Raw genomic sequence first — 144,179 nt, 5'->3', positions numbered from 1 at the left:
TTAGAAAAATGGGGCTGAAATAGATTACAAATGATCAGATGTCCAGTGGTTGGACCAAGACTGACTCTGTTACATCTTGATCAGTCCTGAACACATATTTTGTATAAGCTGTAGTGAAGACCTCCAATGACAAAGACTCCTAATCCTCCTCAGGCAATCTGTTAAGGCTGATAAAATGAATCCAAGCAAATGTCAAACTGATCCAGATGTTGTGGAATTGGCTCTGAACTGAAATCTCCAGAGGGCTTTAGTGTGGAAGAGCAACCAGCTGTGTACGGGCTCTGAGGAACCTTGTCTCCTCTGCTCTTGGATTATGTATGCACAAGGCTGAGGGACATTCACATTCCCAGAGGTGGAAGAATTCTCAATCTCTCCCACTTTTACAAATACAGTCTCTCTTGTTTCTACCATAAAACTGCCAGTCCTCTTTCATCTGATGATCTTCCCTCTAGATTCATCACAAATAGCTAGGAGGAGAAAATACAATTACATCCCATAATCCCATATTAGGCTGCCAGACATTGCTTTGTACATGCAAGATCGAATGAGTCATAAGAAAAGGAAAAACCATGGAGGATACTACAGATATTTATTGATTTTCATTGGTATTTTTGTAAAAAAATTCAAAAGCTGGAGTAAAAGATGTTCCTTATTCAGCTACAGTTCCATAGATCATGACCTATGACCACAAAGCTAAATATTGCCAACCAAGATCTTTGGTTTTATTGATGTAGCTGCTCCCTGAACAGCTCAACTAGCAATCCTCCTTCGCTAAATCTGAATAAACCAAGACACCAAAGATGACCACACCCTGGCAATGATGCCAGCTGACAGGGCAGCCTCTATCCAGTGCTATTAATTATTTTAATTTTCAGAGCAGAAACCTGTGCAAGGCATCTAGGAATGATCAGTGAATGGTGTTCCCTAGTCATCTCCAGGAGATATTTGGAAGATAATTGTGACCAGGAGTGTTCTGAAAACATAACAGCATACCATATGGTTACTGGTGCCTAGAGAGCTCCTGCAGAAGGCATACAGTATTCCCATAGGTATGAAAATGTTTTCTTTGCTTCATCTGAGCCAACATTTCTAAGCTCTACCTTATGGCTGTCCTAATCAGCTGGTACAGGCACAGAAAAAAGAAATGGGCTGGGGACAAGGTGGAGCAGGGGGAGAGAGAGATCATGAGGATCATAGGAGCACGTTTTCTTTCCAAGGACAGATACTGGGCTGTAACAAAGAAAATTCTTGCCTGAGTTAGATCTGACTCCCCAGGCTGACATACAAATCAAAGCTGGTGTATCTTATTCACATCAGTGCTGTGGGCTGGGAAATCTGCAGCCCCAAATCTTGTCATCCAGGGATGAAGTTTACCAAGAATTTTGTACGTCAGGATTTGAAGCTGTGGCTTAGTATTCCCTATTGGCCCGAGTTGATGGAGAACTGCGACAATTCAGTTTTAACCTTGTTCTCTTGGAGGCCCTCTGCAAGTCATCAGCACAGCACATGGCCCTGGCACAGGAGGTGTACACGCTGGCTTTTCCACCCCCTGATGTGTGGTGTTCTTCCAGGACATCCTGCTCATAGCAATACCTGTTTTGAGGTATTATCCTTATATTTTTGCTTATCCTTATATAATTGCTTATCCCCAGTGCTCCCACAGCAGCTCACTGTAAAACTGTAAAGGCAATTCCTTTAAAAGCTGAGCTCTGATTGAGGTGAAGCAGAGAGCTACTAATGACCTGAGACAGGCACACTACCCCTTTCTCCTGCCTCCCCTCATTCAGCCATTGCAATCAGCTGTACCAGGAAAAAGAGATCCTCCTCATGTGCTCTGCCTGCAGGAAATGCTAAATTGCAAGGTTTCAAGTCAAGCAGGCCCCTGTGTCCACCATGCATCGGGCCTTTGTCACTGGTTTTGATATTTGATATCTTTTATTGCACTGAATTAAAAGAGATAGAAAAGGAGCATAGTATTTAAATTATTAACACCCTTGACTGAGGTTTTCAAATAAATATATTCTGAGGCAGGACAAACCCAGGAGCTGTATTCACTTTAAATAATTCTAGCATTCCAATTAGGAAAGCTGTGAGGTTTTTTTTCTTTAGTCGCCTGGAGACATGGAATACTTAGTGAGGCTTTTAAAAATTCCCTATAATTCCAATTAAAGGCTTTTATATTTACTCCTAAGGTGACATGTGTGGAATATTGTTGTTTGCAGTTATCTTTGGCAGGAAGAGATAGTAGGAAAGCAACCAAAAATTGTTCAGCAAGCCCAACAGGCTACCTGGGAGAGACAGACTGTATGACACCATCAGCAGTGGCTGCCCAGGAGAAACAGATGCTCTAGTGAGGCTCTGAGGAGCAATTCTCCTGTGATGTGCTGCCTCATCCTCAAAGCAGGATTAATGTCATTTAGGAAAACCAAAATAGGTAAAGATGAGAAAAGCAACAAAATTAATCACATCAGATGTATTTTTTTCCCCCTAACAAGCCTATGGTTGAAAGAATTTACATTATGCATTGATTAGGAATTCTGTAGATTGGCATGATTTCCTGTCTTAGAAGAATTTATATATATGTTTTGTGGGAGAAAAACTGTAGCTTTCTAAGAGCTTCTAGAATCTGAGAAGATTTCACTTCTGATTAAAGACTTTAATTATTATAAAACTCTATAAGTTATTTATCAGTTATCATTGTTACTAATGCTGTTTGTTTATCATATTACTGCATATCACCACACATTATTGCATATTATAGTATCATTATAACATATTTTTTAACAATATCAAATAGTAATAATATGGACAAAATTAACACCAACATTAATAATATGCTCCAAGGGTGAAGCAAAAATCATATTATCATTATTTAGAAAATGCTTTATGTACCAGAGAGGTGAATCAGAGTCACAAGATTTCTAATGCTGATGAACTTCAAGCCACTTTTTGAGAAATACAATTTTAAGTATACAAAGCTCAAATTGAAATAATTTTATCTGGCATAGTATAGCAGATAATGTACAGGTGTCACCTACAAATTACCATTGGGAAAAAAAATTAGTCTGTGTGATCAGTTCTTGGACATTTTTTCCTCTTTTCAAAGTCAGAATTTTTACAGCAGGATACGTTCTTCATGATTGTGTAAAATTTTGTTTCCATTTATAATGAAAGCATCCACGAAAGGAATTTATATATTTTCAATTGTTTTCTGATTCAAAGGTTTTCTTAGGGAAATTGCATTGTTTTGTGGTGTATGAAATTTTTTTTTTAAAATCATTATTTAAAAAAACTCGTGTACTGATCTTTTGTTGTTGTTGTTGTAAACGTCCATGCATCTAGAGTCCGTTTTGTCTGAAAATATCAGGAGATTTGGTGAAGTGAATTGAAGTAGTAAAGTCTTCTATATTCAGAATTTTGGGAGTAGAGGATAGGTTCAAACTCTGCTAAGAAAACATCTGCTCGTACAATATCCATTTGTGCCACAGCTGACTGCTGTCATTTGTGACTCATTGGCCTGGGTGGGCAGCTCTGGAAATCTGCCGGAGCACATGGATTTCTGGCAGCTCCTATGGAATGGAAGAAATCTTCCACTTGCATCTTCCTGCTTGACGTAATAATTGCCAAATATCAATGGGTTTAATAACTCAAACTGCTATGATTTTGTGTGTGGTGGGCAAAACAGGTAAACTCATGAGGAATATGTTCATCTTGGTAAAAATTACAGCCTTGATTTTGCCTCACTGAGGTGAGCAGAAGTTCTGCTGTTGTTCTGTGGGAGAAAGGGATCCATGCAATCAACAATCAGGAGAGGAACAAACACTCTAACCACTGAGATGGTAATGTTTGGATTTTCTATCAAAGGAATATTTTTACCTGACTTTACTAGAGAAAAGCACTTAAAATATTTAACTCATTTTTAATAGTAATCAAACATGCACTTCAACAATTTGGTAATGACAGTCTAAAACAGGAATTATACATGCAAAATTAGGTGAGCATATAAAAATAAATAAATCACTACACTTGTATGAGGCAAAAGGAAAAATTCTCTGACTTGCATTTATATCCTTGTATTGTATTATTTATATTCTTCTAATGTATTATCAACACATTGCTTATCTAAGTGTGGCTTGCTTTTTATCACATAAAAATCATTAATTTTATTCAGGCAAGGATTTAAGGAAGAGTGTTTTTCATTTCACTCCTGCATGGTTGAATCAACATCTGAAATGCTTAGATAGTGCATGTTTCTCCTCTGCACAAAAGGTGTAATACAATAAATCATTATCGTATGTACTTTATTCTGTCTCGTAATGATGTTTCATTTATTAAAATATGAGTTCTTTAGGATGATAAATTTAATATATGCTTTAGTAAGTAATGGCAATGGGTGTAGATGTAGAGTGGTTGCAACTTGCAAAGCATGCACATGCACGGCAGCTTTTAATGTATCAAAATAAGTATATCAACATAATTATTGTTGCTTACTTCAGTTTTAATGAGGAAAAAACCATAATAATACATGAGAAGAAAGAAGGCTTGACAGGTGTATTAACAAATGGGCCCATAAAGAAACATCAGCAATTTTGTTTTCAACAGAGATGTAGAATAACAAAAATAACTTTGAATTAAGAAATTCATAGTCAAGTTCAAGCGTTCATAAGCAGTATTCAAATGTCTTAAAACATGCCCTTCATCTGTTGGCGATCAATATCTGCAGTAAAAAACATTTTATGGATGGTTTTATGTTATTTTGAATGACTATTTCAACATGCTATTTAGAAGGAAAACATTCTCTGTAGCACAATAGCCAGCCAAACACTGCCAAAAAGCAAGGGAGAGCAGTTCTTCTCTGCCACACAACATGTGCAACACCCAATTTATGATCAACCAAAGGGCCAGCACAAAGAGAAGACCACAGAATGGGATGGAGCCATTCAATAGCCAGTGACATACTCATGACCCGCAGACAGTTTCAGTTCTTTACACACTATAATAGATGCTTTTTTCCATTGTATGTATTATTGTTGAACTAACCTATTGCTTTTGCATATTCATTCACTCTACTGGTTGTCACTGCCGGCATTGTGCTTTGATTCATGCAGTAGGTCACATAGCTCATACTTTTGGAGACGTCCTCATTTGTCTTCTGCATCTTCTCCTCTCTGCCTACCTTAAATCAGAAGCCATATGGGCAAGCAACAGTGACTCTGTTTAGACATGAGGATTGTTCAGCTACCTACTCCAGTCATCTTCTTTACACACCATGACTTCAGCTTCCCCACAAAGAAACTCAAAATTCCTTTCTTCATCTTCACATAATCTACTTCAGGGATAAGTCATGGCCAGATTTGGTATATTTTGCTCTAGCCTAACTATGTATTCACCATATATGTTTGTCTATGTTTAAAAATCATGTAGTGTATGTATCTTCCATGTCTGTGCTGAGATACATCTGATTGTGGCACTTTGTGTGATGTTAATGTACATTAGCTTGGTGTATGTGAGGCTAAATTTAAAGAGACTGAATTAGTGTCCAAGCATGAAAATGTCATGCAAAGGTAGCATCAAAAATACCAAAAAGTTAGAAGGTGTAAGTTGAAAGCTATGGGAAGCAGCAGAATGAATTCTTAGCTCTTGTTAAGCTCAGAGCTAGAATTCTTGTGGGGGAAGTGAAGTAGAAGAAATTAAAGACAGAACTGAAAGTTGCATGTGTTTGGGCCACTTTTGCAGTACATGCATAATAAATGCCAAGTAAATATAAACATGCCCTATTTTTATATAAATTTATTATATATCTATGTATTTAGTGATGCACTTGGCAGTGTTAGGTTTACCATAGGATTCAGTGATTCAAAAGTCTTTTCCAAACATAATTTTTCTATGATTTTATAATTTTTATAATTAAATTTTTTTTATAAGCACTCAAAAGCATTTTCAGCCACCGGCAATCAATGGCTCTTCAAGGGATGAAAATGAAACATGTGGGAATGTGTGCCATCTGGTGACACACAACATGACACTTTGTAAGGCACATGTTGAAATTGATGCTTAAAAATGTTGATATTTGTAAGCCCTGCAATTCTTTTATGTTCATTGTCAAGATGAAGTTGTGGTAGTAATCTGCAGAACTTCACTACTGCTTATTTAACTGGGCAGCAACACATAATTCAGGCACAAGGAAATTATTGTCTCTCACTGCCTTTCAGCAAAGAGAGAAAAAATTCAACACTGTAATGTTCCATAGCATAAAAATATCACTACACTGGTAAAAAAGTATTAAACTATACTTTCTGGATCTCTTTTGTCTACTTTTTCCTTTTTAGTTATGCTATCAATTCAAAATAGGGAATTCATTGTATTGTGAATTACTACAGAAGGCAAGAAACCAAAAAAAGTTACAACTCCAGAATAAAATATGAGGGCATGGACATATTCTCACAACTGAGGAGGACGCTGGGAACAGAAGAATTTCCTCTTAGCAGCATTAATTTTTCAGCGCACCTATGTGAAACAAACACCATCTCTTCCAATGGAGTGATGCATTGCATGGTTGCAGGTTTCTTCTCCATTTAAATGAATGCCAGAACCACATCTACTGAGTGCTTTTGGTAATGGACAGGGAGAGGAGAGCAGGCAGTGGATGGTCTCTCCTGCTGCAGCTCTCTGTGGTAAATATTTTAGTGTCATGACTTTGCAGTCTTGCTTTAACACAGTGAAGAATTGGTGAGGCTGGTTGAGAAAAATATGACCAAGGCCTCTTGCTTGTCTTGCCCCTGGCTTGACCAAGACCTCACCACTGAATCATGCCTGAAGCAGAGGTCTCATGGCCCCATGGTGTTTCAGTGAGGCATAGAAGAACACCTCACCTCCGTTCCAGCCAATAGCCACACTCCCTTCACTGTGAAAAACAAGCCTCATTGTAAATCTGGTTCATGGAGGAGATGAGAATGTGCCCAAAGATCCTCTGATGCAGGTCAGAGAGCCTCTACTGCTCCTTCAGTACTGAAGGAGGACCAAGGTGTTTATTCTACATCTTTTGTCATCTGTAAAAGTAAAATGACAGAGTAGAGCCATTTTGTGAATTTTTACATGAATGAACACCTTCAACAGGTAAGAATGTGAGGAGCTACTCATATTCTCTAGTTCTTTGTTTTATATGAATCACTTTATGTTTAGGGGCAAGTCTTTTCCTCAAAAGGGGAAAAGCAGCAAATCCAAGCCCAAATCTCCAAGACCAACCATTATATTGATGTACATTATGGGGTAGCATTTTGTTTCAACACGCAGCCCAGGATTTGCACGCTTAGTTCTTGAGGTGCTTTTAGATGGTATGTCCATTGCATAGAAAGGCACCTGCCTGATGAGGTATGAGCATTTTTTAAACAGAAAGACAGAAGCTGTAATACTCAGTGATGCAAAAGGATTTGTGTGGACTTTGCCCAAGGCAATATCTTTGACCTAGATTTGTTGCCTTTGGTTTTAAGACAAATTATATTTTAATATTCATAATCTCTTGCACGCTGAGCTTTTAGCTTTGGACAGTATCACCTATAAATAACTTCAAATAAATAAGCACAACTAGATAGGAATAACTGGTCAAAATGGAAATGGGATGTTTTTGAACTGCAGAAATAAATTAAATTAGGAACCTAGTAGCTCTGCTTAAGAAATTTAGTAGCTTGCAATGAGTGATGTCATGACAGAACTGAGCTGACAATTTTATGTCAGGGAGATATTAGTTTGCCTGAAATTATTTCAGAATAATAAGCACATTAATATCATGTTGCTTGTTTATCTATGTCTACAGGTTAACAGAAAAAGGAAAGGAAAGAAATATTAAAAGGTGAAGGCAAACTACTCACAGGAGTAGCTCCATTTAGCTATAAGAACACTGTTTCCTGTCTCTTTTTACTTTAGAAAATAATTCTTATTATCAGTAATTTAAAAGGCAGCCTCTTCTTTATTCCACTGGCACCATACCTTTGTAGCTTTGAGGTCAAAGAAGCAAACAGCTGTGGCAAATGAATCAAGCAACTAGTCTGGTAGCTCCTCATGGGGAAGAAATAGATTGTGGCAAGGCATCTGTAGGATTTCCCTAAGGCCATTGCTGTATAGGAGCTTGAAAATGGCACAGAGTCCTGCAGTGTTCAAGTGATCACTTCGATTAGGTTAACAGAAAGATCATTCTTTGGAATGAGAACAACAAACGGCAACCTAAGAACATCGGTGCTTCAGCAGAAGCACACTGTTATAGGTGAAATATGATAAGTCCGAATCAGTAATTGAAAGAGCCAAATTAAAATAAAAGAAATGGAATTTATTTTGTGAATCAAAATGAAATTTCAATAGCCACAATCAAAAGGACAGCGTGGAGCCCGGGATCGGCGCTGGGTGAACCTCGTTCCAACCTCTATCACATCGGAACCCCCAATATTCACGAAGCTCGTCTGGTGAGCCTGGGTTTTATACTGTTTTTCTTGCCCGGGGCGAAGTTCCTCTTGTTCTTTTCTTCTCCTTCACATATTCATGTAGTTTTCTTTCTCTGTTCTGAGTTGGAAGAAGCCTGTCTCCAGGTGGACAAAGCAGTTCCTGGGTGTACAATAGCAGTCTCCCAGAAAAGATGAATGTTAATTCCGTTATGAGAACCAGGCATTGGGGTGTGGGTTCTGGGTTATCTCCACCTCGAGTCGTTATTGATCGTTGATGGCTTGGGTGTTCCTGAAATCGCCCAACACTTCTGCAGTGGCCAGCTCCTTCACTTCCAATTTGGAACTCTATTCAGTGGCCACCTGTGATTTCACAAGGTAGTGAGGTAATCTTCTCTCCAGCTTCGGTGTGCGATTGCTAAACCTCGGAACTATTTCTGACAGGCATCCCACAGATATATTTTATTTCATATATATCCTTTTAGAAGCACAAATTCATTCCTCTATTTATTACAACACGTACTTACACTGCATTTGCTTCCCCCACAGAGAGGAGAGAAAACCTTTTAGCACTCTTAGAAGTGAGAGACAGCAGCACTGTCTAGAGCCGAGTGTTGCAGAGATGGGGGCAAGCTGTGAACCTGCCACTGTGGGGCTGAGCAGGCTGCCAGCCCTGCTGCTCCTTTGGGCTTGGGAAGATGATGGGTTTATGATGTAAATGAAGGTGGACAGAAAACCACTGCACCAATCTCCTGCTGATCACCTGCATCACTTTTTCTCCTCTGAGACCCAGGGTCTCCTTGATGGAAAATGCATTCACTTTTTCTATGGCTGCTCCTTGTGACCGTGACAAGGCACCTGATTTTCTGTAGACACCTCCCGTCCGAATCAGTACAGCCCAAGGACATTACAGGAGCCAAAGAAAAAGAGGATTGAGTATTTCCACCAGGGCCCCAGCATTGCTGAAGTATAACAACTGCAGAATTACTCAGCTTGTTCAGTCAGGAGTGTTCTCTTTTCTTTCCCCAAAATAAATCTCCATGTGTTTGGGGGCTGGAATCGGCCCTAAGCAGAAAACCCTAACAATCGTGCAGATTAAAGGGCACAATGGAGGATTTTTGCCCTTGCTGTGGTTTATCATATTCATCCCACAGAAACACAGTATTTTCTGGTTTTGACAGAAAAGCTTTGCTGTATCTGCAAGAAGCATTGCCATCAACAGGAGCCACAGGAGCCTGTGTTGCCTGGTAAGGCTGTGCAATGCAACACCCAGTACCAGCAGGGCATGCAGCAGAGGTTTTGCCAGTCTGCAAAGGGCTTTTTGGGGCTGATCCTTCAGTAAATGAAGCTTCTTTTACATCAGAAGAATCTTGGAATAATAAACCTACACCATGTTTTTATATCATAACATTGTTGGAGAAATACCCCCACAGTGAACATCCATACAACTGAGATCAGCCTCTGGCACTAATCTCTGGTTTTAGCATAAATGATAGCTGAAATGTGGTAAATTTTCTCTTTAAGAAAGAAGACAATAGGCTGCACAATGTTTAAAAAAAAAACCCAAATGCCCCTGATGAATTCTTATTAACTTGCTCATTGACAACTAGAGATTTTTTGCTAATTAGCAGTGTGTCTTTTCAGCAAACAATTTCCCGTAACAAACTTCTTGAACTTCATCTAAAAAGTAAACATTGGAAGTAGACAAAAAACCCCTATACACAGAAAATGGGTGAGGAAAAGCTATCTTTAGTTGATAGTTTGAAAGTCATATTGAATACTTTGCCTAAATGACAGTAATGTGCTGTCCTGAGAGGACATAAAAAGCACATGCTAAATGGAGAAATATGTGTGTTTTTCATGCTTTTTTAAGAGGATTGACTATGTGGGAGGAGGAGGAAACACTAAAAGAGCTTCAGCTGAGAAAGGAACTACTGGTAATTATCTTGTATTGTCACCAAGTTCCATATGTAAATATCCAGTAACGAGCTTATAGATCCTGAGGATAGAAAACTGTTCAGCTTTAGAAATTGAGTGTAAAAGAGATCTAATCTTGTGTTCAGCTATTCCAAAGCCAATTCTATTTAAATAACTAGATCTATTTGAACATGCACTATCAAAATTATGAAAGATTTGTTAAAGTCATAGGGTTGCTGTTTTCTTAATGAGCATAATTAGCATTATAAGCAAATGGAATTGCAGTCTCCATCATGACTGAACAATTAGGTCTGCTTCTGGTGTCCAAAACTGAACCAAGATTTTTGCACTGAAGTAACTGGATGAAATTGTGAGGGTTTGTTAAGCAATTTAGCCTAGTTTATTTCCTTACTGTCCTTACATTTTTATTCAGTATATGAATATTTAGCTCTGATGTAAAGCAAGAGATATTTCTGTTTCAAATATAACATACAATAAATCAGTTAGCATACTATAGATATAAGCTCAAATCTTGATTCAAATTCATCTTAATTTGATTAAAGAAGCTTTCTCTAGAGGCAAACATAAATCTTACCTCATAATGTCCTTCCTGAGCTACTGATTGTTAGAAATGTGTCAAGAAGGAACTTTGCCCATAAGAATTCACTTTTGCCCATAAGGAATCTCATCTTTTAATACTTTTAGGTTCACACTAATATTTGAGTTAGATGCCAGAATCAACAAAATAGATTTTCTCCTTCAGCAGGGCCAAAAGCTTGACAGCCTGCCAGTGGCTTGGGAGTAAAGCAGGTCAGGTATGCTCTGATGGAATGGACCTTGGTGTTTGAAATGCTACTCTACTGAACACAGCTATTCCATTTAAAATACCTCATATTTTAATTTTCATTCTCTGTAAGGTTAGCTCCAAGGGATGCCCATCTCTGATTTGGCAGGTCCATCCCAAGGCAGACTCTGCAGGTGGCTGCTGAGTGGTGGCAGAGAAGCCCACAGTAATGATCACTTCACCAGCCTCCAGGTTCTGGTAGCTTTTGGTTAACTGGCAGGCTCATTTAGTTTTTGGCTGTTATATTGATTTAAGGCCCAAACCACATAGGTACATGGGCACATAGTGAGCTAGAAGTGCTTACTCTCTTTAACTCACTTTTTACTCATGGTCTTATTAAACAGAGGTCACTTTGAGATGTATAGAGTACAGCACAAACAATTAAAATTCTCCAGCTGAAAAGAACAACAGAGATGAAGAAGAGAATGAAAGATGACAAACGAAAATGAAATAAACAGAAGGGAAGAATAAGGCATTTTATGAATTCTTAAGCAGTAACACCATGACTGGCAGTAAAATATGTATTACTCTATTATTAGGGAGTGGTGCATTGAAAGCAGAAAAAGGTAGATTTTTGGTATGTTTTCAATTGATGGACTACCTTCTGTCAAATTCAGTGTAAACCCAAAATTCTGCAGGGTTTTTAATATGATTTGTAGAGTTCAAGTCTCTACAGTTTCTTCTGAGTACAGTTGCTAGGCATGGATATATTTGCAAACTTTGATTTTTACTGCAGTGGATCTCCAGGAGGAAACAAAGCAAAGTCCTCAAACAGTTAACAATTACTTTCTTCCCTTTTATTTACCAAAGAAAGGTTAAAAAAAGTCAAGCCCTACAGGCAGTAGGACCTTCAGGATCTCAACATACAGTGCTGCCTTGTGCAGGGATGAGGACAGCCAGAAACAGGCACTGAGAAGGCACAAACTGCCCCTATTCATCTGAAACCAGGCTCTGCTAGACTAAATACTAGCACTGTTAACCCTTTCATTCACTAAGGGGAGACATCAGAAAAGCAGGGTCTTACATGCTCTCTTATCTGAAGGGACTTATCACTCTTAACAGGCCTGTGTGTTTGAAGAAAAAAAGTCAGGTGTTCTCTCAGGGGTCTTTGTTTTACCTGGGTCACTGTCACCATCCTCAGCAGCAGTAGGGGGGTCTGTATTAGAGTGGAGTATTCAGTGTCCAATCTGTTTTAACCTGGGGAAGCTAAGAAACCACTGTAATTACAGAATTCTATCTCCAAAGACAGAAGTCCAGCTTATCCACATCTGAACAGGATCTCTCCTTTTCTCACACCTTCTTTCTTCCTCTTCTCTTGTCAAAAGCCAAAGGCAAGTGTTCCTCCATATGAAGCAAGGATGCCTTAAGGAGGAGTGAATAGTTTAAGAGACTGGTTACCCCTAAAGCTTTGCAAAAGCAGTGCTATGCAAACCTCCAAAACCAGTCCCAGCTTTTGGCAGGCTCGTCACCAAATTGTCATGGACCCCCAGGAGGCTGGATGCAGAGGCACGGCATTGCCTTTGGGGGATCCCTGTCCTTTCACCTTCCAGGTGCAGCTTCCAGCAGGGCTGGACACACGCAGGCATGTCTGGAATCATGGACAGGTCAACAACCAATGTCAACCCCCAGCTTAATCACACAGCCTTAACGTGGGGCTCATGAATGATACCTGTTAAAGGAAGCCCTAAATGAGAAAGAGTTTACTCAGAGGTCACTTAACAATCTAGATGAATTTTTACAGATAAAAAGAGACTCCACAGAGAATCACTATATGAAATGAAGATACCTGAGCCAGTTTCTTGTAGAAACCTCCCATGTTTTGGCAAGGAGAGACCACTGTTGTCTGTTGTATCAAGATTTGCAGGTAGGTGAGCCAATTTTAAGTCAGAAATACATGCTGTGGTGTGGATACTCTGGCCACAGGTCTTGTACAGATTGATGAGATATTTTCTTTTCTGCTAGGTTAGAGAAAGATAGGCTGTAGCTTCCTTATTTGTGAATACTTTCCACAGGGAGAAGGACTGTTCACCTTTAAGTCTTCCAGTGGATAGATTGTGCAAAATGAATGAGACTTACTTACATGTTCAATTTAAAAGAATTGATCTTCAGGAAAACAAAAGGATTTTCCTTTGCTCAGGGGAAAATTAGAAAATGAAATAAGACACTTGAAAAGACTGATAAGAACAGTCAGTAGAAATTGCTTCAAAATAGACAGAGGAAAGAATTTTTAAAAAATATGAAGTATAACTGCTGGCTACAATTACAGACAGGATACCTTCTTTCTTAAGCTTTTGTGTTCCCTATACAACAATAAAAACACTAAATAGATTAATCTAGCACACAAATGTATATTAAATCAAATTGGAAGCACATTTTAGGGAAGAATTTGTTCTCTGGTATAAAAGTGAAGAGGCTAAATCTATTTGTTTACTGACATATTTGTATTGTCTTCAGCAGGGACTATCACATGCATATCCAGCTACTATTAGAGAATTTTCTTCCAGATTGTATGTGTTCTGGAGTCTCTAGTGACAATTATGAAATTCAACAAGTTATTGTTGAACTGTATGTATCTCCCATCTCCTAAAAAGTTTAGGGTGGTAAGACCAAAATTATTAAAAAAACCAAAATGTAACCATCCCAGCCTGCAAAGTTTATTCAAATCTTCTCTCTTCAAAATTCACTGTGGATACAAATGAAGATTCTAATATAAGCCAATGATGGAATTTCTCTAACTAGACAAAAGAATGAGTGCTTGTGGAATTTTTGCATTTTGTTTAGGAAAAAAATAACCTTTGTGATCACAGAAAAATAAAGGATAAAATAGAAAGGATGAAATACATACATAATAAAAGAGAAAAAGCAAAGATTCTCCTTTAGCTAAAAATTACTTACTAATTTGAGTAATAATGCTGCCACTAGCATTTATATTAAATACATTAAACTGAGAATCCTGACAGGCCTGATTTCTACTTGAAGAAAAATCCCACAAACATGTTAGTCAGGATGCTATCTTCTGCTTTTCAGAAATAAGAAACTGTGATGCACAACACATGCACAGGGACAGAAATCTTTGACCTCTGGCTTGAAAGAGGCTGGGACATCCAGGCACAAGGATCCTGGCACTGCAGGTAACACTGCACAGGGAATGTGTCACCACTAGAAACAGAGCACTGGCTTTCTGTGCTGTCATTTTGAAAATGCCAGGGAGTCTTTGTCACAGCTTTTACTTCCTGAAATACAAAAACTGAATCAGCCAAATTATACCACAGGGAAAGCAAGTAGCCGAGATTTTAGGGGTTAAATGCAGTGCATGATGAAACACGGTTCTCCTGACTGGTGAACCTTTAGCTCTCAACATGAGTCAGTGTTTCTGTAGCAGAGAAGCCTGGGTGCCCTGGAGTATCTCCGTCTGTGACTTTTTCATTGTTTCTTATTCATCACAAAACATACCCAGCTTTTGAAAATTTGACATCTACCAAGGACAGGTGTTAAATGACTCAATCAAACACAAAACAGTAGTGAAAAAATACAGCTCCTGAAGACTGAGACAGTACATGCAGGATACCATTAAGTTTCAATGATTCATATAATCTGCTCACATTGACTTTGGCTGAGCTTTTCATAGAAAAAGAAAGAAGGAAGAAAGTTATAACTCCTCCTAATCACATTTCTCAGTGATACGAGGAAATAAGGATTGTTTCAGCATGCAGACATAAGAAGTCAGGATACAGAAGATCCACTTCAAGGTCCCTGCTTGCCTTTGCAATTTGGGCAGATCATTAGGTCTAGGTTCTTAAAAGAAGTAAGAGGAGTCAGCTTTCTGCAGGCAGTTTACTTCTTATAGGTTCTCCCCTCTGTAATAACACCAGTGTGTCTATTACTACAGCAGTTTTGCCTTTCTGTGGCTATGCTGAACCACCAAATTTCAAGTCTCACCTATAAATTAAGCAGAGCAGGGGTCTGAATCTTGCTCTTCCACCCTAGAAATAACAGAACCTAAATTTCTGATTCATCAGAACATGCACAAACATATACGTGCTGATGCTACTGTGCTAAGCCTGTATCCACCGACAGCCTGGAACCTTAGATGTGCTCTCCATGCACAGAAAAGAGAGAGCCTTGCTAAGGAGACAGACAAATTTTGAGCAGGTTTTGCCTTCAGTCTTAGTTCCAGCACAATAACAAGGGGATGATGTAAGTGGTTTGGGAGCTCTGTTAATGCTACCTGGCAGAAAAAGCCCAGAAGCAGCTCAGCGATATATCTGAGCACATCAACAGCACTCAGGCAGCCACAGGGCAAGTTGCATGTATTTACACTGTGTCTAAGACAATGGCCCACAGATACTAGGAGAGGTTTTGAATATTCTTGTTGTTTAATGAATTTGGGTAATCTACTCAGAATTTCAATAGCAATTCACATTTCATAGAATCTATTTTGCTTCTGAGTGCCATGAGCACAATAGAACAGTCTCACCATGGAGCCTAACATCACACAAATTCTTACTGAGATGCAGGACAACATGCTTGGAAACTTCTGTGGTGTCTTTAGGAGCCGTTCCCAGAGCTGCTGGAGCAGCAGCTGTGGGAGCTTACATCACAGTCTCAATGACTGAACAGGAGATGAGCAAGTCACTGACATCATTCAAATGCAGAATTTATTTAAGGTTGAATGTAGGAATTTATCTTGGAAGTGGTAAAATAAGACATCTCTTCTGAGAGATATTACTCAATAATTTACCATTTGTACTTTCACCTACACAATTATATTTTGACACAGGTCATGAAATGTTTTCATTAGAGATACTGAAATACTTACTAAAGTTTCATAGTTTTGAATTTTTCAATGGAACCAGGGCTGTGACAATTAGTGCTAATGTATTAAAGGCTTACATACCTGAAAGGTATAAGGTCTTCCAACCTTACAATCTGATTTTCCATTTCATCACTCTTCTATGTTTATCACCATGCTCTACAATTTTCTCTAGTTTTGTTAAAAAATTAAATCTTTTCAATAAGCAAATCTTCAGTCATCAAATTCCCTCTTGTTAATGGACAAATCTCTGACAGAACTGGATTCAAACCAGACATAAGCAGCTTAATAATTTTTAGAATAATAAAGAATTATTATTTAATATTGAAGAATATTAAAGAAAGTAAGAAAAGCAAACACAAGAAAATTTCAAGAGTTCACAGCATCAACCCCAAAAGTTGGATGGAAGAAATGCAATGCAGTACTGCATCTTTAACATAAGGAATCATTTATCATGACACTTGGATGGCTGTGACAATACAAATTGCTAATGAGGTATTAGTTTAACCAATTTAGAGAACAAATTAGAATAAAAGGGTGTCAAATTGCTACAGTTATCCATGGCAAGGCAGAGAAATAGCTAAGAAAAATGCTCCTTCAGCAGCAGAAAAGGCAAGGTTACACGGGGTACAAAGAAGCCCCACTGGCTGGAGACTGCTGTGCCACACAAGGAGAAGCTGTATTTACAAACACAGCATTACTGATCTTCAGATCCTATCTTGTCCAAGGACTTCTTAAATCATTTCCTGTGGGGGTCAGTTTTTTGCTGGGTATGGGTTTGTTGCAGCTGTTGGGTTTTTCTTGGTTTGGTCTGGTTTTGTTGTTTTTTTTGATTGGCTTGGTTGTTTGGCTGGGGATTTTTCCAGGATTATCATATGTGTATTGTGGAAAAGTTTAAATGCAGAAGCAAACTGCACCTCTCTGAGACACAGAACATGTAACCTGTGAGCTAGCATCAGTCCTTAGCAGAGCTCACACATGCCCAGTGCCCAGTGGAAAGCTGGAAGCACCTCATATCCAACGCAATGGGGACATTTCGTGTCCTGGTGCGATCTTGAACCTAAAATAGCAAAATGTGATCATTTGATATTTCCAAGTAAATTCTCTGTTTTTTCAATTTGTTTCTTTTAAAGTGCTTCCTCCCATTCTGCTGTTCTTTTCCAAGATCCTTGAGCTCCTGTTGTAACAGAAAAGGCAGCTGAGGGAAACAGGTCTCTCAGCAAGGAACAAAAAGGGAGCCTTATTCCCATTCTTTATAAATATTGGCATGTAAAAAAGAATAGTAAAAATCAAAATGCAGAGATGGGAATATGTATTGGAGGAAACACAGGCACCAAAGTGAGGAAGATTTTTGTTTCTATCTTTTCTCTTTAATCCCTTTCATACTTTATGGAATGTAATCAAGCAAAGGCAAGTCAATGAAAGGTTTTATCAGGAAGGGACAGTTGCCATCTTCAAAAGTGACTGAGCATGTGAAACAGGACTTTAAAAACTTGGGTAATATCTCAAGTTCTAAGCATAAACAAATGCCTGTGGTTAAAGCAGACTGCCTTGCTAGGGCCCCAGTATCAGCTTCAAAAGTCAGAAGAAGAACTCGCATGTATGTTAAGATTCATATTCATATTAATTAATTTAAACTGGGTTTTTTTCAGTTGAAATTGTTATAGGTTAAAGTGGTAAAGAAAAAGAAGAAATACTGCTTGCCCAAGAATATCACCATGATTGGACACATTAAGTTTGGAATCTACAAACAAAAAATAGAGTCCTTTCCAGAAGTTACAGCAAGCTCTTTAACATATATAGAGGCAGGTATCAAGAGGGAGGTAAGAGTGCATCAGTTATATTCAGTGTTAATTCCAAAGCATGAATGTATGAAATTTTCCTTCTGCTCAATACAGCTGCATTATTTATTTAATTAGTATTAAAATACAAGCTATCTATAAAAAATTCAGTTCCTCAGCCTGTGTCTACACTTCAGCCTGCTGCCCAGTGTAAATATGAGCCGGCTTGCCTGCCAAGAGCAGAATGTCTGCTTCAGCCAAGAGTGGGGATATAAGCTTTGCTGGTGAGGATAGGCACTTTGCAGTCTCCAGCCTGGCTTGCTTGTAACAACTTTGGATTTTACTGTATCACATTGCTGCTGGCAGTGTTGACATACCCTCATTTTAACAACTCTGCAAACAGCAAGAAGCCATCAGCAAAACACAGAGTGGCTCTCAAAACCAGCTTCAGGGCTGTGAGCTGCTAGTGAATAGCAGTCTCTGTGAGAGCAGCATGGTTCTGAACCAGCACACAGAGCCCCTGTGATTAATATTCATGCTACACATCCCAGAACAAATAGGAGATGCCAGTCTGATTCAAAGCTCTCTGAAATTGATGGAAACCTCTCCATTGACTGCCATGGGCTCTAGGTCAAGCCCCAAGTGTCCAAGTGTGTTTATACCTTTTAAAATAGAAGGAATTCACTCTCCATAGGTTTCTATCCCTCACATTTATTGTCAGCAAACCTCTGGCAAAAAAAAAAATGCCTTTCTCTGCAATGAGACTCTCACTGAAGCCAGTAGGAGCTATATATACAGAGATGGAGGACATAAACTCAATGTAGAACCAATAGCATACTGGAAAGAATCTTGATTTTGAAATCACACGACACAAAATTTAATTATAAAGTGAGTGTTTCTTTGTAAGAAGTACAAAATAACTCAAGATTTTGTATACCTGCAGGTTAAGAAGAAAATTTTCAATGAGGCACATTGAACCTTCATAATATAACATTAAAAAAGCCCACTCCTATAAATCTAATCCCATCTTCCTTAAACACTCTAATTATATCCTCCAAGTGTGAGAACTCAAATGTTAATTAAATATGGCCACCTAAATTATGATATGCAAAGTTGATTTTTTCTTAGTAAAGGAATTTAATACTACTCATAGGTGTCTTTGTTAAATGTAGATTGACAATCAATTTAAAGAATAAAACCTCATTTATTTTTATGCTACTTTATATAAATTCTCTGAAGCCCAAGTCCTCTCAAAATAGTGTACAGTAATTGGATTAAAACTACCTTCAAATACTTTCCACCACATCTTTTACATGAAAACACCTTGCAAAGCCCACAATGTCTATATAAACATTTTACAGTGATTATAAAAAAATTACTACAGAATTAAATAAAAGCAGATTGATATGGATCCTTCTCCTCAACCAATGAAATCCTAGCACCATACAAAATCTCATGATTTAAAACCGAGTGCTGGCTCTCCTTCTCTCTCTCCTTCTTTCCTTTTAATAACCAAAAAAATTATTTTCCAAAGCATGACTGTTAATACAGATTGGTTTCAAGAGCAGTTTTTAACAGTGATTTTTTTTTCCTGTATTTTGCTTCAAGAAGAAAAATATGAAGTAAAAAAAGGAAAAAGATGCAGGAAATAAAGTCCTAGGGTCAATTAACAGTGAGTCCCCACGGAAGCAAAAGTCGACATTTCACGACGAATGGTACTGAATGGGGAGAGCTCCAGCTCTGTGGTGTACTCGTTGTCATTGTCATCACTCGTCACCGTGGAAGACTTCTGGATGCATTCATCACAGCAGCAACAGCAACACTCCATAAAGGCCCGGCTGAAAGGTTTACAGAGACAGAACAGGAGAACTGGGGTAACACAGGACTTAAAGAACAAAAGGAACTGACTAATGAGATGGAGGAGGTCCATAGTCTGTTGAGAGACCCCTGTGGACATGTAGGCAGTCACAATGTTGCAAATGTTTTCAGGAATGATGCAAAATCCATATAAAATGGTCAAAGCCACCACTGTGCAGTTCATCTGACTTTCCAGCTGAATTTGTCGCTTGTTCCCCCTTGTGCAGGCTTTTTCCGCCCTCCTGATTTTCCTGGCTGTCACCAGGGAGCAGGTGATAGTGAACAGGGTAGGCAGGCAGAAATAGCAGCCGAAGTACCACCAGAGCCGTGCCCCGTCGTAGGTGAGCGCCAGCACGTAGATGGTGTCGGGCAGGGCCGTGGAGATCTTGACCACGCAGCGCTCGCCCGGGGGGCTGCCGCTGTGCTCGGGCTCCTCCCTGGCCAGCTGGCGCAGCACCACCTCGGGCAGGGCCAGCAGCAGCGCGCCCACCCAGATGACGGCCAGCTTGGCCGCGGTGGAGGCGCAGTTCTCGATCATCTCGTAGTACATCTGCACGTTGGTGGCGGCTCGGAAGCGGTCGATGCACAGAGCGCACAGCGTGAATGTGGTCACTCCCAGAGAGGCCACCTGGGAAGGAGGAAAGGTGGCACAGGTTAATACAGGGGCTGGCTGGGGGAGGGGGAAAAAATGTGGGGGGGGAAAGGGAAAAGAAAGTGAGAAAAAGAAGGGGGGGAAGGGGGAGGAAGAGAAGCAGGTGAGCACCATGGTGCTGAGCACCATCAAAAGAAGCATCTCAGACAGCACTTAGCTTCCAGTGTGTCCTGGTTCAGGGCAGATTTGGGAGAGAACCCCCAAAGGGGCTCCTCTAGAAAAGCAGATTCAATTGGCCCCTTCCCCCACCCAGTTCAGGAGAATATACCTCCTTGGAGAAAAGTGGAAAAAACTGTTTATTAAACAATAAAACCTAGACAATATTAAACAATAAAACCTCTTGCTGCTCCAAAAGAAATTACAAACTCAGAAAGTCCCCTCCCCGGGTTGCAGCTCAGCTCACTCAGTCTCTTATCAGTCCCTCTGGTGCTGGAAATGCCACGACCCAGGCCTGGCCCAGTGGGCCACAAGTGCGAGCTGCCGGTGCTCTGCTGGGTGTTCAGTCCAGAGCAGGTTTAAATAGGTCCAAAAAAAAAGGAAAAAGAACACAGTCCAGGGAACTTCTCTACCTCAGCTAGCTAAAACTAACTAAAACAAAGGAGAGCTCTGTCCCACTGTCTGTCCATCCGCAGACAGCACAGTCCAGGAGCAGGAATGTGGAGGAGTGAGAGCAGTGTCTGAAAACAAACTGCGTGCTTCTTCTCTCCCCCCTTCACTCTCTGGAACAAGTCTTAAAGGTGCAAAACTTATTATTCACCATAAACAGAACAAGATGAATAGGGATAAAAGCATCATATAGTCAACCTAGGACACAGAGTTTGCTGAGTTACCATCCAGCATGCATTCCAAAAAGAGTACATGCTTCTATTTTTTCACCTACAAATTCTTATTCCAGCTTGGTGTCAACTTCTCCTGGAGGTCCAAGCAAGCATCTGTGCAACACTGAGTGGAAAAAAAAATATAGAGGAATTGACTAAAATTTAAAACTAAACTGTTTCCTCTCCCACTTTTCTCTAAGGGGTGTTTTCCAGAGAGATTGGTTCCACCACAGGGGTTGGAGTTTTAAGTCAAAATGGGAGAGATAGGAAAGTCTTCCTTCAGCAGAAGTTATGACCACATAACAAGATCATCATGCATGCAGGGGATCAAAACATTAACCTTCCATATCTACAAAACTTAGAAACCCTGGGGATGAGGCATCTACTGAATTGAGTAGGATCCAACAACTATTTTGGTAGACTTAGGCTTTTGAGCAAAATTTTGATGGAATTTGAGGCACATAAAGTCATCCCCCACCATAAGTTCAAAGAAACTGCATTTGAAATCTTTAGACTTCCAGAGCCTGTGCAAAACTAACCTTCACTACAGTAGTTAGGCTCTATATAACCAATAATCAATACTTCATTTAGAAAAAATTCAAGGAAAACCCAGGCTTAATTTCATAGGAAACATTCTGTGGGAGAGTGTACTGGAGGCCAGGAGAAATGGAAGAAGCTTCATTCTTTAAATGATTTAAAGATGGATTGGAGAGAGCTGTCAATTATATACTGTGAGGAACAAGTACAGAGCAATGCTTATGTTCTCTAGCTTTAATAATCATTATTCTATGCATGAACAGAAATCTTGTGCTGTCATGAAACATCATTTCCTGTCATTTTATCCTGTTTATAATTTAATTTCCTAAAATAAATTTGCAAGAAGACTATATACATTTTGGCCTAATTCTATTAGCAATAAATTCAACTTCAGTTCAAATTTAAAGCAGAACTCCCATTAACTTCAATTGGAGAAAGACTAAGTGCCCTGTTGAATTTTAATACACTTATTTTCTTGGGTTTGCATACACGTGTTATGCTGAAAATGTGTCGTGTAGGAAAAAAAAGCAAAATATTATTGCTAATAAATGTAAAGAATGCTTACTTTTAAAATGAATGAACCATATCTCTGCAATTAACTGGGAAATATAAAGTAATATTAGGCAGCTCACTATAATTTTGCTTATCAAAATTTGATTTGCAATGCTATATATAAATTTCATATAGGCAGACTTTAAGAAACACTTTCTGATTTTCACCATGACATTGAAATAATACTGTTTATGCATCTCTGAAAAAAGTTCTTCAAAGACAGCACAATTATGCACACTTATATAAATGTGTCATTAATTTTGGCCCTCAATATTTAACGGCCATATCAGATTGCTAAAATTGACTGTCACTGAAAAATATAAGGCACTTGGAATTACAACTGCAAGATGTTGGCTTGCTTGGAGAATTCCTTGAAGCAGCTTCCGAAAAGATGGAATATGTAAGATGCAATCTTTTATTTAATAACTTGCAGAAATATTTAATAATGACAAGGCACTACTATAAACATTTTTAATAGGCAACCATTGATTTGGAAGTTTAATTGTCTGACAAGATTCAAAGAAAGCTTGGTAAATACAGCAAAAAAATAAAAACATTGAAAGAAAAATCATTACAGGGAAATCTTAATGAACAGTGATAAACTTCGCCAATGAAATGTGATTTTCCTGTATCACAGCTCAGAGTCAGATTTTTTAATTCAAGATTAGCAACTTTTTTCCCAAAATATTTAAATGTGTGTGCAGTCTTCAAAGCTCTTAGTGACAGCAAAACCTTAACATGCAACATGAATAACAAAAGGGTCAGGACTCAGCTCACTACAATTATAAGAGACAGGGAAATAACTGAGATCTGGAAATGACTAGGGATTGAAATAAAAATCAGCAAAACAGAAGAAAACCCGAGTCTCTGTACATTAAGATAATTCCTTTCAGCTCTGGCGTGAGCCTCCCCCCACGCCAAGGCAGACACTTGTAGTGCTTCAGCATTTCATCGCCAACAATTGTTACCAGCAGCAAGACATTGAACTCTGCAACGGCTGGGGCTGGGCTAATGAGAGAGGACACGTCTGCCATGAACAAACATAACCTACAGGGCTCCTGTCACATCAACTGACCAACAACTTGGAGGCTAAAAACAGGGAAATAGAGCAAGAGGAAACAACCAGGAATACTGGAAGGCGGCTTTGCAAACCCTCCCGTGGATTTACTGATGAAACAAGCTAAACAAAGGCGGTGTCTCCCTGGAACAAGCAACAGTTTCCTATTTTCTGTAGATTAGTAGAGTTGGTGATGCCATGGAAAAGCTTGAAAAACCAAACAAAAACACTCAAGCAGATGATCATGGATTCACTCCAGCTGACTTGCTTAAATGTAGTAGAACAATTCAAGGGCTGGATTACTTACTCCACACAGCAGACTATGAGTAATAGCCAGAAAAATCAATGGGTGCTGCTCAAAACCTATGGGTGAGAACTGGGACATGCATTCTGCATGTTCACACAATTTCAGTCTAGGTGTGTTTCTTCATACCAGTCATACTAATAATTTGAGTTAAGCTGAAAGTGTGAAAAAATTCAGATAAGTTTTTGGGTATTATATTGCCTTGAAATAACTAGAGAATTAAGATCATTAATTTGACAGGGAGAAGATAAAGCACAAATTAACAAATGGTAAAGTGGTGCAAGGCTGCATGGAGTTTAATGGTGCTCTTCTTGTAGCAGCTGAATGTCTGATATGCTGTTCCAATCTTAATTCCACCAGCCTGGCAGGAAATGAGGCAAGGTAAGGGAAACTCAGGCTCAATAGTTTTTGATCATCACTTAGTTCTCTGGTTTATTTCTATAAAGGTCCACTGAAGATTCTCCTGCAGACTCTAGACATTCAGGATGACATAATTTTACAACTTTATCTTACTACATGAAATCAGAAAAGTCCCCAGATTTCCAACTGAATGGCCATCAATCTGCTCTGAGTAAGTGGTGAAGGAAGCCCTGCTTTGAGGAGATACCCACACTATTTGGGCAAAGAACTGCTGTTGAAGGGATTGCTAGCTACAGCATAGAGACAGAGGAAGACATTGTTACAAAAGAATCTCTTTAAACACTGTTGCTCTTTAAAAAGCCTTGACAGACTTAGTGGGCACTGTGATGCCCCTTCAAGCCACTGCATAAACCTTTGGTCATTAGCTCACCAGCTGTTAGTCAACAGTGTCAAAACTGATTTGAGGAACTGAGGCCACAGAGAACAATAACAAACTCATGAAATGCTCAGCATAATTGCTGTTCTCCTGTCCACTCTTCCAACATACTGGTTCCCCTTTCACAAACTTTAACAATTACCAAAATGTTCCCAGGCCTTTCCTGGCCTGCCCTACTTGTTCTCCTGGCTGTGGTCCCACAGCTCTTGGCCTTGGCTTCCAGGAGCAGAGAGAGACTCTGGCTGACCAGCAGAGCAGTGTAGATGTATTACACTGAGTTATGGCTGTGGAAATAAGACTCAATTTTGTTCCACTACTTTCTAGTCAAAGGTAATGAAAACCAGAAACAAAATCAGAAAAGGTGATTTGGGTGAAAAGAGCAACAAAGAACCAAATTCTGTAAGTGAATATAAAAGAGAGGTCGGGTCATTCCACCCAGTAAGACAAAGAGCAAGAAGTCATATTGCTGCTATCTACAAAAAAAAAATGTATTATGAGATACAAAAGTTACTTAAGCCAAAAGACAGTGAAAGTAACAGAATGGAAATCAACCAGCTCTGAGCAACTCCTGGCTAGAAACGGCAGTGACCATTCTGATGGAGAAGTGAGTGGAACAACGTAGACTAAGCTTATATTGAACAAGTTAAAATAAAGGTGTTATAAGACATGGACCTTTCTACCAGCTAAAGCTGAAGTTTCTAAGACAGAATATATTTTATGTTGACAGCAAAGAATTTGTTAAAGCTACATGGCACTCTTCATTTGTTACAAGACAAGATGGGTATACAAAACATTTTCCCATTGCAATGGGAAAGCTGAACTACAGAAGAGGTTGGTGACTACTATCCAAGCCACCTCTGAGCTATCAGTGACACCCTGTAGACTCTGTATAACCATTCCTGTTATAGCATATAAATGACTTTTTATTCCTCAAGCCATTATAGCTTATCATTTTCTTATGGCTGTTCCACATCCACATTAAACTTCATAGCTTTTGAACATGTTAATGCAACATACCAGGGATACTCCTGTAGATTTGTCAGTTTTCCCTAAGATAAATAAATAAATTTAGCACAGACTGCAATACTTTTTTTTTTGTGTGTGTTACTCTACATTTACAGTACAGACTCCAGTAATAAGAATAGACTACTGCAAAATAAAAGATCAACCCATTGCAAACAATTATGTAATATTTATCAAAATTTCTGTTCTTTTTATTAAAAAGTTCCACTCCACTCCCAAAAAACCAAAAAAAACCCAAAACAGAACCAAGAAAAACAGTCATTATTAAAAAAGAAAAAAAAAATCTGTATTTCTTACAAGAATTGCTATTGAACATTAATGTCTTTTTACATTAAAATAGGGAAGAGTCTCATATTGAAAGCACTACTGTGGTGCGGCAAGAATAATTCAGTGGCCAAGAAGATCTGGGGCCAGGGTACAGCTCTGACATCAGCAACTACCTTATGCATTCCAAATAAAAATCTACATCACCTATCTGAAAGATGAGATGATAATTCTGAAATCTACTGTCAGGGATGATGCTACACACATGGAATAATAGGTACAACACTGTTGTTTCCCTTGAAGTACTGTCAACACTCACACCAAGGAGTCACAAAGCACACATGCTTCATGTGATATTTACTCTTAATATCTTATACTTCTGTATATCACAAGACATACTGCTTAGAATCAGAATCCACTTTTGTGTGCCACTCTTGAGTTCTGCTGGAAGCAAAAGCCAACAGAATAACAAGGCACTGGAAATACTCACTAGTACACCACATGCTTATCCAGGGGCTTGGAAATATCCCAAAACACAAAAGGATTTCATTTTTGTTCATTTTCCTGTTTGCAATCTACCACACTCCCAAATAGGTAATTTTTTTTTCTTTTTTCTGTGCCACTCTCCACTGAGGATCAGGTTCTCATCACACCACACAAGGGACTCCTGCACTAGTTCTTAATAGCAGCAATATGGAACTACAGATAGAAATCTACCCCTTCCTCTTTTTGCAGGAAAAATCCTGTCATATGGAGAAATTACATGATAGTGTTCAGAGCAGAGTCAACAGAGATCACAGATGCTGCCTTTTCCTCTCCACACATATGTAACTTAAATATTACTGACCCAATTTTAAACGTACTCTGACACAAATTCATTTCCATGCTGAAATGCCACAGGCAAAGTTTAGCCAAAAGCAAAAACTTAGAGGATCCTAAGGACAGGATTTGCAGAGGCAAGAAAGACTGACAGAACAACCAACATGGCAGCTATCATCATTGTGCCATTAATACCTAAAGGGCAGAGATATATTAACACTTCAGTTTTAAATAATTATTGTGTGATAAGCACTGAATATATTCTGCTCAGTTAAAGACACATCAAGCCATTGCCCTAAAAAACACTCATGATGAAGCCTTGAAACTGCAAACATCTCTGAGTGTCTTTGTCTGTGACCCAGAGGAAACACTGGAGGTTCAGGAGCACAGCTCTGACTAGAGTCAAAGAAGAGACAAAGAAAATGCTGCACATCAAAAGACACAGAAAAGACAGATAATACACAGATTTTATAAACTCCCATTAAAAATGTATTTGCTTCCCTAAAGTGAAACTTAAAACAGAGATCTCACAGCTTTGGAACAGGCAGAGAATAGCAGCTTTCTCTGTGCTTCTTGCTTACCTCTGTCAAATAAAGAGAAGTGGGAAAAGCCTCACCTCAAATTGCCCTGGAGGATCAGCTCCAGGGAAAGAGAGTAATTCCTATTTCAGTCCAAATCAATCCTTATGCTTTCCACTAAGAATACTAATTGTGATAGCTTTCCTGAGCTGGAAGTTGCCCACAAGAAACAGGAGTGATGCCACAAATTCATTGCCAAAAGCACATGCAGAGTTTGGGCATCAGATTTTGGAGGCTTTTACCGTCAGCCTGCTCCAGAATCACACCCACCTTGTATGCATGATATGGTCCAGATGAGGACACCACAAACTTTGTCCTGTTCTTTGTAAGGTATATGGGAAAGGCAGAGTGCCTCATGTTTACTAGCACTGAATTCAGGGCTGTGCACCATACACTGGCCTCAGCAACTTCTTGCTCTGGGCTAGACTGCATAGGATGGTAAATCAGCCTCTGCAAACCCTCATGCTAGACCATTCCTCAATTCTAAACCCTTACTTGGCTATAAGTAGCTTGATTCAATCTAGAATGCAACCCCCTCAAACAAAGCTTCTTGTGTAACCTCCAAGAGCAAAATGCACACAACTCAAGCAAAGTTCCTTCTTCAACCTGAAAGAAGGTTTCTAGTCCTACCTGACAGAATCCATTTGTCATCTTGTGCAAGTTGCTCTGGGCCTTAAACAACTTATTTAATCTCTTCACTACTGGCTTTCAGCATTAAAATAAAATAAAGAAAAAAATGCAACGTCACATGACTAAAGTTGTAAAATATTTAAAAGCACAGTAACAGTACAGATTTTGTCTACATTTATATTTCTTTCTATTAAGGCCTAGAATCAATCTGTAAGTAGGGAAACTGGAACTGTATTCAAAAGTTCAAAAGACTGAGTGCTTTGAACGAAACCAAAAAGATTCCACATCGGCAGGAATTAGCCAAATTCATCATCTTTCTATTGTCATTTACCTCATGTCTCCTGATTCTGAGTAATACTGACAAAAGTATATGAAAGACAAAACAAACAGTGTGCAGGTAACCACTTCAGACATGCATGCCAAACCCTAGACTTCTGAACCATGCAGAAAAGTGTCAGAGTACTAAAACAGCAAAGGAGAAACACATCTCCACATATCCTTGCAGAGTAGCTGCATCAGTTGTTCAAATCCCCTTCTCAATGCTTTTCAGTACACTCAAAACTAATAGTTACAAGTGGCCATACTGTTATACAATATATAGCTGAAATTACTACTTAATGTACTTGTCATAGAAGATCTTTATTAGGTATGGGAAAACTGCCCTTTCAATTAAATTAGTGAAGACATTCCACTGCTGGAAGCTCAGTCTTTACCTATACAAATGTGCAGGAAGATACCATAAAACATTTTCCCCAGACTGTGTGTGCATATGTGTTATCACTAGCAGCAGATGCTTTGTTGGAATTCTACACAATATCCATAAAACAGCACAAATAAAAACCAATTGGCCACAAGAGGCTGACCTAAGAAAACTCAAGGTATTTCCCTGGGATCACTTGAAACCTTCAAACACCACAAAGCATGCTTGAATTATGTTAAAATGCTGTGATCACTGCATCACTTGCTGTGGATAATCAGCCATCCCCTGTTCTCTAGTTCTGAGAGTAAAAGCTGGTATGAGAGAAGACTCAAACCAATAAGGGGTTTTGATGCTTGAGATATTTCTGGATCTACAAACCCATGTGAGACATGTTGCTCTCCCTCTAAACAGCATATGCAAAAACCCCCAAAATAAAGACATAAAAAGATGGAACCAAGAGATCCTTAAAAGAACTAAGTACGGTGCAAACATATAGAAAATACAGACAAGAGGTTAAAGTGTTTCCATCTTCAGGAAGATGATTCTATTTGTATTCCACAAAGGTCTGGAAACTTCTCCTGAAGATAGCTGTCAAAGCTTTCCTCTCAAGGAGCTAAGAAGACTTCACCCTTTCCCTCTGTGTGAGAAGAAGATGGGCCTGCCCAGGTGAGTTCCAAAGGAAAAGAGAGTGTTGTTCAGCTGTCAGATGAAGGTACTGCTGTAAACAATCCTCGACAGAGCAAGGAGCAGCAGCTGTGCATGGGATGGATTTCATGACATGCTACAGATCTGCATTGCTCCTGGTGGGGTCAGTGTCACTGTGAGCTTAGATCAGTACTGGGAAAGCAGTGAACCTTTGCTCTAGCTGCCTTCTCTGCCTCAGCAGGGTCAAATCCTGATTTATAGGACAGTGTTCTTCATTCCAGGCTCCAGGTGAACTGTCGAGAGTCATGATCCACTGGTGTTCAGTATCTGCCACTCATTGCCACAGTTTACAGAGAGGGAAATCCAGCCTTTTACTCCCTCCTCTCAAGGTGATGAGTGACTTTACATACATGAGTATTATATTTAATGACACTGAACAAAAATTATACAATTCTAGGAGCAACAGAGAACCCTAAGGCTAGACCTCTTTATATTTGTAACTAAGAACTAAGACTTTAAGTTCTTAAGAACTTAACTTTAGAACTAAGTTAATTATACTTCCTCAAGGACAAGGAAAATGCTTTACTTTTAGACACCAGTATTAATTAAGCCTAACACAGGGACCAAGCTACCAGTTCATCCTTACTGGACTGGTGCCAGTTCTTGAATAAGACCAACTCTAGACATTTACAGAACTTTAAAGTGAAAAAATAAGATAACATTAAATTATAATGATGTATAGCAGCGGCAGAATATATTTTGGGATTACAGTTTTGAATTTCAGCAACTACATTTCAGCTAAACTACTTTCAGTTTGAAATACTCTTTAGTACCCAAAGTGCACTATTATTTTGCTTATGCAAAGCATTAATTTTGAGGAACAGTGTGGCCACACAAATCATTTAAACTACTGATCTATTTCAACTCTGCATGTGGATGCGCCAAAAAAGGGTTAGGAAGCATGAAATGTCACATGAAAGTCCTTGAAACACAAACTACAGTATCTATTTTAAATGAAATGGTTACTTTTAAAACACTGCTACTTATTTTAGTGGTTAACACAGCAGCCCCAGAATCCATTCCAGGAATTTTAAAGGATTCAAGCACTACCAGTTTCTCAATAAATACATATTTACTGCATCATTTCTTCTTAAATGCAAATCACTTAAGTGTACTGAGTTTTTTAAATGCAGGTGGTATAGTACTGGCCTAGAATTCAACTAAGCGTAAGACAGCTCCACCCTTTGTCCAATACCACCAGTAACAAACTAAACAGACAAAAACCAGCGGCAACTTTATGGCTACACAGGTCAGACACCCTTCTTAACACTTTAAAATACCGAAGTATCATTTGACAGTTAATTCTGTGTTACTGTGCACTAAAGTGCTGCTGAAACTGACACTCTCTGTATTAACAACATGTTGTGCATTTGAGGGTTTTTTGGGAGGGGGATAGCAGGTTGCTTTTTTGCTTGTTTGGGTTTTTTTTTGGTTTTTTTGGTTTTTTGTTTTTTTTCTAACAGCTCGTTCTTAGGACAAGAGAACCACCAGTTGTTTCCTCAACTCTCAGTTACAGAATAATGTTGGACATAAGGTTTTGGGAATACAGGAGAGCCAGCCAAAACTCCAGGCTACCAGCGTAGCAGCAAGTGTTCAGTTGCAGTAAATAAATAAAGGAGACAACCTGAGCACTGCCGGCAGGACTGTGGCCAGCTGTCTGAGAGCTTCTGTGACAGAGCCGCTGAACAGCTGCCAAGAACCTGCAGTTTAAACGGAGCTGGTGTCTTTCAAAAAAACAGCAGCAGCTAAATAAACGTGAGATTTGAACGCTGAAATATAAGTTAAGAGCCCAGACATTCCATTGATGGGATGATCCCATTTTTACAATCACCTCCTTACACGCGATCCCCTCAAGCCCTTCATCCGCTTTCCAGACTCATCTACACTTTACTAAAATAAACAAAGAAAAAAACTTGAAGTCTAATTCTGAGAGGATCACTTGTTGTCCAGGGTCACAGGGAGCAAGGAAAGTTTGGCAGAAGTCGTGCGAGTGGCAGGAAGCGCCGGACGCGCTCAGCGAGAGCCACAGAAATCGCGGTGCCGCTGGACCCGGTGCGGCCGCTGCCGACTCCACTCCCTGCGGGCCCCGCTCCGTCGCAAGAGCCCCCAGGAAACCCGAGCCAAAGCGCACCGGGACGCCCCCGGGCCGGCAGCAATGACAGCGAGCAGCGCTGGCCCCGCACACGGCTCGGGCTTGCGGCGGGGAAGCGCGGGGAGAGGGCCTCGGGGTCCGGGTATCCCCACTCACGGACCTTACCTCAATGTACGGGACGATTTTGCAAGAGAAGTCTTCCAGAAGCCACTTCTTGGTGAGCTCCTGGAAGATAACCAGCGGCAGGCAGAAGAAGACGATGAGGAAGTCCCAGAAGGCCAGGTTGGCCAGCAGGGAGTTGGAGATGCTCCGCATGTAGTAGTTGTGGCAGACGATGCACATCACTGCCATGTTGCCCATGATGCCGATGCCGAAGATCACCACGGAGAGGCACATGACGGCGTAGGCGCCGTACGACTCCTCGGTCAGCGGGTAGAAGGGGTTGCGGAGCCGGGCGCGGCGCCCCGTGGCGTTGCCGCGGCCCCCGGCGCTGCCGTCGCCGCCGGCCGAGCCGTTCAGGGGCAGCCAGCGGGGGCCGCCCGCCCCGCCCCTCCCCGCCGCCGCCGTGCCGGCTCCGGGCTCGCTGCTCCGCGCCCGCCGTCGCCCGGTCCCCGCCGCTCCGCGTGGCGCGCAGCTGCCGCCCGGCCCCGCCGCTCCGCCGGCCGCGGCGTCGGCCCCGCGAGGGAGGGCTCCGCGCCCGGGCAGCGAGGCGGCCGCCCGCCGGCGCGGGGCGAGGGGCGGCGGGGCCGGCGGCGAGCGGGCGCGCTGCGGGGGCGCCGGCGGCCCAGAGGCTGCGACGGGGTCCGGGGCCAGGGCGCAGGCAGCCCACGCACCGAGCACCTGGCAGAGCAGGGCGAGTGGAGCGTGGAGGGGCCGCATGGCCGGGGAGCGGCGGGGCTCACCCGCTCTCCTTCAGAGCTGGCGGTCGCCTCGCTCGGTGGGGCTGGGAGCGGGAGACATGCTCGGCCGGCTCCCGGGGATAGCCGGCTCAGCAGCAGCCACGACGCCGCTGCCGCCAGAATCCGCCGCGGCTAGCGGCCGGTGCTGGGGGCGCGACGAGCGGAGCGGCAGAAGCCTCTTGTCGCCGACGCCCGGGGCAGACTCGGAAAGTTGTGTCGCCGTCTCCGACGCGCCGAGTTAATGTAGCAAGTGCAGCGCCGGGAGAACCCCCCCTCGGCGCTCCGCCCTTTCCCGGGACCGCTGCCTCCTCGCCAGCAGCCGCACCGCTCCCGTGCTGCCCATTTGCGTCCTCTCTCCGCCGCGGGAACACAGTGGCTCTACGGGTCAGGAAAGGTCCCTCTAGGAAGACACCTCCCCTCGCCGAGCCGTCACGAACACTAACGCCTCATCTCCAGCACCTCGGAGAACACAGGTTGTTGCGCGCAGCTTAAGGTGTTTCAGAGCTTTGCAAAACTCTTGCCGGGGTCGATCATTGCACCCCCCCAAACACTCGCACGCGGGCAGGGGACGGCGGGCACGGCCAGGGCGCCAGAGATGCTGCCGGCGCCGGGCGGGCAAGCCCCGGGACGGATCCCTCGGGGCTGCTCTTGCCTCCCGAGTCGTGCGGGCACCAGGTGAAGCGGGGCGGCAGCCACGGCCCCCCGCGCAGGCAGGGGCTGGTGTAGGGCGGGCTGCGCTCCTGCTGCCGGCTCCCCGCTGCTCCAGCCCCGCTCAGCTCGGTGCGGCTCGCCGGGCTCGGAGCGGCTCCGCCGCGGCTCTCGGGGCGCGCCGGAGAGGCGGTGAGCACCGCGGCGGCGGCCGCAGTGCGCAAGCGCCGCCCGGCGGCGCCGCGGGGCCGAGGCGCCGCCCGCCGGGGCGAGGCGCGTGTGGGGCCGGGCAGGGGCGAGGCGCGTGTGGGGCCGGGCGGGCCCTGCGCTCCCCGCCGGCCCCCGAGCTCTCCCGGCGGGGATGCGGCACCGATGTCGGCTCTCCGCAGCTCACCGGCGCGGCCCGGGCTCAGCGTCTGGCTGCCCTCCTCGGGTGCCAGCGGGAGCGAGCGAAGCGACAGGCGAGCAAAGCTCCCTGCGCTGGTACCGGGAGTCTGGCCCCGGCGCGAACCGCGGGCGGTGGGAGCGGAGGGTGGCTGGGAGGCGGTGGGGGAAGCTGTCGGCACCGGGACGGCACAGGAGCAGCGAGGGCACCTTGCTTGACGGGGAGAAAGGGGCGCCTGTTCCCCTGGGAGAGCGCAAAGCGAAGCAGCAGGCTGAGCGAAGGAGATGGTGTTCACACATCATCCCGCAGTTCAATAGCATCAGGAGCGTCTCCACAAATTTCTTTCCTGCTATGGACATTTATGTATGATTTTCTTCCTTGCATTTGTACAGTCAGATAAACTTCATAGTTCTTTCTTCTTGTTTCTCTGATTTTTATTTCATTCAGGTGACAGTTTGCCGAATTTGGATGCAGTAACTCTGTAAAATTATAAGTACCCTTAAGGATTCTCCATCGCCCCTGCAAGTTGCCATTTTGTAGAACTTTTGTGTAAAGAATGCTCAACTAGTTTAAAAGTTTAATATTTTTTCCCATAAAGCAGTTTGAGAAGGTGTTGTGCTATTTTTCCTTGGAAAAATGTCCATGACATACACCCAGAAAACACAAACAAGACAAACGGAGTTTTTCCTTTTCTCAAACCATTCTCACACACATAGGTGAGGTGTAACTGTGGAAACCATAAGGCGTTTCTAAGCTTACAGGAGTGTGCAATAAGTTAGGCACTGCTGTGTTGCATATCCCTAAATACAAGCCATTTTTTTCTTCTTCCTTAGCAATGTAAATAAAATTTCCTGGAAAAAAGTGACCAAAGTAATTTTAAGAATTCCTAATAAATAATAAGTTTAATCCAATAAAGGCAGCTATGAATGTAGCTAGGAAAACTAGAAAACTAACTAGGAAATGTTAAAACCTATCAGGAAAAGAAGAGAGTGGCAAATGTATTTAACCTTTTTTCCCCTTACATTTTTCTCCTATTTGTTCCTTCTGAGCTCAGCTGGTGTATAAAGGAAGCTAATGATGATAATGAGCTTACATTTACAGTGCCTTTTTTCCTGAAGAGTCCCAAAGGGCATTACAACCAGATATGATAAATTCCCTGCTTGTTCTTAAAGGGTACTGGGGATTATTGCTGCTGGCTTTTTATATGAAAGGAGGAGACAGGAGCTAGCAGACATACTGCCCTTCTATATACTTGTGCAAGAAATATGGATCATCCAGAAGAAGGTTAAGCAGTGTTTGGTTGGCATCACTGGTCCTGTAATGGTGAGATAAGAACTGAGTTGTGCACAGGTTTTCCAGTGTCGGCATTTCGCCTGCTTTATAATGGAGAAAAATTCTGGAGAAAAATTCTGAACACAAAGAAAAGTCTTACAAACTATTATCTTTGTCACATTTCTTTTGGTTCATTAAGTATTTACTTTGTTGCAAAGAACAGCACATACAGAAAATTTGGATTTTGTTGATTGTATTCAGCCAAGCTAAAAAGGTCTTTTGCTGGCTTTGCTAGCTGTTGCTAGCAACAGCTGATTTGCCATCCTGATAGTCTCCTGTTTACTTCTGCTGCTGTTAAATACTGGAAGTTGGTGTCTGAAAATTGCATTTTTCAAATATCTTTGGTCCCATCTTTTTTTAAAATTTTGCTGCAGCCCATACAATTTCTGAGTTTTTGTTTGTTTGGGTTTTTTTAGGGAACGTGTTCATTGTGGGGTTTTTTTGGGACTGATGGTGCATTCATCCCATGTCTTTCAAATAATTCTGTTACTTCTTATGACAAGATATTTCTGTAGAATAAAGCTCCTACTCTATTATTTTCTGATACAGCCTACAGTTCATTCAGGCTTTTAAAACTCTGCTGAAGAAGTTGTATATGTTTTGACAGTCTTTCTACCAATTCATGCATCAGCCTAGAAGCTATCTTGAAAACCACAAACAGACTTTTATATTTATAACATGTTTAAAGAAAAAAAAAAAAAAACACAACCCAGAAACACCCAAAACATTTTTCTCTGTTAGATGGGGGAACTAAAATTCATAGATGTTTTTGCAGCCAAAATCTATAAAAGGAACACCAATAAGCCTGTTCCTACATGAAAAAAACATAAAATTGAAGGGTTTCCAAATACATTCATTCTGTTCTGTTGGTGTTCTATGATATTTCATCTATGATAAAAAAATCAATAGGCTTTCAATGCCTGCACTGCTGGGTTTTTTTGACATCTCCAGTATTCATTACCTGAATAAGTAATACTGAACATGTTACTGTGTTTCAGCAAGAAGCTGAAACAGCAAGAAGCTGCTGTTCTTTTTACGTCTCCTCAGGGTTCATAGAATCACAGAATGGTTTGTGTGGGAAGGGGCCTTCTAGATCGTCTGGTTCCAGCCCTCCTGCCATGTACCTTCCATAGGCCAGGATGCTCAGAGCCCCATGCAACCTGGCTTTGAACACTTCCAGAGACAGGGCATCCACAACTTTTCTGGGGAACTTGTTCCTCATCAGCCTCACAGTAAAGAATTTCTTCCTAATATCTAATCTAAAACTGCTTTCTTCCATTTTGAAGCCATTCCCCCTTGTCCTTGTAAAATGTCTCTCTCCAGCTCTCTTTAGGTACTGGAAGGTGCTTTAAGGTCTCCCTGGAGCCTTTTCTTCTCCGGCCTGTCTTGGTAGGTAGGAGAGGTCCTCCAGCCCTCTAATTATCTCTGTGGCCCTATTCTGGTCTAGCCCCATGTTCTTGTTGTATTTATGTCCCCAGAGCTGAACACAGCACTCCAGCTGGGCTCTCACAGAGCAGAGCAGAGGGGCAGAATCCCTTCCCTCAGCCTGCTGGCCGCACTCTGGTTGCAGCCCAGAATTCTGTTAGCAATGTGCAACAGGTCATCACTGAAGAAGAAAGAGTATATTTCCAAAAAAAACTTCTGTCTTTCTGGTTTTGAACTATGGTGTGCTCAGCTACTTAATGCTTGTTGCTTCTTTCTGGTTCAGGCAGATTTAATAGAACATTTTTGTCTTTAAAAAAAGTAGATTTGTTTATGCTGTCTTCTTACATCCGACTGGATTTCGTTGTGTATTCTGTCATAAAAATCTGAGTTTGGAGAGAGCATAATTACTGTGGTGTGATATCACTGGGCTTTTTATTTCAGACAGATAAACACAGTCTAATCAACAGGAGGAATTTTGGCTTTGAATTCAGTTTCTTATATGGTTGGGCCAGGCTCTATAACAATAAACAAATGCTGAAAATTTTGAAATTTAAATTAAAAAATAATTTGAAGTTTAATGATAATATTGTAAGTTTCTTGTAATTAGTATTTTGATTGTGCATTTATTGACATCCATTAGGAAACCTTCTAATGGTTCCTGAGTACAGATTGCTCTTCCTGTCTAGTTTCACATTTTAAATTATAATGCTTTTCCCTTTAACCTTTCTCATTTGCTGAAGTTTGAATTCTGTTTTAAAGGATAAATGTCAATGCTTGTGTCACACAGTCCAAATAGATTTGTTTGATAAGTTATTCTTGTTTTAAAAGAGAAGTTTCAGCAGCTCTTCAATTGCAATTACTGATAAAGAAACCAAGTATATATGTTAAATGGAAAACTGAGATGTGGTTGGTACTTGCATTGCTGCTTTTCTGTCCTTTTTTTATCCAAAAGTTTTATGCCTTTTGATGATGATGTATCAATTATTTACAAACACTGATCATTGGATTGAGAAGTCATTAATTCTTTTTTATGTTGAGGAGTAAGTTATATATATATATATATATATATATATATATATATATATATATATATACACTTATACACTTATACATAAGTTATATTATATGATGTAGAGCTGTGGGAAAGAGTATCTATTATTAGTAAGTATTCTTGATAGAATATAGTTTAGGACAATGAGGGTAAAGCCAATGTGTGATATCCATCCACAAAAATTCATTTTATTTCAGTCTCTTCTGTTAGCATCACCCCTTTTACCCTTATGATCATCTTCACAAATTTCTGTACCAAAAGGGCTCAAAGAGTAAAGGTCTCAATACTAAAGATGAGATGCAAAGACTTCTTTTTTTTTTGCTTGCCTGGCCATGAAATTTAGATCAGTGCAAAAATAAAACCTTTCCTTCTTAAAAATCTTATCTGGGTTTTTCACTCCGTAATTGGTAAGTGTTGAAAGGCAATATGAGTTATATGGACACAGTTTGAACCTTTACAGACTTTGAAAGTGTTAGGTCAGCCTGAGAGATTTTTCTTTAAGCACTCACCACAGTGAAATTCTTTTGATCATTGCATTTCAGAGAATTTTTAGATATTTGTTAATTTGGTTGTTTGTTTGTTTGTGTGGAGTTTTGTTTGATTTTGCGAGCTGCTTTATACAAAATGTTTTTTTCTATATTTACCAGTTTGACTATTTCAACTCATTTCAGTTGGAGCCATAAAGCCTAAAAAGCATAAACTGATATTCAAAGTTTCAAGTCAGACTGCCATTGTGATATGGATACTCAGCATGAACATTGCTCCTGTAAGTCACTATTTGTCCTAGTTTGTTTTTTAATGCAATCCTGAAGTTCAAGGGAAATCAAGATCTGAACTGTGGTGACTTCTTAGTTATGCTTTATGACCTCTCAAAGATCTTTGAGGCCATAACAAAGGTAGAACAGCTGCTGTGGAGAAACTGATGGAAGAGTGGGAGCTCCACCATTTCCAGCTGCAACCATATTGAGAAATTGCAAAGAATTTCAAAAGGTTTTGGCAGCACTGCTGTCCTTGGGATGGCCAAGATTGCCCAGCACAGCAGCACCTCCTCTCATCCAGCCTGCAGTCCAGCCAAGAGTGGGTGATCACATGTGTCTCAGAGTGGCAGAGGGAGTTGAGTGGCATCTCAGGAGCTGCTTTTAAGCAGCCTTGTGCAGCTTTAAATATAAATTAGGAAAATGAGAGGAAAGGAGCTGAGAAAGACTCTGAAGGACAAAGAGGGAGAGAAGTCAAGAAGGCTGGCAGAAAAAAAAGTCATGAGTGAGGAAAAAGGGATTCTCCTTAGAGAATATGAGGAAAAGAAAAAGAGCTTAAAGAATAGAATAGATAAGGGAGAGACTATAGTATAGACACAGCTTAATCACTTGAAATCATGAAACAGACATCTTTAGATTATTTGTCCCTAGCCCCTGTTGTTATCTCCTGGTGTTAGGGTCCCTGTCTCTCCCTTACATATGCATTTCAAGATTTTTCTGTACTTTGGTATGCTAAAATGTATTTAATAGTTAAAAAAACCTTGTGTTTTTTACAGGCAGATGATTTTCTCCTTTCCTGTTCCACATTAAACTATTAAATATGCAGCTTGGGCATGCTGTAACTTTTGTGTCCAATGAAGTGCACTCCAAACAGTCATATATATAATAAATAACATATATTAATTACCCTTTCATTGCTAGGCTAAGTGTAGGTCATTGCTTTGACTGTAGAAGATGCTTGGTTTATTCTGCTGTGGGGTCTCCCTTCTCCGAGGCAGTAACTTGGTACTTCACTTTTTTTTTTAATTAGGCCTTTGTTTTTATTTTCTGCATCTTTAACATTACTCTCAGTAGTTTCATCTGCCAAGGTAATTTACATGTTGTTTACCTTTTCTTTGAGCTTATTAATTAAGCTATTAAAATAAGAAACAACCTCATACTTTGCAGTAGACTCACTGCCTCCTTCCCCACAACTTAGTGCAATCTGCTGCCATTTCTCATCAGCCAGTGTTTGTGATCCTTCAACCTGTTTTCAATTTACATGACAGTGCTTATGTCCAAAGCAATTTGGAGTCATTTTGGGAGATTTAATAAGACACTGTATTAAATCCTTTATTAAAATCATGCTGTGTATCTCTCTTCCAGGATTTTTGCAGTTCTATCAAAAAAGCAATCACGTTTCCTTGGCACGACATGTTCCTTATGAATCCATGCTGCTTATTGCTCATTGTACCAATATCCTTTCAATGTTTAGAGGACTGTTTTGGAGTCATAAGCTCTGTTTCTTTTTTCTGTTTATTTTTTTTCCCCTCAACAAATGTTCTGTTCTTTCTCATTACAGAATATGCTTGAAATTAAACTCCTTTCTTAATAAACCACAATTCTTCCCTTTATTGGTGTTTTAGGCTATATTTCCTATGCTATATGACTTTTCAGAAATAGTTTTTGAGGACTTCCTCTTTTCAGTGTGCACTCAGGGATGTCTTAATGTGGGCTAATTGACTGGATACAACTGTTTCTCTTACTTTTGTGCTATCCATAGCATTTTTTTTCTTTCTTGTCCTGGTTTTGGCTAGGATGGAGTTAATTTTCTTGTCCTGATTTTGACTAGTATAGAGTTAATTTTATTCCTAGCAGCTGGTGGAGTGCTGTGTTTTGGATTCAGTACAAAAATAATGTTTTAACACATTGATGTTTTAATTGTTGCATATTACTGCTTACCCTAAGTCAAGGACTTTTCAGCTGGCTGGTGCTCTGCTGGTGAGGAGCTGCACAGGAAGCTGGGAGGGAGTGCTGCCAGAACACATGATCTGAAGTGGCAGAAAGGATGTTCCATACCACAGAACATCATCCCTGTGTAGAAAATGGGAGAAGTTGCCTGGGAGCTGCTTGAGGATGGGCAGGGCTTTGGTCAGTGGATGGTGAGCAGTTGTCTTGTGCATCACTTGTTTCCCTTGGGTTTTATTCCTCTCTTAGTTTTATGTCATTATTATTACTGTTGTTACTATTATAATATTTTACTTTATTTTAATTATTAAAATGCTCTTATCTCAACCCACCAGCTGTACCTTTTTGTGATTCTCTTTCCCATTCCACCAAGGAAGGAGGGGTAGGGAGTGACTGTGGAGCTGTGTGGTACTAAGTTGCCAGCTCTGGTTAAACCATGATACTTTGTTTTCAGCCAAACCTGCTTTCAACGGGGACAAATAATAAGTACATGTATGTGGGGAACGTGAGTTTTGCCCACTTCTCTCCCACCAAAGTAGTGCTCCATTTGAACTGTGTTTGCATTTATTTTATATATTTTAACAGTTCCCTTTGGGATCATTAACTTGTTGGCTTTATCATGAGAGCCATTGAACACTTTGACAGAAGTCTATTGAAATGTTAAGAGTAAATTTCCTTTTCATTGCTCAAGTCATCCTGCAGGAATTTGGATATTCCCTGGTTGGGAATATTCATACATTCAGGTTAAGCACAAGATTTTATGCTTTGCTGTTGCTCATACAAGTTCTCTTCTACAGTTCATCTTTTCCCTGAAGAGTAGCCCACTGAATGTGTTGTCTTCATAAGTAAACACAACACCCTAGGGGGAAGAATTATTTAAAACTGTGATAAATGTCATACAAATTTTCCCTTTCATGACTTATTTGTTCTCTGTTAAGGACAGATCCAGAATTTGTTAAAATTGTAGACAATTAATTTTTATCACACCCTTACTTGTCAAATGCCATTTTTTCTGTTTTGGTTTGCTTTGGGGTTTTTTTTGTCTGGTATTTTTGGTTTTGTTGGTTTTTTTTTTTTTTCCCCTATTTTTTTTCCTCTCTCCCACTTCTGTATCTCATGATGAATTGATGGCTTCTGAAGAATGACAGGGAATAAGGAGATCAGCTAACTGCATCTCAGCAGCTGGGGGGTTACTTTTTGTGCATTTTTATGTTATGTAGATAATGTGTATTAGAAAAATTTCTGTATTTGTTTCAAAGGCTGAAATAGCAGCCTTCTATAGCATTGTTTGAATTTGCCAGCATCTATTAATGAGGTCATAGTATAAAGTCACTGGTAATGTCAGCAGGCCATTAAGGAGGAGAAGCAGTCAGGGATGCCAGCTCTTCTGTCACTGGTCTTATGAATACAGATGTCCAGGTACACAGAATCTGAGGCATCTGAGGGTGCTGGTAAAAGCTGCCTGTGGTGATGTTAAATTAGGTTGAGCTTTTTCTAAATAAACAGCATCAGCACTTACCTCTGTATAGGTGCAAACCTCAGTTTGTTGCAGGAGTTAGTATATTCTCTTAAAATCATCAGTGAATACCCTGATTTAAGCAATGACCTTTGATACCAGAACATGTCCGTCAAATAAAATATCATTAGGAGGCACTTGCTGTCTGTGCCCAGTAATAAATTCTAGGATACTTTTTACAAGACTGAAAATATCTTGACACTGAGAGCATGGTCATTTCCCGTAGCAGAAATCTCTTCACTTGAGTGGTAAGTAAATTACTTGTACAGTGGGGACACATTTTTGGCTGTGGCTGTTCTTTGCTAAACAAGCCAGCAAAAAATACAGAGTTAAAGTAAATTTCCTATTAGGCACTTTGACTCTAAAAACTGCTTTGAGGTTCAGGGATGCTCACAAAAATAATGCTCTGGACTGTCATCTACAGCTGTCTTTCCTCCTGAGGGGTGTCATAGAGGCATGGTAGATGATGTTTGGCAATCAGCAGCTCTCTTTAACCAGGGAAAACTCACTTGCCTTGTTTTAGCTGCCTTTTAATATGTGTACTTCATAGCGCAAGGAGACCAGAAAAGAAAGGTCAAGGATCCAGTCTGATCACTGTAAAGAGCTTTAGAAATATGTTATTGACCTCCCAAAGAACTTAATTCCATGGAAGCCTGAACAGCAGAGAAAGCCATATGTTTTCTGGAAGAAAAATATTTTATTGGTTGGCTGGAAGAAGTTATTGCAATTGTTTTAAAAAACAGTAATTTAAATTTCCAAATAATATAATCTTGAATCCCCTTTTAAATTACTATGGTTTGAAAGAAAGCTAATGGCAATTATTTTCCTCTCTACCTTTACTTCCAGAATGAAAGTTAAGGGTTATTAAAGTCTAATTGTGAAAGTGAATATTATCTCTTTTGAGAATGCTTTTTTTTTTTTTTTTTCCTTAGCATCCACTGTGAAACTGTTAGCTTCCTGTAGAGTGAAGCACATATGCATTTCACGTGGAACACATGTATCATATATGAGCCTGGTTGAATTGTAGTTGCTATGAGCTAAGGCTTCTGTCATATCCCCTCCCACATTATAAAGGTAAGGAACGGCAGCAGTGGTTTATGTGAAGAATTTTCAAAATGGATTTAATTAATATTTTAAATAGGAAAGGGCTGGGCTGTTAGGTTTGTGAAGATCCTTCTATTTCAGGCTGAGCCTGTCTGAAAAGCACCCATCATTCAGCTCAAGCCACTCGCTGGAACATTGCTTAAAATGAAGGGCTGCTCTTTCTAACCTCTTGCAAGGAAGGCTTTAAAAAGAGAGCCAGAAAACAGAGCAGACGCAAGCTGCCAGCTTGTTAGCATGAGAATCCCGCCTCCATGGAAGCCTTTGGATTAATGACTTCAGACAGACAGATGTGAGACTCAGAGGCCATGTGTGGGGGAAGGGGTTTCTTGTCAGAGGGCCCTGGAGTGTTCTTGGTGATGAGAGTGGCTTTATTCCCTGAAAAATATAGGGTGTTGACTGAGCAACTCTGAAGGAAGGCTGGCAAAATGGAAGGAAAAATATAAATATTGCAGGTGTCTTTGTGCTGGAAAGTAATGCACAGCAGCTGCCCTGAGTCCATCCAAGAAAACACCTTCCTTTCTCTGTGTTTGCTGTAAAAATCATAAGCTGAGTTCTCCATATCTGAATACAGTTACCAATGCATCATTGTTAATGGAAGTGATCCGAGTTTCCCATGAGCCATCATTGCAGGAAAACCGATTTCTGTGGGGTAGAAGATTTTATAAGCACCAAATCTGTCATAGCAAATCCATCAAGATTATCCCCTGCACACTAGCCTTTCTGCTATGCCATCAAAAAAAAATGAAATCTAAACATGTTCATCAAGCCCTTTTAAATGAGGGAACACTCTGTGGAGCACAAGCTACAGTACATGCATGGTACAATAAAATAATCAATAATAAAATATGTGCATGTTCTGTGACATCTGTAGAGTGCAAGAGTCTATAGTCTTGAACAGCATTTGGAATGCAATTGTGCACACAGAAGAGGCAAATAGGAAAGTTACACAGTATTTCATAGTGTGCTTATAGAATGATCATGGGAATATAAAAATGCAAAACACTGATATACTGAAATAGATTTCTTTACATATTGTGCATTCAAATTTAATATTAATTCTATTTCTATAACCTGTATGTTGTAAGTGCACATATGCACATGCACTGTTTCACAGAAACACGTGTTCTGTCACACCCTTATTAAAGTAAATGTCACACTTTCTATTTTGTGATGTATGTTAATGCTAAAACCAAGAAAGTAGAGGCATACTTTCAGTCTAAATTCATAACACTGGGAATGGGTAATAGGAACAGATGTGATGTAGAAGGAATTTTATTCTGGAGGGCTGTCATAACAGAATTAAGCTATCCAGCTGACTTCATTTCAGTGGTAGAGACTTTCAGCAGTGGGTGGTGTATGAGCACAGAGTCACACCAGTTTAGAGCTCAGTGAATATCTCTTAAATATAGCTAAAGTACAGCCTGATGAAAGATTTAGGAATAATAAACAGCAGCTGATGAAAAAAAAAAAAAAAAGCTGGTGGACATAATGTGTCACAATCGCCCATCACATTGAGATAATGTCCAGCTGCAATGATGTCAGCTGCCCTGTTGAGAGCCCTGTGATGGGGTCTTGGAATGATGCAACTGAATAAAATAATAACAAAGGCTCTGTCAGTGTGCAGTGTGGCAATAGGCTGGAGACTTCTGAGTACCCTCTTGAGGTGTGTGACCTCCACAAATAACACAGATCTATCTTCTCAGGCCTGAGCACTAATAACTTTTGATGCATTCAGTTACCTGTCTTTCAAAATTTCCCATGGACCAGGCCCTGCAGCTACAAGGCCAGGAAAAGATCTTGCATCATCAGCATAATGGTAATACTCTGTCCTGTGTTCAGTAATGATCTCAACTCCAGATTTTGTATTTACAGCATGGGAAATGGGAAAGGCAAAGAGCCTTGAAGGGTGTCACATTTCAAATTCCTTTACTCTGACACATAATTACCCAGCAGTGCCAGTTACCTCCCATTTTTCAGACAGCTGGAAGAGGAAGGATGCTCTTACATGTAAGACCTTAGGAAATACAAGAAGCTCAGTAGCTGGCTCTGGAGAGCTTGTTTAGTGTGCCCTTGAGTAAGTTCTTCAACTGGCTACTATTTTCTCCTCATTTACAAGAGGATCACTCTTTCTGGTCTTCTAATTTTCTTGATATTTCTAGGCCCATGGGTTGGCACCAAACACCTACAAAGTATCACACACAATATTCCAATGCTGTTTGGACCTGCATGCACACTTCCAAGTAGACTTGGACTTCCAAGCACACAGTTCTTACACTGCATGCAGTTGGTTCAGATGAACAGTGACCAAGACTGCTGGAGAACTGCTTTAGAAACACCAGCCATTTCCTCTGTCTGCTAAAAGAAAATGATGAGGATTAGATACATTATTTATTTAAGAATCCCGGGAAAAATGAAACAGTACTGAACTTCTTGAGGGACTGAACAGGTAATCACAATTGCAATTGATGCTTTCCTCAATTTTGATTCCAGAGTTTTTCCATTTTCTAGAAACTGACAAAATAGAGTAGGATTATTTGCTCAATTTTTAGATAATTTTCTTGAAAAATTTCTGGGTAGAGCATTGAGGAAATGATCTATTATTTTGATCACTATGAAATGTTGACACCTGTTTCCCTTGGAAGCTCTCAAGCAGAAGCTTGAAATGTATTGCAACAGGGCAAAGAAAGAGGAGATTCCCTTTTATTGTTCCCTGAAATCTTATTCCACTGCAGCTGTTTCTTCTCTCTGCAAGCAACAAGCTGTGCCCTCCTCTTTTGATGGTGTAAGGGCAGTACTTCTAGGCACTGTAGGATTGTGACAGGGCTGTATTTGGATAATTTGGATATTTGGAGTCCTCCCCTCACACACACACACACACACACACACACACACACACACACACACACACTCACATGTGTGTTGTCCTGGGTATCCTGCCCTTGCCATACTCTGTCAGGAAATTTCTCAGTGTGTCTGGTGGTAATTGTCAGTCTCCAGAGAGAGGGGAGGAAGGAATGCAGGGGAAACCAGAGGAGAGGATGCTGCTGAGCACTGCAGCACAGGTGTGTGGGCTGTGCCACGTGCCCTGCTGGAACTGCAAAGGCTCCATTAGCAGTAACACCTCTAAGCCTCGGTCGTACTGTGAATACTGTGAATACACACTGAAATGGCTTGTGAGCCATCAGATATAAGGTCTTGCCCCTTCTGAGCAAAATGCCTCTTGATCTCAGCCATATATGCTGCTAAAGATCTTTTTCTTGGATCTAAATGATTGGTATTCACAAAGTGAAGGAGAGGGGAGGGGCACAGCAGGACCTTGGCTGCAGCAAGAGGTGTTTGAATGCTAACGTCTCCTATAGCACTTCCTTGAAATAGCATCCTGGAGAAAATAAGGGGAGCCTTGCTAATATTTTATGGAGCAGCCTGTTAAATAAGTAACTACACTTTCAATCTAGCATGTTATTGTTTCTGATTACCACTTTTTGATGTATTTCTATCCACTTGTTCTGGAATGCCTATTATATCAGACTGACATGGACTAGTAGCTTGGTAGATTATCAGGGCAAGTGGACAACAATTGAGAAAATTATCTATGCTTCTTAATAGAAGAATTCTATAAGGTTAATTATGTATTCACAAAAAAGCCAGAGGGCAAATATATTGTACCTTCATGTTACAATGCTTCAGCAGAAGCTATTACTGATTATATTTGAATTCATATTTTTCAGAACACTTGGGCTTTTTTACTTATGTGCTTCAGAGCAAATTTCTAAAATGATATTTGTCTAAAAATCTTGGTACCAGCTGTGCAGGGTCTGCAGTAATTTGTTATCCTAGAGAGTCAATGTCAAGTCAGACAACCCAGTTCAGAGAGGCAGGACTTCTAGGAATGGTAATGTCATTTCATTAGCGTGTTCCCTAGTACTTTCTTTTTTAAGGAAGCTGCTTACCCCACACAAACACACACAAAATTATGAATGGTGCATTGCCTCTGCAGACATATGTCTTATCAGATTTCTGCTGTTACGTGTTATGTCACTCATGGGTGGTGATATATGGTTCTGTATAACTGAGACACCCAAATCCCTAGTTTTTCTTGCTGATTTCCCCTGCCACATATAATCATAACAAGTGAAGGAGCAGCTCTTTTGTTTTGATCTCCTGTTACCAGAATATTGCTATATCTGACATCTTAATATCTAGACAGTGTAAAGGAAGACAAGACACAGCACTCTTGTCTTAAACTGCCATGGTGGGATATCACTGTAGTGTCCTCTTCTCTAGATCTGGGGACTGGAGAAAGATCTTCAAACAAACCTCATTCTCCAGCAATTTTCTGGGTTAAGTAACAATTTTCTCCAGCAGATACATGTGAGGCATGTTTATAAAATTCTTCAGCAAAGATCTCCCAGCCTCTATGGGAACAGCCTCAGAAAACAGGATTTTTTACTTTAGATTGAGATGTTAAGGGAGCCTGTACTAGTTTGCTTAAAGGTAATGACTGAGACAGGAGAGTGTAAGCACCTGAAGACCACAGTTACCTGTGTCAAACACTGCTTAGGATGCAGAAGGATTTTGCCATGGGATTAGCACAGAATAGAGTGGCAGGATGGGGCTGACTGGTCTGGTGGGGGCTGCCTAGCACATCCTGGATAACACATCCAGACAAAAATCCCCACTGTGGCAAACCGTGTAAAGAAACAGCTGCTGGTACACGTATAACTGGTTAAACCAAGATCACCCCAATTTATGGGACAGATGGCACCTGTGAATACCAAAGACTACTGAAGCCCCCTGAGTATGCCTCCATGCATACCTGAAATGTGGAGTGTAAGCTAAGCCATTGTGGCAGGAGCTTGAGGGAAGGTAAAGGTGGTGCTGTTGCCCAGGAGTAATCTCAGACCAAAGGGGAGCTTAACAAAGCTGGGGGAGAGGAATATATCACTGGTAATGGCAGAATTCATGGGACACAAGGAAACCCAGCTCAGCAACTCTGCTGAAATTAGCCCAGACCGGGTAAAAGGTAATTCTGGTGGGGGGAGATGGTGACTACCAACTTGCAACCCACTGACTCCAGAAACCCACTGACTCACCACCCACCAACTCAAAAGAAGAGAAACACTGAACATGGGACTGTTTAGCATTAGAAGTGAGGGAATAATTTAGCCAATATAATAAGAGAACTGTGTAACCAACGAGCATTAATTCCTTTGTTTGTTAAAATCTATAAATAGCAAAAAGTGTTGAATGACCTCAGGAGCCCCACCACCAAGAAGCCCAGGGTGAGGGAGGACCAATGAGACACAGGTCCCCACTATCCTTTGCTTGATATCTCTCTTTCCCCATCCCTCCACCCTCGGCCCTTTCTATTTCCTTCTCGCTCCCCATCACATTTTATTGTTAAATAAGTTCAGTATGATTGACTTCTCAGATCATAATAGAGAACAATTGTAAGAGAACAGAATACACCTGCAGGAAAGTCTTTTTTTCCATCCTACCTGTGTTTTTATTTCCTGAGGCTACAGTAAGTTGAGAAGAGAGAACCTCTATCTCAACAAGCAATGAAGGATGTTCAAGGGCTACTGGAAGATGCTCCTACTTGCTGTGATTATGCTGTTGAATTTTTTGCCTGAAATGTTTTGATTGAAAAAAGAACTAAGGAAAAGAAGTCTTACATAAAAATACTAGTAAAATGTACATAAAAACACTAGTAAAATATGAAGGGAGGAGTAATGTGTCCTCTTTCCCTGGGATCAGACAAATAAATCCACAAGGGCTTTTTTGAATACCAATGCACCTTAGTCAGAATTAGAGTGAGAGGTTTTAACCATGTCTGCTGATTTGTGTTTTAACCAGAGAAATGTTTCATGTGCTTTCTCAGTTCAAAAGAAATATACTTACTTCATTGCAAAACTGATGAAGTTTGTGTACCATATAGCAATAACCATCTCTGAAAATCTTCTAAGGATGCTACTGTTACTGCCATTGAAAACTCAGCTGTCCTGCTGTAGCAGCATAAAAATTAAACTGATGAGCTGCAACTTAAGTGTTTAACAATGAGATATCAAGTGAACTATTCAAATTTTCTGCAGCATAGCAATTCATAGCTGTAACTAACAGAAGGCAACAACAGGTATTTGAGAAATGAGTGAGAAGTATGCAGTGTGAATGCTGAGGTGGCTATAATGGATGGCTGAAGAAATGAAGCAGCAAAAAGAAATAATTATTGAAGGGACAAGAGAGTTTAGTAGCTGTGAAGTTGACAGGTAGCAGTGCATTAAATGACTCATCCAAACTGATGGAAGTTGATGATACTGCAATAGCAGCAGACAGTTTTTCAATTATATTCTAATGGTTAAGGTTTTTGGACAGAAGATGACCATTTCCAGACCAGTGCAGCTTTTTTCTTCCTTTGTGTAGTCAGGAATGTGGGAATTTCAGGAACACAAAGGAAGAAAGAGTGGCTCCAGAAATGAGGGCTTAGACACTCATCTTTTGAATTACAGGTTAAAGACTAGTAGCTTCCATGGGGAAGTAACAACCTACCTTCAGTTCCCTGCTTGGAGTCATTCAGCCACCTGACTCCTGCCTACCTGACATCTCAGGGCCAGGACTTTCCTTGGAGGCAAGTGAACAGAGCTGCCTGAACAATGGTGCCCAGGGCACTCCTGCATGTTCCATTCCTTACTCACTGAGAAGTGATCACAAACACCAAGGGCAAAACCTGTACCTGCTGGTGACTGAGCAGTGGCTGAGCAGCTCACTGCCTTCCCATCCACTGGGAGGAGGAAGCTCTTTCTGAGCAGTACTGACAGGCTAAGTCTTAATGTGGTTGGGAAAGAAATCATTGAGGATGGAGCATATGACAAACCTCGTCATCTGTGCTCTGAAATGGGGAGCTGCAGTCCTGGCTGTCCTGGAACCCTGGGATTGATGGAGCTGTGCTGAGCTCCTGGTGTTCTCCTGAGGGTCCATTCAAAGATTCAGGTATTTGTTTCTAGCTTGAACTCAGGACTCACCCTGTCACTCTAAACAGGCATTTCCCAGACTCAGAAAAACCATACAAAAAAAGAAAAGGATTCGACTGATCAGACACTTGATCTGACACTTGTCTGTTCCACTGCCTCCAGGCTATTTTTCCATTTTTTACTGAGGCTAGTAACCATGAGTGAAATCTGAGCCAAGATGTTCAATTTTAGCCAAAAGGATGTTTTTTTGCAATGATAGTTGGTTATTCATCAATCTTGTGGAAACCTGAACCTGACACATACAATGATTATTCATTCTATTGCTGTTATTGCTTCAATTGACAGAAGGGAACAAACAGAGCTTCATATGAATATCAAGCAAAAAGGATCCATGTCTTCAAAGCCCTGAAGTTCCTTTTTCTGACCCAAGAGACACTCCAATACAAAAGTGAAATGCAGAAGAATTTGTTGAAGTATATTAATCATGAAACAGATTGAATTACAATACTTGCAGAAAAAATACTGTACCAAAAATGGTACATAAATATAAGTTTTAAAACGAAGATATTGATCATTAATTTCTCTTACAATAGTATAACACTTTTTTTTTTCTGAGTAATGGCCTTAAAATGTAAGGTTACATCAAAATTAATTGTATATAGGTAATGAGTATTGTTAGGTGGTGAAAATATTAGAATCCAATGCAGAAACAAGGGCTGGCTATTTCTATACCTTGAGTAATAATAAGCATAATTTTCATGTTTCTTTTCAGCACTGTTGTTCTGTATTGATAAAAATAGAGCTTTAAAGAGGATTCCGTAGGCAATTTATACAGGTGTTTGTAGCTGGTTTTGCAGGTGGAGAATTTGCACAGAAATAAAGAGCCTTTTAACATCTGTAAGTATAATTGCCCAAGAGAGAAAAACTACAGAGAGCAGGAGGATGCTGTTTAAAATTGTGACTATTACTGTAGAACTTGTTCTTTCTGTGTGTTCCATAACAGCCATCAGTTAGTGTGAATGTGAATCTGTTCTTTACCACAATTATTTTCCTCCAATTTGTGTCCATGTTGGCTTGTTGAAATAAACTGGTGGGCTTCTGGCACTCATTTTCCCTTTGGAACCTAAAGAGAAAATAAAAAAGATTAATTTATAAAAAACACCAAGCCAACCAACCAAACAAAAACATACAAAAACCCCTAAAAAACCCCAAAACCCCCCCCCCCCCCCACAAACAAACCAAAAACCCAAAAGCAAAGCAACAAAAAATTCTGTGAAATTGCTTTAACATTACAAAGAAAAATGAGAACAGAGGAAGTTACTTTTCAGGCCAGTTTCAACAGTTTTTCCCTAATTTGAAATTGCAGTGGTTCTATGAGCTTGCGTCCCATTTGAGTTTCTTCTTGACCTTTCATAGAAAGAAGCAGGTGTGAGGGAATAGTCAGTTCCCTGTGTAGATGTTATACTGATGAACACAACCTTAGGAAGGCAAGGTAAGGCTGGGGAGGTGTTATAAACATAACAAGAAGTTATTTTCCATTTCTCTGCCTCCCATCCAGAGGATGATCAGGGCTTTTCACAAAGTGCTTAGCTGATACAATCTATCCTATTGTGATCTTCAATTTACAGTGCAAGTGATTGACTGATGTCTATTATTAATGTGGTGAATATGTAGTGAATGTGTTTATCTGCGTAGTTTAGGCTGTGTTGAAATTCCATCAATTTACAGAGTTAACTGTTATGCAGCATAAATAGAGCCTGCATGGAAATTTGAATTGGGAACTAAATGAGCAGATGCAGACATAATTCCAGCTGTCACTACTAATATTTCCAATTTTTTTTAACGCATACTTCTCCAATTTTAAAAACAAATCTGGGGCTATGTATGGATAAAACAGGAATCCATTTTTACTCAGATATTGCTCACCCAGGTAGCAATAAGCTGGTGTGCCCACAGAGCACAGCCAGGAGTGCCATGTTCTCCCTTGCACAGGAGGCACTGGCTGCCTGCCCTGCAGGAGACACCTGGTGAGTGCCCAAAGAGCTGTGTGCTACTGATACTGCAGATGAAGACATCACCAATACACAAACACATTCCCCTTCAGCCCTTAGTGACTTTCCAACTCATAGTTTAAGGGCCTCTTAGTGCAGTTTCCCCTTGGGGCCATACCAGCTGAGTGAACATAAAGCTGGGATAGAAATCTGCCAGATGCCAACAAACAGCCAAGATTTGGTAGAAGAATTATATTGTGTTTAACATTATATTTTGTCTATATAGACAAAAAAAAGAGTTCGGTATTACTCTCATCAAATTTGTGCAGATATGCACACCTATAAACAAATCTGAGTGCCCAGCTAGATATTCCTTCCTCCCTAGATGAGGTGGGGATATAGGGCAAAACAAGTGGTTGGAACATATTATTAAGGTGAAGATCTGCAGGAAAGACAATTTCCTCCATTATTATCATCTTATTTATCTGTTCTAATCTTGGAGAAAGCACAAAATATTTCCCAGGCACCCCTAACCTACCCAGCATAGCTGCACTTGTTGCATATTTCTCCTTAGCACACTGATTTTACAGATCTACATCCTAAAATTTGTGGGGAATAGCTCCCTCCCCTGCAAAAGATAAGGCATTGCTGCCAGTCATAGAGAACCAATCTTGTACTGATTCCTTAAGTGTTAAAGGGAAAATCAGCCCATTCAGTTGGGTTGCAGGGGTAAATTGCATTTGCTGATACAGTTGAACAGTATTTACTATGATTAGTGTGTAATTTGTGAATTGTACTCAGATATCTAGGTTGTAAATTCATTTAAAATATAACAAGAGTCTTTAGAAGCACAATAGAAAAAGCTCATTTAGGAAATTTTTCCCTAGAAAGAACCAAACAAACTTCTTAAAGACTTTTCTTCTCTGATTGGAGGGCTTATACAGTCTTTCAATGAAGAGAAGATAAAAGAAGCATCTGTTTCATAATCATAATTTAGACAGCATAATAGTGTCAGAATGCAAACACTACAAGAACTGCAGATGCTGGGTCAGCCCTCAAAAAGCATTTGATATCCAAGGCTTTGAGAACAGTGTAAGATTAGCATACACAGAGAGCAATCTTTTAATTACAAAAAAACCACCCCAAAGCCCTCAAGCCACCACTTTCCTGCATGATAAAGCTTGAGAGCTCATTTTCATGAATTGTAATATTTCATGAATTGTAATGTGTCAGGTGTTTGCAAGAAAATGTGTGAAGTACTGTAACAGATTATGCATCGTCCAGAAGAGGTATGGCCTAAGAAGAAAGTTAGTGGGTTTACCATAGGTGAAAAGTGATTTAGATAATATTTTCTGCTTGCATTTGCTTAAGTGATATTTAGGAATATCCATACTAATTGACACCCCTGGGTACAACAGTGGTAAAAAAAAATAAATTTATTGTGAACATAAATCAAAGTCCCCGTCTTCCCTTGTCCTAGGATTAGAAGTATGAAATTATAAGAAACATTAGAATAGATTTTTTTTTTTTTTTAAATAGAAATAATATTTGCAATCATAAACTTCTCTGTTGCCATCCAGTAAATTTGTAAAGGTTTTTCAATGGGCAGGCCCAGCTGTGGTGGCACGAAAACCTGATCATCTCAGAATCAAAACCATCCCCTTCTGGTGCAGTGTGAGCAGAAGGAGTAAGGTACTTGGATTTTTAAATTGGATGAAGAAGTTTATGTTTGAAAATCAATAGCAATGGTTAGGAATCAATATATTGTAAGTTTTTCACATCCTATGTATTTTGCAGGCCCACAGTTGTAGAACTGCTATTAACCTGCTCTGTAGAACCTACTGAAGAATCCAGAATTTTTACTTCCACTAATGTATTTCTTCTGGTTCTGAAAGTATGATTATGAAGAAGAATGTCTTTACCTTTAGCAATACTCACTCTATCAATTGGTAAAACATTTACGGGTAAGTAAAGTTGTCAGAAAGAAACTGACTATTGTAAGAACAGTAAAAAGATGGTGCTGCACTAACCAGCAGGTTGTGGTGGGTTTTATCCTGCCTGGACACCAGGTGCCCTCTAAGCTGCTCTATCAATCCCCTCTTCAGCAGGTCAGAGGGAGAAATAAGATGGAAAAAAATGGTGGTTTGAGAAAAAGGTAATTTACTAAAGGAAAAATGAAGATTGCACATGTGTAAGCAAAAGGAAAACCAAAAGATTTTCTTCTCTAGTCCCCATCAACATACAATGTTTGGCCTCTTCTCAGGAAGAAAGAGTTTAGCACCCATAGTAGTTATTCTAGAAGGCAAGCATTGTAAATAAAAAATGCCCTTCTTTCCTCCTCCTTTCTCTTAGTTTTTATATATATCATAAGGTATGAAATATCCCTTTAGTCAGTTTGGGTCAGCAGTCCTGATATTCTCCCCTCTCAAGACCTTGCTCACCCCCCAGCCCCCTGTGGAGTGGTGGAATGTTGGGTGAGAGCAGGGATGCTGTGCCAGCACTGCTCAGCAGTAGCCAGAACCCGGGGTGTTGTCGGCACCTTTCTAGGTCCCAGTATAAAGCACAGCACCGTGGGGGCTCTGGGAGGGAAATCCCTCCATCCCAGCCAGAGCCATTCACAGGTTAGTGTCCATTCTCATTTCCATGAGAGCTGGCAGCCAGGCAGGGAACGGGCTACAGAGCACTTCAGATCTCCACCTGTCACTGCTGACATCTACCATTCTCACTCCTTCCTTTGCTTCCTGATGAATCTCTGTAAAGATGGAATAGGAATTCAAATCACAGCCATTACCAAACTATTCCTGGAGTATGAGAAATAAACCCAGCAGAATTAGCAATGTGGGATTCTGGATGCACTGTCCTGTGTTTCCTTTTCCTTTTTCATTCAGCAAATATTTTAAAACCTGCAATTACATTTTGGTTGTTATTGGCACTCTTTTGTTGGGTTTCACTTCATACTCTGGAGTCTAATTTTTCAGCCACAATAAAGGGAATAACCTTACTGAGACTGATTATGATGCCCTAGATTCCTTCAAATTCCACCCTGGCCCACAGTTGAAGAAAGTGTGCAAATATATACATACACACATAGCTTTCAGTGCTGGTCTTTCAAAAATAACCCATTAGCAAAGACAAAATATTGAGAATAGTTATTGGTATAAGAAGCCAGACCCATATTATAATACAGAGCAAGACTTTAAAAGTGAGATTGAATAGGTGGATACTCATTTTGTTTAACTATGGAATTAATACACTATAGTCTGAAGAAAAAAAGAGAGTAAAATCTCATCAAGGTTATTATCTTCTTTTTCACCATAAGACTCAATTTTAAACTATATTGAAATATGCTAAGACTTACAAGGAGCAGCTGTAGTCAGTTGGTTCAGTTTGGAGAAGAGAAGGCTGAGGGTGCCTAACCACAGTCTACAACTCCCTCAGGGGGGCAGAGCTGTTGATCTCCTCTCTTTGGGGACCAGCAACAGGATAGGAGGAAATAAAAGGAAGAAGTTCAGATTTAACATTAGGAAAATGTCTCTCATCTGATTTGAAGTTAGGAAAATGTCTCTCATCTGACAAAAGCGGAGGAAGAGTATAAGAAACAGCACTGATGAATAATGTCCTTTGATGTGGTTTAGTGGTTTAGGGGTATGCTGTGCCAGAGAGTTCATATTTCTAATTAGTCAGGAATAGCCTGGAAGTAGGAACTGCTAAGCAATTAACTGTGGGTGTAGAACCCATCAGGAATACAGCACAGGGAAGCTTTTGGTGAAATCCCACTCCTCCTGAAACTGAATGCAAAGTGCACCCATTGATTTCAGCAGCATCGGCAATGCAGTGACTGCATCACTTACCAGGTCACCAGCCAGTTTGTCCTTGGTCTGTTTGCTTTTCTCATCCCTGATGCATCCACTGTGACTATCACCTCCTATTTCAGGCCAGAAAGGCTGTGTAACCAGCAGATTTTTCAATCCACAAGAGCAAAATGCTGGGAGTTTCAACTGATGGCCCACAATGATGGCACGATTGATCAGTGACTCCCTGGTGAGGTGGCAGGGTTCAGTGGGCAGCACCAACCTTGTCAGCAAAGAAATCCTCATTGCTTGGGGGCTTTGGGACTGGAAAGAGTTAAAGCCAGAAGGAATGAGGTGAACTTTGGAATGATGTCACTCACCCCTTGTGCATTGCCAAATAAATAATTCCCTGTGGCACAGCGTAGACGAAGGACCCAGTGCGGGGAGTAAAAGGAATGGTGGGCTTGTGCCATGACTGCATTCAACTGAAAGTTGGTGTCTTCTAGTTGCTTTGTTGATGGCAGCATCCAGAAAATTTCTAAATGTTTAAAGGAAAAATGAAGTATGTTATGGATTTTTCACAGTCTTTACACTGGGAAGAGTTATGTGCAACATTAAGCTTAAATTGATTTTCAGTGTTTGAGCATTGGCCTGGACAAAGGATCTAATTAGTATCTACAGTTATTTAAATAGCAGAATTGAATGCCTGGGTCGCAACAGCTCCCTTCTTGGATTAGAATTATGTTTTGTTAAGGAAACTCTTCTTGTGGTTCCGAGGTGAATGTAATTGGGAACTGTAAACGTCAAATAAAACTTGCCTTTGCTATTTAAGCTGTGATAGTTTTGTCTGAGTACTCAGCTTAGAAACAAACAATGAAAACAGAAGCTGAGCCACAGAAAAACCCAGCTGCTATAAAGCACATCTTGTGGGAACTATAAATCTGTATTTATAAAGAGCTTAAATTTGCCATGATCCTTTGTCAATACATTTGGTCTTTTGAGGCCTTTTCCACCAGCTTTGTGCAAAGCAGGCAGAAAAGTGGCCAGAGTGGTACCTGTGGATCATCAGAAAATTCAAGTCCATTACAGTCTAAATCAGAACTCCTTTCTTTAGCTTGTGAAAAAGAATCTTAGTATTCTAAAGAAGATATTTCGGGACAGAACACCTGCCAAAATGGGTCCTGGGAGGGCTCTGGGTCTCTACTTTTATGTTCACCCAAGAAAGCAGTCCCACAGTAGAGGGGACATATTAAATTTACTCAGAGAAGAAAGATATCTGCCTCACAGTGCTGCAATCCTTAGCTACTTGTTACATTTAGACAAAAAAATCTTGTGTGCCTACTACATGCTCATTTCCTTTCCGAGTGAGAAAACAAGACAGATTATAACTAAATGTGTATGACAGACTTCTCACCTCATCCTTCAGCTTCTGAACACCCTCAGTTCCCACCGAGGTCGTGTGGAACACAGGAGTAATAGCACCTTGCAAGGACATGAAGGAAAGACCATTCAGGGGTTGCAAGTTCAACAGAATCAAAGGCAGAGCTCTGATACAGGGGTCACACCAGGGATATCACGTTTTCCTTACCTTTCCTCACCTCAGATTGCATTCTGGATGAGTTATATTTAGGGTGTGGGGTATTTTTCTCTGCACAAACCATTATGGAATTTTAATAGCAGCCAAGTGTAATGTTAACCCCTGTGATCTGAATGATGTTCCTCTAATTTGCAATCTCTTAATTAAGGTCTGACATGGCTCAGCTATTATTTACACTTACAGTGGTTGGCCATCTGGGCTTCACTAATAAATAAGCACTTTAATGGCTGAACTACTTAATAACCCTTCAGTGAAAGAAGATGAAAATTAAGGAAATTCTTTCATTATGAAAATATGCTGTGCCATCTAATTGTTCAAAAGCAGATGTCACTCAAATTCAATTAAGCTGTTTAATGACCTGCATGCTTATTAGTAACTTGATGGAAGGTTTGACACAGTTAAAGTAAATACAAATGGCTGGCATGGCTTTATCTTGTCACGTTTCTGCATTTTGCTACTTTCCCAAAATATCCATGTCAATCTGGTTTTTTTCTTATGATATATGATAAATTTGCATTGTGTGGTCTGAAACAAGAGCTCATGAAAATTGTTAACAGGCATATTTTTCTTCTCACTTCCAGATGTGTAGTATTTTTCTCACAAAAAAGTCTCAAATTACTAAAATCTGAGGCAGTTGTGAATGCTCTTGGTTAGATAGCCAGCAAAGTTCCCCAAGCAAGATCTTAGTTTTATGATTTAGCCTCTTTTTTAAGTGACAGATTGGGAGAGATATTAAGGCTACTTTTTCTCAGTAAAAAATGTCTTATAATGCGCCAAGCTTTACAGCACATTAATGAAGTCCATATACAAGTTCATCCTGGTTTATTAAAAAACAGACATGCTATATTCACTGATTATTAAAACATTATTCAGCGCTTCATATTTTATAATGTGCTTCCCTCTTCCTTGTTTCCCTCATCCTTGTGACTTTTTAAACCAGCTAATTATTGCTTGGTACTTATTACTTAAAAAATTAGGTATGCATGATCTTTGTTACAAACTTAAATCCCTGTTGCAGACCTCTTGCCACAGAGCTCTCATGGCATTATGAGGTGCTATTTCAGTATTTCCTGACAGAAATATGAAGTTGTGTGGATGAGGTGTGGCTCATCCTGGCTCTGCAGTGCTGGGATGGACTTAAAGAAGTTCTAGAGGTGCTGTGCTTCCCACAGCCACGTGCTGCTGCTGTGCTGCAAAGCTTCTCCCCACAGAAGTCACCACCCAAGTCCTTTCCTTGGCTTCGCTGTGGGCAGCAAGGTCAGCTGCACCTGCCCAAAGCACACGGGGAATGAATGGTTAGTGCTGCATGGGAGTGGGAGAAGGGCTAGAATGGCCTTTTAAACATCTGTGCTTTAGACTAGATCTGGTGCAAGCATCTAGTTATTATAAGCAAGTTGAGTTTTTCAGCTGTGTTGGTAATTCTGAAACAATGATTTAAACCCAAGAAGAAATCCTGAAGGGAATCTTAATGCAGGTGCTCTGGATGGACAGCTTCCTGCAAAGGAGTGGGAAGAGAAGCTGTCCTTCACACACTGATCTCAGGTCCAGGATCTGATTTCCAGACTCATGATGGAAAGCAGACGACCTGGGAGCCCTGGAGGCCCAGAGCCATCCCCATGGTGACACAGCCCTGGGGCAATGGAGCCTGGAAAACAAGGCTCTTCAGCATCTGCTGCTTCCAGGCAGCTGGCAAGCCTCCAGCTCAACACAGTCTGTGTTCCAGCAGAAGGCTTTGAACAGGATGCATTTCTGAAAAATGCTTGCATTTAGACTGTTAATTTTTTTTATGAAACAATTTTAAGACTGGTTTTGCCACATCCCAGCCTAGATTTTTGCTGTTTCAACAACCTGCAGTAGAACTTATGTCCATTTCCTCTCCTCTTGTAGGAATAGGGGGCTGCCTGCAAAGCACTGCTCCAACCTCTAATTCTTAAATGTGTCCCTGTGTTTCAGAAAATAGCCAAAGGTACTCTTTGAGTAAGAGTTTTGCCATGTTTTTTTGAGGTCACTGCAACTGCTGTGTCCTTTTAAGTGGCTGTTAAAATTTTGGATTGGAACTCACCCCATTTGTGCTTCTCCAGGCAGATGTCCTGGACGTACAGATGTCCTGGATCTGTGTTAGGAAGTAGCTGTGTTTATTTACCTATCATTGTACTAATAGCAATGTTGGAAAGTAAGGACTTTACAGTTCAGACATGGCTAAAACTTGTGACATGGAAGATGTTTTAAGTTGCTTTGGAAGAAAAGACAGAATTTTAAAAATTTTAATTTTGAAAGATGAAGACTTATCCAAGCTAAACTTACTTGACAACCAAGTACCAGAGATTTGCTAGAAACTCTTCTGAATAGTTAAAAAATGCAAAAAACAAAATAAAGAGGAAAAAACAGGGATTTCAAAAATGTGTGTCATTCTCCTAATTTCTGTGGGTCTGGTCATCATCTGCAATTACAAGTTCTGTTGGAAGGTGAATTGCAAGCATGTAAAATATGCTATTCTCTTTTCCTCCAGCTCCTATGCTTTCTCTGAGCTGCATAGTTTAAACTTCTGGGATGTTTAGCCAGTAAAATTCTACTGAATTAAGCTAGGACACACATCTTCCTTAAGAAAGTTCCTTTCTTTTCCTTGGTTAAGGTCTCCTCATAGGTACTTGTTTGGGTGAAGTCTCACTTATGGGCACTCATCGGGGCAAAATCTTACTCTGACTCCTTCAGAGTTAAATGCACCATGGGCCTTTTCCTGAGGCAAGGCTAGGCACAGCTTATAAAAATGATGATCTCTGCACCAAGTGCTGTGATTATTCAGCCGAGGACTGTCTTTCAATTGGGGTATTTCATAGGAAAATGTAAACTTGTCCTGCCAGTGCTCAGAGCTGACTGAAATCCATGCTGGAATGGTGGGTACAGTCCTCAGCTAGGTCTGATCCTTCATTTCCTGGGGCTCAGAGTAAGGGTGGTGTAGAGCTTGTGCACCTCTGTACAACACTCTATTTTTTCAGTCTGAAAAGAAGGGCTGATATTATCTAAGGAAGTTATATTAAAAAGGTAGTCTGAAATAAACGGAGACAATTCTGAAACTTGAACAGATCTTCAGATGTCCTCCAATATAACCGCGTTTAAAAAATAAAGTGCAAACATTTGTGATACACTACCCAGGGATTGCCCTGTCCACTTGGTCTTTTTAGCTGTGGCTACATGTCACTAAACACTCATCAGCAAATCCAGTTTAAGAAGTTACATTCACTATTTCTGCCACTTATTGCCACTCCTTCTTAGCTCGGATAACCCAACTTCTCATGTGATTCCTTTCACAGCTGCATTTGTGGAATAATGCAGACTGAGTGGTCGCTTCCCAACATTTCTTTTTAAAGATTTCATTTATTTTAGGCCAGGACATTTAAAATTCATTTGGAGAGCTGCCATGCTCAAATCCAGAGGAGATGATAAACTTTTGGAGAGGGGGTGTAGGAGAACACAGCTGGGTACAAATGTAAATCTGGAAGTGGATCTACTGCCAGCTTGTGTGGAGAGAGAGCTGCTTCCCTCTAACTCGCTATGATTTAAAAATTGAAAATTCTCAAATTATCAGTTAAGCTCTTTTAGCATTTTTCAATGGTGAAATTCTCAAAATTCAGAAAGGATTTCCAGAACAGGACAGTCAGGAACAGCTGCCAGGCCTTCAGTGACTTCTGGAAGCATGAAATAAGCCAACAGGTTTTGGTGAGGAATGAACTCAAGCTTTATTAAAGATGAAACCTCATTCTCTGAATGTTCTCAGGGCAATCCTGCCTGAATAAGAGTATGTAAGGGGAAAATAGTCAGGTTTTTCTGTTCACATGCCCTCCACTCATCTGTTTCCTTTGTGAGTTGCATCTCATCATAAGCACACTCAACTTACAACAGAGACTGTCTCCATATGCCTGTCTGGGAGGGACATAACGATTCCCAAATCTGGCTGTGGTTCCTGCCTAGACTGGCTTAAAAATTATGTATTAGTCAGATATTTTCTGTCTATTGAGATAAAAAAGGAAATACTCCAGATGTACTTCTAATAAGGTAATGTGTTTGCTCAAGCTGAGCTTTGGATTTTGCATAAGTGGACCCATGGCCAAATGAATGAGCCTGTGGCAAAACTTGTGTAAAAAAAAATAAATGTCATCATTTTCTTGGATAGCAGTCCAGGACTCAGGAAAGAATTACTGTGCTTGCATCTATGCTTTTCTCTAGAGCAAATTTTTGGTCATCATCCTCAATTTGTGTATATTTAAGTGGAGTCCCCTTTAAAAGCATCCTGATGCTGCCAGAACAATAAGGGTAAACATGAAAAGCTGAAACATCCTCCAGACATATGTCAAAGAGATTAGAATTACAAAACAGGATGAGTAAAAGGCTTGGGCTAGAGGGTCTGCCATGAAGATCTTATTTACAAGGAAAACACCTATTTTCCAGTACCTGCAGATAATAATAATATTCAGAATAAGAGAAATCTGTGAAGAATCTCTCAGTTCCTTCTTTTACACATTGATAAACAAACCAACATATGAGCACAATGAGCACATACATCTTTGAGCTGCAGTATTTCTAGTACAATTAAAAGAAGAGATGTGATACTCATTTGCTCAATTTTTGAAGCCCTTTCCATCTACTTGCATGTCTCTTAGTACTAGATGAATTAATAGATGACTGTGCCACTGCCTGAAGCACAGCTGGGTAGAAGTTGCAACAGATTGTCTGATTTCTAAGGGGTTGATTTAACCTTAAAACTATGACTGTGGTTCTGCACTGTACAAAATAGAAGGGTTGTTTGTACAATTAGGCCTTCAGTGCTAAGTTCTCCTCTTGATTAAAATGCCTGAGACCTCTATTACCAACTACCAGTTAAGATGTGTTCGTTTAGTACAGGGAAGGACACAACCCTGAGTGCTAAATAGTGTGTTTGTCACACAGCTAGGGACAGAAGGGTAGCTAGCACACTGCACATTTCTGCCCCATGGTATTCCTGCTCTCAATTTGGGAAATCGAACCATTTATGGATCATAAGCAAATTTATTTGTGTTTATCAAAATCCCACATCCCATCAGGGGCCTGACTCTGCTCCATCAGTGAACATGCCAGAATTTTTTGATTAACAACTTTCCAAGTGATTTGTTATGTTTTCAATTCTCACACTCTTGTCTTTAAGACCAGGACATCTCAGGCAACAAAGGCCAAACATCAGTGTCTTAGTGCAAGCATCTGCTCCTGAGCCTGCAGTTAGAGGCTGTACTGGGCACAGATGCACAGCTGTCCATATGTGTTTTGGAACTGTTCAGATACAATTATTGTAAGCTGTGATTGAATCTGCTGCTTCTGTTTTGAACTTGTCAGAGCTCTCTTTTAGCTCTAGACCAGCTGTTTCATTTTCTTAATATCTAACCTTTGAAAATTAATTTGAGGACCAACAGGAGAGTACTGATCTATTCTTTGAAAATTGATGGTGTTTTATACCAAGGAGGTGCCAGCTCTTTTGGGATCCCAGTAAGAAAGGCACTGACACTCAGAGCTGGCTAGTGATTTATTAAGTATGGAAATTGTAGAGGAGTGACAGCAATCTGAGTCCCTTTTGAAGCTGAGAAGTGCAGCTGTTGCAGAGTCAGAGGAGCCCCTCCTTGTGGGTCACAGCCCACCCCACGGTGTTTGCTGGGGGTGGGGTTTGCCAGCTCGGTGTTCACTGGCACTCCCAGGTACAGACTCAGCCCTCACTGACAGCTGGCAGGTTTGGAACCTGGACTCAGATTTGAAGAGTCCCAGGAACAGCTCACTCCTGTTTGGGATACACAATAGACAGGGTCAGCTGCTGAGGCAATTAAAAGATGGTTTATTGCGAAATCAGTCTCATGGAAGGGCAAGACTGTAAGGTTGTTACATCCAAAACCACCACATCAAAAGCTGTACATCAGAAGCCATTTCAATTTTATTTACAATGTATTTTATAAATTTCTTATCCAATCAGCTACTTCCACAAAGCTCACTAGCATCTTCATAAACCAATTGTTAATTGCTACATTTGACACGATTCTGCCGCAATGCGTCTCTTTTTATCCAATCACATCACTCTACAGAAACTTATTGCTGTATCTTCAACTTTTTATCAATTCTATAACAAGTTCCATTGTTAGACTTTAATTGTTTTCTACTATCTTGCTTAACATATTTGTCTGCTTATATGAGGCATGTTTCTACTTGCTTAAAACATATTTCTGCTTAAACTACAAATCTTTATTCTTACTTTGTGTCTGTTTCACTCTTCTGTTATAAAGCTTCAAGCCTTCTCCAAGGTCTCAGGTCAAACAATGTATCCATCTCTATCTCTGAGCTTGTGTGCTGGAGGCCTTGGGAGCTCTCTGTGCTTGCATTTCCCACACACTCCAATACTCCTAGCTCAATGAAGGTATGGTTCCCAAAGAGGTGCACAGATACAACTGTGGTTGAATACATATTGAATACATGAAAATTGGCTGCCTGTGAATTTGTTATGTATACCTTGATCAGTTATGCTACAGTATAAAGCAGTTGTATAGTATCTATAATATAAAAAATCCCTTTCCGATACAGTGCCTCCTTTGGGGCCTCTGCTCTATTTGAGCTATTTGTTGTGCTTTTCATCAGAATAAGTTTTTATTTACCATTTGGTTTAAGTTTCAGATGAAAATTTTTTACCAGAGCTGAATTACCAAAAGCAGAATATATCACTGTCCCATTTTTCCATGTGTCAGTTTCAATTATAATTGATTTCCAGTTCTGATTGGCTTTGTTGCACGTGCTCTTGACAGGAGAATTTGGTACAGTTCTGTGCTTTCCTGACACATATTAGCCAATGACCTCGATATTTGAGATGAGGCTTGAGTACCTTTGCCACAGCCCCTAAGAAAAGAGTTCAGGATTCCCTGCTCCATCACATCACATCAGCTACCTCCTTACTCAGACTGAAAAGTAGGCCAGACATTCACATCTTTCTAGGCCTTACAGCAAAGCTAAATGAGCTTTGAAAATTTTGCTATTTTTAAACTGCCTTGAAAAGCTTGCTGTGAAAAGGTACATGTAGAAGGTATCATTGTGGAATACCATCTTTGCCAGAAAGAATGAGTAGGTCTGGCACTTGGTGAGTGACAAATATTGTACTTTTGCCAATTCTTTTTCCATACAGTTTTTAAAGGATAAAACCAATTTCCAGTAACTGGACCCAGAGGAATTAAACTCATTTAGAAATATAATTGTGAATTAGTCTAGTTAATCACTTCCAACAGATTGGAATAATATTCAAAATGTTATTTATTATCAAATCATATAGAGCATGGCAGTCAACAGATCTGCTTTAGGATTTGCAAGGTACAATATCTGATTTATAGAACTGGCATGCTAGATATTTAAGGTTCACTCCTCATTCCTCATTGTTCCTTCACGTGTAATTTCTGACCTTTCGCTACCCTTCAAACAAAGGTTTTGAAGTTTTCTTTTCTGCTTCTATTTCCTGCAAGACGGACCCAAGCCACAGCACGTTGCTAAACAAATGCACTGACTGATCTGTAGGGAAAAAGCAATTCTTCACCTTTCTCCTTACTCTTAAAGCTCTTTGGTTTACTGTCAACAAAACAGCAAGTGATGGAAGCAGCTGTTTTCCTTTAAGTCAAATGCAGTTTTCTGGGCAGTGAGCCCTTACACACTCATCATGGTTTAGGAATTGCAATTCCCAGATTAGTGCCCCCACCAAGACTCTCCAAACCATGCTCCACTCTCTCTCACTCCCCCATTTTCCCCTCTCTGTCCCCTGTAGCAGAATGGGGAAGAGAATTGGAGACACAAAAGGCAAAGGTCACAACTTGAGATAAGAACAATTCACTGGAAACAGCAATGGAACAAGAAAATTAACAGTAACAGCAACAATACTAAGGGCAGAGGGTACAAGAAAAGAAATTATGTACATGGGAAAAAAATCTCTGATAGTAGACCAGAGGGCTTGCTCTGCCATGCTTACTCCACTTCAAGGAACCTCTTCTCCTCAGAAGTGGCAGTGATGTGAAGTGGTACAGAATAAACTCTGCATCCCAGCCACACCCACTCCTGGCTACAGCAAAAAAATTCCCCCTCTGGACCAGAGCCAGGGCACTGTGACACTACAGGGCATCTCTGCATGATGGGAGACCCCAGGGCAGCATGTCTAGAGGGCCTGTGACAGCTCTGCATCCCTGGCTTATGTCAAAGGCAATCACTCCCATGTTTCCATTCTTATTGATAGGATTTTACTCCTTTAGCATAGTAAATATGTTAGGAAAAGTGTATCCTCCAAGATGGAGCAGCAGATGAATATATGTCAGTGACAGCATTTAAGAGAGCTGGGTGGTGAAAGCCCCCTACCCAGCCCCTGCTAAAAACAATAAAGAGCTCCTTTGGTTAACACACACCCTGTCAATGACTGATCATATTTGTCACTTCAAACACTGCTCAGAGGGGCTTTGAGTTGCTTAAGGCATCATTTGTAGACAGAAGAAGAAAGAAATAAAATCTGTAATTAAATCTGTTCCAGCAGCAGATTTCGGTTTCAGTTCTGCTGCTCTTTTAACCAAAAAATTCAAACAGCATTTATAAACTGCCATTATCCAGAGAATTCCTTTCAGTGAAGTAACACCTCCATAATTCAAAACTATCTGGTAGCTGGCCTTCGAAATTACAGCTGAACATGGACTCAATTCTAAAGGTGTAGCTTGTACAAAACTGTATTTTTTGTCAGTGTCAGTCCACAGGCTGTGCACACACACAGAGTAGGAGATACAGAACAAAATTATGCTTAAAGCTTTGTGCAATAGAACAGTTGATATAAGAACCACAAAACCAAAATCCAAAACCTTTTTCTTTGCTGGCACATATTTACCCATTCAGCATATATCCTTGTAAAAAATTCGAATTAAAACAAATATCTACTAAATGTAAATTTATTCCCAGACTTTCAGTCTGCTCTGCTTATGTGGACAAATGGTCCCAAGCCAGCAGTTTCATGGAGATCCCTCTGTAGGCAACTATCAGAGGTGCAGCAGAAAACAGGGAAAACACATTGTAGTACATTGTTCTGTGCTGAAGTCCACCCATAGCTTTACCACAAATATGAATTCATTTATCGTAGTACAACGATGCTCTACATTTTTTAAGCCCTTTGGAGCTGGTATTCCATCACCAGATGAATGTTTTCCCAAACCACAGTTCTTACTGGGAATTTCCTGTATAGGAAATGCTATGAACAGGAGCTGCAGCAAACTGTCTCACAAAGATTCTCCATCACTTCTTGTTTTTAATACTATCCTCTGGAATTTTGTCTGTTTCCTCTGAAAAAAATCAGAATCCTCTGATTTTTTGTTTCCAATTCTTAACATTCACTCTATACTTTAAATAATGCTTAAAGTAAATTCTTGCTTGGATTTTTTTTTCTTTTTTCTTCTAACATTATTTTTTGCAGTGGTCCCATTGCATCTGAAGAACTTGAACATATATTTACTTAATTTTTTCACAACTCCATTAAAATATTTGGCCTTGCCCTGTATGGCAGTATCCCAGTTCCTGCCAGTTTTACATCTTAATGCAATGGCTTGGCCAAGAAGTGACCTAATCTGCACAAATTCTCATGATCTAAACACTGGTATTGAAAAGCTAAGCACTCATCCCTGTTAAGACAATAACCTCTCCTCCTTCTGTTGCAAACCTCAGCTTGCATCCCCTGGGCTCCACTGCCCTTCTTACAGCCCCACTTGCTGCTGCTCAGTAGGCAGAGGATTAGCATTAAGCTAAGCATTTCAAAGCCTTGTCTGTAAACCTCTGCATCCCATAACTGCAAAAGCTGATGAGAAAGTTCAATCAGTACTGAACAGCAGGTCACCTACCAGGAATGCCTCCTTGTTTCTGCAATATGTTATTTATTTACATTCTGTTTTTCCAGCTGGAGTTTCAAGAGTATAATATGTCCAAGAGCTTAAACTCAAATCAATTTGGAAAGACTTCCAAAGTCCTTAAGTTTTTAAATTCCCTTAAGGCATAGATTTTAAGGAGCCAAATTACACAGGCGCCCCTAAAAACACTATTCCAACTCTATTTTGTTTTTTCTTTTTTTCCCTGAAAATACCTTTTTTTTCCTTTTAATTACAATTTTATCACTTTTTTTGCACTTAACCATGTAAGTGGAGCAATTAATAGGTTCATGTTCCTTCACTGGTCTTTCATAGTTCTATTATTTTCCCTCACAGCTCCTCCTTTTATATTCAGATATTCTTCCCCCTTGATGATGTTGCTGTGTGTGATGTACTTCACATTCCATGCATATTTTCCCTTTCTAGTAGGAAGGTGATGCTTAGATTCAGTTTTCCCATAAGCTGGAAGGTATGTGGAGGAAGAAAGATGTGAAACCAGCAAGACATGCCTGGAGTTTTCACTGGATCTCAGTGTACCAGTATTAACCCCATCTCCTGTTGGTTCAGATTCTGAGTGCACTTAAAATATATATTTCAGTAATTTAAAAGCTATTAGAGTAGACACCTGAACTTTTATTAACATTTTAAAAACTGAAATCACACACCTGGTCAAGAAACTCACCAGAGGAAGTAAGACTTCTACTTGTGAATAAGAAAATTGCAAATAATGGCTAAAAGTCATTGCTGCCCGAGATGCTCATCTTCCAGAAAGCAGAGCCTGCAAGTGCAGCACATTCAGGACACAAATCTCAGGGTTTCCTCCACCAGTCAGACACTCCCAGCTCTCAGCACTGACCAGGACAGGTAACTAAGGTCCAAGTCCCACACCCCAGTGACTTCCACTGCTCCATACAAAGGCTGCCAATGAAAGCCATTTTAAGATGTCTGTCCAGTAATTCCTTTCTATACAGTGACCCTTAGTATGAACAAATATACAGTTATTATTTTATTTCTATACATTATATTTAAAACCAGAAACATATACATTTTAATCCAACAAACTGTACATTCATTTGGAGCATTATGTTGGATGAAGGCTACTGATGACAAAGTTTTCACAGTTATGAAATTGAAATGAAAGTCAAATACAAGAAAAACCTCATTATTTGGAGAAAACTTTATTAAACATTTTAACACAATATTAAATAGTAAAAAAATAATGTCATGCTTATGTAGAGTTTTTAGGCAGGGATCTCAGACAAGGCATGTGATCAACATGATTTATTTTACACTGAAGTTCAAAACGTCTTTTTATTTATTCCTTTATGAAGATGTGTCTAGAAAAAATGTACAATATCAATATCTTTCACAGTTATTAACACAAATCTAAAAATAGAAATTCACATTTTCACACCCTATATAAAAATAAAGCAAAGAAGACTCCCTTCACTTTAACTTCTAACTTGTGAAAACATTTGGGTATGGACAGTGTCTAAATAATATTCATTTGTTGTAATTACTTTCTGTTGATGCATTTATGCAAAAATTCAAGAAAACATTCTGAAGTCAGTAGACTCTGATAAACTGCTGGTTCAATTCCGAAATATTTTTATTTTTTAGAAATTTTTAAAGGAAACATGCACTCAGCACTTTTAATATTGGTTGTCCCCATACACAGATCAATAAAGAATAATATCCTGGGTTATGACATATAAACTCAGTGTAATTTTTACAGTACAAGAAAATTACCGGAGGATATATGATGAAATTTTAAGACAAATTGCATACTCTATTAAACAGCCCTCAAAAATGAAAAAAATAAAATGTCATCTACTATAAAAATAATAATCTACTTACAAATATTGCATCTTGCTTCTGAAATTCTTTAAAAACAGCTGCTGTAAATACTAAGTAATTTTGCTCTGATGGAAAGCATTTGATTTGACAGGGATTTCTACATTAATTATCCTTAGAGAAACATGTCTTGAGCTTGTCCCTAGAGACTTCTGAATGCCAAGTAAAACCATCACATAGTTTTCTAGTCCAGCAGAATTTTCAGTCTATGATAGCACTAGATCAGTTCTGTATCTCCCAATTTAGGCACACAATCTGATTATGTAAGATGGAAAAGGCAGATCAAGCCTTTGAAAATACAGACCCAGCTAACAAACATGTTAACAAACTTTGGTACCCAACAAGGCCACCCCAGAATCATTACCATCTACCAAATTCAATATTCACTTTACAATTTTACCTTACTTTCATGGTTGACTTTAATTTTATTGATAATCACTACATGGTCACCATCACAATCTAGAGTGACTGGTACATGTAGCAGTTACCTGAGTGCTACTAACAGGAGGAGTTTGTCTAAATGTACATATCAGTACAAAATCAAAGAAGTCTCTAAAAACCAACCTCCCCACCAAACAGAACAGTAATACTGGCTTGCACAAAGTAGTCTGAGTTTACAAAAGAGCTCTGTATCTCTGCCTCTGTGGATGTAATTTAATACAAAAATGAACACACAGCATCATCCTGACTACATTTTTCTGAGTAAAATTCACAAATTAAGAGTAACCTCATCACTGCCTTTTTGAAGGATAGATGGAAAGTAGATTGCTTCCATCAACCTCAGCCAAGCAGCTTCCAGTGAAAAGCTCCACTTGCCCTTAGATCACAAAGTTGTGTGCCAGGAAAATAGCAAACATATCAAAGTATAATTTCCATTCCCATTCATACATAAACTAAAAATTCATAAAAAAGTTGAATTCCTAAGAACAGAACAAAGATAATTTTTTTAATACAGTCTCTGATCCCAGCCCCCCACAGAAACTGATTCTTACTGGATTACTTCCAATTAGCAACACATGACTATACAACATCTTCAGCAACTGTGGTGTCAAAAATTTGGTAATAAACTTGATTTTTCATTGCATCTCTGACATTATAGGACTTGATGAAGCATTCCAGCCACGGCAAGTCACCTACCAACAAAAGCCAAATTACTGTTCAATATTCATTTCTAATTTTTATAGGAGGCAAGTATAACTTGAGCAAGATATTAACCAGGATATCTAAATGTATACAATAGTTAATATGAAGAAAAATTGTTAACTTTGAAATTCCAGTTGGTATCCTTTAACTTTCCCACAAGATCTGAAATGGTGTTCAGTGACAGTCTTCCAAGATTTGTCCTCCCTGCACCAGCACTCCAAAAAACACCTGGACCCAGTAGTTGAACCACAGTATAAAATACATGTATGTAAAGACTTTCCAGTAATAAAATTTCATCTCCACGTGTCTCAATGGGAAAATTCTTTACAATCTTTATTACAGGACAACTTTTTTAAGTATGGCAAAGACTCCAGGGTGATTGCAGTGGTCACTGACAGCCATGTACTTGGAGTATGCTCTGGAGGCTGGAGCTGCATCACACATCCCTCTGCCTTGGACATGTGTAGTTTAGGCAGAGCTACTTTCTGCCACAACACACACACTGCACATAAATCTCTGGAAATGGATTTGGATTAAGCATTGCTCCATTACCACGGATATTTCCCATTGCAAGGGGTGCTCTAAGTCAGCATGGGCAATCAAAAGTAGGGTATCACCCAAAGCATGTGCCATCCACTGAATTTCCTTTCCATTTCCCCTAACATGCTGTGACATTCAGTATGAGGGTGTTCTGGTTAACTTTCATATGAATACAGATGGCATGGTAGTGGCTGCACAGGCATGGCTGTATTCACACACCACTGTATGCTACATGAGAATTTAATGAACCATTTATTTTCTTTCTCAAAGGCAGAGTTAATATAAAAGACAAGCTTCAGAACAAATTACCATGAACCCTGCTTTCAGGCTGCAGCATTTTCCTGTACTGAGTTTTGCCTGTGCCTAAGTTAGAAATCTAAGACTTCTCATATGCAATAGCAGATTGAAAAACTGCTTCCCTTCCCACCCCCCTGTAAAAAATAACAGCAAACTGACCTAATTTTCTTCCTGGAGGACAGAGTGCATTCATGGTCATCTGCATCTTTTGCTGAAGAAGATTATTAGTTAAGATTTCAGAAGCAGGAATTTGGAAAAACTTCTCCTGAAAGAGAACAGAAGAATATGAGGTGTTGAAAGAGCTGTAAAGAATCATTAGCCAGAACCTTGATTGCATGTTCTTTTAGGAATTTAAAATCAGGTAACACAGCAGAAAAATAGTATTATTTCAAAGACCTGTTTGGACACAGAAAAAACCCAAGCTGTCTGAAAAAATTAATGCTCTTTTTTTCAGTACACCTGAGTGTTTAGGGACTAGAGCCACCCAGAAAGCACACATGTCAGTCTCTGTATGTAACTGGCAGATATTCCTCATGAACCTCCATAACCAGACAATGTTAGGGCCAGAGAGGATGGCCAGTCCCCTTCAACAGTCCTTCACATCTTGAGACGAACAAAATCACTTGAAAACAAGGGGCTCTGCAATCTGGCTTTGTATTTGTGGAATTCTCTTAGTGTGAGTTTCATTTGCTGGCAGTTTTAGAAACTATGGAAAAAAGGCTTATACTGTGGGGTATGCTTCTGAATGGAGACAGAAAATAATAAATGAAACATTAAAATGTTAACTAAATATTTTCTGTCCATTATTAAACTACATACATTAAGCATGACTGAAAAAACTCCAAGTTTATTCCTTCCAAGTTGGTTACCTGATTTTGGATCTCTAAAGGCTCATCATCTTATAACTTCTCACAGTGAACTAAGGTTTTTGGTAGTAATTTCTCATTATTGTTAAAAGACACAAATACAGAATAATCTGCCTCTGTATAATTTTTGTATGACATGTTTAATGGCAATGATCAGAAGTTAGTGGATAATCCAGCAGCAAAACTGACACAGATAACTTTCTCTTCTCTCTCTTCAGTCTTTTTCTGGCTATAGAACTTTCTCCTTTTTTTTCCTTCACTGACTTTTCCTGTATGGAGGAGAGGAAAGAAAAGCACTGTCTCCTTATGGAAGAGCAACGGGAAGCTAATGTAAAGCTGCACTTCAAAGCAGCCCAGCTCCTTCTCAGGTGGTGCTGAAGGACTCGAGTTTAGGCTTAGAAACTCTTGCCTTGTCTTTGAAGTACCACCAGCAGGAATGAGAGCAGCTGGCACTTCAGAAGAAACTGTAGGTATTTTCCTGCAGCTAAACTGTAGCACTGAGCAGTATCTGCTAAGAAAGTGAGCCACCTTGAAGCAAAAATTTTTGGAATTCTGCATCAAGAGATGGTTTAAATCTTTTTCCCCAACTTGATTTTGCAGTTTTATTTTTCTTGATATAAAAAGGAAAAAGGACAGTAGAAGGAAAAGATGACTGGCTGAAATGGGGATTGTAGTCTTTGATCTCCTTTGTTGTTAAAACACCATGTATTTTAAGAAAGAACACGTTTTTTCCTGATATAATTTTTACTTACAGTATTAAAATTAAACAAGGAAGAGTATTCTCTTTAAAGTCACAGTCAAAGTAATTTAATATAATGGTTGAAAATGTGCAGATATATACACATTAAACAACACTACTGTGCAGAAAAAAGTCCCACTAAATTCTCTTCCAGCCCCATTTTGTCACACCCACATTGCCATGACAGGAAAACCAGTCTTTGGTGTCTCAGGTAGCAGGAATAGGTGTAATTTGCTTCAGAGAAAACTGAAGATAGGTTAATTCTAAGGTTAGTAAAGTAGCTGAGTACACTGCTTCTGAAATCCAAGATAAATATCTGTACAGATGTAGCTGCCTAGGGAAAGAGGGCCTCCTTACCTCATGATCATGTTAAACAAACAAAAAAAAAAAATCAATGGAGAGATTCTACTGAGAGTTAAAAAAAGAGGCAATGAGATTTTAAAGATTTTACACTGATGCAGAAGTTAGCTGCATAAACCCTGAAACATTCCTATCATTCACACAGCAGTCGGCTGCAAAATTTTACATTGCCAGTAAAAGAGAAATTCAGCCACAGGAATACATAAAAGTTTATGGAAATACAAAATAATCTATCTTCAAGCTTCAGTTTTGTCTTTATGCTTTAACATTCTATACTCTGTACAGTATTAACTTATAATATTGTAATTATTTCCAAACACAGTGCAGGTAACATAGAATGAGTATTTGTGCACATACATTTGCCATTTTAAAAACAAATAAAATCCAAACTTTCATCATCTGTAGAGTCTACCTTTACCTAAATTTACTTACATAATCAAAAAGGTATGCATTTAGTGATCCTGTTTCATCAACCAGTGTAAACTTCATAATAAAAACATACTGGAGCAGTTCAATACCTAAAACTGAAGAAAAAAATTATATTTCTCTGCAAGACTATGCAAGGCAAACTAGAACAACTCAAGCTGACAATATCCCTTTTTTAATTGTAACTGACTTTAAATACTGTCATTAGAAGTACAAATTAACAGACCAAAACATAGAGGCTCTGCTGTCTGACAGCAAAATGTAATTTATCTCTTGGGGCCACACTGTGATTTTCCTAGAAACACTTTAATAGATGAGCCTATAAAAACACGAAGATTTTAAAGTACTTATTCCCATGCTAGTGAACAAAAAAGCTAATATTTGCTTGGATCTTAGATCCAACCTCAGTAGGATCCTCCTTTCCTGCGTTCTTTTATCCATGGAAGATTAAAGGAGAGGTGCTCTTAATTCCACCTAAAAACTATCTTCTGAGGAAAACAGTTTATTTGATATGATGTAAAAAAAAGCTACCAGGCTTGTTCAGAAAAAAACTTTGTTGGCAGTTCTGAAAGTATTCTTGCTCTGCATCAGTCTTTTCTGGGTAGACCTACTTAAACTGGTAGTCATTTTATGTTCAACTGATCTGACAGACTTGCAGGTTTATAACCTAGCCTCAAAATACAGCTGATAAAATAAAAATTTGCATAAAATAGTGTAACTGTCAGGAAGCATTAATTAATATTGTTTTCATTTTGAGAATTAAATCTCAAGCATTGCCAGTTAAATATGACTTTACAATTATTTAACAGGATACAATTATGAAAGTTTATTTAAGAAAACCACTGTATTGCTCAAATAGCTTTATTCTTTTAGAAAGTGTTTACCAAACTTATATACTGCTAGATATTCCAACTTAATATGTCAGAACATGAATTGATAAACATGCAAATATTCTTTTTCTTTAATGTGTTGTAAAGTTTTAAACTCCACTTCCATCATTTTAATGCAAGAAACACATGAAACACAGAATACACATAATTGTTGTGGAATAATTCCTTTCATTTGAGTATTATTTCTTGCTGACTCTCTTGAACATGAAGTTTACAGAAGATAAAAGTCTAACTTGCATGAGCCATTAAATAAGACTGTCTTTAGTTCAGGTCAGAAAAACAGCATCTACAAAAGGAAAAGCAAGAATAACTTCTGCAAGGATGTACAGTTTAAAGGTAACATCTACAATAAAAAATTCTTGACACCTGCACTATACTAAGTGTTACTACTGATACCAATGGTAGAAGAAACTAGTCAACATATTAAATCTTTTAATTCATACTGCAATAGTTCCAAAAGTAACTATGTTACTTCAGCTGGTAAAAGGTGAATGAATTTTGCAGCACCACATTCAACACGACCATAATTACATGCTTTCTGTACAAAACTGCAACCCAGAACTGCAAATCAAACCATTTCACATCAACCCTTCAGAATCAAGGCACAGAAGTATTTCAGGACAGCATCATGTCAGCTAACCTTGTGCTATTTCAGCTGGTTCCCATGATGGTTGCTGTTCTGCTGCAATGGAACTTAGATTCTTCATGGGCTTTGGAGTTGAACACTGCTTGCACCTAGCATTTAAAACAAGATATTGAGACTAACCAAGTACTGATGTATTTGTACTAGCAGTGCTCTGCACAGAAAAAACCAAAACTCAGATTTTTCTTACACAGTGGAAGTGCAGCAGTATTTCTATTGCTGCTTGAAGTAACTACATTACCAGACACACCAGCTTTAGAGCACAACACAACCCTTAATGCTGTTTTAGAACTATCCATGAGGAGAAATAAATCTAGAAGACTACTTCAGTGATTAGACACAAATAAAACTGTACATTGAAGCTGAGAAAGCAGGGGTTCCTCAGCCTGGAAAACAGAGGCTTCTTCATATATAAAAGGAGCTTATGAGAATGACAGAGAGAGACTTTTAACCAGGGCCTGTAGTGAAGAACACAGAGCAACATTTTTAAACTGTAAGAGGGTAGATGTAGCTTGTGCAGAAAGAAGAATCACTTCACAATGGAGGAGCTGAGGTACTGGAACAGGCTGTCCAGAAACACTGTGGATTCCCTATACCTGGAAGTGTCCAAGAAGAGACTGAATGGAGCTGAGCAACCTGCTACAGTGCAAGGTGTCTGTGACCAAAGCAGGGGGTTGGACTAGGTGATCATGAGAGGCCCCTTTCAACCCAAACCATTCTATGATTCTAAGATCACTACATTGCTAAACATATGTTCATATGCCACTACTTCTCACTTTGTAAAAGTAGTAATGAATCTGAACTTGTAGCACACTCTAAACCCATTACAGAGTTACAGGAGAAATTTGGCTTTGCCTATGTTGAGAATACTAACTAAGATTTGCTAAAATGATCTTTTTTATTCCTATTTGTGTCTATTTACATCAATTATTATAAATTTTACATGTGACACAGTAAGCTAATTTTCAAAGTTGCTCCCATTTACCTCAAGGAATGAAATTACAGAACAAAACTATTTGTTCCAAATTAAGCTTCCATATTAGTATATTACAGTTAGAACTTGAAATAAATATTTATTATCTTTTAGAATTATATGCAAAGCATGTCATAAAAAATCAATAAAATTGCTTCTGCTTAAGTGCTATAGTCAAGTCACTTTTTTCCTTTAAAAAAACCTACTCAAACTCCAATAAACTAACTTAACTGTGAATTTTGCTTTTTATATTCAGTGTGTCTATGTTTATTTTTATATATAAATGAATATACATGCAAATACACACACATCATTCATTCTTTCATACAGAATCTTTTCTAGACTTTGCTAAATATATGCCACTGATAAAAATGTGCATGAAACATGGCTCTGAAATGTCAGCATATTTGTGAGCTGCCTTTCTAAATATCTTATAAACCATTCACTTTTCTAGTCCAACCACTTGCAAAGAGAACAACATCTGAAGGTGAGTTATGTACAGCTAGGGAAATATATGGACATGGATTATGAAAGTACAAGCAGAAATACTTTGTATTGCTGAAGATCCTGTCCCAGTAGGAGTACCCATACACTGCCTTTATTAAAAAAAAAAAAAAAAAAAAAAAAAGCTGTAGACATTGTAGACAGCAATATCTGTAAAGGTCAAAACTATATATGACAGAGAAAAACAATTATCTGTATTCATTTTATGGGTGGCTCCTTAAGGAAAACTTTAGGGTTCACAGGAAACATGGAATATTTCTGCAAAGACATGTTTTTACTGCCTGCAGACCTAGCATAGTGCCCCACTGCATGGTGCCCTGCCTGAACTGCTGAGAGAGAGGACTCAGTAGTTTACATGGAGGAGATTGGTATTTCTGAGCTCAGCAGCTGCATGCTGCTGGGCACTGGGGGAGCACACTGCTGACAGCTCTCTCACTGAGCAGGAACATGGCACTGCATGGCACATCACACATATCAGAGCTAGGTGTGAGTACTGCATTCCACAGCTTTGCAACTGTGGAATTCAGAAACCTGTTAAAGTCATCTCTGCAGTGAATGGCAGCCACCAACAGGTAAGGCACTTTGCAGTGCTGTGGATCACAGTAAGTTACAAATGGTAAGGAAAGGCTGCCCAAAATCCCTTATTACTTCCAAACCTCAAGCTTTCCCAACACTAAGAGAGAGAATGAGTTGTAGATTGACAGGCTGAAATGATTTTCTGGATCTCTATGTAAATATTGTGTGCATGTATATATATATATATATGTGTATGTATATATAAACCCCTCAGTTTTATACAGTTTTAAAAACAACATATGTTTTGACTTCAGTCTAAATGAGACCAGAAAATAGAAGATCTGGACTAGAAAGGTATTTAGGTACTTTGCACTGCATGTGCATTTCCATTTCTACAGCACAATGCCTTTCCCACGCACCACAGACAAGACTGAAATGGAGTGCTGGGTAAGATTTATAGATCAAGAGCCAAACTGCAGTCAGTCCTTTGACAACAGTTATCAGATGATCAGGCATTTCATCCCTGATGTCAGTACTGTGGATCCTGTTATGTATTTTACAGAGAATCTTTGGGTGAGTTATCCCTTCAGACACTGCAGTCTGAATTACTGAAGAAAATGCTATCTATTAGAGCAACTAGTGAAATAGCAACAAATACTTTTAACCTACCCATAATATTTTATATTCCCTTTTAGAAGAAAAGGAGCTGAAAGATCTAGTAATTCAAGATCATCTTCTGTGGATCTCACAGGAATAACACACTTGAATCTTTTTGTAAGCTTCCAGATTTCTTTTAGTGTTCCACCTATTAAAAACCAAAAAACCCATGGTTTCTTAAACAGTAATCAGAAATAAACTGAACAATTTACTCAGCTGACTTCAGCACCTTCAATAATAATTGATATCCACTACCAAAAACTCAAAAAAAGAGTCCAATACCTTCTCACTGTCACTCAACAACAGACTCCATTAAGAAACAAAGACGGACATTTATCAAAGCAGATGCCTTAATATATTCCTCATAGCTAACACTGTAGCCAAGAGGTTGTTCTTAGTTAACATCACTTTCATATAATTACTCCTATAATTTTACTAGCCATTTTCTTAGGAAAAAATCAAAGCAACCAAACTGACCTTTTATATGCATGTATACACACACAGACTTACTTAGTTGCTCACACTTTAATATCTGAAAATAGATTTACTGAGTTGTATTGCTCAGCTGTTCTAGGAAAACACAGAAGAAATAGATTTTTTTTTCCCAAAAGAAAGGGTTAGATTGAAGTCAGTTGGGAACATGTCAGAAATAAAGTAGCAATCAGAACTAATTCATTATAAAAGAAAGCAGAAAAAAAGGGGCTTTGTCACTGACCCTCACACAAAGGACCACCTGACTTACATTTGGTTATTCACATTCCTACTTGAGCACAATTGAAGGCTCTGTTTTGAACTCTGAATTGTGCTATATGCAATTTATTATTTTTACTATATAAAAATTCCTCAATGGTATTCTTGCTAAATTGCTTTGTTTAAAGGTCAGTGGCTATTTCTCTTTTCTGAGGAAATCTGATAAAAACCACACGAAACCAAAAAAAACCACTGAGAGAAGCTCTATTAATCTGAAACAACACTGACATCCAGAGGCTGACAAATTTAATTGGAGGCTTGTATTACCAGAAGCCTTTCAAAACTTTCTACATCAATACTAAAAATAGGCTTGTTTAGAAGACTTGGCAAGTTTTAAAATCAGAACCGAAAAACAAGTAAGCAAAGACAGCAAAAAAACAAACTTATTCAGGTAATTATTTTAGCATAATCAGTGATAAACAATATTGGCAGTTTTAAAACAGACAGAAGCAGCTTATAAGACCTTTACAGACTACAATCTCGGGTTTGCACAACACTTACTTAGAGTTCCAGCTCAGTTTTTCTTCTCTTTGAAGATACTTTTATGATCATCACTATTTACACAACTTCCTGAACACAACTTCAACACATCTTTACTTTGTACATACACAGAGTGGACACAGCACTGTAAGAATTGGTGTATTTGCAATTTACCTTACCTTCTATCATAATCAGGGTGTCTTCAGGATGCTGAAGCATTTCATCATGCTTCACAAAATGGATGGCTATTTCCCTCTGTTTCTGCTCTTGTGTAGTCCATGTTACAGATTCATACCACGACGTATTGTGTAATTCCGGGTTTGGAGCAGTACTGGCAGAGCCACGTAAAATGAAGTCAAAGTCATCTCTATCTGGAACTTCTTGCCTAAAACCATTTCCAAATTGAGTAAGTATGTTCTTACAGCTTCTCCTTAGGCAATCTACCAACAAGGATGACAGTACTCCAAATAAATATTAGAATATAGTCATGAGAGTCTAGGGACATACAGGAAAAAGGTTATAATTGTTTTATTAGTTTAAACATTAACAGTTGTATAGTGTATTATGATTTTCCATGTTAATAAATATGCTAAGTAATATGCTAACTTACCTAGGAGCAGAGTCAGCCTAGTGGCTACATCCCTCACAAATGAAAATCCATGGAAAACCAAATCTATCAGCTTTATGTGATTTCAGTTGGGCCTTAAAAGGGCCACAAACTGCATACCACATCATTAGAGTGAAAAGACTACAAAAACTTATGTAATTTGTTCAAGTTTTATGTCTTAGTCTGTTTGACTTTCTATAAACTGAAGGAGAAAAAAAAAGAAAAAAAGGACAGGACCAGGACAGCTTCACATAAGTACTGTCGAGGGAAAATCTACAACTCTGCAGCACACAGCTTCTATCCTGTCCCGCTGGAGTGCACCATTCATGCATTTCCACTTGTCATACACAGAGAAGCAATAATGCAGGCCACCCAAATTATACAAATATTACAGAATCAATTAGGTTGTAAAAGGGCTCTGAGAGTATCCAAAGCAGGGCAACAAAGATGGTGAAGTGCCTTGAGGGGAAGCCATGTAAGGAGCAGCTGAGGTCCCTTGGTCTGGTAAGTCTGGAGGAGACTGAGGGGAGACCTCATCACAGTCTACAACCTCCTCCTGAGGGGAGAGAATAGACAGGCACTGATCTCTTCTCAGTATTGACCAGTGACAGGACCCAAGGGAATGGTCTGACATTGTGTGATTTCCCTGCTATTTTTTGATCCAGAAAAGATGCCTTATCTGGAAGATGCACTTTCGTCAAAGATATTTTATTAATCCATTTGGAGACTATTATAACTCTTTGCATAGCCTATTTTAAAACTGCAATAAAGAAACACTTAAGATACTACCAAACAACTATGGTATGGAAAAAACTGTACTGCTGCATTTGCAAATAAAGAGAAATTATTGTTTTGAAAGCACTCAAAGGATTCTGTAAATGGAACTCATCTAATGATTTAAAAACTTCCTACTTATTATCAGTGATTTTCAAATCTTTGCACAAAATGATACAAATTTACATTCAGCTTATCTTACACAAAAAAGTTGAAAACACACTCAAAATCTAGCCATCCCAAAACATACAGAGCAATTCCTAGTTACTTATACTGGGCAAAACACTTACAAAGAGTTGCATTTGGGGCAATGAAGTTTAACAGACTGATGGAGCTTTTGGGGTTTGTAAGTTCTCAGCTTTGCTCTAATGCGATACTGTTGAGGAGCTGTGCTGTTTGTTATGGTTTTCAGTTCTGTGTTACTCAAATCCTGATGATCTGTTAATACTGGAAAACAATACACAGAGAGATGAAAAAGCACCATGCATACTGTTAACCACCATAATATCTATAATATCAGAAATGGCAATTGCAGGTATGTATTTCCTAATTTCCAACTTTTCTTCTCAGCTGCAGTTTTATCAATCTGTAAGATAAATCACATCAGGCTACAGGAGCATGGTGTACTTCAGGGTACAGAAACACAACATGTACAAAAACCAAATGAAAGTACAATATAAAATATGCTCTATTCCTTTAAACAACAAATAAACCCAGTACAACATACATGCATTTATACTCTTGGAATTTATACTCTTAGAACAGCTCTTCCTATAAAAACCTGTAAGATAAGGTTTCAAAACTACCTTTGTTCTTCAGCAAAATTAAAATTCATCTTAAGGTCAAAATGTTACCTACCTGTAACAGATAACTGCTGACATCTCTGTAAGTGCAATTCAAGATCTAAAACAAAGAAGAATTTCCTAATTATTTTCCTTCCTTCTTTTCTTTTCTATCATGCGGACACATTCAAACAGGTACATAGTTAGACAGGTAGATAGACAGACACACACAAACCTAAAAGCTGAACACATGAAAATGAAAATCCCCATAGTGTATGAAAACAATACAACAACAACAAAAAAAAAAAGAAGCAAAAGTAAGAGGGGACAGACATTGCACATCAAGAGTTAATATATTAGAGGGGAAGTTAGCATATACATTAAATAGGAATGCTTATGAAAGTGAACACTTTTCAGAAGTATACTGTGAATTATCTGCTGACATAAATTGTATTCATCCTCTGTGATCCTTCTGGACAAGAACATAAATACATTATTCTAAGACCAATACAGATTGCCTGGTCCCCCCTCTGAACAACCTCTACTACACACACAGAGTGCAGTAAATAGGCACACAATTTTATCTTTATTTCCATTTATGGACTGGACATGAAGCATTTATTTATTCTTAACTTTTGCATCCTTTTAGAAATGTCTTATGTTTTTATATTAATAATAGCTGAGTAACACAGATTTTTAAAAGCTAGGAGCAAAGATACAGACTATGTCAAACCATCTTTAGAGTTTAATTCCCTTTTAGTTATACTTCTCCTGGGATAAAAATACCATTCAGAAAATAATATGGGGTCTGTAGAACTGTCTATAAGATACCACTGTTCCATGGAAGTGCACCTTACATCTCTGCCACTGACACAACTTTCCGTCCAACAGCTTAAGAAGGGCTCCTCAACAGGCAGCTGTTTAGCAGCATTTTTAGTGCCTGTCCCTGCAGAATCGCCTTTTAGAGGGAAGCACTTACATAACTCTGCTTTGTGGTCTAATACAGTATGATTAAGAACACCATCTGTGTTTAAGAATTTATTCACTAACTCCTACAAAAGTATCTTTCCATGTAATATGAAATGCTTGTGCTGGAAGACAAGAAAGAGTAATGTAAATTTCCAGTCTAATAAACTGAACGAATTCTGTAGGGCTTTGAATGTGAAAGTAGCATTACACACATAGAGAAGCAGTAGCTGTGACCTTATCTTGACCATACATATATATAAGAAGAAAGAGCAAATCTGCTTTCAGTTGCTCTTACCTGTAACATTGCCAAAAGTGCTGTCTATGTCCATTGAACACACGCTTTCCATATTCTGACTCTCTGTCAGAGTAACAGATTCTAAGAATCTAAACATAAATGGCAAAATATTTTATAATCTAGAGAAATCTTTTATCTATCATCATACACACACACACACATATATATATGGGATTACATAGACACTTATATGAAACCTATTTATTATCAAAACACAGGTATAATGTTCAGACATAAATGTTCCAGCAGAGATATAAAACTCAACTGAACCAGAATTTTCAGAAGATTATATTAATGATGCAGACAAGACATTTTCCAAATCACTCCTGGAACACTAAACACAAAATAGTGCCAAAAGAAATATGTACTACTAGAAACAGAATTCCTGATAATGGAATATGGACTTTGGTTACTTGGCCTTTCCTAAGGAAAAAAAAAAGTTTATAATGTTTAGAAGAAGGGGCAGATCACTCGCAGGACTACAAGGATTTCATGCAGGCAGAAAATCAGAAATGCCAAAATCTGACTAGAACTTAATATGGCTACTGCTGTATGAGACAACAAAAATAGCTTCTCCAAATACATCAACAAAAGGAGGGCTAAGGAGAATCTCCATTCTTTAATGGATGTGGGGGGAAACAGTGGCAAAGGCCAATGTACTTCATGCCTTCCTTACCTCCATCTTAAAAATAAGCCAAATTATTCTCTAAGCCTAGACTCCTGAGCTGGGAGACAAGGATGGGTAGCAGAATGAAGTCTCTATAATCTAAGAGCAAATGGTCACTGACCTGCTACACCACATGCACAGGTTTAAGGGGCTGGCTAGGATCCACCCATGGATATTGAGGGAGCTGGCACAAGTGCTCAAAAAGCCACTTTCTATTATTTATCAGCAGTCCTGGATAAGTGAGGGAGTCCCAGTAGAATGCAGAGAAAGGTCAGAGGGGCAATCCAGGGAGCTACAGGCCTGTCAGCCTGAGCTCAGTGCTGGAGGTCATGGAACCGATCACCCTGTGTGCCATCATGTAGCACATGAAGGACACCCAGGGGATCAGACACAGCCAGCAAGGGTTTATGAGACACGTCCTACTTGACCAACTCCATCTCCTTTTATGACAAACTGACCTGCTTAGTGGATGAGGAAACAGCTGGGCATGCAGTTTACCTGGACCTTAGCAAAGCCTTTCACACCGTTTCCCATAGCATTCTCCCACAGCAACTGGCTGTCATGGCTGGGACAGGTGCATATTTGGCTGGATGGCTAGGCCCAGAGAGTGGTGGAGAATGGAGTTACCTCCAGCTGGTGGCAACTCACAGATGGTGTTCCCCAGGGCTCAGTACTGGGGCCAGTTCTGTTCAGTATCTAAACCAATGATGAGGACAAGGTGACTGAGGGCACGGCACCCTCAGTAAATTTGCAGATGACCCCAAGCTGAGCAGGAGTGTTGGCCTGTTGGAGTGTGGGTAGGCTCTGCAGAGCACTCTGGACAGGCTGGACTGATGGCCAAGGCCAAGTGTATGAGGTTGAACAAGATGAAATGCACTTGGGTCACAACAACCATGCAGCTCTACATGCTGAGGCAGAGTTGCTGCAAAGAGGCTCAGCCAAAAAGGACCTGGGGAAGGGGCTGGAGCACAAGTCCGGTGAGGAGCAGCTGAGGGAGTTGGGATGGTTTAGCTTGGAGGAGAGGAAACTCAGGGGAGACTTAACACTTATGTCTACAACAAGGAGACAGGAAGTTGTATTGAGGTGGGGTCAGCCTCTTCTCCAGGCAACAAGTGACAGAAGGAGAGGAAAAGGCTTCAAGTTGTGCCTGGGGAGGCTTACATTAGATATCAAGAAAAATTTCTTCACAGAAAGGGTGGCCAAGCATTTGACAAAGCAGCTCAGGCAAGAGTCATCCCTGGAGGCGTTTTAAAGTCATGCAGATGTGGCACTTAGAGACACAGTTTAGTGAGGCACTTGGACAAGGCTTACATTTGAACTTGATGATCTTAAAGGTCTTGTTCAACCTAAAGGATTTGGATTCCTTACAAGACAGTTTAGTAAAGAATGTAAATTATTTGCTTAATTGTGAACACCTTTAAATCTCACCACTTTCAAGTAGCATATACGCACAGATTTAAAATGTGCATAATTAGAATTAAGCTAATTAAAACTGAAATCTTGATCCCTAATGTATTTTACATTTGAAAAAAAATTGCCTTTATTTACCTATCCCTCCAAATACTTCTCATCTTAGTGGTGCTAAAGACATATTCTGTTTTGGAGTTTCTGATTCTTAGAAACATTTACAATTCTAAACTGTACAGCTGTTACATCAACCTAGAGTTTTCAAGAATGATTTAGAGAAAACCAAACATTTACACATAATACTTACTCTTTTAGTTCCTTAACATCTGGGTTACTTTCTGGCAAGACTCCTATTCCTCGACCATAACAGGTGCCACCATGAAGATGAAATTCCATATGTGAGACATCTTCATTGTCAGCACTTGCTTGTTTCGCATGAATACTGTAAATTCTCAGAAAACTTCCAATCTGAAAGGAAAGGAAAAACCCACACTGATAACACAAAGATAGTTATTTACATGGGGAATTCTAGTGCTCATGAAGTTTCTTCTCTGTTTTAACTGAACCACAGAACAGCTGAAGCTGGCAGCGACCTCTGGTGATTACCTCGTTCAACTCTTGTGCCCAAAGCAGAGTCAACTAGAGCAGACTTCTCAGGGTTGTTTCCAGCTGGGCTTTAAGTATGTTCAGGTATGGAAACTGCAAAAGCTCTCCGTGTGATCTGTTTGTTTTGCTTTATCAGGAAATGTTACTGGCAGCAAAGGGTGATTCAGAACCACAATAAGCCTTCTTAGTAAATCTAATTCTCAAACACACTTCAGAAGACAGACCAAAGGCGTCAATACATTCCTTTCCCGAGGGCACAATTTGCCTTTTATACTCCCAACACAGCCCGACAGAGACTGACATCCTGTGATTTGTCCTGGGAATGATCACATTTAGCAAGTGATCTGCTCATCATTGTGACTATGTTTACATGTACATGCAAACATATCAGTTTACTCAGATTTCTCCATCATATCTTACCCTTACATTACAGACAACATTTTTTTAGCACCAGGACAAAAGACAGTATGCTAGAAATGGAAAGATCTTGGCACTTTTCCTATCTCTGTTAGATCCCCTCAGCTTCATGGAGAATGTGTTTCTTAATTTGCTTAGAATGATTTTGTGTTTTCTGAAAGATCTTTGTCAAGTTACACAAACAGACTTAAGCTAACTTATACAAGCACCTATTAAAAAGAAAGCTATGGAGTGGTGAACATTGAACACATCTCTGTAAGTTTGGTTTTACTTCAAAATACCACTCCCATTATCCCCCAAAGAAAACCCACACACCCAAACAACTAACTAAAACCAAGCCCAATGATCTAAAGGCAGATAAAATGGAGACTCAATTACACAGTTACCAAATATTTTTTTAAATATGAACTGTGATACAGATGACAGCTGGATGACTGAAGCTACAAACACTCAATGACCTGGTTTTATATTATTTATAAACATCTTTTAAATAGCCTGGCAGAAATGACAAATTATTTTAAATTTACTTTAACTAAAATTAATATTACAGCAGTCCATTTATTAAGTCATATTTCAGCTTGAGATCCAACTTTAATCAGTGGAAACTGAAAAAGTATTCCTATTTGATTGGACTGGTCATGTCATACTACAACACTTTTAAACACATGTATATATGCATAAAAGCAGATGGAGCAGCAACCTGTCTAGAATCCTCCCCTGTATCAAGGAGCAAACTATGACTACATAATGCTGGTATCAAACTGCTCTTTTAAACAATAATCACACATGAAAAAGGCAGCATATTTTCCAATTAAGGCAGCAGGGACATAAAAAGTGCACTTCAGCCTGAACCTATTTTGCTTCTGGCACGGAGCTCTTACCAGACTTTTAATTGATGTGCACTGTTAGTAGGCTGATCATTCTGTTCATTCAAAGCACCACCAGGACAGTTTGTGCATTTAGATGGCAGTTAAGAGGCTTATCCAAAGATAATCTTTTTTTCCTTTCCAGATACTGATTTCACTTAATTATGAATATCCAAAAAAGCAAAGGACACTCACATGATAAGACTAATCTAATGACTATGACAAATGCTTTTGGAGAAAGTTTCTTAAAAAGTTCTTACCTAAGTTCTGCTTATGGAATAACCTTGCGTAAATAAAACACAAACTACTTCCCTACTGCCAAGAGTAACTTGCATATAAGCAGGAAAAAGTTGATTCTAATTGACAAATTTCTTTTTTAAAAAGATAGTATATAAAAAATTAGTATCTTCTCTATGTACAAACACAAAAAACTAAATGCTGGAGAGGAGAACTCAGAAGCCAAAAATATAAAATGCTGCATCTGCCTTCTAAATTTGTGAGCTGAAATTCACACAAAAAGTTAACTGAACTACAAGTTTTAGTGCAACATTAACTTTACAACACTTATCATGACTAAAAAATAACCTTCTAAACTTTTATTGGATCCTGTTCTGAAAATGTTATATTTTATATAACACGTTAAATTTTATATATTCTAATATCACTTTGAACTACAAAAAAGAAATGCATAATAATCAGCATTGCCAAACACTGAAAATGTCAGTAAGGTTCTGAATGCCAGTGCAGAGATGCCTGGGTGGACAGCATGCTGCTTCCCTGGATTCCTTTGGGAGGCAGCCTTGCTTACAGTTAACAGCACAGAGCAAGTGTGCCTGCTGTGGATAAAAATGTTACTGGATTTCTGTTTACACAATGCCTGCAGACCCAGCTCTTTATGTACATATACAGCTCTCTGTATTCTGACTCAGAAGAAATTAAATTAACCACCCTGATTCACAGAGCCATCACTAAAATCTACAAACTCAGCTCCTCACTTGACTTTACAGCAGTTCAGCTTATGACCTACCTCATTTTTGAGGAAGTTCACTTAGAAGTGAAATAAAAGTGAATAAAAACATTTCTTGTAGTAACATAAAATATACTAATACCCTATTTTCAGTCTAATTCAAATATTATTATTTCAAGAATACATACTAAGGCTAGAGAGAACTGAAATGCAGAAGTCATATATGCAGCTCCTTACAGTTAACTAGAACAACTTTTTAGCACTGGAAATTCTCATGATTATTTCAAAACATATAGTGTGTTCACAGTCACTCTGGAATTCAGTGAATTCACCACATCATGTGTCACTGCAGGTAAATATTCATGTTTGTCCAAAAAAGGCACACAAGAATCTGTTTTTATCTACAGGAATCACCTAACAAATTCACCTGTACTTATTTTTTTGTCTATATTTTATGTTCAGTGGTTATTTCTTTGTCATCCTTTTTATTGCACCGTCTAATTTTACTGAGTAAATAGTGCACAACTTTCTGCAAATGAGACAAAGCCTATACATGACATTTGGGCAGTAAGAAATACCAACTTCAATCCATTTAAGAGATTGAAGGACTCAAGAGTGGGTCTTGGGTTTTTTCTTTTGGGCTTTTTCCCTTTTCAATGAGTAAAAAGACAGAAGTGGGGAGAATACAACTCACATGTCAAAGGAATGTTACCTAGGTCTGAAAAACATGAAGCTAGATACTGCAGCCATGTAGTAACTCATTTGAGTTGTATGTTGAAAATGTGACTCTGGCACTGGGAAAGCAAACTTCTTAGTCCAAACTACTATCATGAAAGACATGGCATGATATGGTGGGAGAAACAGCTGAAAATAGACAAATTCTACATCTGCAGATATGTAACACAGAGGAAATACTGTGAAACTATGGACCAGGACTCGTATGTGTGCTCAAGGTTAATTGTTTTAATTGTACTATCCATAATATGGATGGCAACACAGAATTGATGGCATCAAGCCAGAAGAGGAATGGACTGGATCACATATTGAGTGAAAGACAGAAATAAGGAAATCTCTGACCAACTGCAGACCCCTGCTGTGCTGACCACCCACTCACCTGGGTGCTTACCACCCAAGCAAAATGCACCAGGTGGAAAAACTCATGTCATAGACCTACTCCCAAACTGCATGGCTAAGTCAGTGAACCCTGAGAAGTTCTGGAAAACTGGCAGAAGGCTAAAGAATGTGGAACAACTGTACTGCAGACAGCTGTAGGCTGGGGCTCCTACAGTAATGAGAAAGCCTCACCTACTACAGGTACATTGCCAGAGGAAGAGGGAAATTCAAGCAAAAGCAGTGAACATTGTTTTCTTTGCTGAGCTGTAGGTCTTGCCCCAAGTAATAATTTGCTTCAGAAATGAGATTTCTGAAAATTCTTTTTGTGTTGCTGAAAAGCCACAGTCTTGCCCCCCAGGACAGGAAGGCCAGTAAATATAGAGGGGAAAAAGTCTACTTACAATATCAACTGCAACATACCTGCAACACACCTTTAACTAAAGTTCTCTCCATTGAGCATTTTAAGTATTGTTTGTCTTAGAAAATGAGATAAAGTGCTCATATCTTCAGTATTCTCTGGGCAGATGATCTAAAGTTTTTAACAAACTCTGGCAGCAATTTCCCTGACACTGTGCTCCAGGATTTGCCAAAAATTCCTCATAATATATTACCCACTTCCTCTGGTGTGCAGTATTTACTCAGAGCTTCCTTGTCTGAACATGTGCTTAAAGATACAATTTTAAAATAAGAACATGTATTTCAAGGTTTTTATAAATCTGCCCTTCTTGTTATCAAGGTTGTGTAAAACAGATTGCTCCTACATAAAACATCACTTCCAAGCTGAAACTGTCATTGCAAGTGGTACACAACAACAGGCAAGAGTGTAACCTAACAATTCTGTAACGATTTACATTAAAAAAGGCCACTCTAAGCTAGTGCTAAGTACAGAAAGGTAGATTGAAAAATGACAACAACAGGCAAGAGTGTTACCTAACAATTCTGTAACAATTTACATTAAAAAAGGCCACTCTAAGCTCGTGCTAAGTATAGAAAAGAAGATTGAAAAATAGTGCACTTTTTATTGTTTCTGAGACCACAAACTGGCAAAATATTTAATCACACTTGGGAAGGTGTATATGGATACACTAAACACTTGACAGCTCTATACAGCTACAAAAATTAATTAAAAAAAAACCTTTGCATAACAAGATCCTGAACTCAATAAAATATCATACATATTTGGATTATACTTTTTTAGGATATGACATAATTTTCACTAGTATTTAAAAGCCTTTAACCCCCCCCCCCCTCTATTTTAGGGAGAGTTCCTGCCAAGTTTTATAATATGTATGTGTGTATATACATAGAGATAAAAATTATTCTATGAAATACAATTAATCCTACATGTTGCAATCTGAAATCAGTAAATATTTCTGAAATTTAGTTGTCAGCATACCAGCCCTTTTTTTTTTTGATAACTCTACTAAGACAAGCAACTAGAAGGTGGTGTACAAAAATTATCTCATTTGAAACTTCTACAGCTTGCATGACTGAAACTAATGCAACTCTGGACATAGCCAGAGGGACAAAAACACCCACAAGAGGTCAAGGGGCGTTACTTAACAATTTCCTTTGAAATTATTAAACCTTCTACTACACAGTGCAGTATCCAGCAAAGATAAAAATGCTTCAGAAATGTGAAAGTGCAAGTGGATAGGAAGTAAAAAAACTGAGAGTGAGTATGAAGACATCCCATGTGTCACATACTCAATATATACTGTGATTCAATTCCTGAATATTAATGGGTGAGAATAATAAAGGCAGTATTATCAGCTAATCAAGAAAATATGTTTTATTAATATTAAAATACTTTTTTCCTTCATATTAAACATACCCTTTCACTAGAAAATTGGTTCTTTTACACCAGTTAGCAAGAGAAAAATTCTGGACAAGAACTTGAAAGTAATGAAATACTTCTGTCAGTTTTGTTATGAATTCTTACACAAATTCTTAGACTTATTTTGCTATCTGTAAGTTACTTATGAATGGGTGTTAATTTATCAAAATGATTTCATGTCTGCTGATAGACCCAGGGTACAAAAGGGTTATCACTTATCTTTATTTTCTGGTAAAATGTTTTCTTAAAAATGATATTGAGTGTAGAGGACAAGGCATGAAATGAAAGATGCATTCTTTGCCAAGTTCCTGTATTCAGAAGCAAGATGGCAGTATTGCTGCAGATCTGATCTTTAATTATGTTGTTGTTTTCTCTATCTAAGCAAATCAACATTACTGACCTACTAAATGAAGATTGCACTGCAAACTGCAGAAGCTTATAGAACAGAAAATCTTCTCTTGACTTAAGAATGAAAAGTCTTTAACAGGACTACATGTTTAAAACTGCATTGTCTCATTTAAAAATAATTCTAAAGCACAGTATACATTTTCTGAGTGCATTGTTTTCACTGTATTATCTATTATATTGCAGTGTCTGGAAAGTGCTTAATTTGAAGAATTTTTTCATGGAAATTTCTGGGTAATGAGCCTGTTTAACACATGTTGAAGAAGTTTTGCATTCAAATAAAAGGTATGGGAAATACCGTGAAAGATAAAAAGGCACATGAAACTAATTACAGCAGAACTGAATTGATGCATTCTCTGAAGTGATTTCTAACCAGAAAACAGGCCACAAAAAGAGAGTGAAATACCAAACTAAGCATTACCTTAAGTGATTCTGCCAGTTGTACATGATTATCATAGACCAGAATGTCCACTGCTAGATTTCTCAGCTGATGAAGAAGAGCTTTTTCTCCTTCCAGGTCTTTTGCTTCCACAGGCACCTTCCATGTGGGGTAAGGACATTTAGTGCCATCCCAAACCTGCAATGCAAATTTCAATGTGCTCAGAATACTTTAGATTCAGACTTTAAATAACTTTTTAAATATTTTGTTTGATTAAAAATTATTAACAACAAGAGATCTTAGTTGTAGTCTCAGTCTAAAAGTCCTTAAAATACTTGAATTTGACCTTATGAGATTTTTTAACTTATTACTGCTTACAGAGCATAAAATAACCTCTACAGAGAACATAATCAAGTGCTAAGACCTGGAATTTGTTAATATTTAAATAAAAAAGAAAAAGAAAAGCTCTAGCAAAACCTCAACTGCTTATCCAGCACAGAATGACACAATATTCTGAGCTGGAAGGGACCCACAAAGATGATCAAATTTAACTCTGAAGTGAATGGTCCACACGGGGATTGAACCCTCCACCTTGGTGGCTCTCAGCACCATGCTCTGACCAGCTGAGACAATCTCAGGGGCAGCTGTCACAACTATCAGAATTCATCATATGCTGAACTATCTGTACTTGATATTTTAATCCTTCTATAAGGGTTTTTAACCACTCCAGCTACAGTATGTGAATACTGAGTGTATATACCTATATTGCATATGCATATACAGCATAAATTGATTTAATTACTGATGATCTCCTACAGCAGTATACACTGCTAGTTATCCAGAACATATTAGAAAAACATCAGTACTTAACCTATATTTTTAACAAGGATTTTAAAACTTGTTTGCCTAAAGCTAAATCCTTGATACACTCCAAGTACTGAAATATCAGTAGTTATTTTTCAGCTATCAAAGTGTTGTAAAAAGGTAAGTTTACTGACAGGCTTAATACCTTGAAACCAAAATCTGACTTCTTAAGCCAAACATTATTCTGTAAACTATGGTTTCTTGAGTTTCTGAAGATACACTCTTCTCAAATATTCAAAAATAATTGTTTGATATGCTGGCATAGTAAAACAAAAATCTAGAAGCATTTGGACTTCTGAAATTCTGCTTTTCATAGGATTTCACAGGATACATACAGATTCAACAGAAGAACCTATTTTCCAATTTTCAGACAGTTTGTGATTCCAAGGTGCTTTGTCCCATGAGTTATGCAATGCAGAGGGCAAGAAAAACAGACACTAAATGTGACACTAAAGCCTAATTTTTAAAGGATTTCTACCCCTTATGCTTAACTGCTTTGGATCAACAGACCCACAGGAAAAGATCTAAGAATCAGCAGAGCCATGTATAAATGCGCTAGGAATAACACAGAATACACATCCAGAATCAAGAGATAAAAGGAAACTGTTCACAGTGAAAATGACCCATGACATCAAATTATCTTGCCAAATAAGAGTATATTCTGAAGGACCCAGATAATGAGGTGGTATATGCTGTCACAGATTAAAAAAAAGCCTGTTATCTTCTGATCCTGCACCATGAAACCACCTTTGAAAGAGAGGTTGTCTATTGCTTGGATTACCACATCTTTCCCAGAACTCAGCTTGAAAACAGATTTAGTGCATATATGCAACAAATTTAGTCCCTCTGACAAAGTAAAGAATCTTAAATTTGTGAAGTTTTGCATTATTTTTCAACTGGCTTTACTTGGTACACTGGTAATTCTGCACTGGAGAGATGATCTGACAAATGGATAAAAATAACCAGCATGCTCCCTGGTGACAGTTTTAAAATGTCCTTTGCCAGAGGAATGACGAGGGCTGGCACCAGGGCACCATTTAGAGGAATTTATAAGCTACTGAAGTTCCTTAAAAAAACCAAAAATCTTTCAAAAGTAGTTGGGTTTGGGTTTTTTCTTGCACAGATACAAAAACAGATAAACCTCTCTACCTCAGGAGCCTGGAAGCTCTACTTTACACTAAAAATGAAAACATCCTGGTTTCAAAAATGAATATTGAAATAAAGCCCAAAACTGGTTCAATTAATTCTGAATAAGAAACAACAAATTGTTCTATTACTAGTCATGAATAGATTGGAGCCAAAGAAAAGTTAGTGGTAACATTTGATCACCATGACTGGAAAACACTGAAATGGGAAGAGACAAAATACCTGTTTCTATCTTCAGCACAATATGCTCATTTCATGACTTACCTTAATGAACACACTTTAACTGACAGACAGAAAGGAAGAAAAGATTAATAATAAAACTGAGGCATAAATCACAGAATAATTTCTAGTGTGTGTTCTTTAGTCTCCCCCAATATGAATAACAAGATTCTCAGAAAATGGAAAACACTAACAGCTGAGTGATACCATCTTTATGCCATGTTGCCACTGTGCTGCTGTGCAAATAGGAATTAATTTATCAAGTGTAATTTAAAAGCTATGCTACAGGTGATGCTCAAAATTGCTGAAATTCATTTTAGTTGTCTTTGAAGCATTCTCCACTAGGTACATGAGATCAATGCTTATAATAATGATAATTTTTCATAGTATAATCAACCATTAATTTAACAGATATACTTGGAAAAAATAAATATAAAACATTATTATAAAATGGATAATCAAAATAATACAACAAAATAATATTTAATGATCACTCAATTTGAGCTGGTATTGAATTGGTTGTTTTGTTTGGGTTTTTTTAATTCAGCAAATCAAGAAAAAAAATCAGAAATCTGTGGACAAGTTTTTAGAAAGGTTTCTTTTCTATCACAACCAGCACTTAATATCAGAAATGGATTTTGCCATTGCTGAAAAACGGAGGAATTTAGCAACAGAATATTAATGTGGCATTTTAAGCTTGTCCAATGTATTGTAATACATATTTAAATATTTAATATTTTATACTAAATAATTGATCAACCATTATTTGACCTCAGACTTCTACCTTCTACCTAGACCTTAAGTCTACCCTAAAATTTCCCCAAGTCATCACCTTTACTACACAAAAGTGACAAAATCAACTTCAGGTCTTACAACACAGAGAAGTGTGTAAAGAAACAGTAATTTAAGAAAGCACTTGTCTCTGTCCTTGCAAAAGATCCTTCAATGCTGAAGATACACTTATTAATGAGCAACTTAATTACAGTCCACAACATCATGAAAATTTACTGGGTCTCATTTGACATCTATTTCACAAGGTATAATTCAATGGAAATGTTTGTAGCAGTTGCAGAATATGTTCTAGCATGCACTTAAGTTTTTTTTCTCTGTAGTAATGCATTGTTCTGTATGGGAAAAATCTTTGCTGCCTCAATGAAGGAATAATGCCAAGTGCTAATTCTAAAAATATTGTAACAATACAGTTTACAGTAGAACCAATAGATAATTTTATGAAGTCACAAAGTGGAAAATAACAGTTTGATCATTACTAATGTTTAAACGATCAAGTACAAAAAAAGAAGAGTCTTGGAATAACATCAGACTGACACATCTGAACTAAAACCAGGAATATTGTGGAGACCTCCTTTTCATTACTTAATGTTAAGGATCACCTTTAGAATCTGCTCTCCTGTTCTGTGGCACTTTGCATTTTGTATTTTCAGTAAGCACTGATGCCCAGAGTGCTTATGTGTAACTAAAAGAAGCTACCTGAAATCCATCATGATAACATAATCCATTCATTCTTTTTAGGCAGTGCTACTTAATGCACAAACCATATCCATCAAATATAGAAAAACAAACAGTAAATGCTGCTAACTAGAAAACAAGGATACAGTTTAAAACTAACAATATTTTTCAAGGTTAAGAAATCTTGTGATATTTATCTACCAATCTTTGTGAAATGATGATCTATATAATGCCATCTTAATAAACCTCTGTAAAAAACCAAATCAGGTGATCAGCTTCAAAGACAACTAGGGTTTTTTCATAAAAACAAAATAGCCAAGGATCACAGATTTGTTTACACTAAAAATATTTATCTACATAATAGAATTTAAATTATTATGTCTGTTTTATTGAAAAATGTACCACAATGTCTTAATAAACCTAAAAATTATTTTTAAAAAGGAAGTCTACCTTTAGAAGAAAAGAAGATCCATCCACTTTTGCTTTTCCTACCAGCTGGCAAGTGAGATCAAAGAACAGCATTGGCTGAACATCAGACAATTTTGTTGCTGGTCCAGAGATGGAAATATTGCTGGCTGCCCAAATACGTAATTCTTCTATTGTTTTCTGTTCTTCATCCATGAAAGTGTACACTCTGCTAGAAGTTTGAGGAACTACTGGAGCTCCTACAGTTCCATCAAATGTTAAGGATGCAAATCCCCCACTGGTAATTCCCTGCATCTGTCCATTGTATTCCCTGATCTGTAATAAAATATGAATGAGAAAAAACATTTGTACTGCATGGATAAACAAATATATTTCTGCTTTATCATGTGCATAGAAAATGGACCACTTATCATTTCTGTCCTTGGTTCTACTGGGAGAACAGAGTCACAATAAAAACAAAACAAAAAGGTAAAATCAATATTAATAGGAAAACAAAATGTAGAAGCAGAAATATAATCCTTCATGAGAAATTTTTGAAGAGGCAGACCTGTAACACTTATACCTACAGCATCTTTGCAGAGTATTTTATTTGCACACATGAAAATATTTGTGTGGGAAACATAACAGAATTGCTCTAATAAATAGGGAAACTAAAGCACGAGAGAAATTAATTTTCAGGGGTTACACAACAGAGTAATGGCAAAGTTCTTATGGATTCCTCTTTCTGGCCCCTCACAATACCCATTTCCTAATATTACTGAACTGAAAAAAATACATCAGTTCAAGGAGATCTTTGTTTTCCATAAAGCAAGCAGTGATGAGCTTTCATTCCTTGAATTATGAATACAGCTATCACAACTATTCAATGTCTATTGCCCTGCTGCTGGCAGGTCTCCTGAATCCTGCTGATTCCACTGTGTACCTGCTGCCATATGAAACACAGTATTTAAAGTCTGAAGCATTCCTTCAAGGGTCCAGTCTAGTCTTACTGCTCCCTGCAATTATAGATTTATCTATATAAAAGCACTGCATGACTTATGGTCCAGAAATCTGAAACAGTCTGGTTTGATCCATCCCTTTCTAAATAATGTGGGGTCACCAACTAAGTGGTAACATGCACAAACTTGGCATTTTTGAGACAGTCTCGTATGGGATTCCCAGTGCTCAATTTCCAAACGGTTGAAAATCCCACTGATTGGGAAGTGCAGAACATGCAGTGTGTGTCAGAAGTTCTAAACAGCAAAAACACTGCCAATGATTTAGGCCTATATTTTATAAATACGGTGAAATTTAAAAAGCAAACAAATCAGGCATTCATTGACCTTGGAAATTCATATGCAAAGCAGTTCAATCTTGGTGACAGAACTCCTTTAATCCCTGCTACTCTGACATAATGCATAAATGCATTAAGGGTCATCTCTAAGACAAACTTTGATTTACTTGAGCATTCTTCAAACCTGACCAATGGGACACATCAATTCAGGATGAAGTTTTTTTCAGTGAAACACTCAAAAGCTTCAATCTTTTAACCTTTACATTTAAATATTGAAAATACAAGAAAAGCCAAAGGACAAATAAGGAAAATACATGGTTTCATAATCAATTTGTCCCCCATTATCTACAATCTGGAAAAACATGTTCCCCTGTAAGATGTTATCCAATATAAACACACAGACTTACTTTAGTTGCTACCACTGGCATTATGTTCCATAGCTTCTCTAAACAGGTAACATCCAGAGGGGATGAAAACTCTCATCTCTTTTACCTATTCATCCTGTATCAAAACATACTTCAAGAGTATTTTTCACAGAATCACAGAATTCTGTGATTTTTCATATCCTGTCTGACAAGTCAAATGTTTCTTGAAGTGTTTTAATTTCTAATTTACCTGTTCATTTATTTCTTCATTTGTTCTTTAAAATCATCTTAAAAATATCTTGATTTTTTCTTAATAAAAATTCTGTTCTATTCCTCTATGAAGGCTCTAAGCCTTTCACAAAACCAGAAGAAAAGTACTTTGTCTCCCTGGGCTTCCACCATCAGTTATTTTCCTCTTTTCCCAAATCCTTTATGTCATGCTTTGAGCATTCAGGAAGCTGACATACTGTACTTCTGACATCTCCCAGGGAATTTGAAATCAGCCTTAATGTTGGAAGAGGCAATTATAAAATAATAATTTTAAAAAAAGAAATAAAATATGTAAGAAGGTAAATCTCAACTATTATGATGAGAAAATTACCAATGATCTTTAGCAAAACCAGATGTCCTCATGCACAGGCAGGTGGAGAAGCCACTGAGTCCTCCCAAATGTAAAGAGAATTCAACAAAATTATTTAGTGAACAACAGAAGAAACAAGAGAAGAAAACGAGGAACGGGTTACAGAACAAAGTATTTCACAGCTGGAAAATTGGACCCAGAAAACAGATGATGGCCAACAGAAATTCTCTGGGCTTGTCCTTTAAAAACAAATCATTGCTGAAGTCATGAGGGATCACTGGAGTGTAAAATGAACAAAATCTATGGAAAAATGTTCTTTCATTATGGCACTCATGCAGATCTCAGGTCAAGTTAGGCACTGATACTGTAAACATGTTGTGTTTTCCAAACGATTTTGAAATTGAATTAAACTTCTAAAAGAGTCAATTGGGGACTTTTGCATATGACAATGACTTCCCCTTCAGCAGATTTTGTGTCATTTCTAGAGGACGTGGACATATTTTTTTAAAAACTGGTGGGGGAGGGTGAAGCAGGGGGTTAACAGGGAAGCAGGGTAGACTGCTATCTCTTTAAAAATTCCCTGAGAATTTTAAATAATTTCAATAAATAATGGTTGCTAAATAAAAATACCCTCTAGGACAAAAAACGGAGCAGATAAAATGCATTTAGCTTGTTCTAGGCAAGTAAATTCCAACCCATATTGCAAGAATCTTTAGCATAGTTTCTGTAAACTAAAGAATTATAGGTGAAATGTCACCTTAAAAAACTGCATGGACAATAATCTCTAGTGATTTCTATGGGGTACAACCTATACTGAATTACTGAATATAGTTATTGAAAAAAAGCTAATCTTGAAATATTTATAAATACTTTACAGCCAAGTAAAATACTTTTTTTTTTTTTTTACTGAAGATGGTGTTATTCATTTCACTAAATGGAAAAGTGTGATAGTAAGTAGTGTATAAAGCTGGAATAATAGCATCTCCACAGTAGCTTTCCATCAAAACTGATTGTTAAATTATAGAAGCAAAGGACTATTATGAAACCACTGCAGGCACAGATCATCTCAGAATATCAAAAAATGCCTAGGGAAACAATATGTACCAAACTAATGTATGTTTTTATACTAAGAAAGAAGATTTCATTTTTTTTATGATTGTCACTGATGATATTTGTGTGAAGCAAAGTATCCTGTCAGAAAAAAACCCATCAGAATGCATCTGGTATATTTCATTATATTTTGTAAATGTTTTCTCATCTTAAGTAAATAGTCTAAACAAATTTGGATAATACAGGATGCTGATTATATTTTCTTATATTTTAATAATGTAATTCTGATTTACTTGTACTGCCAGCTGTATGAACAGAGAGACACTAATGAAAGAGAGAAGTCATTTGAAGTATAAATTAAACCATTTTGAGTATGTTCAAATATCACAAGAAGAAAACTGAACTACCAAAACTATGTGGAGGCACCTCCTAAAAGAAAACTAACAAAGACAGTCACATGGAAGTGAAATGATTATTTTTTTGAAGACATGATAAACACATTTAGATATTAGGACCATAAGTGATAGCTTATTCTCTAGCATTCATGAATTGCTGCCTGCAAAATAAGATTGTCTGAAACACCTGTAGCAATGGACAACACAAATTAAAGAAGAAAATGAGCAATACATTGTATTTTATTTACCAATTCAATTCACCTGAAGAGATAAGTATTTTGTGGAAAAACTTGTATGCAAGAAGTTTATATACTTAAGCCAGTTGAAATAATTTCTGGTTTGGTAATTTAAAAAGCCAGCAGGCACTGTGATACTGCTTTAGAAATTCTAATAGAGTAAAATTTTGGAATATTTTCCACATATTTAAAACCTGATCCAGTAACTTGACCAAAAGTACTGATGTGAAAATCATATTTGCAAATTGCTAAGACTTCAAATTACAGAGACACTCTATCACTGCCTACAGTCATTATTTCCTGACATTATTTACTATAGGAAAAAGACTTGTTTTTAATTTAAATTCCATTCAAAGTGAGCTGCATGCCTTACTGAATTTTTGAAGGGGAACCAAAAGCAATATTAATACTGACATTTCTGAGAAAAAAAAAAAAAGTTGTTTTTTTCTGTATTAAAAAAAAAAAATCTCCTAACTGCTTATTAAAAAAAAATTAATTCCTTCCACTCTTCAGAAAAAGAATTTGAAAACTGGGTAGCAGTGCAAAAGACAACACGCTCTTCAACATCTTTTTTAGTAGAAAGTCTGAAACCTTATTTTGGCCAAGTTTATATATTTGGACCACATTTTCTCAGAAGACACTAAGAATCTGGGAGCTCTATTGTGCCAAAGTTTAATGTTCATGCAGCATGTTATATATCCAAGCTCCAGAGTTTCCCCCCTCATCCTTATCAACCTGACAGCTACAGCTAGAGCTGCCCAGGAATAAGAAGTGAGCAGATACTTCTGCTGTGTCTTTCTCTCAGTACCTTCTACATTGCATCAAGTAGAAAGAAGGAAAGAAATCAACTTTCATTGGACTAAGTGGATTAAACTAAAGGAGAGAGCATAAAGAGACAAGGAAACTGCTGGCTAAATGCAAAAGTAAGATTACTCCTGGAAATACCAGCAGATTGTTTAAAGATCAAAGTAAGCAACACAGTGGAGTGAATGCTATGTTAAATATTACTAGATTTATGTACAAGAAGAGAGACAGAACAGAGCTAGTAAGGATAATAAAAAAGCGAGTGCGATACTTCTATGTTGTTATGAAGCCATGCTCCATATATTTGACACTCAGATTCCCCCTCCTCTGTGGATAAGCTCCTTAGAAATTCACTAGTAAAACCTATATCTTACACTTGGCAATCTACTGATCTAAGAAAGGAATAAGCATCTATATTGTGGCTATTAAATCCTTTAGCTCAAAGAGACTATGTGTTTACATTGTAAATCTAAAGAGTTTGAATCAGATGAATATGTAATTAAAAGCACACAAGGAATCTGATTTTCCTGGTGTTTTTCCCCATTTTTTATTCTAGAGGTCTAAGATGCTGCATTGGGCATGGTAGGTATTTTGTCAAAGGTTGGATTTGATGATCTTGAAGGTAACTTCCAATCTTAATGATTCTCTGATTCTGTTATCTAACCACAAAACAAAACCAATAGGATTATAATCCATGATTATCTCAAGGTTAGTAGATGACAGTTACTGATGTTTGTGAAAACTCAGTTCAGCTCATGATGGCATTTATGTTATATCATGTTCCATGACCCCCAAGACCCTGTTTTTCTAAAGAATATTTTCTGACATGGTGCATGACTTGAGAAGTGCAGTGGTGATGCAGTAACACTGTCTAAGAAAGAGGGTGACAACTTTACAATATCTGCTTCATTTGTTACAGCAACTGGCACCTATGTGCAAAAGAAGTTAAGGTTAATAAAAGTAAGAGAGGAGAACAGCATCAGGATTACTATGACAAAAAGCTAAAGAATTAAGGCTTTGTAACTGCTACAGAGTTTGCATTATGCCAAGGAAGCCGTGCAAGCGAAGTTTATAATCAGAGGTCAATGTCTCAGTCTTCATTCTCCAAGTGTTGCACATGAATCCCACAGCTCTGCAATGCTGTGCATTCAGGAACAAGACCCACCAGAACACAGCCTGGACACCCTGACTGCATTAAACAACTAGAGTACACTGAACAAGATAAACACCAAAATAAGAATGTGCTTCACTTTTTCTAATTCTCAAACATTAAAATGGAAATCAAATACCAATTCTCTTCACTGGAAGTGAGGAAACAAGTTCTTGTTTCTGAATCACTCAGAGGTAATAAGGAATACTAGAGTAAAGCCAATGAGAAGATGAACCATTCTATCATCATGGCAGGGTTTGAAGCATTTTAAGAAAGGCAGAATACTAGCCCAAACTCCTAAGCCAAGGGAGTATAAAATATTTCAGGCTTAGCCAGTACCAGCAGATTGCCCCTTCCCACTCTTCAACAGTGTACCATTAGGCATTATTTCTAAGTTATTAAGAGCATTCACAGTGAACAGTAAACAAGAAGGTCCAAGAAAAATCCACCTAAGAAAACTCCTTCTTTGCCATGAAGACAGAAGAAGACTAGACAAATAGATCACAGGCCTGGCTTTTATACTGGAAGATGGAGGGGCTCACCTTCCACAATCTCTGCAGAGCACTGATTATGGCTGAAAGCCCAGGTACAGTACTGTAAATCACTAAATTCTGTAATTCATCAGAAATCATCGTAAGATGACATGCATAAAGATGCACTTCAAGAAATATTAGGAGAAATGTAATTAAAACAAGATAATTTTAAATGTCTTAGTAATAGAACTGGAAAATTTTCTTTCTCTGCAACAAATACTAAGCAAATTAAATTACCCTCTATCCAAAGTAATTCCAACAAAATCCTCTTCATTAAATTCTTATTAGCTCTCACCATCAGATCTTGCAAACACCTCTGTTACTATGAGGAGAAGCTATCCATTAGAAGCCAAAAGTGTAAGTGGGAGTAGTGATTTTTAAAATGTGTTTGCTATCAATGTCAACTTCCTGGAACCCCTTGAAAGCATATCTGGGGCAGACTGAACACAAGGACCTGCTGTAAGGGCTGTGTGTATCTATCTGTCCTCACTGGTAAGCACAGCTTTGACAGACTGTGGCCTCTGCTACCCTGGCTTGCTTTCCATTCAGCAAGCTAAGGAAAGGTGATGAAGGCCTGAAGACAAAAGCAGGAAAGAGTGAAGGAGGAACTGCAGAAAGTGTAATTAGAAGTCATACCTACTATGCTGCTTGTGGCTGAAAGAGAAAGAGGTCTTCCCTTTCCCAGTCCATTCCCAGTAGTTGGCACCAGGCTTTTGTGTCAGACTTCTACCTGCTCTGATCAGATATGAGAACTTCCAAGGTACCTCTTACTTAGTCTGGGGTAATCAGAACATTCCCACCCAGAAAAAGACACCTTAGTCACTCCAGATCATTTTCACTTAGAAAATAATTAAACAAGCTCTCAGCTCATGCATCTGAAGAGATATAAATTGTGAGCAGCTGGAGGTCTGGTAGGACTGGAAACCACTTAGAACAGCTCAATTGTGATGAAAAAAGAAGTATATATGAGAAGCTAATTGATAGACCCTCTCTTTAAATACTGGAACATCATCTTGGAGAATGATAAAGTACCAACTGAACAAGGATTCTAGAATTCTAGATCTCAAAAAAGTGATGTCAAAAAAAGTGATGAGAACAGTGAGGTCCCTTACCTGTGCTATATCAGTAGGTTTCCTTAGTACATTTGTGATAATAACAAATAGTAGAAGTTAGATAATACTATGTTTGTATAAAAAAGGGTGCATACAAAATTTCCTGACAGTGGTCTTGTTTATTTTCTTTATGTGTACTTAGGAATCCAATACTGACCTACCACAACCATACAACTTTTCACTTATCAATTCTACTATTTTGACCAGTACCTTTATAATTTCTCCTTCTTCACTTATATAAAATATGTACTCTGTTTTCAGAAGCAATAAACAAGTTATCTCCACTGAATTTCTGAAATGAATTGATCTGTAAAACATTTACCCTGATGGATTCAGAGAAAATATTAAAATTTAGCCTAAGACTTTCCCATCTAAAGTCAAATTCATGAACTTCCAAGACTGATAACACATCTCAAGTACTGATCAGCACACAAGCTTCAAAATGTAAGTACAATTTAACTCCTCTCTTACTACATATATAGATGACCTTAGAGAAACCTTATACAAACTCAGAATAGGTTAGCTAATTTCTATCTCAATTGTAAATACTTATAATATAGAGGAGTAACTTAAGAGTGTTTCTGAGTATTAACAAGTCCTTTCTTAACAATCTCAGTAGTATGAAACTCAAATGTTGGATAAATCTTACCACTTTTTACATTTATTGTCATGGGGTTTTCTTCTCTGTTCTCCTGCTACAGGAGATATCAAAATGTACATGCTTAGTACTACAGATATTTATTCCTTTTATCATCCTTTTGTACAATCCTAAATTTCCTACATCTCTTAAGTTTCCTAGAACACTCTCAAGAGTGTTCAGATACGCAAACTGGGGGGTTTTTTTGTTGTTGTTTTGTTCTTTTTTTTTTTAACTGGCCTCTTTCATTACATTTAATTTCTGCTATAATTTTTTACACAAAAAGTAAGTATGTATGGTTATGTTGCAAATTAATGGTAAAACCAAATCTTTGGTCCTATTATCCACATCTTTAAGCACGGTCCAGCATTACAAGATTTCTATTCATTCCCTGTAGGGTGGTTCCTCTTCCCCATACAGGTGCCGCAGGCGTAAGAAAAACATCCAGCAGAAGCCGTACCAAAGCAATAAACAGTTTCCTGCATGCCCCTTGACACAGACAAATAGGGAGTCATGCAGGAAAACACTGAAGCAGCAGCAGAGCACACTGCACACTAACAAGCCCAGAGAGATCCCCTCTACTGGAGTGATTCTCCAGCTGACCTAAACTGCTCCACAACAGAAGACCTAAAGAAACTCCTCAATTCTATCAGTTGGAAGAGGAATAAATTGTGCTGATTTATGTCAGTTAAATTCTATCCATCTAGAAGTACCACATGATTTTTTGTCAAGTAGTTTAATAAATATTGTTGTTGTTGAAAAAATGTCATTGTTTACTTCCAGTTTTGGTCCACACCATAACCATAGCTGTTTTAACAATCAGCTGCTTTATCCCACGTCTCTAACTGTACATTTAGAACTAAACTATTCCTATGATCCTCTCACTGCAGAAAAGCAAGCACATAACCCCCCACATCCTAGTACATACCTTTATTCTATGAAATCGAACAATATCTCCAACTTTGTAAATTTTTGGTAGAGAATCTAAGTTTCCACTAAAAAGACTGCATGTTAACTTCACATTTGATGGGTCCACAAGTGTCACAATTGAGCAATAATCTGCAAAATATAAAAGTGTCTGGATGAGTAATAGGCATTGTGGAATTATTAATACACAGATACTAAATTTGGGAAGAACGACCCTATGGCAAATTTTTCTCTGCTATGATCTGTGTAACTTTTTTAAAGTTAATTTTTTACAGTACCATATTAACTGAAGAGTGGCCCTCTTTCTGATAATTAGCCCAAATAACTGAAAATGAAATGTGTGATTAAGCACAGCTCTGTGTGCAAGAACACACAAACCTTTTTCTTCTGTCTGCAATAGGTGTGCTATTCTTTCATGTTTCAATTACTACTTCTACAAAATGAGGCACATATCTACAATTTAATAAAATCATTTTCTAAGATTTATTTTGCACAGCTTTCTGAAAAGGTAATGAGTTCTATAAGTTTTACAAGCAAATTAAAGCATAAATTTCATATCCTTTATTTCAACAAAATATGCAAGATAGATACATATGTACTACAAGAATAGAGTCACACAGTGGTAGCCAGAAAGTGGAGTAAAAATATGAAATAGGCCTTTCTGAAGATAAAGTTCATAGAATTTCACTTCTAATAAAGATCTAAAAAGTAACCTCAAAGCAAGATGCAAAGATGACAATGCAGACCAGCTGAGAACAGAGCAGTATTTGTAGATGAACATGAACAAAACCTGTATTCCTCATTTCAGCTTACTGAACATGTGTGCTCTGATACCTTATAAACAGAGTAAAAGCACATTTGCTCTTTTGCAACATGGCAGCTGCTAACCTACCTGAGAAACCAAGTAACAGCAGAAAGAAAGGCTACATCCTGATCTCCTGTACCTCCTACTGTCCCTCCAAGAGACACCTGTAACCATAGCCAGAGGAACAGAGACTAGAAAGGAGGAAGGAGGGGTGCCTGGAGTGAAGCTGAACCTAGGAAAGGTAGAGGAACACTGTTCTCCCTAGGTGTTCAAATATTTCTTTGTTTCTCAGTATCTGAATAAGTTATTAGATGTTTATGATAACTGGCAATGAATTAAATTCCCCAAATCAAATCTGTTTTGCCCTGACACTTTCTCATCTCTTAGAAAGAAAAACCCAAACAGAACAGAAAAAAAATCTAAATTATCAAAAACCCCAACTTCCCCTAGCTATAATTCTATGAAGCACCTGGTGATAATGACACTACACCAGTTTATACAGCTAGGAACTGAACAAAGGCGTTGTAGGTCTAAAACAAAGTCAATAAAATCCCCATCATGCACATTATAAAGATGCAGACATGTAAGTTGTTGCTAGACAGCTTTGAAAGACAATGCTATCAGTCTACTAAAACTGACAGATTTGCCTTATATAAAAAAGCTACAGGAAGGCAGTCATAAGAAGATGATTGTTATATGTAAACTCTGAATAGATTCCCTAAACATGAAGGCAGGAATGTAAGACGGGATTAAAATACATCCTTCAAAAGAAATATTCTTCAATTTCCAGCACATATACCCTTAAATTTTGCTATCATTTAAACTTAAAAGTTTAAATTCCCTAATGATTTGAATGAATGAAGTGGTGAAAGAAATCCAATGAAGGCTTACCAAGAAATAAAACTTTTCCAACAGATACAAAAACCTTCTGTATTTCTATAAAACTAGTACTCTTCTTCCTTCCCAAGATTTTATACAGATTCAATAATGATAAATCATTTTGGATTCAGAAGCTGCTGAGATCACTCCTTTCCCTCTCCCACCAAAGGCACAAGGTCCACATAGTCTATTTTACCATTTGATGCTAGGAATGCCAAGAATAAACTCCAGCCACTGGCTGACAAAACTGCAAGTACTTACTACTTTAATCCAAAGAGTGATGTATTTCTTTGGGTATGAATTCTAGAGGTTAACTTAAAAATCTGTTGCAAATATGAGCAAAATGAGCAATTAAGAAGAAAAGCCCATATGGTTCACAGATTTACAATCCTGTGGGGATGCAGAATAACATGCTACACTGCACTGATAGAATCCAACATCACAATCAAGGGGAAATAGCAAAAACATTCCACGTGAAAATTGCGGTTACTCTTTGATGCTGTGATTATGCAACCCAGTCAGCTTCATACATGTGCAGCTGCCTATTTAATGGTAGAAGTTAAACACACTACCTCAATTTTCTGTGCAATTAGCATAATCATGTAAGACTGATAATCATCCTAGTCAAAGCAGTGTAAAATAGTACACTTGCTTCACATAGCCAGGGAACACTATCTACATAATAGAGGTTCTCTGTCTCTGTGACTTTAGTCTTCCATGCCTTACTATCACCTCCAAAGATCAATTCTACAAACCAAATAGAGGTCTCTGAGAACAAAGCATAAATACTCATTTTTTAAATGAAATCCTCATTCAGCAAAGTCCTTTTTGAAGGTTAAAAATAAAAAGCCACCTGTCTTTTCCAGCTGAAATGTGGAAACTGTTTCCTGTTTTCCACAGTAGCATTATAGATCAGTGAATGAATTGACTTTTCTGAAAAAATAGTGAGTCAAACTCTACACAGAATTGCTGAATTTACATAATATCCTAGAGTTAAACAAAACAATATAATGTCATTTTTCACACCTTTGATTTTTTTCAATATACTACCCAAAAAAGCAAAATTCCTTCATTACCAAGCTAATAAATAAATAATGAAATAAATAATGGAAGTTTACATATTGGAGTCAATTTTCTCTTACTAGAGAAATTAACTCAATTGATTTAAAAAAATCCACTGACTTTCTTTAAAAGAGAATTTTTACCACTGGTAGGTTTTACCTGCAATAACCTGTCTTAAAAATATGACACAAGGGATGCACAGTTCAGCAAATTTACATGCTACAGAAGAAAGCTGTCTACTTTCATACTAGATTGCCTCAGCAAAAGCACTGAATTTCTGAGCTTCACAGTGATACACAGAACTTCAAACTGCACCTATCTTTTTTTAAAAATATATTTAATTTTATGAAGAAGTATTCTCACTTAGGCTTAACATTGTGTGAGGAACCACCTGCCATAGACAGCTGCCTATGCTGGGAACACCCCAGAATTGGTGTTACAAAAACAAGGAAAAATAACTCACGTTTAATTTAAATGAAAGTACAGAGTGATGATCTGCATGCATCTTACACACTTTTTATACTCTTTCAGGTAAGTCCTTATTCTCCTTTAAAAATATAATTCCTACAACTTGTTAACAAGTTCTTTATTTCATGTCATAAAAAATTCCACAACTATTTGGTAATTAGTAGAAGATTGCACTGTCTGAATGGAGAATGCTGATTGTCAAGCTTCTAGGTTCTTTGAATAGTTTGAAATAGTAATCCCTTGAAGCTCTGTAAAAATTACTGAAAATCTAAAGTTGCCTCCACTATGATGATAGTCTAGGTTCATTCTTCAAGTTACAACTTTTCCTTCATAATGCCATAGCATTTCCACTCTTTTTATGGAAATCTCTGTTATGTTGGCTAACAGCATGAGCAGAAAGCCAGCATTTCTCCAGTGTGTTCAGATAGATAAAAAACCCCACAAAAACCCCACACCCCACAGCTTCATGTACAAACTCATTTTTCAGCCATCCTAAGAAAACCAGAATTGCTAAAAAAGTTTTCCAGAATAGTAGTTATAGTTATTGTAGGACCAACAAGTTGTGTAGTATTTACTGATTAAAAATTTATTGTGGTTCTACTGAGGACTTCAGCAGTTCCTGACAAATATGCTTGTATAAATTGTTAAGGTGGAAAGCATCCATCTAATTACACATCCCCCTTTGGGCAATCATGTATTTATTCTTCAATAACATTTAGTGGAAAACCCACTACCCTGAACCAATAACTTCTCCCTTCCAATAGATAAAAAATGTTTTGGGCAATGTTGTTAGCAGTCAGGGACTCTAATTAAAGACTGCCTTCTGTTTCTTTTATTTCAATACTCACAAAAAACACAGAATATTGTAGCAAATTATTCTCTCCTCAAAACTAAATGCAACATTTAATACTGTTTTCAAGAATTACTGAGGCCATTCAATACAGAAGTGTCTGCACTAACACCAAACAGCTGACCCAGCTAATTTACCATTTATATTTCAACAAGACAGAAAAAAATAATACAAATGTACACACACTCCTATGTGTGCATATATATATACGTACATACAAACATATGCTGCAGAAGCCCAAAAACCTCTGAAGAATCAAGCTGTCTTACTAGAGCTTGTTATTTCCAACATGGTAATACACTTCAGAGATACAATTTGGTAACTACCAGAAGCATCTGGCTAAACAGATGTTTCAATGCCATCATTTGCAATCTCTAGATCAAAGTAACTGTCTTGAGATTTCTATTAACTATTTATTATTATTCTTCTTATTAATTCCTTTAAATATTTTTAATCTTTTATTTATCTTCTATATTTTAAGATTAAGAAAGAGTAATTATTTTAAAAAGAAATGCATATAAGCCACTGTGAACAGAAGGGAAAACATTATTCTAATCTCCAGGGGTCCAGAAATGAAATTGCTGTCTTTACCTCTGCAACAGTTTTTATTCCGTTCTGCAAAACTTATATAAATCCTCAACATTTTGATTCAGAAAAAAAACCCAAAATGGAACACAATACTTTGAAGGAAAAACTACTGCAGATATAACTGAATCTGCTTCCTCAAAAAAGGACACCACAACATTCTGTAATAGGTTTGCTTTGCACTGTAAAGTTGGTTTGCTATTACTTGCTAAAAATTGACTATTGTAATTCAAGTTGACCAAATGGTATAGTTTAAATTAGAGTTTGTTTTTCAGCAACATAATTTTAAACAAACTCTTGGTCATTTGATGAACTTGGCTCAAGCTCAAATAAAAATTGAGACTAAAAATAAAACTCCAGGCTTCAAAAATTCTTTAAGAATCTGATTTGATTCTTAATTTGCTTTTTGGGCATGTAGAACCGTTGACCTGAAAATGGTCAAGCTTTTTAGAAGTGTCTTTTCCAAAATTGCTACCCCTTATTAATCTTGATTCTAAGAAATATTTCATAAAAATAAAATAGTTACAATCTAAATGAATGTCTAGGTAGGATAAAATGAGATTTTAACTGAACATGTGACATACAAATACACTGCATGTATCTATGATAAAATGCTAGATGGAAGTTCCTGTCGGAACCCAGGATGTCCCTCAGACGCTCGTGGATGTTCCGGGCCCCAGCCAGGAGTGTTGGAGACCCTGGCATGCAGTCAGAAACCCCTGTGGCTTTGAACCTGACCCATGGAACAATTTACCAACCTTACATGAAGAACTACAAGTCACACAAGTTTAGGTAACATAGTAGAAATAATCACAGGGTGAAGGGAAAAATTTTCAGGTTTTGTATGTGGGGTTTTTGGACTCTGCACATGGGGGTCTGGGTTTTGTACAGGGGGGTCAGGAGTTCCAAGATGGAGGGATCTGGGCGCGCCCTGTCCTCCTCCTTTCTTCTTCCTAACCTCCATGTTCTGGGTGAGGATGGCTTTCACAGATTGGTTTAGAATAGAAAGTCACTGTTCAATATAGGTGATAGGTATTGGGGCAAAACTGTAAATATCAAATACACAGTGTATAGCATAAAAGACAACACCAGCCGCGTGGGAGGGCAGTGTGCCTCCGGCTGACCTGCTGAGCGGACCTCAGCAGTTCAGGAGGAAAATCTTTTAGATAACATTCAATAAACAACCTTGAGACTGATGGCTGAAGACTCCTGAGTCTTTCTTTGACAGCACGGGTTGGAGAAGAGACTTTTCCACCTTTCGGGGTCACCCCGAGCTGCAGGAGATCCCGCAAGTTTCCCCAGAAAAATAGGACATTAATTCTAAGACATTGTTAACCAGCAGCAAGGATTCTTCTTCATTCTTCCCTGCTTTATGGAAAATACTGACCAGTATGTACATGAAAAAGGAAGGGTTGGGGAAGCAGTACGTGCCATGTTGTAATGTCCTAAAACTTCCATGGTCAAGCACATAATCTCTGTAATTGGACACTACAAAGACAGAGGCTCTTTTTTCTTCTATTTACTTCTCTTTTCTTTTAAATCTCAAGGTTAAGTACTTGGGATATCCTTAAGATTAAGGGAAGAGAGAGAGGAGAATATAATCGTTGTTAAAAATTTAAAATATCCTGAACTATTGGGGAAGGAAAGTTAGAATAGAGTTCTGAACACTTCCAACAGATCTTCTAGCAGACAAAATCCAAACCCTCTCTTGTATGAAGCAAGACTGAAAGCACTTTCTTGGACAGTTTTCAGAACCTGAGGAAAAGCGTGCTTAGCTAAAACAACTTTCTCTGTAATAAGTGACTTATGAACATACTGAAAACTCATTTCATTCATCAGTGTTTTAACACTTACCTAATGCAATGAAAATGATGAACTTTTAATTATAGATTATATCAACCAACAAGACTAAATTAAGATACCAGTCCAGTGGTACTCACCTCCAGTGGGAACACAGAGTGCAAAACTTCAGCCTTAAGCCTTAATATGTGTAAGAAGGAACAGCATCTCATACCTCAGGGCATATCTATGTAGTGAGTAAAGACCCATGTGGACTAAGTACAGTGGCCCCACTTTCCATGCTTCCAGGGGGCATCAGCTTGAAGCTACATGATTCTATTATTATAGTGTCAGACAGAGAATCTATTGGCGCAGGACTGCGTCAGATCTAAAGCAACTACAGAATTTTCTGACAAGAGCCACTTCATCCTCTGACAATGCAGAATAACCATTGACCATTTTGCACCCTTTCAAGCAAACATGACTCTGGACTGTGCAAAAAATCAAAAACCAACATTGAAATATTTGACTGGTTAGTGACTATTTTTACTCAAAACCCCAGACTAATTAAACTGTATTAGAGATTTTCATTATAAAGCAGCAAGTGAATTACAACTATCTTCATAAATAAGAAATATCAGATTGCGTCCTTGTTCTCTAGTGATAGTGTTGTGTTATTTTAATAATGTCAACTGAAAATATACAGGAAAGAAATATCAGGAAGTTTTTAATGACATTTTGGCAAGGACTAGTTGCTAAACAAATAAAAAATTTCCCTATTAAATTTCTACTAAAGAAATTGAAGTGATTAACTTGACAAATAACTCAGCTGAAAAATATCTCTCCTAGCTGCTTCAGAGACACACTACTTCAAAAGTCAGTGCATTTAACTTCACGTTTTTATGTGTCTGGAAAGAATGGCTGCCCTAATGATTTCCAGCAATCAGTGCTTGTCTAATTAAGATGTTTCAAGTCCTCAATTCCCTGAAGTCTTGTTAAAGTAGCTGGACAAATGATAAATCTCCTTTAAGAACTTTCTTCATTTGCTATCTTCACCAGTCTGCCTAAACCGACTGATACCTATTTATTTTCTCTTTCCTTGGTATTAGCTGGTCAAAGCTATGGTCAAAGGATCATGTGAATTTGTTTTTCTGGTTGATTTTGAACAAACATAGTAAGAACAGTTCTGGCTGGAGGACATTTCAAATCTCTTGAATATAGTACATACCAGTTCCTTTGCTAATATATGGAGGCTTGAAGAATTTCACAACACCATACAAGTTCACTACAGTTCCATCTTTAAGATGATTCAGGGGTGTATACACATATTTTGGAGCAACAGACTGAAAAGCATGATACAATGAGGGAACAGAAGAAAAACTTATTCAAACATTCGCACCGAATTTTGTCTTTTTACATCATTCATCCTCAGATACATTTATTTCATCTCAAAAAAAAAAAGAAATAAAGATTAACTATTTCTTTGTATCTCATTCACTTGAGACTCAGAAAGCATACAAGACTTTTAATTTCTTTCTGTGATTGCACCTTTCTTACAATAAACCAACCAGTTAATTGAAGTAAGTTTCAACAAATGAACCAGGTGAGTAAAAGTCATTACAATAAAGAACAATGAAAGACAATTTTTTACTGGTTCCTTTTTACATGTCCATCCAGAGGACTTTTTAAAGCATGTATATAAATAGCTTTGTATTTCTGCTTGGGAGTGTCACTGCACAGAATCCTCAGAATCCATGTCTTGGGCTGGGAGGAGTGGGGTGTTACCTCTCACAGCCACTGTGCACATCTCCTGATTAAAATACCACAGCTGCTGGAGAATTAAAGAAATTAAGGGCTACTTTCTACAGTTTAAGGACTATTAACTTCATCTTAAGGTTGCTGATTAGACTCTTTTAAAGAATATGAATTCTCTCAAACTGATTGATAACTTAGGTTTTCAAGTACTATACTGAAAAAATGAAACTGTGAATAAAAATAGAAAACAAGCTCTATCACCATTGGTACTGAATCTTTAACATCACGATACAGAACACTAAAATTTCATAAACCAGTTCCTCTGCCTTTAAAATGCTATTTCTTGTAGCACCTTAAAATTCTTGTAGAATTTTAAGTCACACACATAAGGGCTTGTTCCAAACAGAAATCAAAACAAATGTTAAGACCAGTATTGGAAGTCTGATTTTAAATCAAAGGAAGTTTCATATTTCCTTTTTTCTTTTCGCAACACAAGCATACAATCTTATTTAGACCAACAGTTACCTTTCTAATTCAAATTTCCTAAACCAACATGAAATCCATTTGGAGATTGAGATGGGAACTATACTACAAGTATAGAAAATGTACTACTTCTTGCATATTTTATTTTGTGTTCCAGGTATATTATTGGCAAAAGTAAAAGCTAAATGACTGCTGGGATAAGCGTATGGAAATAAATTAAACAGGAACAAAAATGAATTCCACACCTTCTTATTAATATGCAGTTAATCTCATGTGATTTAAAAATATCCCAAATACAAACTCACCATAGATGCAGTTTCTGAAGCAGCAGTTGTTCCTGGTTTAGGCCAAATCTGTGGAGAAAAAAATAACAAACTTTCTGATCAAAAAATTGAAGGTACTGAAAATATAACATGTGATAATTGTAAAGCAAATACAACACTATTATAGAAATACAAACCACCTCTACAGACATTTTGCCATATCTGAACCATATCTGAATCTAGTAAAATTTTAGCTACAGAAAAGAAAGCAGTATTTACTGCTCTCACACTCATACAAAAGGTTCTTCAAAAAAATACACACATTTTCTAAATTCTACCCAGTTGAATATGTCAGGTCACATTAATGGAGTAGCATTTGAAAGCTGGAGGCCACAAATTTAAAATTACACTTCCTTAACAAAGACCTTAAATACGTTTAAGGTTTTGTACATAAAGATGTATGTACATGTCAATGCTTAGAGCAGATCTATTCTCAGTGACTTGTTACTTTCCTTTGGGGGAAAAAAGCTCACCAGAATGGGATACATTTTATTTAAAGACAAATCCTAAGCGTTTTGAGCCTTATTTATATGCCAGACTCACCTTCAATGTAAGGTCTTTTAAAGAACTAATCGTGGAGATTTGATGAAAAGCCAAGACCCCTACTCTCTGTGAGGAACACAGGGCTCAGCCACCATCCCGATGCCACAGGCCAGCCTGGCTGCCAGACACAGAGCCCTGTGTCACAGCTGTGCCCTGCCTCAGCACTGCCCACTCCTGCCAGGGATCTGCCTTTGCTCTCCACCTCAGCTGCACTCCTGAAGCTGAGTTTACTTTCAAACTGCTGAGTGAAAAGTTAAGACTGGGGAAGTGAAGCACACACCAAGGCTGCTTGTTTGTATTAATGTTAAGCATCCAATATGTATGTCACCAAACAAAGTGCCACAAGCTCCATTCTGCGGTCAGTGATGAGATAAACACTTCAGCACAACCCAGGCATTCAGGGAGCTGCACAGTGTCTTTGGGATTAGACTGTATGTCATGAGGTCTTGCCATTACTCAGGTGAAGGCCTGGAGTAGTTTCTAAAATATAGACACTTTCAGCTTACACACACCTATTCAGACTCAGGGTGGTTTCGCTATCCATGATCTTCAATGAAAAATATTATTTCTAGCTATATATCATCATTATCATCAACAGATAATGAATGTCATTAAATAGTCTGCACTAACACTTCAAATAATTTTGTTTCTCACTGAGCTGTGTGGCAAGTTCTAGTTACCTATAGACGTCAATTCCAAAACAAAAGTGCCTTTCTGAAATTTAAAAAAAAAAGTCGTTTTTTTCTTAAATTTAGGATTTAATTAGACAATAAATATACAGATAAAACTAAACAGAAATAATGTGAGAATAGTACAAAATAAAAAATATTTTACTCAGCACAAAAGGGTACAATTCTCTGTATAAAATTTAATTACAGCAATCCATGTATTTGAAAGGCAACAACCAATGATTTGAGTTAAAACAGTACAAACTCATAGACCAGAGAAAACTAAAAATTTTAGACCTGAAATCACTCTTACACCCTCTACCTTGTCTACATTATTGAAACCTATTATGTACAACAGCAGTTTAAACAGCTCTGGGAATCTATCTAAAGTCAGCCATAGTCAAAATCTTGCACATGACAAGTAGAAATTTACCTGGAAAATAATTTTGGTTGGGGCTATTATAAAATTACATGTGCACACACACACACGCACACACACACACACACACAGGAAACATGTCTTGTTTCCTGATGACCATGGTAAATAATCTGTACCATTTCAGTTTCATATACATTTTACTGGGTTTTTTTTCCTATCACAAAGCAAAATGTAAGCATTTTGGAAATTAAAAAAAGGGAAAAAAAAAAGAAAATAAAAAAGTTGGGCAACCACGTACATAAATGGTTGATCCAGCTTCTTCAGACACTTCCAGGTGACAATCATGTCTAGCATGCTCTCTCTCTGCAGGCAATTTTATCACCTTGAATCCTGCAGCTATGAAGGTTTCCTATGGGGACAGAGCAATAATAGAAAATTATAGAGATTCCAACACATGCTCTATTTTAAGACTATATAATGTGAAATTTCACCCTAAAGTCTCAAGACATTGAAGAAACAAAAATCCTGAACAAATTGTAAAAACCGTCTTTAAGTTTCCCAATTTAGTTCATCTCCCATGGAATTTATATTTACAACAAATGCCAGAAAGCTTTTCTTTTTAATTCTGCTAAAATTTTCACACTAGTGATGCTACTGTAACAGAGTACTATTTTTGACAAAGCCTAGGGAGGAAGATTCATGCCGAATAAAGCAAAATAATATTTTTTCTTTGAATACAATAAAAACTGACTGCTTCCTTAGCTTAACTTAGGTAGAAAAGAAATCACATGTCAGACCAGCAGCGATAAAACATTTCTTCTTAGAGATTCTTTCTCATTGAATTACAGCTGTACTTTTAAGAAACTCTCCTATAAACTCTGTTTTGGCTGGACCAACAGCTTCCTCAAGGGTTAAACAGGTAGGTCAATCAACAGGTAAGTTTCTGATAGCAAAAGAGACCTTAAAAATGTCTCTGGCATCACTTCTGAGGTTCTGGCACAGAAAGCAATTGTAACTCTATTTTCACTTCGGTACAAAGTTCCTCAGACACCACAAAATGAACAAGAAAAAGAGTTTTTAAAGGGTACATGATTCAAGTCCCAGCAGCAGCTCATGTTTTTAGCAGCAACCTCACCAAAAGAAAAAGAAAAAAAAAAGTAAGAATTAAAAAGGAGGAGAAGATAGAGAATACATTAAATATCTTTAGGTAATCAGAGCTTCAGAGCTGATTAAAAGCTCCTTTACAGTCAGCTCCCTTGCTATCAGAACTGCTTAGCAGGGCTGTGCCAGTGTGCTCTATTCCAATAAACATGTTAGACCTGGAATTCTATTTCTACTCAAGCTTCTACCAAAAGCACTTCCATAAACTTCTACTGAATAACTTTTCTTCATGTATTTATTTGATTACAACAAATAAAAAGAGTTTTCTGATTGAAGTTGACAGTTAGAGCAAATATTGCACTACGACAGCGCTTTTTTTGCTATTTCAGCAATCTGACAATGCTACTCTAAATGATTTAAGATCCAAAACCTTGATGTTTTGTTCGAGAAAAAGAAAGGCTTCTAGATGAAATGACAGTGATATATGCAGTTATTAAAACATTGGGGAAAACAATTTCTGCAGAAAACATTAAATTTAATCAGACAGTTTAATTCACAATGAAACTACTTAGGGCATGGTGCTTTTCAGGTAGTGTCACAATGTACACTTTGACTAAAAAGTAATATATAAACCTAGAAGTGAGCCATACTCATAGCTAAGTTAAAACACGTCAAACTATTAGAACACTCAGTATTCTCTGCACTCTAACATGCTGTCCTACTAACATACATGAAAGTTGTTTCATTCTTTCCAGTTACAGAAACACATAAATATAACTTCAGGAAACTCCATGAATTTTGCCGAAATCAGGTGTTAGTATGTGTTTTTCACTGTTAGCTGATGCTACCCAGAATGTTCCTTCAACAGTAAAATCACCCTTTATCTAAAAAGCTACGTCTTACTTATACATTATTTCCATTTCAGCATTTTATTAGAAGGCAGACTGCACAAGATTCTGGAATGTGGCTGCTGAGACAGGACTGGAGATGTGTACAGGTACCTTCTCTAGTCTTGCTCTCCTGTGTCAGAACGAACTTCAGAATTACACAGACTCAGCCTTTTAACAAGCTGATAATAAGTGAAAAAAAATTTTTGAGTAGTATTAGGTCACTAGTGATTACTCTCATGTAATATATATGCCATAAGTAGCACCACACTAAAAAAAAAAACAAAACAAAACAACTCCTCTCAAACTGTGAAAGGACTGTGCAATTTCCATGAGAAAAAGACAGCACTAACCTCAAAATCTAGTTCTATAGGCAGAAGGAACAGATATATTCTCAGATTTTTTACAAATTCACAGTCAACTCTGATAAGTTGTGACTTGCAGTTTCTAAACATGCAAAAAAATTTCCTAATATTTCCATGCTGCTTTGAAATTTAATGTTATATTAGTTTTCAAAATAGATTAGTTTCCATTTCATCTTTAGCTAAGAAGATCTTGTAATTGCCAAAGCTATTTACCTAAATTGGTGGATTTTGATGTCAACAGAAGCATATTGTATAAATAAATTATGAGATTCAAACAACATTTTTAAATGGTAAAAAGAAATTCTATTTCCCTCATTCCGAAAGTGTGAAATACAGGAAATAAAATATTTTTCCTGATGGCTATTCTGTTACAGATTGAGAAGACTCTCAGGAGACAACATAGTCACTCACATTTTCTGAAATTGCCAGCTTCTCCCCCTGGCTACTTTAGCTAAAGTTCTTACAGTATTGGACTTTAGGAAGATATGATATGGAAATTAAAAATTCTAAAATCTGAAATGGTATGAAGCAAATAAACACTACCTTCTGGACCTTACTGAAGTAATTCTTTAATGGCTAAAAAATGGGGCATTTTTTCAACCTCTGCTAGCTTCAGAAATCATTCTTTCCTCATACTCATATTCTTCCAAAATTAAAATCCCATTTGACACATGAGGGAAGCACCGTGATGGTTCAGTTGACTGGGGAAGAACAAACTGAGGTTCTAGCACACCTTGGCTGCCTCAGGGTTGTTGTCTGTGGGCTGTAGTTTCCTACCCAGCTCTTTAGTAATGATCTTTTTATCTTCTAATTGCTGCTCAGTGCCCGGTTCAACATTTGTATTTTTATCAGGACAAAACTGATTTGTTCACTGAATTTAAAAAGATTCTGCAGCTTACATATTCAGCAAATTAGTTCAGGAACTTTCCACCCTGGCTTCCCCATCAAAATTGAAAATTACATGGAATTGAGAAATCTGTGTAAAGACTGTAATTGGCCCAGAGAAGTTGTGGATGCCCCATCATTTGAAGTGTTCCAAGTAAGGCTGGATAGGGCTTTGGAGCAACCTAATGAGGTGAACTCTGTCCCTGCCCATATGTCCCTCCCTACGGTGTGAGGGTTGTAACTGGCTGATCTTTAAAGGTGTCTTCCAGCCCAAAGTATTCGATGATTTAATGTGAAATCATATCACAAATGAAAAAGCACTAATATGAGCTCATAATGCATCATATACTAATTTCAATTTCATATTTGGCTAATATTGAAATGTCAGTAAACTGATAGGCAGTCTTCTAAAAAGACTGAGGTAATTGTTTTTATCTTGTTTTCCTTCTTTAGTGTAACACATTGTCTCATTAACTCACAGGGTGATTTGTCTAAGTCTTTTACCTGGAGATAATCAAAACAAACTTCTACCTCAGATAAAGCAAGACACCAGCACCAAGCCAGTAAAAAAAGCCCTGTATGAACAGTTTTGAATTTTTCAAAAAAAATCTTTTAGTGTAACTGTCTTTTAAGTGAATTTAATTATAAAATATATCTTATCAAATGGCAAAACATTCAAAATATGAATATAAATGGGTGACTTCTCTATTATCCATATTCATGATCTTTTGCTTGCTAGGTAATCAGCATTGATAAAAAGAATTGCTTTATTTCAATATTAGTGTGAGAAAGAACTTACATAAGCAAATACTATAGATTTGAAGGGACTGAACAGACTATTTCTAATTTTAGGGATAGGTAGACCAAGACAAGAAAAGAAGTTGATATATATCTGTGAAAAACAATTCCTAAACCATGAACTTCTATGTATATATGTTTAGGTGGTTTTTTTTACCCCATGGTGTATAATTTTTGCACAATCCTCTGCCATTTTTCCATATATTAAAACATTGATGCTGTTGATCCGGGAACACAAGTTATCCGAATCTGGAGGGCAAAAAGCAAAAAGGTTTCCAATCACTACACCTTCTCCAAAACAAAACAGCAGTGGAAACATTTACAAAACAAGTTGATCTACAGTCTAACATTTTTCAATTAATGTACAAGCAGGAAATGTGCTACCTAAAGGTCTATTGCTCAGAATATTCTTCATAAGAGGATTAAAATGTGTCTGTTGTACACCACTGTACAATTAAACAGAAATGAAAAAGATTTCCACTTGGATAATTCAATATATAGTGTTGGATTAACAGTCACATTAACATAGATCCTATTGTAGAATCTATTATAAACTGAAGATATTCTAGGTGATAGAAATATTAATTAATACCTTCCAGGAAGACTGAAGCAGAAATCATAGTGTTATTTTTAGAGTTATCTACTTTTTACTGTTTCAACAATTTAGATGTACAAACTTATGTTTCTATGGAGAACGTGCATGAGCTCTCCTCTCCTGAACAGTCAGGGAAATCAGCAAGACTCAGGGAGGTTAAGCATCCCTTTGAGAAATCTGGAGCCAACAGGGAGATGGACTGAGGCCCAGCAATTCCATTCACCTCTGCTAGCACCAGGCACAGGCAGCAGCACCAGGCAGAAGCTGCACAGCCCAGGCTGGCTGCCCAGGAGGCTCAGAGGGAGCACATGTGATTCTCTAGCCACTGTAAGGAATAAGCTGAGATGAAATGGAAGGAAATGGGAAGTTCCTTGAATCCAGCAGACCCCTGACAAATTAGCTCCTCCACCTTCCTGACTGGAGGGGATGATAAGCTTAAGACTTAAAAGGAACATATTACTTTTTCATATCATTTCATGTCATGATGAACAACTTAGGTCTTTCAAAATGCTAATCTAGCTACTGGTATTCAAATACCTGAGTAGTCAGGTGAAATTTCCTTTTCTTAAATGATTAAAACAGAATGAAACAGAAATATTTTGCTCTATTCAAAATACTGACCTATATTAAAAGTGCCCTTACAGAGTATATGCTACTTATATTATGTGGTAACTATTATGTGTGCAATTTTCTTGGTCCTTCTTATAATAAGCAGTTTGAAAATACACTATTAAAGCTGTACATATAGCTAGTACATTCCCAGGACAGTCTTTCAAAAAGTTATGCAACAAGAAGTCTACTGAAATATAAAGACTGTATTGTTTCCATTAACTTACCTGGCATAACTTTAAGAGAAACTTTTTTTTTTAAGAAAATGAATAGTTTTAGAGAGTATTTTAAATCAAACATTCTACTGAACACTATACAAAAGCAGGAACTACTGATGTAGTACCATAAATTTAAAATGTATACTTAAATGTAGTACCTTGAATAACAATCTTGAAAAAGTCTGTTCCATCTCTGAGTTTTGTTAATGGGTAGGAAAGAGTAACTATTCCCTACAAAGCAAAAAAAAAAAAGAAAAGTTGTGAACTAAGACTGTATGCCTCTAAGTTACTTCAATACTGACAACAGCTGAAACATCTGTAAGATAAAAAAGGCAGAATTTATGAAACAAGCATAAATTGCCATTAACATTCTTAACAAAAAAAAGAAAAACCACCTGCTATGGACAGCAATAAAAAGCAACATTCTTGAGATATAACAAAGGAAGTATTACATGTCAATACTATTTAGATGCCACCGACTAGATGATGAACTTCAACAACAGAACAGTAGCTATGGAACTATACATGTAACTTTTATTAGTTACAAAAATACCAAAAAAGACTACAGAGTTTTAGCATAAGAGCTGAAAGGCATCCGAAGAGGCAGTGGTCAAAATCTTAAAAGATACAGCAATTTCTCCAAAAATATTGGCAAAGGATTACAACATAAATATGAGAACAAAATCTCAGTCAACATATAAGATGTATATGAAGATAAAAAACCTTCTGTGAAAAAAAATACAGCTGTGAGAAGATTATTACAAAGGTTTGAAACTGTTGTGTCCTAATCATTTGGCAATAATGCAAATGCTCTAAAAGATCCTACGATTTAACAATTAATTCAGAATACTCTTTTTTATTGTAATGCTGGAGTTACAATGAAGCAAAAATCAGCAACTTCAGTGATATTAACATCTCTTCAGAATCTACACATGTAGTTAGAAAGATGGTATCATCAACAGCACCAAAAATGTCAGTCAAGTGTATTCTTTCACAGTATGGCAGATAGAGCACTGTAACCTTCTCAACGATAAAGCCACAGAAATTGGTTCAATAAAGAAAAATAAAATTATTGAAAACAGACTCGGTAAAATGCTTAAAAAATTACACAAACACCACAAAAATAGACCAAAAGGTTTCTTGCAAAAAGAGAGTATGGTAGTATGTCTATAAATGCAACATTAAGAGGACAGTCAGGTAAATCACATGGATTTTACAGTATACATATTCAGTGGGAAACTTGGCTTAAATGCCAGCAAATGCTTCTTAAACCAAATCAAGATAAAATATGCAGCATGGAATTGTTACCCCAGAGGTCTTCCAGAGTAAAATTTGTCCTACAACGTGCTGAGGAGTAATCCAAATCAAATTCAACAAGATTTTACTATCTGTTTTATAAAGAAATAATACCACTCCACAAAATCTCAACATTATTTATAAATGCTGATTTCCAAAATAATTTGATTATTTAATCTCTTAACAAAGTGCATTAGTCTTGTCTGTGAAAAGCAGGAACTTACCTGTTAAAAAAAGAAAGGTTTCTCACTTGTTTCCAAACTTACAACTTTGTTTAAAATTTCACTATATATATATATATATATATATATATATAATTGTTCTTGCTGAGATTGTCTTGAATTGTATTCGCAGATAAATAAAAGACTACAGAATTTTTCTTGTAATAAAGTCTTTGCAATGAAACAGTCACCTCAGGAACACTCAACATTTACATATGTATTTTCTTCTTAGTAAGAAATTTCGATCTGCGCCAGCACACTATTTAGAAGTGAAATTCATTGATGTGATACTGGCTGCTTTGTGACTATCTTTATTTTTCATTTTTCCTTTTACATCCCAGTATCTTCCAAAGAGTTTTCAAATTCTGGGACCACATTCTTTGCTATAATGTTCTGGCCCCTCCACTTTCCTTTGTATCCCAAACACCTACATTATAGTAGGTGTTAGTATAGGTCCGTTCCCCAGCTACTACTCATTTCCTCATACTGCCCCACTGCCTTCTCCACATGCCTGAAACTCTTGAGCTCCAAACTTCAAAAGAACCTACCTTAGAAAACCTGCTCAAATTGGTTCTTCCCTCAAAAATTGTGCACTGCTTATTGAGCTCAGAAGCAAACTTCTTCCAAAAGGGTTTTTCCAAAATCCTCGACATTCCATATCTCACTAGATGCACTCTCAAACCCACCATATGCAATTCTTCTGCTGCATGTGTCTCCTTCCTTATAGGGCCTCAGTCCCTCAGTTTGGTTCTATAGCTGATTTGGCAGCTGATTTTAAGGTTTGGTTCAGATTTGCCACAGCAAAATGAAGAGAATGAGGAACTAATAGGAGAAGGCATCATGTTTAGTAAACAGAAATGATGACTGAGGAGGTGCAAACATTGCTTGCGCTGTTTTTCCACAAATTTGAAACTTTGCCGTTTTCAAAGAGGTGCCAGGAAGATAAATGCGCAGAAGAATGAAAGGACTGAGGCACACAAGTCAGACAGAAGCATCACAAATGTTTTTGTTGCTTTTCCCTGAACACATTCCATAAAAATCCTCTTCTGTCCTTCCCTCCTTGTCAAAGCAGGACCTGATCCCTATTTTGGCAGGTCTAGAGTGACAGTGTGCCCCCGCTAAGATAACCTAACATCAGTGCATTCTAAGGTTCACTTCAAGCTCAGCCTGCAGAACCAGATTTTCCTTCACATTTAATGGTGCATTAGCACCAGCTTTATCAGCTCTCCAGTTGTGCTGCTTATGCCAAGCTGTTTTAGTCACCTACTAATCCATGTCAGCAGCAGCATGAAGTTCTCTTAACATAAGGCAGAAGTCTGAGAAAGACATTCTATGCCCTTTCCTTTTCAGAATCAGCTATGGCACTGCATATATGCTTTAAATCATAGTCTGGTAGTAATTGCTCTGCTTTACGAATGGAAACATATATTTTTGCAGAAACATTTTCTAATCTACAATGCATTTTTGTCTCCTTCACCATTTTCTTCAGAACAAGAATGCCTGTTCTTCCATGTCAGGGCTGCTTGCAGACACAGCTCTTCAAAAGCAGGAAAGTCTATGTATCGTGCAGGTGAACAGGGGCAGTAAACTACCCCCTGAGGAATAAACCCTGTTTGCTAGCAGCAGTGGCTATTGACATTTCCATTTGTTCCTTTACAGGACCTGAGGGAGGCTGAATCATTCTCAATCAAATCACCTCCTACACCACTCAACTGCTGCCTGCTTCCAAACAGGGCAGCTCTGCTCCTTCACTACACCGAAGTGCACCACTCCTGGCATCAATCTGACACCACAATGATCCAGTGCAGAGTGACAGCAGCAGAAAATTATCCTCTCTCCAGCAATATGGATGGTCTTCTGCCGGTTTCCTTCTCATAAATGGACTCAATCACAAGGTCATATAAGCACTAGATTTGGAACCGAGAATATACAGCTGTACTAGCAAAAATGTTTCTTTCAGATACAGAAAAAGCATTAGATCAGTTCAGCTCATATTTTTAAAATGTTCATGCCATTTTTTGAAGGATTCAAGACAACTTAGGTTTTCTACAGAACCAAAATTTCCTTAATTCCCTTTGTTTTAATTAACAGATTGAAAGAAAACCTGGGTTTATGCTGATTTCCTGATACATAAGCATCAGGGATGCCTAAAATGATTCTCAGAGCCACAGACAAAACAAAGTTAAACAGGATAGAATAAGAATACACTCAAGAATTGATGCTGCATTTTACAAAGAATACTTGTTTTAGGCATGAAAAAGGTTATTTCTGCATTTCACTAGTATAGCAGGATTGTACTTCCAATCTGAAATACATTTGGGATTACTGTCAAATATAAGTGCACACTTGGTAATGATAAAAAAGACTAACTGCGTCTAGCTAAAAACAATACTTTTCATAAAACTGGATATTGCATAATTTCATATAAAAGGAGAGCTACTTTAGAAGTTTTTTAGTTACTCTGAAATCTGATCTTTAACAGGATTGGGGTGCTAATTACTATTTCAACAAAATACCACTTAACCTCCCCCACTGCCTCCATTTTCAGCAAAACATTCTGCATATTAATGTGTTTGTAAATTGGTCCACAGCTTCTAAACTCTGAAAAGAGAAACTCCTACAAAATTTTAGTCTGATAACATAAGAGAAAGGGACAGGACTGAATCAATGAAGGTAATAGCAACATGCCATGAAGTTCAAGAAGGTCATAATTTTTCACTGCTTAAAGATATGCAACAGATGAACACAAAGACACACAGTTGCAGAAAGTCACCAAGCGAGATGGAACACGAAAGCACCTTGCTAATGTAACAGGAGCTATTTCAAAGCAAGGCAAAATTTTTTTTACTGGTCAGTTTACCTGAATGTATTTGTTGGTATGATCACACCCTTCTTGCAAATGTTTTAAATCCTCCTTCTGCAAATGGCTTGGTAGTGGAGTCTCAGATTGTCCTTCAGTGATCTTCAGCAATTGAACAGGCATAGCTGTTTTATCTAAACAAAAATGATGAAAAGAGTCCTGAAGCTCCTCATTTTGTACAAATTAAGAGTTAATAGAAGTTGCATATTACTCAGAAGGGGAATATTTACCTATTTCATAATCACACTGTTTAATTATTTTATTATTTTATTATTTAATTATATTATTAATTATGTAAAACTAAGAATTTTCAGAGAGATTAGCCTCATCTCTTAGTATCATACACAGAAAGAAGAAAGCAACATTTCCTTGGCAATAGACAACCATCAAAATTGCTCGATTTTTCAAACATTCCAAAACACCATAAATGGCAATAAAGTATTACCTTACATATAAATAAATAGAAATACATATAAATGTTAAACGGTAATGTAAACAGTGTTAATATTTTATGTACAGATATAATATTTTATGTACAGAAATACAGATAAAAACCATGCAAAGACTAGAATCACTCCTTCCCCAGCACAAGGTCATGGACAAACAGCCCATATTCAGTTTTTTCCCTATAAGGAAATTTGACTGCAAGAAATTAAAACATTCTTCATTTTAACTTAAAATGAACAACATATGCTTATGTAAAGATTGAAAAAAATTCATCAATGAATCAAGTAAAGAAAAAATAATAAAGAAAATAAGATGGGTATCTACAGATGCTAAGCATGGAAGGCATTTGGAACAAGGTAAGAAATGTATGACTGTGTCATCTATGCTCTGCCCTCACTGTAACAAAAGTCAATTAAATAAATTACTAGTGACAGTGTTATAATGCTGAGAACAGGGGAGAGGAAGAGTAGTCTATTGCAGTGAAGTTACCCATAAGAGAAATAGAAAAAAATGATCTAGCAATAAGTAGCTACTGCTGTATTTTCTCATTACATTGTCATCTCATTTCTTCTGGGAGTATCTTTGCCTTTGCAGTATAATTTTTATTTCAAGTGGGCATCTAAAAAAAGCTGCAACATTATCAATCCTCTGTTTGCAGTAAGTGTCAATAAACTAAGCAAAAAATAATTTCTGTGCTCTGAAAATCCAGATGGCAGTGTTATAGCCCTAATTTCAAACAGTTTTAGCAATTTTTATATGACAATAAAGAACAGGAAAGTATTTCCTATAGTTTTGAATGGACACAAAAACTTGGTAATCTTCTCAGTAAAAGCTTAAACTACATTTCAGCTACAGTTCAAAAGAGCTTTTGCAGCGCTCTGCAGACTGAATTCCTACAAAATATTCAGTTACAATTAAATTGGGAAATTATTGTGAAATGGAAAGGCCAGTGAATCATAAGTTACAAACATAACTCAACACATAAAGGTGCAGAGAGAAAAAGTACCCTATTCTTCAGAAAAATCAAAAAACCACCTTCTTGTTATTCCAGTATCCAAAGACATCAGACTTCACTAATACCTCGTGACTATTTCTCTTGTTGTGAGCAACCCTCCTTTCTCCTTCCCCATTTACAGCCAAGTCCCCAGTGCTGTTATTCTTGTCTAACAGATATAAGCAAGAAGTCAGTCACTCGTGACATATCAATAAAATACTTTGGTTTGAGGATGTCTCAGCTGCAATGGCACATGTAGGGTGACTAGCTTTTGTTTTTTCCTAGTTTCCAACTCACATGAGGAGGAAGGAGGCAGAAATGAAGCATTATGAACTGACCACAATCCCCATTCTCTGTCCCCTGCACTGCTCAGGGGGAGAAACTGGTAGAGAAATTGGAGAGGAGCTAAGCCCAGCAAATGGGAGAGGTGGGGGAAAGGTCTTTAGATTTGTTCTTATTTGTCATTATCCTACCTTGGTTTGATGACCAGTAAGTTAAATTATTTTGTTTGAGTCTCTTTTGTCCATGTAAACGGTGAGTGATCTCCCTGTCTTAACGTGCAAGTTTTTAGTTGTATTTTCTCTTCCCTGCTCTCCTTAGGGGAAGATAAGCGCAGCTTTGGCAGGCACCTGGCTTCCAGCCAGGGTCAACCTGTCACAGCACAGAGGTACAGCACCAGACAGGGAGGTACAGAGCTGGGAGGAGCACAGAGCTGGGAGGTACAGTACCAGACAGGTTTCAATTTCTGCTTGAGCTGAAGCAGAAGTAAAAGCCTGCTACAAAGGTGCAGATGCTGTTCCTGCTTTGACTAGTGAGGTATTAAAAGTTAGAACTTCTGTAAGATGTTTCTAAATGAGGCTAAAAACAATGCCTTTATCTGTATGTTTTCAAACACAGCACGACAGCATTGTCATTAGCTTACTAGGACTTCAAGTCTCTAGTGAAAAGAGCAACTGCAAAATTTAAACAGTTTTTCAGTTCAAAGTATCTACTTTCCACTTTATTCTAGCAGACTGAGAAGCTGATCTATTCCACCTAGAAAGAGTCAACTTCAAAGTTAATCAGCAAAATTGATCTTCACCCAGCAACTGTATAATGAGCCAGGGAGATATACAACATTACAGATTAACTATTTTTTATCCTGTTTCTCTCTTTTACACTACTTGAGCAATTAAAAATAGATTTTCTGTTGTTTGTTTTTTTTATTTTCCCATGAAGATGTCTTAACAACACGCAGCATTGTAAATAACATTCCAGTAGAAAACAAGTGGGATGTTTTTACAGATCTTAAACTCCTATATGTATAAAACTAAGGTCATGTGTTCTAACCGCTAATCCCTGAAGCGTTCAGATTCTTGTTCCCAGCAATTAAAAACCAAAGATATGAGTATCCAGTTGTAAGAGTTATGAAAGTAAATATTCCAAAACAAACTGATAGAGCACTGGCTTTCAAAATCCACATGAAGATATTGCTAGTGCCGTCTCTGGTGTTCCCAACTCTTCTGGACAGCAACTCAGTGCAAGTAAGTCTGTCAAATACATTTGCTGCTCTCAAAAGCCTGACTAGCACTGACAGGAATAATTCCAACTTGAGCCCAAGAAGCTCGCAAATGGTGTAAACAGAGCTGTACATAAGGATGGATATTGAAAAAAACATCCCCAAACAAAACCAACAGAGACTGCAAGAAAGGCAGACAGCAGCATGGGACACTCCTTGAAGAGGAGTGAGACACAACATATACATGGAGCAGAAAGAAGAGTGTGAACTACAAATACCTTTTGCCTTCCAGTAACTAAAGTGACAAAAATTCAGAGAGTGAGCAAACAAAGAGCTTCACAACTTTAACAAAAATTATATGAAAGGATGTAGATTGTTTAAAGTAGACTACATACTGTATACAGGATGTAAGCTACAATTTACACCCCAGAGAGAATGCAATATGCACCACTCAAGTGAAATATAACACTGAGGATGGCTATGGTCTTAACTCCTATGTGCTGCTCTGCCCTATCCTTGACATTCTGCCTACTAACTAGAAAGTTTAGTCCTTTCTCTACTACCAAGAAATACTTCAGTCATACACAAAAATTACATGAAAAGAATAATGTCATTTTGGGAAACAGAAGAGAATAAAACACGTGACTATGTAGACTTCTGAAGGAAACCTCACCAAAGTCTCATGAAGAATGAAGAATAGCCAAGAGCACCACCATCTTATTGATGTGGTCAGTCACACTGGCAGATACCTGAAGCCCCTGTAAACACAAATACTGGTCAGTGCAATATTCAGGCTAATTGGCCAAAGTTAAAATGATTATGAAATAAGTCATGTTTCATTATAAAAGCACACACCTGTGCAGACCAGCCATACATTCCCACTATATTTTATGCAACACTTTGTCACAAAAATGAACATTTGCCACTTGAACAGAATAGGCAGTACAGAACTACCACAAACCCAACCTGCCATCACAAGACAAAGCTTCTATCATACAGAAGTCTTAATGAAATGAAGACCATCAGTCAACAAAGTGTGCAATCTGTCTAGAATTTTTTTCAAAATCTGATTGTATAATATATTTGTTCCTTGAGAATTCTCAAGAGGTGAAAACATCACGTTAGACTGACTAAAATAGGAGAGATCAAGTCAGTAGTATGACACATTCCCTTAGCTGCAAGGTTTCGGCTTGCTCTTGCTGAAGAGCACTTATCTCTTTTGGAAAGTATGTCCTTGGCTGTTCTTACTCTTAAGAACAAGGTTATATTTGGTTTCCTTAGAATACAACTATGTTTCTTAAGCAAACAAAATGTCTTTTCTTTCAGATCAAAACTTACTTATCTGACATTGTGCAAGAGAGACTACAATCAAACATTACCTGTGGAAAAGGGATTCTTACACAGCCATTATTATCTCAACAGTACTTCAGCTCCACAAAGCAGCAATGCACTGCAAAGCAGCGGCCTCAGGAGGAGAGCGCTACTCTGCAGATCCCACACTTCACACGGTGTGAACCAATCGCTTCAGAAAGTCAATCCACCAGCTAAAAGAAGCCGAGACCTTTAGAACCAAGACCATCAACACAATTATCAACAGCGTTTACTCAGTGCCCGGAAAGAAACTTCTAAACCCGTGGAGCACGGAGCGGGGACTGCGTTCCCGGAGCAGAGCCTGTGCACAGGGCAGCTGCGGGCCGGAGGGCAGCAAAGCCGGGCCGGAGGGAAGCAAAGCCGAGCCCGCAGACCCGCCGGTCCCCGTGTGCCGCCCACCCCGTTTGTCCCCGTGTCTGTGTCTGTCCCTGTCCCTACCCCTATCCCAGCCCCAGTCCCTGTCCCTGTCCCTGTCCCGCCTCGCCGCCGCCTGCGCCACTTCCGCCCTCCCGCGCGCCGGCCGCGCATTGCGCATGCCCGGGCTGCGCGCGCACGCGCAGCGGCGGCGCCGGGCACACCCGTCCTGCAGGGACAGGGACAGGGACAGGGACAGGGACAGGGACGGGTTTGGACCCAGTGATGCTCTTCTGTTTTCTCTTCTGGTTCTGTTTTTTTCATGTCCGTAAAATAGATCTGTTTAGCAACTAAAGCTACGGTGTAGTGAAATCATGGAAAGCTTATACATTATAGGTGAATTAAATTGAAATCATTTGGGAACATCAAATTGCACTCCAGAGTAATTTAAATTGATCTTCTTACTTGATTTTCTCCTCTTAATTTCTCTCATTTTCTGCTGTTTCTTTTTCAAGTTACTTTTTTAAAACATTGCTATTAGATTCTTTCTATAAAGTAATCTTAAACCCAGAAGAATTGGAGGTTCTCATGCCCTGTCCAGTCTATTATCAAAAGAGAAAAAAAAAATAAGCAGAACTTTGATAAAAGAATACCCCAGTTTTATGTGTCAGCAAAACAACAGGGTCTGACAGAAATCTAGCCTGAAGCCTGTTTTTCTTTAATATCGTTTTTGAACGGTAGTTCTGCTCCTCTCCAGGGGGATGGCACGGCTGAGGGAAGAGCGCTGACGGCAAAGCGCGGGCTGTCCCCGGCCGGGCTGTCCGGGCCCGGGCTGTCCCGGTGTCCCCGTGTCCCCGGTGTCCCTGGCCGCTGCAGGAGCCCTGCCGGTCCCTCCCTGCCCCCAGGTTCCCCATTCTCCGCTCCAGCTGCGGGCGCCTTGGGGAAACTCCCGCTCCCAGCCCCGGGAAAGGCAGGCTCAGAGCCGTCAGCGGCCGGGCCCTCGCGGGCCAGCCCGTGAAACGAGCGTGCCACGGCCGTGCTCAGGCGAACTTAAAAGCTGCCACCTGCAGAAAGTTAAAAAATACGAGGGGAAAGAGCCCCCTGCTGCCTGCTGGCTTCTGTAGTTTAAACGGCTTTGGAAAGCAGTATTCATCGTTGACGGCGACACGGGCTCCCTGAGTCTTGCTGGTGTTTGGACGCTGCAAGGTGACACATGTCAAGATCCCACTGACACATGTCAAGATCCCACTGACACGTGCCAAGATCCCTCTGACACATGCCAAGATCCCTCTGACACATACCAAGATCCCACTGACACATGCCAAGATCCCACTGACACATGCCAAGATCCCATTTGCAGTGCTTGCCAGTTGAAAATTACAGCAGTCGTGGCTCAGCATTGCAACAGTGACACTTCTTCCTTTAGAGACTTCAGCTTTCTGTCTCCAGTACCTCAGAGATACGTCTGCAGCCCGACTATGCTCTCTCTCTTTCCATTCCCATCTCTGCAGTCCTGAATATCTGGGACAGCTTTCTTTTTCTTGTTTCTCATCACTTAGTGATTTTAAAAAAGTCCCACTGGAAACAATTTTCTCCTTTCTCTACCTTCAAATAATTTCCTTCACAACCCTCCTCCTATTTTGGAACTCTTTTAGTTATGTCTCTGGAGTGTTTTATAGTTACACTTAGAATTCAAATCCAATTCAAAAAATGGAACTTGGATCCATCCATGTTCAGGAAGCCTCTGGAGGGACATCTATGCTTTGTACTCATTTTCACCGTTGACAACCTATTCTGGAACAGGCTTCTTTTCTTTGATCATCACAGTTCTCAATAAATTTTAATCCTGTACCTTCCATTGGGTATTGATGCACCATGCTTGATTATGAACAAAAATATTGTTAAGGCCTTGTTATACAGGCGTGATAAAAGTAGCCCACAGTGAGAGCTAAGTCAGAGCTGGGAATTTAAGCACAGCTGGCTACATGGAGGATTAATGATCTCCTGTTTGAAGAGCCAGCTACAGCAGATAGGCTGAGAAGATTACTGTGACTTGCCCACATCCTTTGTTTCCATCAAAAGATTTTGAGAAATCAAACTTATCTTTAGACTATTAAGTTCTGTCAAGCGAGCATTTCTGGTGGAATATTGTCTGTCTTCTTTTTTGACCTCCATTTTTAAATCTACATTTTGAAAATGATAGTTTTCAATATAGAAAACAATAAGAAAAATTCTGCAGCCAAAAAAAAAATTGATCTAGTGGTAAAGCATACATTCAGGTAGTAAGCATTTTAAGACCCTTGTGCTATTCAGTAAAAAAATCCCAGATAATTTAAAAGAATATGGTGAGGAAATTGTGCTTTAATCCACTGATGCATTTCTCTTTTCTGTTAGATTTCTTTTTCTCATGTCTGTAAAAGATCTCTTTATCAATTATAATTATGGTGAAGTGGGATCATGGAAAGCTTATACATTATAGGTGAATTAAATTAAAATCATTTGGAAACATCAAGTTGCACTCCAGAGTAATTTAAATGGTTACTTGATCTTCTTGTCTTGCTTCTCTCCTCTTTTGCTACTTCTATTTCCAGTTACTTTTTCTTAATTTACTATTAAATTCATTCTATAAGTAACCTTAAACTTATTTTATGTCCTGTATATAATCAAAAGAGAAAAACTGAGAAAAAGCTGTATATAAGCAAAATTTTTATTTTGATAAGATAATACCCTAGTTTTATGTGTCAACAAAACAATTGGGTCTGCCAAAAATTTAGCCTGAAGTCTTTTTCTTTAATTTTAACCTCGCTTTTTGTGGTAACTACCTTCCTCTTCTTCAGTTTCTAGTTTTAATTCAAGAAATTTTATGAGAAGTTAGATGAATTACATCAGAGGGTGATTTTTAATGGTCCACTAAGTGTGTGTATTCTCATACCACTTGCAGTAGTCTTGAAATGGGCTGCAATTTATATGTATCACGATAGAAAATAGTACCTCTGCAGAGGAAAAAAACCAAAACCATAATTCTGATCTTAATGTTGGTTTCCTTTTGACTTTTAATAAACCACTTATGCTACAAAACAAAAGTCCATAAATAAATAAATAAATAAATAAGAGGGTAGTGTTATTTCTTGAACCCCTGTTTTGGAGTGGGGTCCACATGTAAGTTACAGATGCTCTTAACCAGCTTAGGAATCCTTCGAAATCCCCAAATGCAACTGAAGTTTTGATCTCACTGAAAATAACAAAAAACTTTCCATTCACTTGAGGAAGACCAAGAGGTCCCCCTGTGCATCAAAATTATATGTAACATTGAATCAAAGCTTTCAGGAATAGGAGCCTTATACATTAAATCAATACTTAGTCACAGGTGCTTCTGAAGACTGTTGTCTTAATGAGGCAAGAACTAGATAAGGATTTTGGAAACTAGCCATGAGTTCATGGGTTAAAAAAAAAAAAAAACACCAAAAAAAAAAAACCAACCAAAAAAAACAACAAAACAACCCCCAAAACCCTAAAAACAAAACAAATCCAAAAAAATTGGGCAAGTTTTTCAGTTATGTCTTTCCAAACACACATTGCAGTGTCAGTCAGGTCCTTAAGCAATATTGAAAATTCTATCTCTTCAATCTTATTTTCCTCTGATACTTTAGTAAACAGTAGTAAAATAATTGTCCTATAGGAATACAGGCTATTTTCATTAGCAGCTGCCTTGGGATGATGGTTTCCAAGTTGAGCATGAGACATTTGACAGACTAAATGCAGCCCTTTCTACTTCTTGAACTTTGCTTTGCTTTGATGATAGCACTTGATTTTTACTTGAAATTTTATTGATACCAGTCGAATTCAGCCAGAGATCCTTTGCAATGCATCTGAAATTATGTGTTGCTTGCTGGAACTGATAGGCTAAGAGAAGTCAAAAATCCAGATTTATAAAAATCTCATAAATTATTATTACAGTGTAAATTTTTAAGAATTTCTAGATGATTTCCAGGAATAAATTTTGATTAATTGCATCTTTATAGAAATAGTTACTGTATAGTCACTCAATAAGAAACCATATTACTATGGCATGCTCCTCATTATAAAGTACTGTGCTTAAATGATTTTCCTTCTGTGAAGAACAGTCAGCTTCTTGACTTTTTGTAACTGCTGGGAAATCTGAAATGCAGAGACCAGAATTAGGGTAGTTTGAAATAAGTATATATGAAGTACTAAAATAAGTAATTCTTTGCTGTTTGTCTTATATTAGTGTTCTGTGTGATTGAAGCTCATTTATATGGGTATATCTTATGTGGGTGTAAAAATAAATAGAGCATATGTTTATAAGTATTTAATGGGTATGTTATGATAATTTAAGAGGCAAGAATTGCAGATGAGGATAAATCAAATTGTATAGGTTATGATTTGTATAAGTTATATGATAGTACGGAACACTTTCACAGACTATTACTGATATTTCAGTAGCTCAATCACTGAGCAGATTCATGACTGACTCCCTGATAAGAAGAAGCTAGCTTTAAATAAGTCACTAATGGGCTCTTGGGTGAAGAAAGACTCATTTTGAGTTAAATTTTTCTGTATTTCAGTTGAAATACTCACTAGCTCTAAGAATGGTGAAATACTGCTCTTTATTCTAAAGCCTCAGCTGTCTGACTAGCTAAAGAGGTTTGTGCTTCTTTCCTTGATGGTTATAAGCTTGCACTGACTAAGAAGGCTTCTGCAAAAAAAAAAAAAAAAAGTCTAATTCATATAATTGCCAAAAGAGTTGATGTGTTAGTGTGATGCATATCCCAGGAGTAAGATAACAAAAAGAAACCCCTACACTTCAGAAACACTGGATTTTTTCATTTGTTGGAAACACAGAAATAAAGGGATGTATAATGATATTTTGTGAGAAAAGCAGAACATTTATAACTACAAGGTAATTAAAAACAAAGTGGCACCACTGGAGTGTTTAATCTTTTAATGTTGGAGCATTTGTTTGTATATCCATTTATTGGATGTGAATTTTGGTTAAATGTGCATCAGTTGCAGACAACAGTGGACAGGAATCCAGGAACACATTTTCAAAAAACTCATTGAAAGGGCTTATTAAAGGGTACAATTGTGTGAGAGCAGATAAACAGAACTATTTCAATAAAAGCTATTTATGTATTACATGTAAAATACTAAAGTGTTTCTTCTCCTGTTATTTTCAATAACTGAAGCAATTTATTTTCTATGACATGTACTAAAACCTGAGGTTTTTTCCTTTAGAAAATAATCTTTAAATATAATTCTTTATGAACCAGTTTACCTGGAAATTCAAGTTCTTCCATTTCAAGAATGAAAGTCTAACTATGATTATTATCACAGGCATCACTTTCCTCACTGTGAAAATCTATAGATGCCATCATGAACTGAAATAATTGTGTTTAACAATGTAGTGGTGAACAAAAGAGCTTGTCTTCACCTCGCCAGGTTTGTAGTCAAAATACACTGAGAAAATGAGAATTGGAGTTAATTTAATGTGTGGTGAGCTACTTACTTTGAAACTTAGAATTGGATTTAATTTAATATGTAGTGAGCTACTTTGAAACAAAAAAAATATGTCAAGAAGCTGAAAGAGACTTGGAAAGAGATGTTATTGGGAAGCTTATACTTGTTAAGTCATGTAGCTTTCATGTGTGTGATGCTGGTGCCAGTTTTCCAGACATCATTGAGTTCTTCAGCCTGGAGAAAACTTCTATACATAAAATGAATTATAATTTATTAAAATATGGATATATAAATACCCCAAAAGCACAAAACCCATTTCTTCACTTACTGAAAATCCTTTAGCTATTAGGGCTCAATTCTGATAATTCTGTCTTCATTGACTATGGAGGGATTTTTCCTTTTTTTTTTCCCCTGTTTTTTGTCCTGTTCGCATTTAATTCTCAATTCATTTTTGCATCAAAGTGTTTTTTTTTAATGATGCATTTCTTTTGGCTTTCAGTAAAATAAAGGTAAAAGGAAAATGAAGTGGAAATTAAAATTAAAACAAAGGTGGAAAAAACCTGTGGCTTAAACAGAATGACTTTATCTAGTCACAGTAGTTCATGTCCTATCACACTAGTTCACCTCCTCCACATGTTCACCTCCTATCCTGAGATATTCTGAATGTTTTCTGAGAAATCTTTAATTCAGGTTTTGACTTAAAGGGTCTAAGTGCTTTTCGGTACCCTGAAGCTAAAGGATTTGGTATCCAATGCTCTTAACCTTTTCAGTTTCAACATTCTCTGAAAAACTAAACAGAAGTTGCTCTAACAGGAATAACAGGCCACCTTATTTAAAAACACCTATAACTTGGAAGATGTTTGTCTTCAGTCTTCCAAACATTTTTGTCTGTGTGTTTTCCTGGGCTAGATGATTACTTTTTAAAGCTTCTTTGTCAGGGAAAAACAGAAACAGCATTTTCCAAAACATGGTGAACATAAACCTTATTTTACCTTTGGAAACAGCCAAACTATTCAAAGTCAGGCAAAATACACCGTTTGTTTTTTTCATTTCATGACAGAAATGAAAGCCTCCCTCAGCAACTGAATAAGAGGGAAGCACAAGAAGAACTGACCTCTGTGTTAGTATCTAACAATTCAGTGATGAGTTTGCACTCATCTTTACTTCCAGAATTTGTTTATGTCATGGCTTAGGAGTGGTGCTCCCCAGTTCAGTGCCCCCAGCAAGACTCTCAAACCATGCTCCACTCTCTCTCTCTCTCCCATTTTCCCCTTTCCCTTCTCTGCAGAGGGTAGGAGAGGAGAATTGGAGACACGAAAGGCAAAGGTCAAAATTGTGATAAGAGCAATTTACTGGAAACAGCAATGAAACAAGAAAATGAACAGTAACAGCAACAATACTAAGGACAGAGGGTACAACAAAAGAAACTATTCACATGGAAAAAAACCCCAATAACAGACAATACCATGTTTTTTTGATTAGCGGTAACCTCTTCTCCCCAGAAGAGTGTCCCTTTCCCTTGCCCCTGGCAATGACATGAGGTGGTGCAGAAGAAACATCACCATATGTCCCATCCATGCCCCCTCCCAGCTACTGCAAAAAATTAACCCTGTCCTGGCCAGAACCAGAACAGCATAACTCAAGAGTGCTTGTGATTTCATCCACTAGTGTGCACATTTTTTAGAGTGCAGCTGTGTTGTACTTGATGTTTCATATTCTTCTGGACTTCAATGGCACTTAAAGCCACATCTTGTGGAAAATCAGGATTTTTCAGCTGTGTCAAGACCTTATGTAACAGACTGCTGAGCTCTTGAGAGGTACTACATGAGCTCAATTTCCACAGAAATCTCAGGGCAGATGTTCAGGCCCTGCAGAGTTATGAGAACATGCTGGTATGTTCTTACAACCTTGGCAATGGTCTCGTTGCCATGCTCTGTAAAATATATCACACCAAGGAAGTATGATAAATTGAAGACTCTCAATAATAGCAGATACTGATAATGTTGATTCATCCTTGTCCTACAAAATTATTTTGTTGAAGAAAATGATTAATAAATAAGATAAAGTCAAAAGAGACAAGAAAAAGATACTTAAACAAAAATATCACAGTGTAAATACACAAGGATAAACAATGGGCTATGTGGCAGTTCTTTAGAGAAGAAAGGAATGAATCACATGTGAGTCAGATATGTCATTCTGTTAAAAAAAGAAAAAAATTTAAAAATTGCACAATTACCTGTAAGGTGCATAAAATAACCTTCCTGTTCAGGGGTTTCGATAAGCTGAAGTAATGCATCATGTTTCTGTCATAAAGCTTGAAGAAAATAAAACCATCAATCCATTGGACGCATTCTGAAGGACATCAGTGTGAATGAGGAAAGGCTTAGGAAACATGACCACCAGAGATGGATGGAAAGAGTTGGGGTTATGTAGCCTAAAATTTTTCTAATGTGGAGTGATATGTATGTAAAAAGAGACTGATATTTATGAAAAAGGAGTATTTTTATGTGTGTGTGTGTGTGTCCATGGTACAGAGTAAATTCTGTAGTGAATTATTTGTATTTGAAAATAGGACAGACTTTCTGACCAAAACAAATTAATGCTGAGGCATGGAATAATTTTTCTGAGAACTGCATTACTGAATAGATTTTTTGGGCCAGGTTAATAAAATATTTAGTTTAGCTAGATGATTTGTCTCGGAGTAGATGGATAGATAGGTAAGATACCTTCTGAAGGTCATTTTAACTCTATTCTTCTATGATTTTTTCAGATTTGGCTTGAAACCTTTGCTTACTTGAAATTTATTCATTCTTAAAGCTGTGTTATTCTCAGTTAGCGTTATCCTCAGCTCTTTATGTGAACTCAAAGTAATCACTAGACAAGGATGGAAAGTTGTTCATATGCAGATTGTGAAATATTTAAAATTTGTTACTTTTTTGTGACTTAGCATATATTCATTGTATTTAATTGGATGTGATTTATATGAGCTTAACAGCTTCCATTCAGTTTTATTTTAAACAATTGTGCTTGATTGTTCATTGCCCCATTTTTATGCTACATTTGCTCTTGGTTTGTTTCTTTTTTGTTTATTGAGTCATTCAGTTTTGTGGTTTGTGTGTTTTAATGTTGTTTGTTTAATTGTTTTTTTAGATAACAAAAATCTACAAAGTGGTAAGAAGTTTCAAAAATAGATTTTAAAATTTCTTTGATAATTTGATTAGTAGCAAAAAGTTATAAGCATTGTAAACAGTGTTTTCTGATATGTCATAGTTACAATTGCATTCAACTGAATTGACTAAGACTAGGTGCTCAACCAAGCATCTAATTATTTTGAAAAATTGCAGTTGGATGTTGCATTATGGCATTGAATATGGACAAAGCTTCCTGATACTGACTTTTGCATCTTTAGGAAAGCAGACAAGCCTGAAGGAACTCAATAGCACACCAAATTTGGATCTTGCAGCTTCTAGTAATAGAAGTAGTGTTTTCTTAAATTACGTGGTCAAATTATTTTCATGTATTAATTAATGCTATCATTTATAACTGATGTCCAAGGTAGTGTTTTCTAGGAAAACAGGACACTCTTCCAGGAAGAGATTAGGAAGAGTCAGGTAGATAAGATTTGTCAAAACCTTGATGAATATGAGTATTTCTTTGCTATTTTCATGCAAATCTTTTTGTGTTATTCAGTTTGCAGAACATTGCAATTGATAAAACACTGCACATCTGAATATATCATCTCAAATATGAAGCTGTCTCTGAAGCATCTACAGCAGTGAGGATGGCAGTTTTAGCTTCCCTGTGCCTTAGGTGGATTACTGTAAACAAGGTTCCTTTCTGTGTGAGAATGGGGACTACTGAGGAGGTCAGCAACATTATGAAAAATATAATTACCAAAAAGGTCTGTGGTGGACTGGTCCTGGCTGGTAGGCAAGCACACAGCTCCTTCTCACTCTTCTCACTTTCAGCATGGCTGAAGAGCAAACACAACAGAAGATAGCTCGTGTTTCAGGATAAAGACAAGGAGGTCACAATCGCTGTGGCAGGCAGAGTAGACTAAAACTGGGCAAATTATTTATTGCAAATTAATATAAATACTCTTTATTTATACTCTTAATTACTCTTTCAGGTATTGGGAAACAAAAGCAAAACAAGAAAAAAACCATTAAAACATGGTGGGATTTGCAGGGGTCCCAGGACGAGGGAAGAGACGAGAATCTTGACTGTTTATCAGAAGGCTGATTTATTATGTTATGATAGATATTATATTAAAAATGCTATAGTAGACCTATACTAAAAGAAAAGAGAGAAAGAGGATTCATCAGAAGGCTGGACAGGAATGGTAAGGAATGATAATAAAATCTTGTGACTCTCAGAGTGTCGACCCAGCTGCATCTTTGCTTGGTTATTAATTAGAAACAACCAGTATAGACCAATCACAGATGCACAGATGCATTCCACAGCAGCAGACAGTTATTGTTTACATTTCTTTCCTGAGGCTCCTCAGCTTCTCAGGAGAAGAAAATCCTAGCAAAGGATTTTCAGAAAATATCATGTCGACAAAACATTTAAGAAAATACACCACTCCTTTTCCCAAGCTTCAAATCAGGCACCTCTCACCTCCCAGCTTGTAACAGCCCCAGGTTTTACTTTCATGAGGCAAGGGATCCAGTGGAGGAGGGGGGCTGTGTTTGCAAGTCAGGTCTCCTTTTGGTGCTCCTTCTTTGCTTTTTTCCTCTGCTTTGGCGTGGGCCTTCCACAGGCTCTGTGCCTTTGGGAATTGTGCTCTGCTGTGGAACAGCTCCTGCCTCTCTGACCTCAGTATTTTCTTGCTGTTTCCTTCAGGTTCTATCCCCCTATCTCTGTTCCCTCATTGTCTCCATGGTCTCTCCTCCTCTTTCAAGAGTTTCCATTCTTTCGTACAAAGATTTTTGCGGAGGCAACATCAAATTCAGTGATGGGATCATCTTTGGCTTGTGGTGGGTGGAGAGTTATCTGGAAATGACAGTGTCCAGTGCAGGACAATCTCTGACCTTCTTCCACAGAGGCCACCCCTGCAACTACTCACTTCCAAAACTCTGCCACACCAACACAAAAGGTTTTATCCACATTGCATTTTCAAATCCATATCCCCTTGTCACTCTTTAAGAACTGAATACAGTCATCAGAAATCTAAAGTTCTACTTTCACTCATCGGCTTTAATAATTCCTTTATTCTCAGCCCGCCTCAGCTTTTAACTTAAACAAATGGTATATAAAGGGTGTATTTTTTAACCATTTGTCTGACTTATGGGGTATTCAACAGATATTGCTATGCATTGACAATGACAATTTTATTTGTGTTGAGATCCAATTCTAAATTTATTTCAGGATGGGCCAATTTTATTCTTATTTATTAGTTTTATTACTCTATCAAGTAAGAGATTTATCAGGAGCTAACACTGCATTGTCCTGAGGAGAACATCAGACACTGACAGTAAGTGGCCCAAGAGAAGGCCAGCAATGTAATAAGGTCAGCTTGATGAGAGGTAGTTTTAACACAGCAGCAAATTAAGCTTTACCACAGTCAGCAGTCCAGTTTCTTAGTGAGTCATCTGTCCATTTTCTTTTTGGTCTGACAGAAGCCAGTGTCCACTTGTGAGAAAAAGTCAAGAGGGAGAAAAAGTCCAAAAGCATAAGTTATGGTGAACAAGGTGTAAAAAAAGATTATAAAAAAGAGTTTACAATATTACCTTAATTGGAAAAATAGCCAGTTGAAATTTCAGAGGATTAATATATCTCACAACTAGTATCTTTTAATAAATGATGGTAGAAATCACAAACAGAAATTTAAAAAAAGGCAAAAATGATTGCAGTAGTGATTGAGGATAATTACTTTGTGCATCTCTTAAACTCTTGAAAATGCCATCACTACCTAATTCTGCCTTTTCCATCATTCTTCATAGCAGTTTCATGAAATTCTAGGGATAAGAAGAAAAAAAGATTAACCAGTCTCTGGCCTCTATGGAAAGAATTTTCTACAGAATTTTCTTAGGGCACTGAAGTTTGGCACATCTCACAGATAAAAAGATTCAGAGATGGCAATCATGAAGTTCCTAGGCAAGATAATAGCAAGACATTGATTGATAGGTCGTCTATTTGCTACCATAATCTCACTCTAAACTTAATAACCTCTGAAATATAGAGTGATTTCCCACATGCTGTACTTGCAAAAAAAAGTAATACACTACTCAGAATATTAAAAATATTCCTTTCTTATATTCATTTCAGGAATCAGATTGTTCTGGAAATGTTTTTCGGGTGGTACTGATAAAATGGAAATTGTACCAGTGCCACCTGAAATGATAATGTGTGACAGAGCACAGCTTCCTCTGGTATCAACGGGTGTTGCTTGTAATGATCTGAGAATTGATGTGGACTCTCTGTATAGAGTGACATTTCAGAGATTAATGGATATTTATGGAAACGCATGAACAATCCTGATATGAATTCTTTAACTGTCGTACACACATAGAAAACCAGAGAAAGTTGTTATGAAGAACTGAAATGGAAAACATGGTAACAAAGCAACAGGACAAGAAGAAAGGCTATAAAATCAATAAAAGATACAATTAACATTTTACTATCTGACCAGACATCTATAACTTGTTGTAAAGCTATACAATATCCCCTAGGGAATAAACTAAGATGATAAAGAGCTCTAAAACAAGATAGAAGCTATCAATTAGCCACTTAATTTTATTGATAAATAAAGAAGAATGTTCCTAGTGTAGATTTATAAATTTAATAAGGCTCTTATGAAAGCCAAAGGATGTCAGTAGGTGTTGTGAAACATCAGAGCTTATCAGGTGGAGCCATGAGTCTCACATAATGCTTTTCCTTTAAATCAGTGCAGTATTAATTGCACTTTTAAAAAATACTACTTTTAAAATACTGAAAATTGTTCACAATTTTTCACAAAGAGAAACATCCTCAGAAAGTAAGAATAAGTAACTGCCATTGTCTTTTCTAGCTGTAAGAACAGGAAAACAGTTTGGAAAACCAAAAATTGGTCTGAGAGAGTTGAAAACACACTCATCTGTTGGTTGTTCCAACTGTGGCCATCAGGACAAAGTCCCGCAGGAGAACACTTGTGAGTGGAATGAACCATCTGTTGATATATTTTTGCCCAAAACATTTTTTTTAATGGCCTGGACAAGGGGATAGAGTGCTCCCTCAGCAAGTCTGAATATGATGCAAAACTGGGAGGAACAGCTGATGGCTGTGCTACCTGCTCTTCAGGAAAACCTCAACTGGTTAGAGAAGTGGGCTGAGAAGAACCCAGGAGATGAGCCATTTTAGAGGGAGCTCATGGAAGGAACCTCACCCATGATCCCTGAAGGAGTCTCTGGAAAAGGCTGAGAAAAGGGGAACCTGCCTAGTTTAGGCTTTTGTGCCTGGGAATGTGCACCTTTTAAAGTAGCCAGTTTGTAGAGCTCTAGCATATAAAATCAATCTGACAGAAAGGATATTTTCTATCATATGACAGCCAGTTCTCAAGAAGTGGAATATAGAGCTGAAATGCCATGTTTCCTCACTGTGGTTGCTGTTCCAGTCCTGAGTAACACTACCTGGTGCTTGTCCAACCAATGTCCTGACAGCTTGTCAAGAGGCTCCTTGGAAATAGTTTTCACATGATTTACTGCATCAAACAAGCTGTCTTTACATTCCAATTCAGGCTTGACAAATGTGTCAGTTTCTCCAATCCATTCACAGTTCATAAAGTCAACATTTCTGTGATGCAACCTGGGAGACTGGCAAGGAAACCCCTGGAGATTGCTTCAAGTGTGACTAATTCAGAAATAGTGCAATATACTTTTAAATCTCAACAAAAGAATGAGGCTTGGAAGGTAGCAGGAGGTCTTCATTAAAAGCTATTTAACAGCATCTGAGAGTTTCCTGTGCAGCAAAGATTTATGCTTGAAATTCTCACTGGTCTAGGGAAACTCAGGGCTCCCCTTGAGAAAGTATTTGGTTCAGATTCATAAGCTATTAGAGTGTGACTTATAAAAATGATGAGGATAGAACCTTTAAGCACTTGGGTGAGAAAAAAAACCCACTTCTTTTGCTGCCTGGGTAAACAACTTGAGTACTGCATTCCTTAAATATTTTCATGCTTAAAGTTGTGTTAGTAAAGAAGATTTCTACTTATTTTTTTTTTCTATTTTGTCCCTATTGCAGAGAAGAGCAGGGTATTAATCTGTTACAATATGTATGGCAATTAACCAGGAAAAGATGGATATTAACAGTTGTCTCTCATTCCTTTTCACACATGACTCATTATTTTAATGAAATTGATTTTTACCATGTTTTAACAGATGACACAAGTTAAAAGAAGCACAACTGTGTAAATTACTAGAATGCCCTAGTTTCAGCTAGGGTAGAGGTAATTTCTCCTCACTAGCTGATGCAGTGCTGTAGTTTGGACTCGGAATGAGAATGGTGTGGATAACACTGGCTGAAGGGATATTCTACACCATAGAATGTCATGCCCAATATGTAAACTGGGGGAGTTATCTGGAAGTGGGGTTGATCTAGGTTCAGGAATGGGGTCACTCAGTGGGTGGAGCAATTGTATTGTCCATAGATAATTATTTTGTTCTTTTCTTTCCCTTTTTATTGTCGTTGATGTTATTACAATTTACTATTATTATTGTATTTTACTTTGGTTTTAGTTTTTAAACTGTTCTTATCTCAACCTCCAAGTTTTACTTTTGATTCTCCTCCCCACTCCATTGTGGTGGTGGGGAGAAAATGCCATTGAAACAAAATTAGCAGGGTTTTCATCTTGAAATGAAAAGAGAATTGGGTTTTGGGACATGTTCTCATCGTGATCCTTCAGTCCTCATGATGTGAAATGTGCACTGGGATTCTCAAAGGATATGAGCAGATCTTCAGGGTGCTCTAGGCCACACAGCCTGTTGAATTCAGCTTAGCAAAACTGGAGCAGCCACTGAACTGACAAAGGTCCCCCAGGCTAAGCCCCATCCCTTGCCAAAGCTATTGCTGAGCAGCAAGTCAGGCTGTTGCACAGGGAGGGCAAACCTCAGCTGAGGCTGTGCCCAGCACAGGCATCACTGCATCCCCAGCTGGGACTGAAACCATGACGTAAGGGAAAAGAGGGTGAATGAGAATACAAATATATAAACCAATTGGGATTGTGTGGAATTGTAAACTGGAATGAAGTTTAGTTCACATCACTGTACTTTATGAAATGATATAGCCTGCTCACCATCATGACTTGACGTAGAAATATTGTGGGATGGAATTATTTCACTGTTTTCTGTACTGATTGAATCTCTTGCATGAAGTGGAGTGATCAGTTCAGCTTTTTGAAAACTGCATTAGGTTTTTCTGAAAAATGATAGCAGGCTCTGAACAAAGACAAGGTAGATTTGTTACTTAGCAGAACAACATATATATGGCAATGCTTCAGAGGACAAGAAATGATCTTTTAGTGCTGGCCAGGACAGGAGTATGAGCTTGAGATTATTTGAATGTGTGGGCTGAGCTGTGTAATTGATATTCACAAAATCATAAAAGTCTTTGGACAAGTTATGGCACAAACAGGACAAGAAATTACGTACAATCTTTTGTACAATTGCTTCTGACTCGCATTCTCAGCAGTAACCTGCACGCTTGGCCACGCTTGGCCCTGCTGTGCAGTTATGTGTCAGAGAGCCCAGGGTAACAACAAAATTCTTTTGTTCTTGAGACATGCATGCGAACATTGCTTGAGGAACTTTGATTTGTACTAGTACACCTGACATTTTCTCTGTCAGCAGAGAGAAATACCAAATTTGACAAATCAAACTGCTCTTGCTCAAAACACTTTTCTGGAAATCAATTTGTCTGTTTCACCTGGCAGTTTATAAATTCCTCAGACCTGATGTTCTGTCCTCAAGATGAAAAATGCTTCAAAATATGAGGATGGTTTTTCACTCTTTGGGGTCCCTGACATTTATCCCAGCCTGTAACTTGTGCAGCAGTTTGTTCATAAAGTCTTCAGCAATCCCTTGAGCCTTGAGAAGGTGTTCAGTCTGGTAATCAACTGGAAGCAGCTACAGGAGATGATCATGGCTGGGTTTGGCCAACAAGAGCCATAGTGTTCTTTCTATTTTCTATTACCAAGAAGTGTTTGGTAGTCTCCTGCAATAAGATC

At 38.2% G+C, this 144,179-nt stretch overlaps 2 protein-coding genes across 4 annotated transcripts; both read right to left on the bottom strand.

Moving 5' to 3' along the window:
• Positions 1-8,305: 8,305 nt before the first annotated feature.
• GPR37 (G protein-coupled receptor 37) lies at positions 8,306-32,886 on the bottom strand. The gene is made up of 2 exons (XM_038153410.1): positions 31,337-32,886; positions 8,306-20,272 (listed from the first exon to the last, which is right to left on the bottom strand). The coding sequence occupies exons 1-2, from the start codon at positions 32,048-32,050 to the stop codon at positions 19,454-19,456; spliced, it is 1,533 nt and encodes a 510-aa protein (XP_038009338.1). The 5' UTR covers positions 32,051-32,886; the 3' UTR covers positions 8,306-19,453.
• A 34,695-nt stretch (positions 32,887-67,581) lies between these two features.
• On the bottom strand, positions 67,582-128,628 carry POT1 (protection of telomeres 1). 3 transcript variants are annotated; one of them, XM_038153408.1, is made up of 21 exons: positions 128,155-128,627; positions 127,449-127,533; positions 123,837-123,970; positions 119,618-119,690; positions 118,195-118,286; positions 114,300-114,410; positions 112,394-112,441; positions 111,079-111,193; positions 103,424-103,554; positions 94,385-94,675; positions 90,281-90,436; positions 83,956-84,116; positions 81,575-81,663; positions 80,387-80,431; positions 79,819-79,975; positions 78,327-78,532; positions 76,930-77,065; positions 74,265-74,359; positions 72,741-72,832; positions 70,503-70,608; positions 67,582-69,496 (listed from the first exon to the last, which is right to left on the bottom strand). In XM_038153408.1, the coding sequence occupies exons 3-21, from the start codon at positions 123,957-123,959 to the stop codon at positions 69,384-69,386; spliced, it is 2,340 nt and encodes a 779-aa protein (XP_038009336.1). In that variant the 5' UTR covers positions 123,960-123,970; positions 127,449-127,533; positions 128,155-128,627; the 3' UTR covers positions 67,582-69,383. The 3 variants fall into 3 exon arrangements, with proteins under 3 accessions (XP_038009336.1, XP_038009337.1, XP_038009334.1); XM_038153406.1 differs by lacking the exon at positions 67,582-69,496 and adding an exon at positions 69,509-69,734 and having other exon boundaries at positions 128,155-128,628; XM_038153409.1 differs by lacking the exons at positions 67,582-69,496; positions 118,195-118,286; positions 127,449-127,533; positions 128,155-128,627 and adding an exon at positions 69,507-69,734.
• Positions 128,629-144,179: the final 15,551 nt, after the last annotated feature.

The sequence above is a fragment of the Motacilla alba genome, chromosome 1A (assembly GCF_015832195.1).
Source record: "Motacilla alba alba isolate MOTALB_02 chromosome 1A, Motacilla_alba_V1.0_pri, whole genome shotgun sequence".
NCBI classification, from domain to species: Eukaryota; Metazoa; Chordata; class Aves; order Passeriformes; family Motacillidae; genus Motacilla; species Motacilla alba.
The sequence above is the reverse complement of the archived record's forward strand: the minus strand, read 5'-3'. Positions and strand labels throughout refer to the sequence as shown.

Excerpts from the sequence above, each read along its gene's own strand:
- GPR37 (XM_038153410.1), bottom strand. The coding sequence starts at position 32,050 with ATGCGGCCCCTCCACGCTCCACTCGCCCTGCTCTGCCAGGTGCTCGGT. Across the intron at positions 20,273-31,336 it reads AAATCGTCCCGTACATTGAG|GTGGCCTCTCTGGGAGTGAC; the intron begins GTAAGGTCCGTG and ends CCTCCTTCCCAG.
- POT1 (XM_038153406.1), bottom strand. The coding sequence starts at position 123,959 with ATGCCTGTTCAATTGCTGAAGATCACTGAAGGACAATCTGAGACTCCA. Across the intron at positions 112,442-114,299 it reads AAGCTGGATCAACCATTTAT|ATTTGGCCTAAACCAGGAAC; the intron begins GTACGTGGTTGC and ends TTTTCTCCACAG. Across the intron at positions 111,194-112,393 it reads CTTCAGAAACTGCATCTATG|TCTGTTGCTCCAAAATATGT; the intron begins GTGAGTTTGTAT and ends CATGCTTTTCAG.